Source organism: Xiphias gladius, chromosome 16, assembly GCF_016859285.1.
Source record: "Xiphias gladius isolate SHS-SW01 ecotype Sanya breed wild chromosome 16, ASM1685928v1, whole genome shotgun sequence".
Classification (NCBI taxonomy): Eukaryota; Metazoa; Chordata; class Actinopteri; order Istiophoriformes; family Xiphiidae; genus Xiphias; species Xiphias gladius.
Genome location: NC_053415.1, coordinates 23598865 through 23743043, shown reverse-complemented (window position 1 = coordinate 23743043; position 144179 = coordinate 23598865). Strand labels below are relative to the sequence as shown.

The following is a 144179-nucleotide window of genomic DNA, read 5'->3' as shown; positions in this document are numbered from 1 at the left end:
CTAATGGTCTAAATCCACCCCCTATACACAAACCCCTCTGCCCCGCCAGGCCTCTAGGTTGCAAGAGTGACAGGTTCACATGTAGAGACTTCAAGCTGAACTTCGTTCTCACTGACCGTGCAGCCTTAAACGGCAACCCAGCAGAGGTCTCCTCCACGGTGCCAATGGGCATCTTTAAGCCCCCACAGAGCTCTTCCCCCTGCTCGGCATTCCTGGCGTGGCATGGAGCCCCCACCTGCTGCCCGCGTTGCATTTAAAGACCGGTTTTATAGAACCGGCTAAGATTCAGGGTCTGTGAAGTTACAAAGGGAAAGCAGAGGCCACCAAGTGCGGCAGCCGTGCCTGCAGTGGGAACAGTGTTGCAGGAAACGCTGAGAACTTTTCCATTACATCTGTCCTGGGGCCATGTGTGTCAACTCATGGTTGTGTAATCAAAGAGCAAGGTCGAGTTGTTGCGGGTCACCGGCTTGTCCATAACAGGTTGAGGTCCGCGTCCTGTGACTGGACAGTGCAGTCGGTCCCCGGGCCTTCCCAGAAACCCATCAACGTCACTGATTTAGCCACCTGTTGACATTCTGCCTCCTTAAGCCAGAAAACACATCGAGACAAGGAAAAAAAAAAAAATCAAGCACTAGACATCATCTCTGTTGCAACTCATCCAGCTTAATTAAGATCATTCGTCACTGTGAGATTCCTTTTTGTGAGTTATTTTTTTAGACCCCCAGCTAAGCATCTAAGTATTCATATTCTTAAGTAAAAGTAGCAATACCCCAATGTAATAATACCGTTACAAGGGCATTAGCATTAACAGCAAAATGTCTTTAAAGAATCAAAAGTAAAAGTACAAATTTTGCAGAATGGCCCCTTTTTTAGCCCGTTTATATTATGGAAAGTCCTCAAAGTCCCAAAAGATTTTTAAAAAGCTTATCATTTTGTGCAACGAGATAATTTTTTCAGGACTTCAAGGATGAGTTACAACTTTATCATTCTTACTGATGACTTCCCATAGCTCCCACCTTTTTAGTGGATGTAATAAACAGATCATATGTTTAAATGTACATCAGAAGTTTTTTTTTTTTTTTATAGTCAGAATTTACAAAGTGCTGAAGTATCAGAAGGCATTTTTTAAAAAATGCCTGTTTTCATTTTAGACACGTTTAACCAATTTTAATGAACTTATATTGTTGATTAGTTTAATTGATATCATCATCGTCATCATCATATGACACATAAGATTATCATGTTTGTAAATAAAAACCTTTCTCCGCAAAACGATTAGTACAACTGTCAGATTAACATAGCCGAGCAAAAAAGCTCAATATTTGCTTCTGAAATGTGGCTAAGGAGAGGTAAACGGTGGCATTAAATATAAGTACTCACTTTGAGTAAATGAAAGGAATACTCGCATGTGATAATTGATCAAATATTGTCGTCTTGACTAAAAACAAGTGCCTTGCGAAGCGCCTCGAGTGAAGATGGTAACCGCTCCTCAGAAATCCTCCCTTTGCCAATAAACACATACTATGGGAGCACAGTATATATTTTTAATGGAAGGGAAGGAGGGTCAGTGCAATAGCGCAAACAGCTTGAAATCCAAGCATAACTATTTCCAGTGTAATACCAAAGCGTAAGTCAGCGTGCAAAATGAGACAAATGCCACCCCACATTTCGGACGTGGCAATATTTCCGAGGAAACACGACACTCATCCTAGAGTAAACCGTGTCCTTAAAGGTATTACAAAGTCATTCTTTTCCTCCTTTTTCTCACACTTCATTTGGGCATTACTCTAGTTTACGGAGGCTTTCTGCGGTTATGGTGGATTTGTGTGGTTTATCAAGTTTTCCTGGCTTTTCTCCCTCAAACCCACAACACTAAATCACACATTTGTCTAAACAGATGTGGTTTTTACCCACCATGACGTACAACTTGTACAGAGCACCTTTTCAGTTTTTGTCACACGCAAGTTTTGATCGAAACAGTACTGTGACACTATTCACCAGCACCAGCATGGGAAGGGCGTAACTGCAATCCGTGCTTGTATTCTCGACCAAAGCTTTTAGTCAGTTAGAAACTCTGAAATGCTGCTGGCCTTTGGTCTCGAACGTTTAAGTTCTTCCTCTCTGTTTCCCTCCACGCTGCTCTCATTAGGCGTCCAACGTGAGCAGAGGAAAGCTGTAAACAGGTAAAACGCCGTTGACCTAATGAGGCGCTGAAACCGCAATATGGGAATGATCAACAACTCAAATGAGAGCAGCAAGACAAACGGGGACGACGACAAAACGATAAGAACATTAAGTCGCTGCAGCTTGATTGACAAGTTCATGTGGGGAGATCTTTACCATAGCAACATAACTTTGGTTGCTAGGAATAACATAAGCAGATGGATGGAGTGTCTGATTTTCCGCACTGACCGACAGTGGGAGACGACATCTGCTAGTGTTTGTTTGTGCGTCAGTACGTGTGCGCTTACATCTTAGGTTTATGTGTGCTTCTATCTATATGGGTGCGCGTATGTGTGGGGGATCTTCACTCTCCTTGCCCAGAGTTTTGGCATGGGGAGAAAGTATTAGATTCAGGGGACAAACTGACATCAGCTGGTGAGGTCCGGCGAAAGGCTCGCCGCTACAAATATAGCCGCTTTTTTTCCCGATAAATCGCTGCTGGCGCAGGCGGACGCCCCTGGATGGACAGAAAAAACACTGCCTGGCATCCACTGCCGCCCTGATTAATGTGACAGAGAGGTCTTTCGAGTGTGCGCCGAAATAGAACATCAAACGGTTTCGGACAGCCACAAAACGTCGTCTCGACCAGCCCTCCTGCCCGATATAACAGGAGAATTCGTCTGGTGTCCCGCCCCACTGGAGGGCACGAGGAGTCCCGCAACACCCTCCATTTTCACAACACTCGGCTTCCAAAACTGAAATTTAGAATCTTTTAGGATCTCGTTTTGCCCAATATTGTTTTTTGTAATTAAATAACAGATACTCGCTGGTCTAACTGAAACTCTGCCTGATCCTTGTCTTCTCATATTGCTTAAAAATATTTGGGGAACACTTAGAGCACTAATATGGAAAGAATTTCATTAGTTTCAGTTGAGGGTTTTAGCCTCCCATGGTACTGTAAATGCTGTTTTTTGTTTTGTTTTTTTCACCTTTTTACAACAGTGCAGTTCCACTGAGCCACTGAATACCTGTTTTTTTAACTTTCATTATTTTTGGTATGAGAGTAAATGTTAAACACGGCCCCAAAATATTGTCAAAATATCTGAAGCTTAAGTTAAGGAAGATGTTTGATGTTTAATTTTTTCTTCATGCAATAATGTAGTGACGGTAGTCATTACTCCATTGAGAAGTGGATTTCATTCATTTTCAGTGCAAATCTTTTAGATTCTTTCTTAAATCAAGTGGCGTTTCTTTAACACAGGTGGGAGTGGTTTGTATATTAGCATTACTACTGGCTTAAGATATCATCACTTACGGAAAAATAAAAAGGTATTAAACGCTAACATGCATTTGGTCTATGAGAGATTCATAATAGGTTCACACTTATTTTCTCAGTAGAAAGAGTCACTTTTCTTGCAGGGATTCAGTAGTCGCCACATCCAAATCCTTAGCCTACACTTTGGTCCGTGCTTCAGCTTCTGTGGTACTACAGGAAAGAAGCAGGTTGGGCACGTACACATTTGAAGATTAAGAGTGCTGCTGGAGTGGGCTGCTACAGCAGTGTGACTTAGTCTTCGCACATGCATTACAGTGCCAGTAAACACCTCAGTGTATTAGGGTGTTGAGAGACAGTGCTGAGGTTCGGTCTGGGCACTCAGTTATCAGTCAGTGACAGGGTGATATGTGGGAGGCTGCTCTGGCACCCGCGACGGCATCACCGGCACCAGAACCACCACAATCTGGGAAAAGACTAGCAGCACGGTTTTTCAGTCGGGTGTATTGGCACCGAACTCTTTATCGCATCTGCGGGTTTAAGCGTTGTGGGGTCATAAAATTAGCACCTTTCTACAAAGACACTGATGTTTGGAGAGGAGCCGGCCAACGCGATGGGGGGAATATTTTGGCAGCTGCCGGGGCCATGGTTAATGACGAAGCTGATGATATTTCTGCTTTTATTGACCTGTCAGTTCTTATCAGAGACTTTCTCTGTAAACAGCCGCGGAGGCATGGCAGGGTTCAGTCCCTGGAAAGATGAGCAGGCCTGCGGTAGCGACAGTATCTACAGTATCTGTAGGTGTGAAGAGAGCCATTGCACCTCTGAAAACCCAAGAGCAAACTATTGTGGTAACAGGATTTTCAATGCTGTAACTGTGAGCTAAATCAGCCAGAATAAATTTAGATCACAGTTGGATATTTTAGTCAACCATTGGCTGCTTTTGCTGGCTATGTATGCACAACTACTGAAATCACTACTGAATTACTCTTAGTAAGCATTTATTATAGTATCGACTTGAGGTCTCTTCTGTATTGCTTCAGAAACACATCCATCATTAAGGCAGCGTCTTGCCAGAGTCAGGCTTGTGTGTTTTTTTTTTTCTTAAACTAAAAAAAAAAACACACACACACACACCCCATGTTCTTACAATCTCCCTTACAATTTATAAAATACAATTTCTACTCATATGCCCAAATCCTGACACACGCAGCTAGAAGCTACATACTATGCACACACACACACGCAGACAAGTTCACAAACGGGTTATGCCCTGCATAAAAGGTACAAATCCTGACAACTTTGCACACAACGTTGAGCTCAATCTTAGCCTCCAAAGTAAACTACCACGCCTGGGCCAGCACTTGGCCTTCACAAAGGCCCACTGTAGTTATCACCTAAAGTGTGAACGGGCTGCTCTCTCTGCTTTTTTATAAACAATGTGGATGGCCAAGAAAAACATCATAATTCCATTTATTTACTTTCGAAAAAGATGTAATCTCTGGCGCTGGATATCTCTGAGAGTACCTTTGGCCAAAACAGGGTGAACTTTGGGGCTGCGCATTTTTACACACCTCCTCCGACAACCCGGCTCTCTGATTCCTCAGCACTTTTATTTGACTTTCACATTCCTGCGCCGTGGCTCGCTGAGATTGAAAAGTCGGGGGCAGCGGTGGCAGCCTAAAGGTTAGAGAAGCGGGATTGTGACCAAAGGGCTAACCATTCAAGTCCAGAGACATGTTGATGGATAACAGCGGGATGGGGGAAATTAATGAACCCACAGGGGCGCCGAGGCTAACAGAGGAAGACTGTGGCTGCGCTGGGCAGATCTCAGGTGTGAAAGCGTGTAATTGTGCAAATGTGAAGAAGGGAAGAGCTTGAGAATTGTAGGTGCTCCTATAGGTAACTTCACACCCTGGCGGCCCTGAAAATCAGCAGTCGGAGAGATCTGAACTTAAATACCCCAGAATACTGTAAGCCCTAAACTCACATTTGCCAAGCCTGCTGGTTTATGGTGTGTGATTATCAATGGAAAGCAAAGAGATAAAGGAAGAAAAAAGAGAGAAAGATTGGGCTTCGGACTAAAGAGGTGACTTGTAGAGACGTGGTGACAACTGTCTCGGTGAACTGCCGGGACCCGATAACAGCTTCGATGCTCTCTGCCGTAGATTCTCAAGGTACCTGGAAGTCTACTGAATGAGTGATGAACAACATCCCTCCAAAGGATATTCCCTCATTTTAGGTTTTGATGCCGGTGGTTGAGAGTGTGCTGTGTAAAAATCTGCACATGGGAAGTTCCTAGAGCAACTTTGCGGTCAGGGGAAAAAGCACAGGACCGAAAGGTCACAACAGGTCCTGAAGGGACCCTCAACAGAACAGAACATTTTACGCAATTGTGTATCCACTTTTTTGTCAATGACAGCCACATATCAGACACACTCTCACACCCCTCCACTGGTACAACATGTAGGAGCGCACACACACACTGCTGGACACTGACCAGGACAAGCTACTGTGACCCAGAGATTGATGTGTGCGGTGAGGAATCTTCATGTGATGTGACGATATGCAGCGGCTGCCCGCCCGAATGCCGGCGTTCGCTTCACATCCTGCTTTCAGATTTCCACTGGTCTTTAATGTGAAAAGGCCCACCCTGCTGTAATTCGCGCTCCGCTAAAACCAAGAAGTGACTCAGTGACGGGAAGGGTTGCACTGACCCCGTGAACGGCCCCAGCGGCGCAGCATTAAAATGCAACTGACCGAGAATGAAGTAACAAACTTTATTGCAACCGCAAGCATTCCCATCCAGGAATATGCCAAGTCAGCGCCGTTAATCTTTCGTCAGCTGGCGTGTCGCTTCACTGAAGACTGTAGCTGAAATATGAAATGAATATATACAAGGTAATAGATTTTTCATTTTATTATTATTACATTAAAACGAAAAAAAGGCCTTAAAATACTGAACTTTGATGAACTGTCCACTTCAGAAAAAGGGAGAGAGTTGATTTAAAAAATCTGATTCATCATTGTATAATTGAGTATATGAATTGCATTTTAAAAGTATTTACAGTTAAATTAGAAATTCAGTGAGTAAGGGTATCATGAAGCTGGTACCTGATGCTGCAAAGTTTACCGACTGTATATTGAAGCACAGACGTCAGAGAAAAAAAGGTAGTCACATGAATAAAATCATTTTCCATTTCAACCCCAAGCTCTATTACTATGCAGTCTTGCTATTTATATACCATGTGTATTATACATATGCTCTGTACCTTGTGGTCTATCTATATCGCCGTCTGACCGAACAGGTGCAACCTTACATGCAGCCAAGGCGTTCTGGAAATGTATCCCCATAAATCAATTTAGATATAATTACAGACAACACTATTCATCAGTCAGCATGGTCTCATATCGGGTCTTCTGAAATGATTAGCATAGCAAGCTATTTTCACTGATGGAGCGATCAAATCATGAACTACTTTGGGTCGTCTTCTCTTTCATCTAGGTTCAAACACTTATGTACATCGAGCCAACTTTTCATTCACATCCAGAAATACTATTAGGTGGGCTACTATGTGTTAATGCATATACCTCATTGTGTACAGCAAAGTACTGACATTTGCAGGATAGTGATTGTAGCAGGATTAGAAATTAGATCCACTAATGCTAAAATAAATGCTTTAATTTGCTGCACAAATCTCTACGGATAAAACTGTACTTCTATTATCATGCTCATGTTACCCTTGTATGTTGGTCATACCAATGTAACCACACCTTGATACAACATCCTGTCTTGTTTTTAGCCTTTAAATAGCACTGTGTAGGTTCAAATATGTACTTAATGTAACTTTTGAGTTCATGTAAAAATAATTTGAAAAGAAAATTCTAGAAAGCTTCATTTAAAAAAAAAAAACTGTGTTGTTTGCTATCTTTTTCCTCACATCCTGTTTGGTGTGGCTTGTGGTACAAAAAGGATATACCTGTAATTTATTTGCTCATGTATTAGGAAGCATATTGTGTCCTGTAGCTTCCATAACAAACATAATCCAATGCAATATTTGAACCCATGTATGTTTTGTGAAGTGTGGCACTATCTTTTAGCGTAGATTTTGTACGCTGCAAACTCAGTTCTGGATCCACCGCACCTATGAATTTGAATGTACGATCGTTTGCCCTGAAATACGATACTTCCGAGTATCTGTGTATTATTTTGGTTTTGGCCTAGCAACACTGCATCAGACGGCGACAGTTAACCAGAAAATATGTACCTGGCTAAAAGCCTGTTATTTCTTCATATAAAATTGTTCAAATTTATTAATGATAATAAATGATGATAAGCTCCTTGATATGTGAGAAATGAGCAGAGAATGTAAATGTGTATTGACTGTTGATTTGGCCAAATTGAGAAACCAGCTGTTCACAGCTTAAGGGCTGCAGACCCCCAGAGAGTTTGCTAAACCTAATACTCTGTTGCTACTATGCTGCGAACATAATCTATTAAAACTATTATTTCCTAATGACAGTTGTAGGTAAGACCCATGATAGACAGTTAAAGACTGTCCAGGGCGTACGCCGCCTCTCACCCAATGTCAACTGGGATTGGCTCCAGCTCTCCCGCGACCCTCAAAGGATAAGCAGTGGGATGGATGGATGGATGGATGGATAGTTGTTGGTAAATATGAATTTACAGTGATGTAGCAATTTCAAACAAAACGTACCAAAGTGCTTTAAAATGCAAGCATTTAGCAGAAAACATCACACACAGGATAGTAAAAAGCCAATAAAATAAAAATAATTTACTTGATTCTGAAAAATTAGTGACTGGAGTGACCCAGTCACACATGAAAGTTCAACTTAATCTTTAATATTAACTTTTTTTTATGCCAGGCAGGAAACGTAAACAAAGAAGTACATTAAACAACTGGATAGTATAGTTTGTAAATAATACTACAAACGATGCATAAGACAGAAATGTACTAGCGTATATACAATATACAGGTAGTAAAAACAAAAGTGCTCTGTGTTATCAAAAGTTCCCCAAAATAAACTGTTAGCTAAATCAAAAATGGCATGCTTACACCAGCAGGAACAGAGAGAACCGCACTGCAATACGGCCAGGCCCATTAGGACGCTGTCCCGAATGAACAAAAATGGATTGCATGCTCTTTAGCTGACAATCATAAAATCCCTGGTCCAGCTCCGCCGCGGTGATAGACTGAACTAGTGTGACATGTGGAATCAGCGAAAGTGCTGATTTAATTAGAAGCCAGCTAATTGGTGGTTGTCGGAAATAATCGTAATGACCTGATGACATACAGATTGAGCGGTGTAAACGATCAGGCCCATGGCGCTATGACAGAGGATCTGAGGGAGGAGGGGTAGTGGAGAGAGAGAGAACTAGTGTATAATATTACATTATATGCACAGATGACTAGTTTAACAGCACCTACAGGCATATGATCCACTATAGATGGATGAGATCTGTCCTCGGATCGGAGGGGGTCCTCCTGTAGTTTGATTTTCTTAGGTTGAGCAATCAGCTGTTTTATAGGGTAAATCAGTTGGAGATATGAATTTATTGTCTCAGTATTTATCAAAGCGTCCTCACCAGAAAAATGATAGTCTTGATCATTTGCGCACACTTTAGAAAGGACCCATGTCTTCGTTTTCCTGAAAAGGACAACTTGTGGTCTTGTGAATGATGACTGTGTTTTCTGTCATGAGCAAAGAGGGATCCTAACATTGTTCTCACGTCACAAACTCTATTTGGTTGGGGTTAGTAGAGCATGTGTCTGACATGGGAAACTACAGTTTGCATCCCATCTCCAGCCAACACTGGTTTCTTCTAACAATGACTATGATCTTTCTCAACCTTAACCAGGTTTTTTTTTTTTTTCTTTTTTAAACTATATCCAGAATCTGAGTGAAAGGAGTTGAAGTGACCCCATGGAAAATCATCACCCTTTGCAGTTCCTCTCAACTCTACAGAGAATTTTAGTATCTTTCAGCACACTGTTTTTTTTTTTTTTTACAGCCTGCAACGCAACTGCTTTGCTTTAACCTCACTGCTATTATAATCTATGCCTGCAAAAGGATACTATTTTAAACTAAAAAGCTCAGATGAACCCACTGTACCAAACTCTACCGAACAAAGTTTGAGACAAGCTGCTGAACAATGTAGTGCATTTAGCAGCTTAAGACCCAGGTGTTTCCCTCAGGAGTTGGTGGAGACCAAAACAGAGCTAAGAATAGTTGATATTTGACTTTGATTTTTAAAGTGGTTACAAAATGTCTTCAAATGAATGCTAATGTTGTGCCGTGTCTGCTGGGTGTGTAAACTTATTTTGTCATTTAATTTGGCGGCTTTGTTTCAAAACTTAACTGGGAACTAAATTTAATTTTAAAAAAAACCAAAACATTTTTTAATTGAAGGGCATCTCTAAAGTGCTGTCAGTGCCAATTGATTCGAACATGCTCTGACCCTGTGAAACCTTGCTTGACCCAATGATGGAAAAGTAAGTCCACCCTCTCTCCCACTCTCTGACTCTCTTTCCCCGATACTGTAACTCTATATCTGCAGCTCAGCCATCGCTGAGGTGATTAAAGCTTATCTGAGCCGACCGAGTGAAATGCAGTCTGCAGGAATGTTCCACTTGACCATCCAGAGCATACCAAGTGAGAATAAGAGGTGGTGTTTTGGAGGTTTAAGTTTCACTAGACCTTCTAATGTTGTAGCAGTCAACCAAACATTTAAGCTAATAAAAAAAAATTAGATTGGCGATGACGTCGGCCAAGACAGTCAGTTGATGTGTGAAATGTCATAATATTAATGGAACCCTACTGGCATTAAATTATGAACATACAATACCTTTTTAAAATTAGGTCTATTTGCTTTTTATTATGAGCTAATTATGTAAAGAGCGGGCTTGCGTATTGATGGAGTGGCCTAGACGGGCATCCTTCAACAAGAGATGGAAGGTTAAAACAAGAAATTATAGCCCACTTGCAGACAATATTAACAATGACTTTAACTCTGCCTGAACATACTTCGGATGGTAACTTAAAGCCTCAGTTACATAACTTTCTACACGTCAAACTACAGCAAAGATGTTTAGGCATCTGTGAAGCGGTTTGACCTCAAATTTCAATCAAACCTCAGGCGATCGGTGTTTAATGTTGTCATAACATAAGAGACCATATGAAATTTAAATAAAAACGTTCCTCTATTGCAATTGCTTCTTGCTTAAAGTTATTTCCTTAAATGGATCAACCGTTTCATCATATCTCAAATAAATAATCACTAAAAGAGAACTGCTTTTGATCCGTTTTATGAACTCTACCTCTTGCATGCCCATTCAGGTAAACCCAGGTCTAACAGAGCCATCTGACTAGCCATCTGATTATCAGCTTTGTCCGGGCTCATGGCCAGACAAAGCTGAACGTGGGTTATCGTACATGCCCCTGTTCCTCAGTTTATTCGAAACAAATTGGACACGGGCAAGTGTTTAGAAAATTCCCTATACTTCTCATACACTTTGTTCCCATCCAAAATCTAATGTTTTAGCCTCTAACAAATGTATATTTCATGGCAATTCCATGACAACCATGTCATCTACAACCATGTCTGTCATCTACATTTTTGCCATCAATACAACTTACAATGAGCCTTCAAACTGCAGAACAGCGATGACATTAGCAATATAATGTAATGTTACCAGGCCTCGCTCCCACTGCTATTTGCCCAATATGGTGTAGTCTCAATGCTACATTAAAGAACTGCCTCTAAACAGACACGACTGACCGTCTGTCATTACTACGAACAATAACTGAGCACCTGCTGCCGTATGCAGAAAGTAGTGACACACACACACACAAACACTCTCACCTTCATCCCGGGGTCACAGTCACATTCTTTAGACAGAGACAGATTGCCTGTCGCGCAGGTGTTCTTACCACTCACCCCCCTCCCTACACACACATGCATACAGTACCTACACACACATGCCATCACATACGCAACTGTCCCTGTGCCCTCTTGGCTACGGACGAGCATTAACAATTGCAGGGCTGGAGAGACACGGAGTATGCGGTAAAACTAAAGTAAAATTCCTAAAAGGTGACTGTAACAAGTTTCTAATTTGTTTTGTTCACGGGTCAGCAGCTTGGATGTAGCCGCTTCGAGTCCTGCCCTAGATTACAACAGTCTGGCTGATAATTGTATCAAAGCATCTGTTAAAGCTTCTCAAACCACTCCTGGGGCACAATCCACATCTCTACTGCCCATCTGTTTGCTCAGTACTCTCCAAATAGTAATTGTTTTTACCAAAATCCAGCCAAATTCACAGCTTCCATGTCACACTATCATCTTCTCTTAAGCTCAAGGACATCCGATACCCAAGTGTTTAGCTCTGAAATGATAGATTTGGGTTGGAATATTACTTTAAAATTATTTAGAAGTAGAAGGTGATATGAGGTTAGGGTATTGAACTACACATTGTCAGAAATGAAATAAATTTTTTTTTAGGATTTAAAGAATGTTTCTTTTTATAGTGTGAGTATTTTCTTATTAACTTTGGTGCACTTCGCAGGTCACAACGATAGGAAACAGTTCATACCTTGATATATTTTCAAAAGGAGCTTCCCTTAACGTTCCAACAACCCTAAAATTTTCACTCAGGCAAAGTCTACTCTGCTCTTGCCGCCCCCGCCTGTACAGTTAATTAGCAAAGAAGACATCTCCAATCAAGACATCACGCTGCAGAAGCACCCCTTGGCGTGGAGAATCAAGGTGTTAAAACGGGGAACTGATTTATTAAGTTCTAATTGTTGGTGTGGATGTCTTTCCGTCAGACAGGGGCTGAGGTTACTGACGGCCTCTGTTGAGTGCTAACTTTTGTCAGCTAGCAGATTCATAGTGGACTTAAACCCCCCGCTGGAGAAAGCGAATATTCTTGAAAAGTCGCAAAGTTGTTGCCACCACTCAAATTGCCCCTTGTGTCCTAGAGGGGGTACTGTTTGTTCTTTTCACCGCCAGCAGGCAGATGATTAATGACGGGGGGGTTGGGGAAAACAGAAGAGGGAGAGAGATACCATGAACATGGAGAAATAGGAGAAGGAGAGAGAGGAGGACAGACAGAGTTGAGAGCAGGGGGTTGTGGGCCTAAAATATCCTGGCGTGGGGGGTTGGCAAGGGCAGCAACGGGGGTCGCCATGCTCGCCTGCAGGCCGAGTGTGTTCACAGAACAGCACACATAACGCATGACTTACTGTAGATAGCAGGAGATTGCAGAGGCTCAAAAAAGTGAGGCTTGTCTGGCTGGGCTATTTGTGGAGCAGAAATTCAGCTACGGCCACATACTGTCATCTGATGATGGATCAGTGGGAGAGGAGCAGATCAGATGGAGAAGGGGAGGACAGGGCATCTTATTGCAACACAGGGGTTTGGGGGAAAACAACCCTCAGCCGTCGAATATATGTGCCCGGCCACCAAGCCTTCGACAATCTCAACCGCCTGCCGGGATCTGATCACAGCTACAGTATGTTTTCTTCGGTGTGAACGATAGATGGGAAGCTTGCTCTGTGTATTTGGTTCCACGGGGACTCACGAGGAGCTTGTTCACTGGACAGAGTTGTAGTTAACCGTCACCTTGCCAGGTTACAGATTCAAAACAAATCTGACTCCAGACCTGTCATTTTATCTAATTTTATGTGTGATGTCCTTGTCCTTCCATGGTTGACCAACTCTGGTATTTATACCACATTAGCACTCAAGGCTGAATTATATCTGTTTTTGATTTTTTTTGTTTTTCTCTGACCTAACTCCACTATCCTTTCCAATTAGTTTACTTCCCGTCAGTCCACTTTTTTTAATGTATTGATCCTGCACAATGCCCTCGTAATTCCAAGTGTTCTGGTACACAACAGTGTAGGTGTTATGCACACACGGACAGACACACACAGTCACACTAGCCTCATCTACCCTTACCCGTTTTGTCTTTCGTCGTCTCGTAAAGTTTACTCGTAAGTGTCATTGGTTCTAGGGCTGGGGATACATTTACATGTACACCAGTACTCTGATTGCTTGCAACATTAAGCGTAGTCAACTGAATTGATTTTGACTATGCAGGGCGAAAGAGGTCACTCTAATTTCAAACCCACAGAACATCACCCAAGTCTGCAGTACTTCAGAGCTTTTAAGCCTCTTTTAGCTCACTGTTTTGCTTGTGCAGCGTATTTGTTTTATGGTTTAGTCTCACAGCTCGTATCACAGCCCAATTTTCAGCAGCAGCACAAAACGTTTTTTTTTTTTTTTTTCAGCACAGGTTCTGGTCTGGGATGAGTATTTGTCAGCTCACCGTTCACTTCCTCTGCCCTCAAGGGACTAACATAGTATTGGTTTCTTGAAACAAATGAGGAAAATACATAAAAATAAAATTATCAAGTCATTTTTGTCTGTTATTAAGATAGGAATTCTCAGTGAACATGACAAATTATCATTCATAGAATCATTTTTGCAGTGTACTGTACCAAACTGTTTTTTTCTGTCTGACTCCACCCAACTCCCCCTCCTCTCCCCCCTCACTCATTGTGTTACCATCACTGGTTGACCGGCTCGACTGGGTTTGGAATAGAACCAGTGACCCCGGGGGCAAAAGTCTACAGATCCTGTCACGCCCCCCCCCCCCCCCCCCGAGCCCACTGTGCCCTCTGTGATTTATATATCTGCTCTGAATTTACAGCTTGTGAAATACTCTCCGTTAACAGCAGGACACGAGCTGGAGGAACAATTGGCCTTTCCACTGGGACACAGATTAGCGCAATGGTGTGTGTGTGTGTGTGTGTGTGTGTGTGTGTGTGTGTGTGAATATTTATTTGTATATGCACTGAAAAGGTATACTGTATATTTTAAAGTTGTACATGTGCACAATCATCTGCATTCCATAGTCTGTGTTTGAGGTGGTCTATGTTTAAGTGTGTGTGAGGATTCATGTGAATGACATATCTCTGCACTGTAGGTGTATATTTGTGTGTGTGTGTGTGTGTGTGTGTGTGTGTGTGTGTGTGTGTGTGTGTGTGTGTGTGTGTGTACATTCCCAAGTTGGAGCACCTGGTGTGGAGGAGAGCTTATAAATTCCCAGGATAAGGAGAGGGGAAGTGTCACATAGCTTAGTGTCATTTTTTTAAGATGTGAGGAAATGCCGCCCAGCTTGATTTCCTTTTGAAATACAGCAGCCCTGAAAATAGTGATAAGTTCCCCAAGCTGCATAAACTTTTACTGATGTAGCAGAAAAAATAGAAATGGTGGAAAAGGCAAATCAAACCCATACTTCCTTCTTTCCCTACCAACCTGTTGCATTGGTTATAGTTCCTCCACAAAAGTGCAGAACACAAAAAGGCGAAGAAGATGAAAAGTTGTTTTCAGGCAGCTAAAGCTTTAAGTATCAAAAATTTAAGCAGTAACTATGGTATTGAGGAGGCCTTTATTATAAAACCAATGAATTTTAGTCAGCGATCTATTGGGATTGTCACACAAGCAAATTAAAATTTCCACACAGAAAAACAGAAACAAAAAAATGTCGAACTGATGCTAAGGCTGGTGATAAGCTCTTAGATAAATAAACTATAAAGCTAGAGGAATTACCTTGGGGACAGCATACATTGGAATAAAATCGTCTCATTAAGTAGTTATAGCAATGTATTTGCGAACAATTGACAATTCACACACCCAGCAGACACAGAGCATCATTAGCATTCATTTGCAGACGTGTTTCTGTCCGCCCGATGAGTGTAATTGCCAATATTCAATCTAATATTGATATTATCTGTAGCAAGTTACAACAACTTATTTACTTTCTTAGGAGACTGGGGTCATTTGGAGCAAACACATGGATTCTGTCATTATTTTTCTAATCTATAATATTACTATGATGTTTTGCAGTATGGAATCTGTGCATGGTAATGTTCCCTCATGGTTGGACTTAAAGCTAGACTGCCCAGAGTCCTAGTACGTATCTGCACAATGACTGAAGGTGAAACGCTTGGGGTCCGGCTTTCAAACTGCACATACTAAAAAGAACGTCGTCTGTTGCTGGTAATATTACATCGGGCCCCGCTCATATTTTATTTGAAGAATATCAGCTTTTGACATCAGGATTTAGAGTCCCACAGATGAGACCGAACAGATTCGAGCAAGTGTTTCGTTCTTCAGGCTGTAAAACTGTTAAGTCAGAGTCTGGGTTCTAAGTAGGCCTCTGTGTACCTGTGTAAGCACTGAATGTGGAAGTGAGCACTAAAGTGATTGCGCTGCAGCTACTTACTGGCGATGTCTGATGTATTATATGTTTCTAGTATTTGTGTTGCTGTTCAGTAAAATGTTTTTCCTGCCTGCTGAAGCTGGGAATGAGGTTGATGCGGGTGGAAACAAAACCAATGACTGCGTTTTCGTGCACTTCAGTCACCAGGTTAAGGACCTCAAACAAGAAAACCAAGAGAGGCTGATTTTTCTGACATGTACAGATAACCAGGTTTCCAGGCAGCTTTTTACAAGTGTGCAATGTGAATGACAAAAGACTGCAGACAGGGAAAGTAGCAGAGTGGAGCGGCTGAATTAAAGGCCAGATCCTTACAAGAAGCATCCTCGTATTCAAAATACGTCGGCCCAAAGTCTGGCTAAAGCTGAGACTAACTCAAAGTGTCCTTTGGAAGTCTAAATATGTCGATTTCCACTGCTGTACATTTGACTAATGGTTAAATTCAGACATTTTATGCTGTGAAGAGGAGCTTCATTCTGTCTTTTTTGCCTGCCTGTCTCTCTCCCACTGCAGTCAGTCTGCTCTGGTAGAGATACAAAGCAAAAAAAACAAAACACAAAAGATGCTGCCAAAATAAGATGGGTGTAGAGGAGAAATCTGATTACTGATCAGCTGCATGTAGACGCGGACTAACCGGAGCCAGAGTTTCTACCGTGTATTTAATTGTGTTCCCTGTAACCTGGTAATTTAAGTATATGTAAACGTGCCAGGTGAGCCAAAATACGATAACCTGCTCTTTAGACCGGAGGGGGAGCTGCAGAGTTGAGTGATAATTCTCTGTGGGTTCATCACCACAAGCGCCCCCCCCTTCAGGTTTCACAGTCGCTAAGTATTTAAGGTAATGACAAAGAGTTGGGGTTGGATATGTGTATTTTGTAATGTTTTCAATACTGCAAAGATCAAACAGAAAATCTAACTGATGATTTGACTTAACGTAAGGGAGGGACAAATTATATCTCCGATCCAAACCTTTATTTTTTTATTGTTAGACCAAAAACTTCAGTTATTTTTTGCTTCGGAAAATAACACCCATGCCTCTCCATGGTGAACGGCCTGGGTTGCCTCCTGTAAAACTGCCTACATAACTGCGCTGCACAGCCCTCCTGGTATTAAAAGAGATGTTCCACACGTAATCTCCTCATTAATCGGTTGTCAGGCGAGATATTTTTCTCATTTCGTTCCCTGGTCAACTGAGACAATGCTCTACGTGTTATCTCTAAATCAGTCTGTTTATCAAAGGAGGTTTCTATGTAAATGATAGGTTTGGATAATCTCTTTTAATTGGGTGATGGAGGGCAGTGGGTGGGGATTAGGTGGATCAGAGCGATCAGGGGCCATTGAAAAGGAAAACTTACTCTTCACAGCTTGTCATAATGAGTATAATCATACACGCTGTTGTGCACAGCAATGGGCCCCCGCACATGTTGCCTCTCCTCCAATCTCACCCATTAGAACAAGGGTGAAGGGGCGATATTGATGATTCACCTGACCGCCAGCACGAAACACATGCTGCTTGATCTCATGAATCTTGGCACTCGTGCAAATTTGCGTCGACACGGAGCTCAGTATCCAAGGGACACTGCTCTTTCCTAACTCTAACCACACCTTTGTTTATTTGCCATGACCATGGACTGACTGTAAACCTAACCAGACTGTAGCAGAATTTCAAAAGTGCTGACACTGGATGTAAAAATATAAGGCTTACAATGTGGCCAGGCAAAGTAGAAAAATATTCAACCTTTGATCATTTTTGCCTCATGCGCACGCAGCACATTAAGACACCCATAGAGAAAAAACATCCATCTTCCTTAAGTCACAGCACCCTCCCAGCTCCAAAGATGCTCTTCAGTTGACCTCTGACCTCCCCTTTTAAGCAAGGGTCAGACAGGATTATTTCTTTGCAGGGATCAAATGTAAATTTGCATTTATGTGCAGAGAGAGTTGAAGGTTGGTAAAAGAACTGCGCCACTGCCAGTGAAAATGTCTACGAACCCCCGCTAACAGGAATAACACATCGCTCAACTTTAAACCTCGGAACTTTAGTCTACACTATCCTAGAAATACTATGAAAAATTTCAGCAAAATTCAGATACAGGTTTATATTGTTACTTGTTGAATAATTACACTACATCCTTAGTGTGATTTTTAAAACTTTATACCAAATATACGCAAACAATTAATCTCAGCAAAAGGCATGGCAAAGAGGTCTAGATCTGTAAAGACTCTTATTTTTGGCTTCTTGCTCTGAACACACCCCTGGACCAGACCTCGCCTCTTACAGTTTCTCTGCATCTGGTCGTGCTCTGATTTCCTAACACTAACACAAATTCTATGACCTCCTCTCACAAATACTTGTCCTCCTCCCTGTGTGGAAGGGTGATGAAGGCTAGAGGTGTTTCCAGTTTTTACGTGTCATATTTTTAGTTTATACGGAGTTGGGTCTGGAGGCAGAGCTGTTGGAGATCAAAAAAAACCCATTTGGCCCAAATACCAGTCTTGCAGCAGCTCAGGAAATCCCCACTCAATATTCCGTAGACTACCTGCCGTTCAGACTGAATCAGTTGTCAGGTGTGAGAAGGGCAATAAAACGGTACCTCTATATTTCGTTCTCGTTCTCCTTTTTCCTCCATTTTTGATATAGGAGACTTATCGGAAATTATCTTCCCATGATTACTAAGTAAATTGAATTGACAATATTCTAGTTTCAACCATCTACCATATCTACACTGCATCTCTGTCAGGCAAGCTGCTGTCATTCTCAAACTGTGCTAACTGAGCTGAGGTGCGTAAATGAAATGGGCTCCCTGGAGAACAATTTGATGAGCAATCAAATGTAGATACCTGAAAATGCCTTTTTCTCTTTCCTCCTTGAAGCCCCTCCTTGGCTGGTGGCACTCAAGACATCATCCTGGTTCACCTGCACTAAAAACGGGCCCATGCTTCAACACAGAAAGCAAGGGTGGTTGCCCCTTGTTGCTGAAATAAAAAGGTATTTTAATTTTTTTTTTTTTTTTTTTCATATTAAAGATGCTGAAGCTCTACCTGTCCACACAATGTTAGTCAGCTAACGGCCAAAACTGTAAAGTTTCAGAGTAACATCACCCCAGAGACGCTACGTACACAAGCTCAGCTGACGGTATGTAAAACAGCCGGTGGTGATATTTAGCAGAATGAATGGCTTCATGCTGATTTAACTCTTTACTCTTTTACAGCAAATGTTTAATTTTTTTTCATTTCCTTTTTCCTAGCAAGAAAAGACTGAGATTGTTTACATTTAGTGCAGAAATAAAGCTGAACGCCAGTTAAAAAAAAACAAAAAAACATCATTTTCTGAAAAATGCAATGAGACTGGACATGTTTTTCAAACAGTAAGTATATAAAAAAACATTGAAAATTTGATAAAAAACACACATCATGATTCAACTAAACTGCCCTCAACCATCTAAAAGTGACCTGTCAAAGATTCACACCAGTCTAAAGGCCGGATGGGATATGAGAGGTGTCGGGTCCAACTACTATAAACCTCTAACTATCACAGTGATTAACTTTTATTTCATTAAACCTGTCATATAATCACAAGGACTATACTGGTTAGTTGGAAAACTAACTTGAGGCGGTGAATCCAAAAATGGGTGTGAGTGAATGATTTTCTCTAAGTGAGCAACGACAAGATAAACTGGACTTAAAAATGAGTTTCATGAAAGTGTCATGAACCAAACAGTGATTATCTTTTTACCATGCTTTCCCAACACACTTCGGTGAGACGAGGTGTGGATGTAGCTGCATGGTGCATGTCGGTGTGGTTGGGAAATCGATCCTTTGTGATGAAAGTAAGAGGTAAACAAACAAACAATTTTTGCCGAATGTCATCGTCTCCCGGCTGGGCATTTGTCGGTGGGGGTCAAAGGGGTAGATGGGAAAACAGGAGTGGAAATGTCATAAATCAGAGGGATTTTAGAATCTGATGACAAACCTAATTCCTGTCTGAAAAGATCCGAGCCGTCGCCCCCCCGACTGTCATCGAAGCTGGCCTATAAACATCGCAGCTGTCACCCAAACTCGCCCGGACCGCGAAGGACATGCCATCGTGCCTCTCACATGCTCTTTCTGCGGGCCAATTCTGGACTGGAGGGGCCGGCGAATTCCACTTTGCATTTTGTCACATTCGACCGCAGTGGGAGCTGGACCAAGACCCCAACTGTAAACCACCCCCCACCACCACTATCCACTATCCACTGTCATGTCTGACCATCTGTTGAAGGGCATTTACTCCTGCGAAATCACTTTATCCTTCTATCACTCCAAAAACAGGTTGTGAAGCCTTAAAAAGGAAATATGGATGAGGGGGGAGAGGTGGGGAGAGAGGAGTGGGTGAGAGAGGGGAGCGGGGGGGGTCGTGCTAAATGTTGTCACTGCGAAAGGCGAGTAGAGGAGCTTTAGAGGCCATTTTCCACTCAACAAACGCTCCCGCTGCCCCTTCCCACCCTCCTTTCTACACACACACACACACACACACACACACACACACACACACACACACACACACACAGTAAGTCAGTGGTAACTAGATAGCTCCTAGCGTGCCTACACTGTAACCTATACAACTAAACCTGGCGACTCACTCACTAGAGATAAAAAAAATATATGTAAAATTACACTGGCACATCCAGGCATCTGAGGAACATGTCTCACTGTTCCAAAACTGTTGTATTAACTTTAACCTAAAGCAAGATGAGACCTTTTTACTGTTTATGAGACCGGGACATGCAGGATCTAGTGGCACCTGTGAAGTCTTGGCCACGTCCTGCTGACATAGAATTTCTCCCGATTCGAAAAAATACTACGTTCAATAATTTGACCTCCAAGTGCTAATGTTAATCATTTAAGAATTAACACCCAATGCGGAATTTCTATGCAGGACATTAGCAGCTGTTGGCTAATATTTTTCGTACCTCGCGTCCATATAAAGCAGTTTGCAGCTGCTTCGAGGAAACAAGTGCTCCGATAAGCCAAATGTTCAGCACAGTACCTGCCCAGAACTACAAGCTGAGTGAATATTGGACTTGACTGGCCAGAAATATTGTGATGTGAGGATGCTAATGTTGCTCTGTGTCTGCTTGCTGAGCGTATAGACAGCTGTTCAGAACACGTTAGCAGTATAATATAGCTTTTTTTTTTATATTAGAAATGTTCAAACTGGTTAGATGTCTGTTAATGTCTGTTTCTATACATATAGAGTACCCCCGCAATACTGTTTCACACAGCAACTGCCAGACCTGAATGTTGGTTATACCATTACAGTGGTGGGGAAGCTACTTCGAAACAGTAGCTTGTGACGCTACAAGCTACTCTGCATTGAAAGTAGCTAAACTACAGCTACACTACACATGTATTGAAAGTAACTAAAAAGGTAATATAGGAAATCCATTCATTATTTTGTCGCGTAAATTATTACACCACCAAAATTAATCTGATTGTCTGTAGTGTGGCTATTTTTTTGGCTTTTGGTGCATCTGCAGTAACAAGTTGACAAAATGAGTCAGAGAGCAAGGCTGACACCAGACCAGCTCCCACCCTGCTGACCAGCTCTCCAGAGTAGGGTGTCTCTGTCTTTCTCTGCCCGATTCTCTCCTGAATCAGAGGATGGAGAAATGAAGGTGCAGAATCTGTGCTGGTGATGGAGCAACATTTCCAACTGCGTTTTTTCCTGAAATGAATAAATAGAATGAAGCGATGTTGTGTGTGGGGAAAAATATCTAACTTCTGGAAAAGTTACGTAATTTTGAAAATAGCTGCAACCTAAAAACTACCAACAAGTCCTCCAAACCATCATTTGTCCATGCTCTTTAGGACACATAGAAGCATTTTATGATGGACAGACATTATTTGTTTGTACCTTTTTGAAAATGATTACAAATCACTGTTGAAAAACCTGTTGAATGATGTGACGATGCTATGTTAAAGGTTTATCTTTAGGAACAAAAACAGCTTAGGTTAGGTTCAGGGAAAGAATATGGTTTGGGTTAAAGCAAAGCCTTTGTTGAAAAGGTACTGCACACTTAAACATGTTTTTGAAACTAACTAAATGATATGACTGCACTGTGATGAAACACATCAGTGCTGCTCTTGATATTGACAATTCTTTCTAAATTTAAAAAAAAATCTGCATTTCATGGGTTGAAAAACGAGGCAACACACTACGTAATGTTTTTAAATCATCCAATCTATGGCAGTGCTGACACAGAGTCAACCGTTTGGAACTTCTTCACGTCATGAAATTTATATTTAAAAAAAGAAAGTTAATGCCCTCTAATCAGAGTTGGGCGGCCCACCTCCCCCAGCAACCGTCCTTGAGTGGGACTCTGTGAAACGGTGCTCATTTTCAAATATATACTGATCAAGACCCATCACTCACAGGAGCTTATGCTATATTTTGCTAACCCTCTTAGGTTTGGACTTTGACGGCTGTAGAAGCACCACCGGACTGCGTTCTTTCCCTTTAGACCCTCGTGTGGCTCGGCAATGGTTTCGGATGGCAGCGTGTCCCGATAGCAACACACTGCTATGTTCATTCGCAATCGGCATTTTTCACAAGAGTGCTATTCAGGCTACGTGCTCGACTCCGAGAGCTCCGGCTTCGGGCCTTAATGGGGCTGGAGCCAATGGCTCCAAATGACACAGCTTGGGACCACCGTGGTCCTGCACCACGCTAATGTCCACTTCAGGGGGTTTTTGGAGTAGCAAAGACCTCCACCTCCAAAGACCTCTAGTTTATGTGCCTTGCAGTAGCCCCTCCCCTCTCTCTCTCAGCCCCTTGTCCACTTTTTTAGCATTTTTCATAATTGTGGTGCGGGTGGAGTTAGGTTCAGAGGGGTGGGGGTGAAGTTACACTTTAAAGTTAGGGGAGCTTTGCCACCATGTTTACAATAATAAAGACTTGGTTAAGATTTGGGAGACAGTTTGGGTCATGATTAAAAGAAACCTACTTGACGTGCGTTTGAAAAGTGGAAATAAACAGCTGTTTCCTGTGTTAAAATCCAACGTTTTGTTGAACCATTCCTCCTCCCTACACTGGCTCTTTCACTCTGTAATAATGTCACCTCACATCCTCCTTTGACCTCGTCATAATTACTAGAGGGTTTTGTCACTTGAAAGAAAACACATGTCATTTTGGGTTTGATGCAGTTGTTCCTCTCAGGAGGACCGTGTCTAAAAAAAGTAAGTATAAAATGATATCTGAAACGTACAGTAGCTCTGGTCAACAGTGCACAGTATATCACACAGGAATATCACAGTAAGCAGTAGATAACCATAGCATCAGAACTTGCTATAGTTGCTACTTGTTAAGACTGTAAACTAACTCTGACTGAACTAACAACAAAGTGAAGAACATTTAAAAATGATTGATTATTTCAACACAGCTTCTTTTATGCCTTTTGTAAGTGGCCATGGTATAAACACAATAATGCACTAATTTCCTTTTGTTGAGTCAGTTATTTTCTTATATCAAGACGCCTTAGTGCATTTTTGCTAGCTTTTTTTTTTTTTTGGCTACTGTAAATAAAAACAAGTTCACTGTCCATCTAATGATGAGTACATTTATTCTCAGTGCTTTTGTTTGTGCTTTGATAGTTATCCTTTACTGTAACAGCGTTTTTCTGACACAAGTGGTTTAAATTCCTGAATAACTGCTGCCCTGGGTTTCCCTCTCTTGGTTAGTTTAGACATGAATGGCCACAACACATCATAAATAAGAAGAAAAATGTCACAGGGCGTACTTCCTGTGTAATTAAATCAGTGTGCTGTACTGTATGTGATGCTGGAGAACGTCTGTTAGTGTGTTCGCCATATGTACAATGACACGTGCACACACACACACACACACACACACACACACACTTTGAATGTGTTGTATGAGTGAACATAAAACAGTTTCCGTATCTCCTAAGAGAGACTGCTGAGGGTTCACATCCAGCTGTCGGATTTATTGATTACCACCAGCAATTTTGGCAAGAGCCTCTGTGGTTGTTTGCAATTGGCCTTTTAGATGGAAAAACAACAGAGACATTCTTCAAGCATGAAAAAGTTAAATATAATAGTTGAATTGTGTTACTTTTAAACAGTAGGTGCTCGCTGACCAGCTTTTACCGAAGCATTTTTTACGGAGTCAATACTAAAATATGTGTTTTATGTTATGTATGTTTTTGTTTTTTCTTTTTTTTCATTCAGTAGTTTCAGTTGCATTTGCATTAATGAGCACACTAGTTAAGTAAAATTTTATATATGTATACCAAAATCACAAATTTGCCTCAAGTGGCCTTACAGTCTTCACATCATACAACACCCACTGTCCTTAGACCCTTGAATCAGATAATGAAAAAACTCCCAAAAAAAAAAACCCTAGTAATTTGAAGTGTTGTTGGAAATTACAAACTACTGATATAAAACCTTTCTTTCATTTCAGAGTCGTATTCACTGTGTAGTTTGTTGGTTTTACTAAGCTGTGCCATCACGTCACTTTTAATAGTATTGATATTGAGGTACTGTTTGAATTTGGAATCCAAGCCTGAACTAAAGACTGAAATTCCATCTATTGTTGAATCAAATGGTTTGGTTCAGCTCAGTGGAAAACTAGGCCCATAAAAACACTGTGCATCTCTGTGCAACAGAGTTATTCATCGTGATTTTTTAATGTTGATTTTTACAGTTTTTCAGGAAAAAAAGCTAACATGCTATATCACCACTGAGCTGACAATGTGGTTTTCACTTATTGGTGAGGGGAGCTTCAATGCTAAAAGCTATGTATTCTGTCACTGACACTGATAATTCAAATTATTCAGTCCAGCTGATTTGATGCTAAGGATTATTTGTTCATTCATGTATGGAACAAGTCCTGAGTTTTAATCAGTAACAAAACTTGTAATCGTTTAAATAATAAATCATTAGCCTGAGTTTTAGATGATGTCTTTTTAAATTTGAGAAAGTGAAGGCTGTGTTGTGTTTGTGGACTTTACCTTTAACATATCCAAAATAACTCATATTATTTCTGAAAGTTCCTTCTTGAGCTTGAAAACTCCATCAGCTGGTAGTAGACGGTGAGATGTGGCTGAAATCTCAGAAAAAAAGCTTGTAAGATGTTTTTCAGGCAAACCAGAGGATGCTTTGGGTTTTTTTTTTAATTTCTTTTTGACTTTTTTGCTTGTTTTTTATCACTTTGTCATAATATACTGTATTTTAGTCAAATGTTACAATTTGTTCAAAAGATCTAAAATATCATAAAACTGCATTTTCATTCAAACTGTTTTAGATCTTCAAAAAGTCTTCATCCAAACACAAGTGTTGCAGAATGGGAGGTGGTCTTATATCATTGTGGCTCAGCAGATAGTGGACAGCGGGTTGTCAACTAATAATAAACCAATGGTTCGTGGCTTTTTCCTGATGGTCAAGGCAGCGCCTGGTTTGTGAATGTGTGAATGAGAGGCAAGTTGTAAATAAATGAAAAAAGCGAAACAACCACCTCCATTGCCGTCCATAATAATCCCTCTCATATTAGGGCCAGTGCAAATATGATGTCGCTGAAATTGAGATAAACAATGAGACACCCACAGATTTCCACCTCAGTGGTAAATGGCAATGTATGCTTTGTTTTATTAAAGTGTGCTTTGCTTAGCACTGTGGACCGAACAGTAAGGAAGATGTTTTATTACTTTATAGACTTAATCAAAACACAACATGTTATCCTGTGACAGCATCTTCACACAGACCCGTTGTTTTTCTGATATGTATCCGCAATCTGTTAAAGTGTCAAAGTGTGGCAGGGGTTGATGTATGTGGCCATCTGCCCTTTGACCTTAAAGCAGCCCCCCAAAACACTTTCTAAATCTCATTTTGTCAGAGTAGGAACTCATTCATCAACACCTTTTACCTCTCCGTAACCAAAACAGTGATTATATCAATCGCGGCCGCGGAGACTAATGGACATCACAGCCATGTGGGAGAGAGAGAATTCGGCCCAGAGCTGCTAGACACAGACAGGATGAGGACCAGAGCTGAAGGCTTGTCCTGCCGTCTGGTTCCCTCCACCACCGACTCCACTGTCATTTTCTGGAAGGCGATCACAGTAATAGTCTTGTAATTGGCTTTAAGTGGATTAGGTGCCAGGCAGGGCAGAATAGCTCTGGCCAGAGACGTCCAGCCCAAACCTGTTGCCCAGGCTGTGAGTGTGAGGTCTCAATCTGGACAGCAGACATGGCTGCTCGCAATATGCATCCCAGTCACTGTTCATTGTAAAACATAGTGCTCCAGCCCACGCTTCTTACCGGCTCAGTCACATTTGAAGACTTTGTAAAATACCCAGTAAGCACACCCCTGTGACCACACAACTGTTAATTTATTCATACCAGTATCTAGGTGTCACATAGCAACTGCTTTGTTAAGTTGCTGTTTGGGGAAAAAAACAGTGTGTACCAGAAGAATTACAAAATTAAAACGATTTTTCAAAAAACTCTTTGAGTAAATGTAGGTTATACTTTTTACCATAAAGAGCTTTAAAAAAATAAAATAAATAAATAAATCGGTACATGCGAGTTATCAGAAAAAAAAAACCCTACACACTAGCTATATTTTGGAGTTTTGGCTGACTGCTAATGGTTAATGGGAATATCCATGAGTACAACAGTAATGTCTAAACCATTAAATCTTGCCACGGTAGAACAAAATCTAATGCTGAAGTACATACTTGCTGTGTTGTAACACAGCAGGGATAGCGCTATTTCAGCCTTTTATGTTATCTCCAGCATATTTTTGCGGAAGTTGCTAAATGTTGCGGGTTTTCTTTGGCAGAATAGTAACAATACTCGTGAAAACTGTTGACAGTGAGCTGAGTAACCGGGATGTTTTCTTGAACGATTCGTTTCCGTTCAAGCTTTCGAAAAAAGTATTAGAGTTTTGAGCCATACAATCAGTATGAAGCGTTAGCTGATCATAAGCATGTTTTCCTTGCACTGTCTAAAATATTCCACTTACTCTAGTCTCTGCATTTTTGTATACATTTTTATTGATCCTTTTTAACTTACTTCTACAGGTTACTATTAGTTCAATCAGGCAGCCACCAGCATAGAATCACATGCATTAACTGCAAAGACCTTTGACCTACTTGTTGAATTTGTATAATAATAAATACAAGAAAAAGAAAATGTTGGCGCTGCAGTGCATTTAATCTGAGACTTTATAATAGTTTACAGCTCTCTTGAATCTAGCTCCTACAATCAAGACTTCATTTGACATATGCTGGCGCCTTATTGCAATAAACCGTCCAAGTAATTCATACCATTGTGTCACGCAGTCCAAACGTCACAACATCCTCAATTACAATCTTCTTTCCACTCGGTCTTTAGACGTGGTTGTAAATTTAACTTGGCATTCCTTTATGTAGCAGGTGTGGGGGAGTAGGCTGAGGGGGGCGTTCACAAACTGTACGTGTTGTGAGACATCTGAACTTGAACTGCTTCACGTACAGATTGACTCGCACACTCCCGATGTGTATGAAGCGGAGATTGTGCCGTACATAAATTACATTATACGTACACCGTGCACGCAGACATTATAAGACATTTACAGAGAAACTGACAACTGGGCAGCACAATGACAAGGCGACTTGGTAACACTTCAGAAAAAGAGTACAACAGATAGACAGCAGTTTTACGTACTGGCAGACGAAAAAGCTGTGTCAAAATCCATACACAAAAGTCACTCAGCTCCATCTATACTGAGAAGACAAGCGCTACTGGTGAGGATCTTCTGCCTATTGGAACCTATACTGTTTCCTTTTAAGTTACTCGACCATAAATGGAAAGCTGCAGATGCATGCTGGGTATCTGCATGTCTGAGAATTGAAAAATTGAAAATCTTAAAAGCTTCAATCAGAAAAAAACTTGATATAGAGAATTATTTGAATAGTTTTATGCTGTGCTCAGTTTCATTGAACATACAAAACTAACTGATCCATCAATATGGGTATAGTATGATTAAAGGACAAAAGAGGACATTTTGGAAGCTGTGGCAGTTGAATATGTCAAATTGATTGTGAGACAGAGGTTGCAACACCTGCCTTTCTAAAATAATGACTTTATTCAAGAGCATGATTGTGTTTTTCAGAGAAGATGGCTTATCTGTGCTACCGCTACAGCGTAGTTGCAGGGACATTGCCATTTTGCCTGCCGACTTGCAACAGTAAGCTTGCACACGTATGAGTTTGGATTATATTTTGGCAAAATGAGTTTTAAGGGAAACTAATGTGTCCTTAAATAATGCTGACTCCCAGAATACACCCGTGAAATGCCCACATGCAATGCATTCTGATGGAGTAAGTAAGGAGCTTGTCCTTGATTTAATACACAAACACACAACTACTGTGAATGATCTAGTCTTACTCCATGTTTTGTTCTTGCCTCTGTGTGTCCATATATGTGTATTGTAACTAAACACAGGAGCAGCTCAGACATGGCACACGCATTCACAGTCTGCCTTTGTCTTCCAGCTGTGCATTTCAGCGACTTAAAAGAGGGTTTGGCAGAGTTCAAGCAGTTGGTCAGCGTGTGATTTTGACACACAGGTTTCAGGCACTTGCTGAACATGTGCAGCACTCCTGATTCCACCAGGGAAAAGAGGGAGGACCCCGGCTTCCTGTTTTCCCTTCTCAGCACACGTCGCAATGCGACCCCCGTCGAATCGCCGGGCACCACAATGAACACTGGTGTGATTCAGCTTTCAACAGGCCTATTACTGGGGATTACCCCAGTGCTGTTTAATAGTGTTATCCGGACTACAATAGAATGTTGTTTTATCAGAGTCAAGTCCGACACTCCACTGACTGACGGCTTCAAAAATGTCACTGTGAAATTTCTGCGAATCTGTCCCTGGCCCCTGCCCAGCCAGTGCAGGTGAGGTCCATGAGAGAGTGCAGCTGCCACTCTCAAAATTGCATTCAGACACGCACCAGCAGGCATGTATGGCCCCCATAGATAGATTGATGGTGGCGGGGGGGGGGGACCAAAGGCTGCGTGGCTGTCCTGAAATCAGGCCAGCTTTAACACAGTGGACATGCTCTCCAGCCCACAGTCGTAGTAACATTTTATGTGACAAGCATTATAAAGGTGATTTATAGAACGCATGTGTGTTGGGCTGAATATTTTTCGGAATATTTAGTTGGGGGTATTAAGTCTGCATTTTCATATCCGCCTGGCTGTTCGAATCGTCCCTATATTGACCGTTAAACAAACTTCCTGTTAAAATAATGAGTGTAGTAAATGGAAAACTCTTAATGCCCTCTCAGAGGGCCTGACAAGGACAAGGGAGGCATGCTGTTGCAAGCACATACTTTTAAGGATTGTTGTTTTTATGTGATGGCCTGCTATGTATGGCACTGACCTCTGGCTTGATCTCTATTGTACTCTTTCATTTAGAGCAGACGTGGATCAAAACTCCAATGGTGCCTGCAAATAGTTCATAGATTTGATATAAAAATGCCTCCGCAACCAACCCTGCAGGTGAGTGAAGCTTAGTGGGGACAGTTCGGACAGCTTGGGTGGTAATGATCACACAGTGGTTTACTCGGATGACTTTCAAACACTCTTGTGCTCATCAAAACTTTCTGACATTCCAAAGATTCAAAGTCCATTATTAAAATGAGCAGCCATCAAGTGTCAAGGTTGAGGGATGAGAAAAGAGTCAAAAAAAACCTCAAAGGATCATCTCCAATCTGTAAATCCAGATGGTTTTTTTTAGCTTTGCTTTGACCAGTTTCAACTTGAATATTACGCTCCAAAAAGCTTTAATGAACTAGATGAAGAATGAAGTGCTGTTGGAACTAGAATCAGGAAAACAAGACATTAATTTACATCAAAATGTCTTAGACCTAGGAATATAAGTAGTAGTCAAACAAAACAAAGTATGGCGTATAAATATTAGATATCACATTGAAAAGCAGGAAATCCAGAGCACTCATATTTTATTGCCACCAGTATTCAGTCAGAAAATGTCCATGGGCAGAAAAACGAGCCGCTGATCCTAATTTTCTGTCATGATTTCTTGCTCAGTCCTGTTTGTCATACTCCTCCATACTCCTTCCTGTTCCCAGATCCAGCTGCTGACCTGTTTTCCATTTCCAATCACTGGATCGTCCCCACCTAACTACATACCTGTTGCTCATTTCCCTCATCTGCTCCCAAGTATTTATACCAGCCCCCTTTCCTTAGTCAGTGTCCAGATCATTTGCTAATGTCTCTGTGTGTTTCACTTTGTGCTGCTCGTGCTATGGACTCCCGTTCCTTCTTCCTGTATGTAGTTACCTGTCGTCAGTACCTGCCTTACTGCCTGCCTGTCTGTCTGCCTGTCCATCTGACTGTCTGTAAGCCTGGTCCTCAACACTTAATCTATTAAAGTTCCCTCATTGCACCAGCCTACCTCAATGTCTGCACTTGGGTCTTCCCTGCCTCTACTCCTACCACCAGTAGTGACAGTACTATCTAGCCTGACATGGACCCAGCAGACAAGCTCTTACTTGACCTGCCATTTACTTGGGAGGACTTTGTAGTTTCTAAAGAAACTTTTCTTAATGAAGAGCCTGTCTAACTTTAGGGAGCGGGACCCTGAACTCAACCAAGAAGTAGCCTTCTACATGAGGAAGTTCTTTTTCTGCCCTGATCCATGTCCCGTTTCTTGCCAGCCTATCACCTTTACCACCTGTACAGCCATGGTGGCGTGCCTCCCAGGGACCTGCTTTCCAGTCTTCTTCTCCTGCGGCTAGCCAGAAGTCTGTCCCGCAGCCTGTTCCCCCTAGCCTCTGGCCTGCTAGCATCCAGCCTGCACCCATGTCGGCTAGGCCCAGGCCCAGTCAACTAGCTTCAAGCCTGTGTAAAGGTCAAGCAGCACCAGACGTATTAGTCACCTGGCCGACTCCCAGTGGGCTGAACCCCATCCTAGCCCACAGATGGTAGAACTCGGGTTTCGCCATCAGCCTCCTGCCTGACCTCCAGATTGGATCTGCCTTTGTGCTTGCCTTTATCGATGCAGCAGCTTCAGTGCTGCAGCAGCTTCAGTGCTGCGACTAGAAGTGTAAAAATACACTTTCAGTCATGATTATGCACGTATAGCATGAGTTAAAAACGTTGGCAAGTACTCTGCCTGTTTAGACACCTGGAATGATTTAAAATGTTCTGTTCTGTCAGATATGTGTGAGACGAATGGCTGAAATGCTTCCTGTGTACGCCATTACTACTAAATCATTAGCTTTGGCTGTATACACATTCTTTTCATTATCCAGTAATCTGTTCATCGTTATGTTTTGTTTTTTTTTCCCCTCAAATTTTTCCTGAAAAATTTCAATAAATAGCAAACAGTGTCTGTAGTTTGATTCGGTGCTTGCAGGGCAAAAGACATCTAGATTTAAACTAACCAAAATTTAGTTAAATGTTGAAAGCTTTTTTAGGTACCAAAGTTATTTATAACAGCAATGCAATGACAATATTTCTTTTTGGAGTTAGGACCTGCTTCATACCTAAATACAGTCATTTAAAAGCTGTTCAAGCAAAAGCTATTTGTAACCTAGACATCTAAAAACATTCACTTTTGAACTAATTGTAGCCCAGTGTTTACTCACACAGCTAGATGTCCAAAAAGATCTTTTTCAATCATGTGAAACAAAGAAAAGTGGTTAATCCTCATAGTAGAGTAGCTGGAAATAGTGAATATTTGGAATTTCATGCTTGATGAATGACTTGATACTTCATTGTCAATTAGTTGGAAATTCATTTTCTGCCAGTCGACTAATAGATTAATTAGCTATGTTTCAGCACAACTCCACTTAGTTTACCTTTACCACTGCACATCCTTCTCACACCACCACTCCGGTTCTCACACTCTGAAATCAACCTTCCACGGGGGTCTCAATAGCCAGGTCACCAGCCCAGTAAGTCACACTATACGCTGGATCTCCGGGGACTTGACTGCAAACTGCCTCAAAGCACCGGACCCCTCTCATTTAAACACGGGGGCTTCCCAGCAGGGTGTCTTTGTACAGAGCAGGCACAGCACCACGGGACAGCCGGGGACGGGCCTGTCTCCATCTGGGCCAGGGGTTTTATCAGAAACACCTGCATGTGGGCTTCGACCGTATCTCAAACATCTCTTTTCCCTCCAGTGGAAGAAGAAAAATCATTCAGACTGTTTCCTGTTGACCTGCATGCCGACACTGGGGCCTTTTTCTGATTGTGTGTGAATATTTCTGTGCTTTATTTCCCCTTTTCAGTGTGTGTGTGTGTGTGTGTGTGTGTGTGTGTGATTAAGCGTGCTACTCAATACAGCATGTCTCTAAAATGATGAAAACTGCAAGCATTTTAGCCAGTTCTCTGCACTTGAGTCTGTTTTAGGTTTGCTGTTGGTTAAACGACGGATTAAGGTTTGTTTAAAGTTTGAGTTTAGGATTATGATTAAGAGATGTGTTTAATAGAGGATACAGATTGAGGTTTGGCATGTACGGGGTAGAACTGAGCTAAGCGTGAGGAAACTACTGTATTCAAGACAAGGTCTTCGTAAGTAGAGATACACTAGGTTAGAGCTTGAACATGCCTCTATTTATCAGCTTCTGACAAGCACAACAGTGGCCCCATCATTACAAACACATGCTATGAGGACAGGGACTGTCTTAACAAAAATAACTATTTTAAATAGTCGTCAAGGTACAAAATTTCCTAAATGGACAGATCAAATTTCTTGTCTTAACTGTGCAAAATGTGATAAAACAGAAAATGTGTACATTTAAGGAAATATTGCAGCCATGAAAAAACCATGATTAACAGTTCATACCTTTTTTTTATGTGATATTTTCATACTGTGTGAAATTACTTCAAACTTAATTTCATTTTAATTTTATTTTACTTTGTGTTGTATTTTAAAGCTATTGTATATGTATTTTAAAGATAAAACATATGGAGAAAATCTGGGTTATAACATTTTACGAGATTAAATGGCTTCTATGATAAATTCTGTTATATTTGCAATACAAGTCAGAATAACATTTGATGTACAGTCCTGGATGAAATTATTGGCACCCCAAATTTTAAGTACGGAATTTAGAATATCTTCAGAAATAAATTCAAATTAAATTTGTATAATCAAAAGATTTTAATAAAACGTCCAGAGTTACTGAACAAAAGAAAATTTGAAAAAAACAAACTTCCGTAATAGGGAAATAATACAAACACAAACCGTACCCTGGACACAGTTATTGGCACCCTTCACTTATATTTGGTTGTAGAACTTTTGGCAACAATGGCAGCCTCTAAAAGTTTCTTGTAACAATCTAGAAGTTGCACCTGCCTGCTGGTAGTTTTTGCCACTCTTTCATTGCTATGCATTCAAGCTCTTTAACGTTTGCAGGAGGCCTTTTTGCAATGGCAGATTTTCCATTGGATTGAGGTCAGGACTCACTGCTGGCCAGTTTTAAACAGTCCATCTCTTCCTTTTCAACCACTCTTTTCTAGTGCAGGATGTTGGGTGTGCTTTGGGTCGTCGTCCTGCTGAAAGATGCCTTGTTGTTGTTCTGATTTCATCATTCTTTCGATACATTCAATCTCTCCTGTACCAGGGGCGGCAAAGCAGCCCCACAGCATGATAGAACCTCCACCATGTTTTACTGAAGTTAGGTCGTTCTTTTCCTACTCAGCTTCACTTTGTCGCCTATAAACAAACTGTTGCACTGATTCATCTGTCCATAGAACATTATCCCAGAAAGACTTTGGCTTATCTATACAGGTTTTGGCAAATGTTAGTCTTGCCTTTTTCTGCCTGTCTTTCACAAGTGGTGTCCTCCTTGGTCTAGTGTGTGGCGTACGGTACGGGCTGAAACGACCACTCCATATGCTGCAGGTCGGCCTGAAGCTCTTTAGATGTCTTGCGTGGTGTTTTTTCCACAGTCCGCATGAACCTTCGCAGTCTTCTCTCATTGAGCTTCTTCTAAGCACTTAGCGGTTTTATGACGGTGAAACTTCTTGATAACATTACGAACTGTTGAAACATGGATTTTAAGATCTTTGGCGATTGCCTTGTAGCCTTTGGAATTGTTGTGTTTTTTTGATAATAGCATTTCTGATGCTCTCAGACAGCTCTCTTGTCTTCACCATTGTGAAAAGAAACTGGAAACATCAGCCCCTTTTCATGCAGTAAAACCTTCATTCATTGATAAATTCAGGTCATGTGAACACAGAAAATTAAGCACAGATGAGTCTGATTTGTTTTTTGTTTTGTTTGAGAAACTAATTTAAATTCATCATAAGGGTGCCAATAATACAAACATTTTGTCTTACATTATATGTATTTTTTATTTCACTATATGAAAGCAATTTTTTTGCTGTACTTGTTGTTCATGAACTTTGGCCATTTTATTAAATCTTCTGATTATACAAAATTGGGTAATTTGTATTTATTTCTGAAGAAAGTCTAAAATCTATACTTAAAATTCTTCAATAATTTCAACTAGGACTGCACTTACTGTAATTATCCAATATACTGTATTAGGTCAAAGCCACCAGTATTCCTGGCATACATCACATATCACTCACTGTTACTTCAAAGAAAATAAACTTGTGTTTTCTCTCGTCTTACCTCAGAATTGTGTCATCTTTTTTTAACAAAAATGATGACACAATTCTGTGTTTCTGCATGTCTGGCCTACCTGGTTTTGGAAACTGAAGGGTGCATGAGACTTCCTGCATTCAGGAAGCTCTCTCCACGTCTCCTTTTCCTCTCACCTGCCATTTTCTAGCCTGTTCTAAATTTACTTTTCCTCAACTGTCCATCATTCTTTCATTTTTAGAGAAGAGAAGAGAATGTGACAACCATATGTAATGGAGAACAAGAATATTACATTTGGCCATGGTTCGATTTTCTTTTTTGGTTTTAAATGTTTTGTCTGCTTGAGAATATCTAATAACTAAGACGAGAAAGAACATTTCTGTCTTGTTTCCATGCGAATGAAGTCTGTGATGGAAGGGGTTTGTGGTTCATTGATCATGTTTGTTTGGTGACAACATCAACATAAGCAGAATGTTTCGGTCCAAAGAGGCAAAAGTCATGGAAAAGTGAGAGTCAGCACTGACAAGATGATGGCAGAAATGATAGCAAAGTTCACTATGGAACTAAATGCATTGCATTCTGGTATACTGAGCCCACCTCTGGTGTGACTTTTGGCAAGTGCCAAATCTCTGCCCTGTACGATTATTAGGTTTCAGTGCAAAACAAGCTGTAAGACAGTCAACTAAAAGACCAATACTGTTCCTGCAACTGTGCAAGTAGCACAGTTGCCACTTAAACACTTTTTTTCCTCTTTTTCATGCAATAATCATGTCATGACCAAGGAATTATTATTGTTGTTATTGTTGTTATTATTGTTATTTTTAATTATTGTTATTGTTATTGTTATTATTGGGGTCTCAGCATTACCTAAACTGTCTTCTCGTGATCATTTAACACAAATATGATTCTGATGTTTTCATTTTGTCTATAATCGGCAGAAAGAAGGCTATCACTGCCACAAACTCCCTCTCAAAATTTTGAACAGCTTTGTCTAAAGATCACAAGCCGATGGTTTGTGTTAGGTTGAAGTTACAAGAAATTAAAGTTATGTCAATCTGTCAAAACTAGTCACTGACCTTGACAGAACCTGGCATACAGTGTTTCCACTTCTCTAAGCAGCTTTTATTTGAATATTACGGTTAAGTCATAATTGGGATTTATGATATGATGATTGGAAATGCAGGACATGAAAAGATGTATTTTCTATCAGATAAGGTATATAACTCAGACGTACTTTTCTAGTACACAACTTGGCTTCACAGATCTGTACTTCTGTGACTGTAAAAATATTGGCCAAAACACCAGAGTCTGTATGTTTCTTTTTTTTTTTTTTTTTTTTTAAGCCTGACATCTGTGTCATGACTTTATCAATCCTAAAATAGTTTCAAGATGTTCCTTCAAGGAGGAAAAAAATAAAAAATAAAACACTGTAAGGCGGCTGAAGGTATGTGAAAGCCCTTTGTGAAAGAGCAATGATTTAATGCTTCAATACACATGTCAGCCGCACTGTAACACCTCCGAAAAGTGGGTTTACGTCTCCTGTCAGCAATAATTTACAGTGAAGATGAGTCAGGCAGAGGAATCTCAAGCATAAGAGAAGAATAAACACAAGAGGGCAATAGTTTACCAGGAATTTTCTAATTGGAGTGTCTCATATAAACTCTCACTCTGTCCTATCAAAACCAGACCCGCAGATCCACGTAATTAAAACAGTGTTTTTCCTCTCTTTTGCATTTGGTCACTGGCCCCCCTGGTCTGGACTTGCATCTAGTAGAGTTCCCCAGAAAGTGATTCTGAGTCTGTTAAAACGTCTAAAATGTGTTCAGAGAGAAAGATCAATGGCTGAAAGAGGGGGGGATTATGGGATACTTTCCAGTCGGCGTGCTGTCACTCAAAATGGCCTCAAAGCAGCAGATTAGGCACCAGATCCCTCTCATCTCCGTCAGAGGATCTTGTTAAAATACCCAGTCCTGTATCTCCAGTTGTTGCAGTTTCATGTTTTACAGCAAGCCGGCCGCATTCTGCCATTAAACAATCGATGGGATCGTTTGCATATTTCGTTTCTAATGAAAGGCGCCATGATGAAAGGCCAAGAGTCCCTGTTACTCCAGCTCGGCCATTCTTTTCCACTTAAGGACCTGATGGCTAGTTTATGGCATAAAAACAGACCTGCTGTGCATTATGTCATACTGCTGCTCTGTAGGTCCATGTGCACTGCTCTTCCTTACATATACATCTCTTAATTTAACAGGCCCTGAAGTAAATTTGAGGCGAAGACGGGTGGGGGTGAGAAGGGTGGTGGGGGGGGGGGTTGATTTTGAATGCTGCTGGAACAAGAGAGGGGGTGTATATCAGACAAATAATGTGAATAATTATTGGAAATAATGTCCAGATAGATGGAGTGGAGCCAAATTATGAAATCATGCGCTTCTCCCCAGTACATCACCCTGCTCATTATTTAGAGTCATGCTTGGAAAAACAGGTGTTTCCAATATTGGGTCGTTGTCTCCACGGTCCCGCAGCCCCTTCATTTCCTTATGATGGTTCAGATATGATATTTCATGGCTGGAGCCATACACATGATAGAAAGTGATCGGGGATAGCCACTCAGAAGACATCCGTGTAATGAATGCTGATTGGCCCGGCTAAATCCCCAGAGTCTGTGCCTATGTAACGAGAGGGAAACCGCAAAGCTGGCGGAAAGATCCCAAATGCCGCATGTTTTCCCTCTCTCGCAGGTTCAAATGATTACAAGGGGATTTCTCTGTCTCTTTAAACAGGTGCCATATTTATGTGCATCGAGCACAACAGCAGTACAGCTGAGTGCAGTTGGCACAAGAGCTTTATTCTCCATTCTCATAATAAACAGAACCAGCAGGGAGAAAATTTGTCTTTTTTGGGTCTTTTTCTTCCAGTTTGGTTTATGATCGATGCATTGCGTCAGCGTTTGAAGCCCGTGCCTGTGATGTGGAGGAGAACAGATGTGTGTGTTTTATAAGCAAAGAACACTCTCTTGTGTGATTAATAATCATGTCATTCATCGTTATTGTAGCCTAGAGGCTGTGACTGACTGGTAAGTCAACTCCCACAGTTACAATCTAAAACTCTATTCCAAAAGGCTTGTGTGTTTTAAAAAATAATCATTTATCAGTCATTTCCAAAAGCTAATTAGTAAATAGCTGTGAAATATAGAACATCCGTTGCACAAAAGCACCATTATTTTGTTGATTACCTACCATAAACACTATAATTTGTTTTGCTTATGTGTTTCAAATTATTTTGTATGAGCAACTTCTGTTTCCTCTGAATTTTGGAAAAAATTTCTCAATGACGAATTACCAATGAAAACATCTTTTCCCATTCTCTCGAGTTGGAAAACACTGTATGTTCTTAATTTTTGCAGGGTAAAATTAAACATCGGGTTTACTTTGAAAATCTACTGCTAATGAAGAGAGAGGAAAAAAAAAAAAAAATCAGAACCATGTACATGAATTAAAACGTTTATTGAGCTTTTTATGTGCTTGGCACCTGTATTTACATTTTTTTAAAATGCCTCAAAAAAAATTTTTTTTTGCTATTTCCCTTTTTTCACACATTTTTATAACAGATCGGCCCGTAAAATTGTTATATTGCTCAGCACTTAAATACACATCTCTACAACACACCAAATCATACTTTAATTACTCTGTTTCGCTATTTCTTCTTTTATAACTTTTCACACAACAACCTTTAAGCTTATCGATTGCATTTGCCATCTTATTTATATATATATGCTTGAAAACATTATCCACTCAAAAATCGTGAAGCCATTCCAGTCTATGAGGAAAACAGGTTGAAGTTGTGTGGTAGAGTCCTGAACTCTCATGTACACGCCCGCCGGGAGGTTTTCAGGATGAAGAGAGTTCCTCAGTGGACCTGACCTACAGTCCTTTGACTTACTGCGTCCATGTGTTGTATTCACCCTGTCTGGCACATCAACCGGCCGCTACAGTGCCCAGATACTTCGCTGCACATACTCCTGCATATATATGTAGAGCAGTGAGTCACTCGGTGATCTTGTCCAGTTGTCCCTTTCATTCTAGCCAAAACTTCAGACCATGACGGTGAACCACTGACCCCTTGACATTTCTGAAACGATACAACACAAGTGCTGCGTGAAGTAAAAACTTCTGGATCACATTGAAGACTCTTTGGTTACAAGATGTCATGGCCTTTGAGTCCCCAAAAATCAAGAATGAGTCACTGGAAGAGGCTATTGCTATGATTGCACCACTACATATACACAACTGATAATCCCTTCTGAACCAGAGCATGTGGGCTCCTCCTCCTCCTCCTCCTCCTCACACTGGTCTGAGTTTGTTGTTTCTTTCCTGTCAGAAACAGCAAGAGAGTCAAGTTGCTGTCCCAATTTTTTACTTTATTACTACATAGATAATTTAATAATACGTTGACTCCCTCCTTATTGCTTTGTAAGGGGTGGAGCATCTTTTAAAAACAAAAACATGAGATGACATCCTTTTCTGAAAGGTTTTTGTACCTCGGTACATTAACATTTCATGTAGGAACGGCAGTTCAGGTTCATAGATTACAGATTTCCGTTTCAGCTGAAAGACTTCAAAAACATGGAAGACTGTGAGGTTTGATCTCGGTTTCTACACCATGTGCATAGACATCTGAGAAGAGGAGCCATATTGACGACCGTCACAGGAGGTGCTCCCCTGCTGGCCACTGGTGGTGTTGCTAATCATGTGCATAGTCTCCATGCTTCCGTTGGACAGGTACTGGCGCTCAGCGAAGGCCCCGGCGGGGGAGGAGGAGCAGAGCAAACCTCCCTGGGGCTTCTCAGGGCTGGCGGCCAGGCGAGGAGAGGTGGGGAAGTTGTATCCGTACAGGTTGTAGGGGTTGTGGAGGGAGAAAGCATTGTAGGAACCCTGCTGCACGTGGTGGTGGCTCCCGCTGAACATATGGGCGGAGGAAGGGGAGGATCCGGATGAGGAGGAAGAGGCAGAGCTGGAGCCACCTCCGGCCTGCATCACGTACTGAAGCTGCGAGGCTGGGAAGGAGCCGAGCTGCCCGCTGTAGGCATCCATCTTGCCTCCGGTGCCGCTGCCACTACCGCCACCGGTCAGGGATGCATGAGTACTACCCTGCATGCCAGCAGCAATCAAGGAGGAAGTCCTCTGTGGCAGGAAGGATTCAGAGGGCTGAGCAGAGGCCACAGCGCCTCCGGCAGTCTGGAGGCGTCCATAGGAACTGTCGGCTAGGCCGCCGTAGCCCTGCAGGGCCGCCATGTTGCTGCGAGCGCAGGCTGGGTACTCGGACAGGCCCAGGTTGCAAAGCTGACTTTCCCTGCAGCCCATGTTGAAGGTGTTGGGAGCAAGGTGGAAGGTCGGAGGGGAACAGGAGGGGGACAGGAGGTGTGCCGCACCAGAAGGGGAGGGGGTTCCTGTGCTGGAGGTGGTGGGCGAAGTGCCTGTGCTTCCACCTAGAAAACACACAAATACAGACGGAATGAAATATAGTGACACTGTATAGGTGCTTTTATCTTAGTCGAGTCATTTGAAAGACCAGATCCAGTTCAGTTTGAATCAGGACCAGTGCAAAAATGCAAATAATACTTAAAATACGTTCGTGAGGATCAGTGGAGAAGTAGACCTCTGAAAAGTTTGATGGTCAAACTATGAATTGTTTGACTGTGACTGTAATCCACTGAGGTGTTTGTGTTGATGAGAAGAATCATCCAAATACAGGATGAGACACAAACGAGCCAGAAAAGCCCTCATGAGGTCTGGAGTCCTGAACTGACACCTATTACCATGATGCACTGTTCACCTTCGAGTTTCAAGGATTCTCACAATTCATAAAATCATTAATTGTAAAAAGAAAATTAATTATACATAAAATTGAACATCTAATTTCTAGGGCATTTATCACTTCCCCATGTTGCCAAGATTCTACAGCCTAACGTTCAGGTCATAATTCAAGTGTTAATGAGGGTTAAAAAAAGAATCAGATTGTAGTTGTTTGGTTATTTTAATGAAGCATAACCAAACGGGAGCATGTGTGGTTATTTTTTAGTTTATTTAATTGTATTATAGTGAATATAAGTGACGTGATCTCTTTATTTATTTATTTTACATGAACGAGCCAAGAAAAGTGGTGTTTGGCTGCCATATGTTATCATATTTCCACAAACTTTTTTCTTTTTTTGTTTTTCCCCCAGAAAATTTGATATGATGGGAAAGTGACACGAATCCCTGCCTGTCTACCTCTGACCTCCCTGTGGAGGGTAGCAAGAAACAAACAGGATTTCCCTGTGGGGAGGTATTAGTATTAGTCTCTCATTTCCAGACCTCCACATCCCTTCTAGCCCGTGGCAGTGCAGGAGAAATGTGTTCTACAACTGGTTGGAATGTGCAAAAGACAGAGCTTTTTTTTTTTTTTCTAAACGGATTCTTGTACGTCCACAGAATGAACCGAGGAATCTTGGGTTTTTTTCGTACAGATTCTTCATCACCGGGATGTATCTCCGAGGCCAGAGCACGTCATCCCTCTCTCTCCTTCTTCATAAACGAGCAGACAGTAGCAAAATGCAGTAGTAGTTTCTAATTGGAACATTTCCAAGTGGTCCACATGCACGGACTCAGACTAATAAAGTAAGCAGTAAGCTACATTATGCATTCACCTGTCGCCAATTTAATATATAACTTCGTTGATCCGTGTGCATTTTTTTCAATCTCCTACCCTTAGACTAATTGCAAACTGCTCTTTGAACCTGCGCTGGATACGAGAGCATGAACCATATAATAAAATATATTGCTGGTATGTGGAGATAAATGTGGATTCGGTTTTGACAACGTCTGGTCAACAGAGCCGCCCCAGTCCTTTCCTCAATAAAAAGCCACAAGCTCGGAGTTTGGACATGCACTATACTGATTCCGCTGAAAGGGGGAAAGTGGAGATTCTACAATATACATGCATATACACACACCACAGAGCAAAAAAATGTTGGCAGACATCGCATCCTATCAGTCAAGCTTTTCATAGCGAAATGATAGCTGTGGGATATCAATCGCATATTTCTCTATTAATGAGAATTTGGCCAGGGTTCGTTTTGCTGCTGGAGAAGTACAGTTTCCAGAATGAGGAGGAGGCATAACTAAATAATCCAGGACTCGTTTGGCTGGCGTTCCGATTTTGCACCATATGCCTTCGATAATATTGCTGCAGCGCTCTGCTCTGCTCTGCTCGAGTTGAAGAGGGGGGCTTGTGGGGAGAGAGAGAGAGAGAGAGGAAGAAAGCGAGGTAGATATATATGAGGGAAAAGAGAGGGAAGGGAAGAGAAGATGATAGTTTGATGATGTCATGTTTTCCTCTGGTTAGAAGGGCTCGAGGTGCTGTAGAATAGCTGATTACACGAGGGGAAAAGAGTGTCCGGTGCTGCAAGGGCAGAGCCACACACTCAAGTACAGGTACAGCCACTACAGGCTGCACACGTACGCCACGGTGTCCTTGCAGGGTGACACATGGTTCACTGGCGGCGAAGGCGTTTAATTAAAACCGGGTCACATCGGGGGAGTTTAATGATAACAAACACATGTTTGCCTGCTCTGACAAAAATACGGAGTGTCACCTCACGCCGACCTCCGGGGGTAACTGAGATCGGGTCAGTGAGGAAACGGGGCTGCGTTCAAGCGGTGAGGCCCCTGATATGAGCCATGACTAAGACCTTGTGCTGGTGCTGGACCCGGTACAAAGGGAGGTGGCCCAACCGAGACTGACTCGTGTCACGGAGCCATCCAAAAGCCACAGGTTTTGTTTAACAATTTTATGTTCAAGGGCTGCACGAGATGTGAAAAGTTCAGCAGACGCAAGGCCGACCTGCCAGAGGAGCAGTGTATGGCCAAGCTCAAATGAAGGACAACCATAGCTGATGCAGTGTGTGGTGAGATATACAAGGAAAATATGCAGAGGGAGAGTTCAGGTCGGGACAGCACATGCACCATAGTCATGCTAATTACCGCCGTACACTGCTCTCAGCGTTGGAGTTGACTATTTATTACTTTACACTGTACTCTAACTAACCTTAAAAAAAAAAAAAATCACTCATTTTTCTGCAAGCTGGATTAAATTAACTTCGCTGCTTACAAAAATGAAACAATTTTAAAGAAAATTGGGACTGATGTAGTACATTAAAGAGATGTCGTAATGAATCACAAGTATAAGAATGAATTAAGAGTTTGTCTACTCATTGCCATCAGTCTGACTAATATTCAGTGTTAACATAAGAACATTAACATCAACATTCAGTGTTATGCGTTACCAAAGTGGTTGTCAAAATGGTCTCTGAGGATCCAGATCTCATGCAAAATGAGGAGTAGTTTAATTTCCCCATTACCCAGTTCACTGGAAAGGATCCCAATCGGTGACTATTTGAATCGTGGGTTTCAGTTTACATTACTTTCTTCATTTCAATAGGAGACTGTGACTTCGACTCAGGAATGACGATTTTCCCATATGAGTTTTTTGTCGAGGAGAAAAGCTGATCACGGAGGGGGGGGGGTCGGTGAGCTGTAATGTGTCTGTTTAAGCAGAAAAGGTCAGAAAAGTCAGGTTCCTATGGGGGTCTGACAGTAAGCGAGGCAAAATCTGCCGTTAAAAAAAAAAAAAAAAAGCATCTTGACACTCCAGCAAATGCCATTAGCAATGCTCCGTGCATATCTGTGGTCGGGCGGAGGTCAAATCACCCACTTTCAACCCCAGTCCTTCAGAGCCACGCAGCGAGGGATTCTTTCTAGAGCCGCCAATTTGCGCCCACCTTCAACAATAATACCAAGTGGAAATCCATCAAAGTGGAGACGCAGAGACCAGTTCCCACTTTGTATGTAAGGGATCCGACCCTGACTAAATATTTTTGCCCATTACTATTCTGCTCTTAATCCTATGTGTAAAACAAAAACAACCCTATAGGAAAACTGAGAATTAGAAGAAGACAAGAAGGACTGCGGGGCGATTTTTTTTTTTTTTTTTCAAATTCCTTTTCTGTGGAATTTGAAGTGTTGTTCTCTCCTGTACAAACAATTTGCATTAACACACCCTGCTGTTTCTGCATGTTGGTGAAGTCTTCAAACGTAAGGGTCCTCACAGGGGGTCTCCAGAAAGCATAAGTCTCCATGATCGCCTCCAGGCCGGTCCTGACAGAGAGACATACAGAGAGAGAAATTTCAGAGCACAAAAAAAAACCCAACAGAAGGGGGTGGGGGGGGGGGGTGGGACAATAATGGCCTCTGCATGTGTGTGTTGCCCAGACGACATGAACACAGAGAAAAAGAGAGAGAGAGTCGGATGGAGAGTGAGATGAAGAGGACAGGGTTTAATATTTGAGGTCTTAGAATGGACTTTGATTGATTTTTTTAAGATTTCATTATTTGTTTTTTAAGCCTTATACGGCCAGGCTCCCACTTATATCTATGACCTGCCGATTCCCTAGAAGCCCGATCGGTTGCTTGAGCTCTCCTGGCAGACGGGGCACTACTACTTGTTCCAAAATCTCCACTTGACACCGGAGCCTTTGCCGTCCAGGTCCCTCAGCTGCCCGGAGATCTCAAATAGGCGAAGGCACTGTCCTCGTATTAGTTCAAATTATAATCTCATTTTTATTGTACACAGTCTGGATTTTATTTATTCATTAGCCTATCCGTGTTTTATTTTTACAACTTAAGTCTTTATTGAGCAATAAAATAACAAACTAAATAAAGTATTTGGGAAAAACATTTTTTCTAGCATTCATTCAGTCCTAAAGATGGAGTCATTTGAAATGTTGTTGTTGTCATTTTGGGTCTTGTATAATGTCAACCCCCCCCCCCTTTTTTTTTTCTTAAGATATGTATCAGGTTGTTTTATACACTCAATAGCCACTTTACTAAGTACACCTGTACAATCTAATGCAATGAAATACAACTGTTCTGCCATAAAGTCTACTACTTATATGATGCCTACAATGTTTGGGTTTTTTTTTTTTTTCCACACACCGTCACAGAGGTATTGATTAAATTTTATGTTTTAGCACTGAGGTCACATTTGGTGATGGTGCTGTACTTGACTGATTTATACTCAGAGGGGAATTTAATAGTCCGCCTTCCTCGTGTATGTAAACGGGGAGAGCAAAAAGTTGGAAAATCCGCTCTCGATATAATGTAGTCCAGTACAACACCACCTTTCACTGACCTCAGCAATAAATATGTAATTCAATTTACACGTTTCCCACAATGTCAACAAGAGCTGATTACAAAGAGAAGCAGGGCTGTTCTGTTGAGTTGCAATATATAGTACAGGTGTATCTAATAAAGTGGCCTCTGAGATTACTTTATAACATTGTTTATGAAGAATTGCTATGAAAATAAAAGCTATTTTTATATTAATGGTCATAAAATATATGACCAGTGCAGGTATTGTGCGTGTGTGTGTGTGTAACTAATATACTGAATGGAAAAGCAGGGAGATGGATATGGGTGAGAGCCAGTATTAGAGACTGAGAGCAAAAATATTGGAAAGATTAGTTGAACAGAGAGGGGAAGTGACATTCATTCATATTTGTACGTAAAGACAGAGAGTGGTTGGTGGTAAATGAGTCAGACTGAATGAGAGTGTATCAGAACAAGAGAGAGAGAAAAGGGGGCGGGAGAAACTGGAGTCCTGCTCAGAGGAAACTGGAGCCATTAAAAAGGAGCAGGTTTTTTACTATGCACATAAATCTGGGTGACGTTTCATCTTGAATCTGTACACGGTTCTCCTTCCCGCTTGATTTACTTCCCTGCGCGCCCCTCGGCCCCCATCCCAGGGAAAGCAGCGCCCGTCGCCGCTCGGCATGTTGTTTTAGGGCCACTAACTCCCTGGCCGTGGCAGCTCGTTAGTGCGCCGCGATAATCGGCCCGACCCTCGGCATCACTGCGCTCATTCATGGAGTCACACTGCTGCGGGACCGAAACCCAACAAATGAGCTGTATCCCTCCGCCGGGCCATAAAGCCCACTCACCAGACACAATTGACGGCACTGCCACAACTAGGAACCTGGGAAAGTTCTGTGTTAGGACGCTATTAAAAAAAAAAACTCAGAAAATAGAAGTTGGTGCTTAATCTGAGAATTAGCAGCGCAGGTTTGCCCTTTCTGTTGATGCTGAAGTTCCCCGTTGGTAATGCTCCACCGCAAACGGGCTGCGTTCACAGTGCAGTCGACTCACCGCGTAAATCCAAACAAAAGTAACTTCGTTTTTTTGGACGACTGGTTAATGCCGCTCAAATCCGACACTACTATGAACTGAGTAATGTTTAAAACACACATGCGGCAGGGCGGCAATGACAAAAGTAGTTTTAATGTTTGCAGCTTCTTGTTTCCAACACTTACGGTGTAGTTGCTGCTGTTGCCTTCCACTTTTGGATCGGGGCTGAATTGACTGCAACTTATTATAGGATGATAAATTTAAAAAATTTCTCAAGCAAGACCAGTGGTTTGGAGGCAACATTTGTATTGTTTCAAGGTAACCGATACTGATTTTTCTCTCAATAGGCAAAATGTATTTTCTATTTTTTATTTTGTTGAATTAGCTAAAGGCCCAGTACCGCTTTGCCCTATTTGTTGTCACTGTGAAAGGACATTTGTATTTGTATTGGAATCTCCATCTGGTAATCCGTGCTCACTTTTTGTTATCGTCTCATTTTCATTTTGATGATTGTAGTTCAAACTTTGACCTTTTAACTTTTCCGATCCCGGTCAGCGAATCCGTCATTACGATGGACGCTGCGCGACAAGCCTTGTTCAAACCCACCAAATTGCACTTTAAATTTGTGCCAAGATTCAACGATTTCCAAACGATTTCTAGCATTGGCTTTAAATATGTCAATGAATATAAAGCGCGTAGTTACAAAACAAAGTGGCTGGAGCATTCGTATTCCTTAGAGGCCTACTCTGAAGCACCTGCAATGCTCAGTGAGAGAGTTCATTGAAGGAGATGACAAACACTCCATCTATTCTCTCAGCAACACCGCTTGGTTCCCTGTCACACATATCTTAATGACGGGGATATTATCGTATTAGTTTAGAATCATTTAGAAACATATACTGGTGTACACACGATCCCATCATCGCTCCCATTAATATACCTTTCATGAGGATTCGTGCCTACAAAATGTGATCAAGCTTTTCATGTGAGCATTACTGAATGACGGGTAAAACCCACCCTCTCTTTTAAATTGGCTGGACACTGGAGAGTCTCCCTTTTTTCGGTTTAATCGGATTGAAGTACCATGTTGTTAGTTGGGGCGCCATCCGGTTCTATGACAAGAGGGGGTCATGCTGCTTTTATCACCAGTGGATTTTAATTGTTTTAAATGTCCGTTTTGATCTTTTTTTCTGCTTTGTTTTTAATGTTCCCACTTTTTGTCCCATTTTTTTTTGTCTTGGTGTAGTTTTCATCTACCGTAAAGCAGGTTATATTACCTTTCTTGGATTATAAATAAAAGCTATTATAATCCGTGCTCATCCTCGAATTTCAAGACATAGAATGGTCTGCTGATCAAACTGAAAATACGCAGGTTTTTCTTATATATTTGTTTTTAAAAATGTTTTAACGTAAACTTCCAGCTGCGGTGTGAAATCTAATATAGCAGTGGGGCTGAATTACAAGCTACAGTATCTACAGTTACATTTCATGTACATCAGACACCCTTATGTAGAGTGACCTTACAGTAGAGAGACCAATTAAACCCCTAAATCACCATAATTATGCAAAAGCAGCAGTATGAAGATCAAGGGCGAGGGATGATCAAAGATAAAAAAAAAAAAAAAGCAGCTCTAGACACGAAGCATGAAATTCAGAATGACACAGAAAGGGTTTTTAAGGTGAAAGATTCTGAGTTCTCCCTATGAATTGTATGAGGCTGCTACTTGAATCCGAACAAAACAAATCCCAGCGGGGCTGAAGGGAGGGAATCATGACTGGTACGTGAGGGTAAATTCATTTTCTCTTGCCACGGACAAATATCTCATTCTCCGTTATCTTTTCATCTGTAGCTTTTCTGCAATGAAATTCTAATGTCACTTCATAAATCAAACAGTCTATTGTTTGAAAAATGAAAAAAGATGTCTCAAATATCTGTGTGCCAATAATGCAGACCAGATGAGGGGGCTGCTTTCATGTGCGGAGGGGTCTGGTGGTTCAGTGCAATCCCGCCCCCCTCGTCTCCTCCACAAACGTTAGATATGATAATTCAGTAACCGAGAGAAAGAGAGAGGAATCGAGGGAGAGAGGGGAGGAGGAAGGAAAGAAGGTACAAGGAAAGGAGGAGAGAAAGGAGGAAACTCAAGGGAAGACAAATAAGGAAGAGAAAGCAAGAGCTTGTCTTTGCTGACAAAATCAAACATATTTAATAATATCATTAGCCTGCTCAAAAGGTGTATCACGATGAGTAACATGAGTTTTGACTCCACGGGGTCAACGGCCAATAGGAGAGCTCTCTCTGGCTGACATCAGCGCGCCAGTAGTAACAACACAGCTGAAGCAACAGCTGACAGAGGACGAAAGGGATCAGACCAGTCAGACTGTTTGGCTGTTTGCGGTCACACACGTTGACAGTCACAGGAAGCAGTGCAACATCATCTCTGTCCCTGTCTGCATGTCGCGTGTGTAGTAGTAGTAGTCGTAGCAGTGTGTCGCCTGGTCCGTGTGCTCTGTATGTGCTGCGCTGTCTCCGTGTTGTGGGAGTTTGTGACGGGAAGGACAGAGCCAATATTCAACGTATCCCCAAGAAGCCTGTTTGAGCCCTAAAAAAACGTGTGACTGTTGCATGACTCGCAGGCCTCGCTGAGTCGTATAGTGTGTGGGAATGTGGAATGAGAAGCCCGGACTTCAGACAGAGTGTTAATAACCCTGTAAGCACGGATTTGGTGATTTCCAGGTCAAAAGATGTCTAGACGTCTAGGTTAAAATAGGCTAAATTACATGTAACCATTGTTCCGACTGCATTTTACGACTACAGTATATTTCAGTTTGAACATGGTCCTAACTATGTGCTGAAATAGTTACATAAAACCATAAAATTTATCAACAAAAAAAAAAAAAACGTCTAGAAAAATATTCAGCCCACTCTTGACCTATAAGAGCAGCATAAGGGAGACACAACACAAACTCAATAGCATTCACAAATTCTGCACTCCTACAGAAAATGTAAAGATTGCACTCTTCAACCACGATAGCATGTGTGTCAGCGACGCATATTCAAGGGAACCTTCTCATCATGTTAAAAAAAGTAGCTAACAATTTACAGCTAAGATTAAAGGTGGACGTATGCTCGTGCGTCAGAGGGTTTACGCTGCAGCAGCGGCACGTGGCCACATCATGCGCCGGAGCTGACCCGCACGTCGTCGGATCTGCAACTGCGAGCCGGGGCGACAGTGGCTGCAGAGAGGCCACGTGGTGGTAAAGAGCTGTGACGGCACTGCTGTATCTGAGCCTCTAATGCCAGTAATGAAGAGAGACGTGCACAAGACCGCCCCCCCCCCACCAGCCACCAAAGACTCTCTGTCCCTCTGTCCTGCAGGTCTGAATTGTTCCTCTTGGCAACAGACAACGCAGCTGTTTTCATATAAAGCAGCACGTGGTACTAAGCGCTATCTTCAGAGGATTATTTGCATATTAAAGGTTACGCAGGGGGAAAAAAAGAAAAGATTCGATTTTTGTGGGCAGCTTGGGAAAGGCTGTCGCAGACTGTTACCGTGTGGCTGCTCAGTTGGTAAACAGATGCTGTGATATTGTACCTGTTTCTGCCAGAGTCCCGGAAACCTTTGGCAAACGGGTTGCGGTCGATCTTTAGTCTGGTGATCTACAAACAAGAACGTGGAAAGGAGATCTTTGTGATTATTGCAGCTTAAAATAAATTTGCAGCGCCTTCTCTAAAGGCCAACTTTTCTGTGCTATTTTGCAGTAAATTGTGTTCATAGTGAAAAGTCACAACTCATCCTGTGTTTGTTTTTTCCCCTAAAACTTTGTAGAAGGAAACATTGTTGGTTCCTACTTCTCCTTGTAGTATTGCCAGATGGCTCCCTAATCTAAATGGTTAGTGTCAGGGATTGGAGTGGAAATGGCTGCATTTGGCTGAGTTTAGTGGTGGTCAATTTGGGAAGCACGACCTCGGAGGACAAGATCTAGGGAAACAATGCCGTCCCCGGTGTAGTTATAAGAAAACTTTGTTGAGATTGAGGCTCTGTATTTATTTGACTTTGGCTTATAAAAGTGCTTGTAAAAGTACTTCTGAATTTGATCATGTTTACATAGAAAACCGTGGTGACTTGTAAAATTGACAAACATTCCTCCTCCAATTCAACCTCAATGTTTTTGAAGAAATAGTTGCAGGGATTTCAAAAAAAAATTTGCAAAATGACGGACATTTTGCGGGGATTTATTTGAATTTGCGTTCATTCCTGTGATCGCAGATTGCAAATTTTGTGGGGTGAACGACTGACGCGGTTTTCCGGGGAGGTAATAAAATAAGAGCAGCGTACCTGTTGGTTCTGGTAGGCGGTGACAGTGGTGAAGACGGTCTCGGGGAAGCTGAAGGTCTTCACTCCCTCCCCGCTGGGCACGGGCTTGTTTGGAGACAGTTCGCTGCTGAAGTCCTTCCTGATGACGTGGACACGAGGCTGATACTTGTGCATGGAGTGGAGGATGATCTGAAAGCATGAAGGAAGGAAAGACGGTGAAGTGCAGCTACTGCGGTCGATATTATTAGCACTGATGGTATAGTCTGAGGCTCATCTCGATCGCCAGGGTGGCACGATGTGTCGAGGAAAGTTGAATCCGAATCACTGAAGGAAAATCTTGATCGAAAAAACAAAACACTGTGGTCCGGAAATTTGTGTCTCCATGTGTGAATCTGTGTGTGTGTGAGTATTTGGGTTTTGTATGTTCCTTCTTTGTGTGGACATTTGGAAAATAATAATAAAAAAAAAAAAAAATGGACATCTTCCTATTTGGGAATATTTTACCAGGCTTCACTACTTTTTAACCCCTTGAAGTTGTAGTAACTACGGGCAAAACTAAATATCCCACTCTCAATTTTTATGAACCTGTTTTTGCTTGTAATACATAGAAACAACCAAAGAAAAACATGGAAAGTGCAGATTCTAATTTTCTTCAATGGCACACTGAAGTTACACCAAAAAAAAAAAAAAAAAAAAGATTTTGGTGAGGGTTCAGTATGTATTTGTGAAGGATTAGGGTTTAGGGTTTAGGAAGTGAATTTGATGAATGAAGGCCCCCACAACCCAAGTAATAAATGTCAAACCTGTATGTGACCATGTCTTGTGTGCCTGTAAACTTGCATTTCAAGACAAAACACAAAACTTTAACTCTCGTCCTTTTGATTTTCCTCTCTACAAAAAAAAAAACACAATACAGGCACCCCCTTCGTAACATCAATTACCTCCACTGATTCTACACAACCGAGCCACACAACATTAAACTAAGTTCACACTGCGATGATGCTCACAGGAGGGCCGAGGATTATTTCACAGTGGAGAGGAGGCGTCAGACGGTGTCGGCCCCAGCCTTGCCTCGGGGCTGCGGTCTGCTCTTGATTAATCTTTGAGTGAGAGAACCTCCCCAGAGCCGAACACCCCCGACCTCCCTTCTCTGCTACAACAGAGGGGGTCATTTCGAACCAGGGCCGAGGGGGGAAAAACAACTAGAGTATCAGAAACAGTACATTTAACGTTCCAGACCTCAAATCACACACTCAAACACATTACGACTGGACTGTTGCACAGAGATACACAGATGCACGCTCCGATCTGCATTCCTCGTTTTTAAGGATGTTATGTCCATCAGTGTTGCTCACTCAGCTTTCACTTCCATGGTATTTTGGCACATTCTACCCGGAGATCACATGTCAATCAAACCATGTGGGCGCTGCTGTGGCGTCTTTTTTCCTCGGGTGCTCAGTAAAAGTTGCGCAAAACTGCGCCTACCCTAAGAAACAAATGTCTCCTGGCTGCGTGTCTCAGCATCAGTTTTACACTGGGGAAGAAATACTTTCAGATTATGTGTGTTTTTTCCCTGCAGCTGTTCTTTCAATTGCAAAACTGCATTTTGACAATGGAAATTGCAGAATTAAAGAAGTAGTAGTATCAGAAAAAAAGTTTCCATTTAATGACTGCAAATCAGCCATGTGTGTGTACGCATATATACATACATACATATATACACATATATACATACTCACACATACATACATACACACACACACACACACATATACGTATATATGTGTGTGTGTGTGTGTGTGTGTGTGTGTGTGTGTGTGTGTGTGTGTGTGTGTGTGTGTGTGTGTATATATGTAAATACATACATACATACATATGTATATACATATATATTTCGTCTCATTATGTCCTTTCGACTATAATTTTATTGTGCAAGTGAAGAGATACACAATTTTTTAAGGATATAGATTTTCATTGTCTGTTCAGGCATTGTGTCGCCCAAGAAAAACCCAATCCTCTGCTTTTGCTGCTTCGGGAGGGGAAGGTATACTACCAGACAACAAGTGTTAAAACTGCACATAGCAAAGCTTTCATGGAGTGAATACATGTTGAATCACAGTCATGTCTTACCAGCAGAGATTTCACAATGGACACACACACACAGACACAGCTGCCTTGTGGCCCAGAGGAGTCATGCTTTTAGTCCCCAGCAGGCCTGAGGGGATGTAGTCAATCCCCTTTGAAAATCATGTGGACATTAACACCACAGAGACACCGACACATCCTGCAGATGTCTTGTGTATCACCAAAAAAAAAAAAAAAAAAAAAAAAATCAATGTCAAATATTGTTGATTTTTGATCTTCAAACAAACATTTGTCATGTCCCCAGTAAGATTACTCGTTACAAACAAGTACAATGAGGACTCTCACTTTAGGTCACCAGCAGTGACACTGTATGAGCAGGGCTACAATACGTTGTAAATATAACTGCCCACATTTGAAAAACTTGAATTTCTGAAAGGTCAGATTCCCTGGACTGAAGAAAAACAGGCAAATGTTCAAAGCAGCCTGTGTTGTAGACCATGTTTTGAGCAATCTTAAGCAACAGCATTACAATGAGATTAATCATTAACATGAAACAAAATGGAAGCAACAATAAAACGCCTTTGGCCAGTGCAGCCTGCTTCGGTGTTTTATTAGGTTTTCCCATAGACCAGCGTGGACAGACAGGAAACAAACGACAGGGAAGAGCGACAGCATGAGGCGGATCTGAACCCACGGGGATAAAGCTTAACGAGTCCAGCCAGGCAAGAGGTGTCCCAGGGACAAAAAAAAAAAACAAAAGTACAACAGTATTATATCCCCCCTATAAAAATGACAGAAAAATGCTAGCCGGTGAGCTCTGGTCATGTTGCCATGATGACTTAAAATCCCTGAAAGCAAAACCAAGTTTGGTATTATGGAAGTGTGGTGTAGCCTTGTTGGATTTTTTTGTTGATGAATGTGAAAGAACACAAAGCCATGCTGCAAATGTTGCTGGAAGCATGCGTGTATACAGACGGGGGGGGGGGGGGATTAAAAGGAAAAACCAACAAAAAGTGTCTTGTTAAGGTGTTGGGCCACCACGTACCAGTGGAACAGCTTCAGTGAGCCTTGGCAGTGATTCTACAAGTCTGTGGAACTCTGCAGGAGGGATGGACACCATTCTTCCGAAAGATTTTCCCTCATTTGGGGTTTCGATGGCGGTGGTGGAGAGCGCTGTCTAACACGTTGGTCCAAAATCTCCCGTGCGAGTTCAACCGGGTTGAGACCTGGCGACTGCGAGGGGCCGTAGCAAACGACTCGCGTCATATTCACACTCGTCAAACCATTCAGTGAACCCTCGTGCCCTGTGGATGGGGCCACCGTCATCCTGTTCCTCCAATCATTTTTCAGGTTTTTTTTCCTTTTAATTTGTCCTCCCTCTGTATGTACAGTATATTCATATTGCAAGAAATTTGTCAGTGCCACAGTTCAAAATGCCTCGTTACAACTACAAGGCTTGCACTCAGAACAAAATTATTACCAGTGTCAAATAGCACTGTCTCTAAGTACAATATAATGACCCTTGCACTGTACTTGAGAATATTTCTATTTTTTAGCTACTTCATACTTTATACAATTCATCATATAGCAGTGGGGAGAATGCTCATTTTACTTCGCTACATTTATTTGACAGCCATAGTCACTTTAGTTTAATATTTAACACAAGAAATATGATCAGATCATAAACTACCCAACAGAATATAAAGTAATTGAAATGAGCTCCACCTTGACTAGTTGCTATATTAAAATGAAACTTACAAAGTAATGCATAATTAATAACGATTATTATTATAAGATATAAACAGTCACTGGGGTCATTTTCCTGCACAATGAGTACTTTTTTATTTTTATTTTTTTTGAATTTTTGTGTTTTTACATTATTGCAATGTTATTTAACATATATTATATCCAATGTTAAGGATCTCGATACATCTTCCACCACTGACCCCGATGGAAATAAGCCATTATGCTTTATTGTATTTTTATCTTCAATGACTGTAACCACTGCAGTCCAGAGTTATGGTGCATTTTTAATCAGCAAATGAAATCCCACAATCAATCATAATCAGCAATGTGTCATATTATTTGGGCTGATAAATGTTTTGTATGTAAAGTCAATTAATCATGTCAAGTCAATTAATCTACAAAAGAGCCGGTAACTGTAGCTAAATATACAACATTTCCCGCTGAAATGTCGTGGGGTGGAAGTGTTAATCAGCATTAAATGGAAATACTCAAGAACTGTAGAGCACAAGTACCTCAGAATTTTGCAATAGTTTAACTACCTTCCACCGCCAGCTCATTTTTTTAATTTGAGTTCGTTTTTGCTTTTCATGCCGAGGAGATATGCTGTATATACAGATGAGAGCTCCAATAATTATCTGTGTCCTGCCACGTGCTTTAATTACAACATTTTTTAACCAGTATGTCTTGTATTTGTGTGAAAAGGGTTTTCTTTGGCACAAATGCAGCCATCAGTGAACTCATGGAGGCACTGTTTATCAGTCTGGAGGACGATTCACCGTCTGAGACATGATAAATATTGTTTTTTCACCCACGCTCTGCTTCTGTTGTGCGCTGTGACGTCCGATGATTCTTGACACGTATGCTGTCTGTTTCTGATAAGCCAGACAATTCACGACACCCCGAGTCAGGAGGAGGAGCGTGAAGGGGTGAGGCTTCCCGCAACAGGAAGCTCCAAAATTCATTTCCTTTGGCCTCTACCCCCCCCTCCAGAGAAGCAAAGCCCTCAAACTGAGCAGCGGGAGAGGAAAGACAACCTCCCCTCTCTCTGAGCGAGAACTGTATGTGAATCCTGGCCCACCAGCGCCCATATGTTATTACATTTGTCACCACCGTGCTGACGTGATGATCTGCAGAGCTGTGACGGATTAGGAACCCGTTAGCCCAATGCAGCTCAGTATGCTAAACTGGATGCCGCCATTTTGTCGCAGCACTGGAAACATTCATCTGTCGCGGCGCCATCACTACACTGCTTTTCTAATCATCGCATCCCCTTAGCGTGTCCCTAACAGTGGCGAGCTCCGAGGAGTAAAATAATTTGTAGGAGCTCCTCCGTCTCTTTTCAACGGTATCTCAGACCATAGCAAGCAAAGCAGCCTCCTCTATAACAGCTCAACAGTCGGGACAGGGGGGCACTGTGTGATCTTCCACCGTTTCGACATTCGGTATTAATTGACAGAAAAGACAGCATATCCTTCTCCTGTTTGCACCAACTTTCCATCAGCTAATAAAAGTATATGGAGTTCAGGCAGAACTGAGACACTCCTGGAGCTCGGAGTTATGAGGTTCAGTTTCACGGGGGGGGGTGCTGCCATTTTTCACATTTTTATGATCTCTAAATGATACACTTTGTACAAGTGCAATGTTATTTTTGTAAGGGCTGTGTATTCTCATTATCGAGATCGCACCATTACCTCGTGATTTAAAACCAGTTAAGCTGAGGTTGATGATAAAAATATTGGAAGAGTGAGCGAAACGCATGAATCAATTCCTGGTCACTAGGGGACAGAAAAAGATGAAAACAAGCTGACAGATACACAGCCACTGCAATATCTTGGGCTTTTGAGGTTGTTGCCTCCTTACACATCTGTAGGACATTAAGCAGTATTGGTGTTCACTTGGAGTTCTGTTTCTGGCCTCTTGTCCAATACGCAAAGTTCTTTTTGGCTCCGCTGTGGTCTCCTCCAACTCCTGACGAAAAAAAAAAACGCTTGCTAACACCAGATTTGCCGACCACGTTTACCAGCCACTCAGCAACTTTACAGAGTTTTATCAGGGCTTTGCTGCAGCTAACCTTTATGCTGGAAACGGTTAACGTCAGGGGTCGTGTAGTACAGCTCCACAAATGACTCTTACTGTACAGTTTGGTCATTTTTTTTATATTGCTCATTATAATATTTTGCTGAGGATTTTCTCAGCTTCCATTGCAGGTTTAAACATAAGGGGCCAATCAAAGCTAATGATCAAAAGCTAACACAGTTTTCCTGCATCTAATATTGTCCCTTTCCCATTTCTAACTATAGAGAAGTATAAAGTACAAGTAAGGGACTCATATTAGCTCGCCACCCACTTGCTGCTTATACATAAAGAGGGCAGTAAATCAGACAAATTGTGGTCTAACTTGTTGCATTACAGTAAAATATTTCACCTACCAAACCCACATTACACCTTTTAGAGCAGCCAAGAACCAATAAGGGACTTACTTTAGCTCACCACCCTTGTTACTGACTGGATACAAGCAAGGCTGTAAATTAGACAGATTGTGGTCAGACTTTTAGCTCGGTAGTGCAGCTGCTGGAGCGTACTACAAATCAAATTCAAGTCATTAAGTGCCTTTAACGAAACCGTTTCATTACAAAATGCTTTACAGATCCATGAAGGAAATGAATATTACATATTTAAACAAGGGCATGGGTTCAAATCCCAGACCTCTAATATCTCTCCGCGCTAATCCAGAAACCTAATAATATTCAGTCAGACTGGACCGTCTTCAAAAAGAGTGTGGGAGGCCAGTATGACTGTCCTGTATTGCAGAAAATCAATTCTGAACAAGTCTCACGGCTCCGTGAGTCATTAAAAGCGTGACGCCCGTGAAGAACAGTGTCGACTTTGCTTTCAAGCAAAGGTATCAAAAACACTTCCATCCAAAAAGCTCCACAAGTCCGAGGGAGCATTCATTTCTACAGAACACTGGAGTCACATGAGGGTTTAAAGCACAAAAATGAAACTAATGAATCACAGCTTTAACATTTAAACCCAAAGTATGGCAGCTGAAATGGCTACCATCTTTGTTCCAGGTATTACATGCATAGTCAGCACTATTTTTAAATATTGACATCCGATTGATCTGCAAACATGAAATAAAAACCACGACACATTAAACTAGGTTATCTGATGAGATCACCATTTAACCTCTTTGATGGTGTAATATGTGAGGAAAGACCCCTCCTGTCTTTTGTTGCCTTAAGCTCATGTAGGAAATACTGAAATTAAAAATGCATGAACAAGCAACACAGGAAGAGGAAACGTAAGCACTAAACATGACATAAACCTTGTAGAAAGATCTAGTTTTTCATTATTTAGTTATCTTTAGGTTTTGGTCTTTTTGTTTAAGCAATGATGCAGCAGAAAAATTACGTTACCTATACTGTAACTAAATACTTTTGTTAAGTCATTTATGAAACTGTGTAATTTATCATTTTTCGTTCCCCTGTCACAGGAAATATTAGCATATTTCTCATTGACATGCAGATCTTTTAGGATCCTCTAAATATCGAGACGTGGTCTCCAGTCACATACAGATACAAAGATGCTGAAAGAAAATATTTCTTGACAAAATGTTCACTGCTGCAGGATTTAAAAGAATTAAGCAGCAGAGAAGTTGTGAAGATAAAGAGAAAAGGTTTTTTGCTTACGTGTCCCTGGTCGTCCAGCTCGTTGTTGGTGAGTTTGAGCTTGTCAAAGCTGACCACCTGTCTCATCCAGGTGTCTCCCGAGGCCAGGGAGTCCGGGTGGATGTAGACCCGCGGAGGCACCGGGGAGTCAGCGTTTCCTGCCACCATCCACTTAGAGCTGTGGTACACATACCTGGAAGACAAGGCAGGGAAACCGGCTCTTAAGCACCACAACATCAGGTGTGACCAGTCCAGTGTCCAGTCCAGTCCAGTGACCGAAAGGACGCATCGTTTAACATTTCATTTGGGTAGTCTACTGATGAGCCTCAACGGCGAAAGTCGGTGTTCAGTGCCTGTGGCTTGCAAAGTCTGGTGCTTTACATTGTGGCAAAATCCACGTTTTTCATTTTTTTCAGCAACAGGAAGTGAGGATCAATGATCTGGTCACAGAATAAACAGTGGAAAGACCTTGCAGGTTTCTTTTTCCTTTTTTTGTACAGATTCTGTTGTTGTCGTATTTCATGCCTCATTTTCAAATTTATAATGATTTAAAATAACCAAACTTTTTATAACACCTATTTAGTTAAGTTTTCAGTTGTTTTTTGGGGGCTTTGTTGGTGAGTGTTTTTATGATGAATTGTTTTGGTTAAGATTAGAGTAAAAATGTTTAATGGTAAATGGTGATCATGATTGTGCTTAATTTTAAGTTTTAAAACCTGCCTGTTTGAGCCTATACAGAATGTGCTCTTAGGCTCTTTTGTTTTCCCTAATCATGTTTTTGTTAATCACTTCACTGTTTTTGAAAACTCATGTGAATCTCTGAGGTTGCTTCAGGGTTGAACACCTCTGCTTCGTTCATCCAGCTGGAAAAAAAACAAGCTCCAAACACTCGGCCACGTTGCCACAACACCGGCTTTTACCACTCATCTGTTGTTTCTTCATTGTGCTTGAAATTTCTAACAAGAGCGACATAAAATATTCCATATGCAGTCACACACTCAGCTGCATAGTTTCAATTAAGCGAAGCCATAATATTTGATGTTGTGTGTGAGTTTGGGTACAATGGGGCGTCCCACCCATTAAACAGCAGGGAGAGAGAAGAAAGAGAAAAATAGGTGGAGAGAGAGAGACAGAGAGAGAGAGAGAGAGAGAGAAAGAAGGAAAGAAAGAAAATGACTTTTACCCTCCTTTTTTTAAAACAAGTCCGCAAACTACCAGTCAACACTGTATGCACTGTTTAAAAAATAAACAACAGAAGGAAAAGGAAAAGAGAGGAAAAGCTGGAAGGAAAAAGGAGGGAATAAAAATGCAAGAAAGGAAGAAACAAAGAAGGAAAGAAAGAAATGGATGGACAGATAAAGTGAAGTCAGATAAAGAAACTCGGCCAGAGTCACCAAGAAAAAGAATGAGAGAGAAAATGAAAGAGATAAAGTCGATGGACAGAGAGATAGAAAGAAGGGGAGAGGAAGAGGAGGGAGAGAATGGGTGAATGGGAGAGAAAGGTAGAGATAAAGTGGAGGAGAGAGAGTGTTAAGCACAGCTGTTTGCCTTTAGTTCTGGCCATGTGCTCAGTTGAAAGTGTTTTATCTGCAGCGCCTCTGCCAAAGTCATCACTCACTCCTGAAACATGGACAAAACTCTCATTTGGTCCTTTTGTTATTGCCACAAAGGGCTGCACAACCCCGTTACTCACACACACACACACACACACACACACACACACACACACACACTCATAAAACGTAATTATAAGTACATTCCAATACATGCAAAAATACATACTCAGCCTCTTTATGCCACAGACAACACAGCGAACACAAATACATACACACATTTAAAAAGCATTGGGGGAGTTCCTAGGGATGTTGGCAAACACATCCTCTGGCAGCCACACTGGAGGTAAACTTAGCTCTTTGTGACTGTAAACAGCTCAGCATGTTTCTCACGTTACATTTTTTAACAAATCTACCTTATAAGACCATTAAGATTCACTGGGTGCTTCTTCTAAACAAACTTAGCACAAACTTTAACCAGATTTCGAGAAATTCCGCAAAAGAAAATGCTTGTTTGTCAAGATAAACAAGCCAGTGGCCCTAATTCTCCAGTCGGGTGCCCTTAAAAACCATTGTAGAAGAAGAGGATGCAACAAGAGGATGTAATCAAAAGAGCGCCACTCAAACCTCAGGCGTTGAAAAACGATGTAGAAAACATGGTGGAACTAAGACATTTCTGTTTGTTTAATGTTCAGTGACAGCTTAGGTCATGTGCATTGTGTACATGATTTAAATTGACTGAACTAGATGTTGCTGTGAGGTTTGCAGCAGCCACACGGTGAGATGCATTTAATGTGACCATTTGTTTTTTGTTATTTTAAATTTCACCGGCACAATTCGGTTTTTTGTCCCTTAATGTATTATGTTTCATTGTTTTGTTATTTGTCCAAACAAAGACTAAAGCAAAACTTAACTTTGGGATACAACTCAATAGCCCCCACTGAAAGTATACAAATAATTCAGTAATTGAGCTCTGCTTCAACTAAGCCTTCGCTGGTGTTGTATATCTGCATTTCCCACAAGTCATGGTGTGAGGGTTACTGTGAGATTTCTATTTATCTAGTAAGAAACGTTAGCTGTTGCCTCTCGTCCTGACTGTATTTCAAGCAACCCTGGAAATGAGAAACACACACCACCTGTGTGCGAGCGACCAAGGTGTTAGAGTGCCTAGTGTTCTGGCCACTTTGGGGCAGTGGAAAGAAGTTGTGAGTACAACACTGACGTACCATCACATTTTAAGTTGATGTGGCGAACTTGTTAGCAAACAGTTGCTTATTTACACGTCAAGCAGTTACAGAGCGACGTGATCATTCATTTGGCTTCGTGTTTCTGACCACCTGAGAAACATAAGTCCAGTTTTCACTCTCTTTTAGCTCTGTTTTTGGTCTCTACCAACTCCTGGGGGAAATATCTGGCTTTTGTGCTGCTAAATGCTCCAGTATGTTCATCCGCTAGTTGCTAACTTTGCGTGTGTGCTCGGTGCTGAACAGGTAGTGTACAGTTCTTTTTTTTTTTTTTTTTTGCTTATTTCTTTTTAGAGATGCTCCACTGAAAGCAGCTGCCTGCTTCAGCCAAAACAGTAGTTTAGTTGTGGGCCTGAGCTTGAAGCATGCCATAAATATAAATTTGTCTTAAGGATCTTTACAATCTATACAGCATCCGACATCGCCTATCCTTAGGCCCTCGATTCGGATAATGGAAAAACCCCTCCTTCAACAGGAAAACAAAAAACTCCCGTTATAAAAATGGTATATCAGTGAAAACATGGAGATGTTATGCATTTATAAACATTTTGGGGCAATGAACTACAAAACAGAACACTTAACTATCCATTCCCGTTTTTTTCCCCAAACAGTATCTGATACCAAGCGCACACACAGCTCTGACCCAACACATACACACACACACACACACACACTAACACATACATATACACTCACACAGGGTGCCAGGCGTTTCTGTAATTTCCTGTTTGGAGCGCTGTTTAGGGTTACACTCGGCCTAGAAGGGAAAGTGTTAAGGAACGAGGAAACTTTAGCCCCAAACGGGACTGGAAATCTGATTAGTCCCCCCGCTTTCATCTTCCATAAATCTGCCATCTGGCACCGGCACGATCAATAAAGACTGGACTTTATGTGACACTCTTACTGGACAGATGGGGGGGAGGGACTGGGGGAGGGAGGGGGTCGTTTCCCTTCCCAGCCAACACCAAACTGTACAGCTGACAAAACTGAACTGCAGTGCGCACTCTAATTCTCTTTCTGTCTCCCACATACGCACAATTACACCCACTGGAAGAAACACACACGCATGTTGAGACATGAAACCCACAGATAGAACCACACACACGAAACAGACAGCAAAAACAGCTCGTCAGCGCGCGTATGAGCGTGTGTGCGTGTGTGTGAGTGTGTGTGAGAGTGTGTGAGTGTGTGAGAGTGTGTGTGTGTGTGTGAGTGTGTGTGTGTGTGAGTGTGTGCGCGCCCCCAGCTCATCACACACACAGTCTAACACACGAAGGCATGCACATAAAAACACACATTTACACACTGGCCAAATCCAGCCTGTATATTGGGTTTCTGTACTGACAGAGTAAATATTGCTATTGAATTACCATTCAGGGTTGGCTGGTGTGTCTGCGAGTGTGTGTGTGCGCGTTCAGTTTGTGAGGGAGCCTTGTGTGAACGAGCGCGTGTGTGTGTGTGTGTGTGTGTTCTTGAATCCTTGTACTTATGAGGCCCAAATGTCTTCACAAAGATAGATAGACGATGACGTTTTGCCAGTTATCGCTTCCGCACGGAGCCAACTTCACAAACTCGGATTAGCGTTTATAGGATAAATGTTGGAATAAGGTTAGGATCAAGTTGGTTTAGGGTTAGGATCAGATTTAGGCTGGGGTTAGCGTTAGGATAGTGTTTATCCTCACAAAAGGGCAACAAAAATTCCTGTGGGTGTGTTTCTATGTATCTTATCTACTTTGATTGCGTTTCTGATTTTAAGCTGGTACCTATGTGTGTGTGTGTTCTTCTGTTTCTATACTTCCAAATGTCCTCACAAAGATAGGGGTATACGAGTATACCAACAAAGATGCCTTTTTTGTGTGTGTTGGATCCTTTATGAGGGGCTCAATGTCCTCATTAGGCTAGAAAAACAATTGCCTTTTACCAGACTTACTTAGGGCAAGTTTACAGACTAGAATTAGTGTTTGTAGGATTAAATTTTGATTTAAGATTAAACTGGGGTTAGGTTAAAGTTAGTTAAGGGTTAACAACGTGGGTTAAGATCAGGTGAAGGGTATGGATGTAGGACCAATTGCATTCAGTGACTGTCCTCACAAGTAGTCATTTAGATGCCTTTCTGTATCTGTGTGTGTGTTTTATCCCTTTAGAGTACGCTTCTAATTGTGTATGGATACCAGTGTGTTTTCTTTTGTTTCTATATTTATGAGGACCAAGTGTCTGCACAAAAAAAAAAAAAAAAGTGATCAGTTTCAGGGTCAGTTTCAAATTATAATGAGGTTCCCTGTTTACCAGTGTGTGTGTGTGTGTGTGTGTGTGTGTGTGTGTGTGTGTGTGTGTGTGTGTGTGTGTGTGTGTGTATATTTCTGCATTTATTAAAACCAAATGCCCTCACAACTATAGGAAAATAAAGAGTCTTTGAACATGATGACATTTTGGCCCCTCAACAAAAGGCCCATTTAATACGAGGCCTTGTGTTTATTGGTTACCGTTAGTATTTGGGTTATGTTTAGGTTTGGGCTAAAGTTGCTCCAGGGTTAGCAACTTGGGGTTGGTGTGGAGAGTGATTACGTTCACTGATTGTCCTCACAAGTATAGTTACATGGACGCCTCAGGGTGTGTTTGTGTGTGTCTTATCCCTTTATAACATGTTTCTAATTGTGCGAGAGTATTGGTGTGTGTGTGTGTGTGTGTTTGTTTTATTTATTTCGATACTTATGAGGACAAAGTACGTGCACACAAAAACAAACACGTCAATCCTCATACACAGGTTTAGTGTCAAATTAGATTAACATTAGATTTAGGATTAGGATTAAGATCAGATTTAGGTTTGGGTCAGGGTTAGGTTAGAAACAGGGGTTTGGGGAATCAGTGATAGTCCTCACATGTATAGCAACATTAATGCCTGTGTATGTGTTTTGTGTGTCTTTAGACTGTGCTTACTATTGTGTGTGTGTGTGTTCATCTATCTCTTGATTTATGAGTATCAAATGTCCTAACAAAAACAGATTAAAAAGAAATCTTGCAGTTTAATGCAATCTTTCAAATCCTCACTTCTACATAGGGCCAGTTCAAATTTTCATTGGATTAAGGACAGAAATACGGAACAAAATATAACCTTGTTTGTTTTTCTATGTTTCCAATTATACGTGCGTGTGGGCGTGCGTGCGCGAGAGTGTGTGTGTGTTTGAGAGTGTGTGCGTGTGATAAAGGAGAACTGCGACATGCTCTGACACATGATTGAAAGAATGAGGAGCCAGACCTCCACATTCAGCGGCTTGAGCTCGAGCAAACCCAGTGACTGTCCACATAAAAGAACTGTAATATATGGAGATTTAATGAGCGCGGTACCAGTGAGACGTTCCTAAAGAGAGGCAGGGAGCCCAAGAAAAGCAAGTTGATTCCAATGAAGACCTTATTTCCAGACCCCAAGCTCTCCAGGACTGTGAGACACACCAGTGACAGCTCCCAGCTCAGTTTGCAAAGCCCTGCGGTGAATTCCCCCGCCAGGAAGAAAATCTTATATAATTTTACAAGATCTTCTGGGCTCTGAAAATCCTCCATGATGTCTTGGTTCGCTGGTGGGGAGAGCGCGGAGAGGCGGCAGGGCAGAACGTCTACTACGCTCTGGTGGAAAACTTTAGATTAACAAACAACGATATGAAATGACAGACGCAGGAAGCTCAAATCAAACCCGCTCGTTGCGGAAATCACTTCATTTTTAGTAATCGCTTGTTTTTGTGCAGACTTGTGCCTCTAATGTCTTTCTGACTAACCTGGTTTTTGTCATAAATAAATCTGACTTGGGTTGACATGAGGGGTGGGGGGGGCGGAGAGCCTGTTCTCTGTTTTCCTCTGAGATGACCCGCTTTTTGTTTCGCAGAGGGAGAGGGAATATATCTGTGGCACGCTCGGTCTTTAATCAAATATTCACTCTCGCATAGCAACGCATGAAAAAAATAAACTGCCTGTAAACATGTTTTATGTCACTGAACTTTCTGCTTTAAAATATGCTCGGCAGCTGCCAAGAGAGGCCATGTAGGCCTTTTAAAACACTGCTGATACTTTTGATACACTATTGAAAAACCAAACACAGCTCAACTGAACTTGTTATACAACTGTGTTCAAGAAATGTATCGAGTTAATAGTTAATTATTAAGTTAAGTGAATTATTTTCAGAATTTTTAGGATATACACATACATATAAATATACATATATTTTAAAAAAAAAGTTTTAAGGATAGTTTGTTAGACCAGGTGTAATTGAGCTTCCCTGCTGGATACTGTTATTTGTTTGAATGTCAGATTTTAGAGAATGTGTACATTTATTTTTCGCTCAAAGGTTTTACGTGTCCTGGAGTTGTAAGAGCCTTAAAGAGCTGTTAACACTTTCTCACCATTAAATGACAGCGTCACAAAAATCTTTAGAGTGAAATTACCACAATGATACACACACACACACACACACACACACAGAGTGACTTCTGGGTCTGCACCCATCTACTTGAACTCAATCATAAGGGCTTATGCTCCTTCTGGGCCACTATGTTCCTCCAAGGAACATTGGTCTGCCAGACCTGCACACAAGGCAATCACAGTCAAGACTGGTTTCGTCTGTGGTTCCCCGATGGTGGAACAAGCTACCAAATGTTATCAGAGCTCTCTCTCTTAAAGAGTCCCTTGAAGACTCGTTTCTTCCGAGAGCACCTCGAACACCTCTAACACGCCTAACTGGCTCTCTGTGGGAACTTCTTTGCCTGATCTCCTTGCACTTTGCTCTTTTGAATAGATGGAGCACGTAGCGCTTACTTCAAGGCTTTAGTGTTGTCCCTCACTTGCAGGTCGCTTTGAGTACGTGTAGTGTAACGTCATAAAACAAGTGCTGCACCGCAAGAAGACGTGAAAGACCTGCATTACAGTTTTACTTCAGGATGCTATAGATAATTTTTGGATGACATATATTGAAGGTGTTTTATTTAAATATATTGAAAATACTGATTCATGAAAATAAGAAATATTACAAAGTAAAAAATGTATTTTAGTCCATTCATGATATAAAACATAAGCTTGTTTTACTGCTATCGCAGTTTGTAAACAAGCATCAGAGAACTACATTGCCGAGTTAACTATCTCTATGTATTAAAACTGTTGTTAATCAAATGAAGATGTCTTAGCAGGCCACCATTGACCGGTGGGTGACCACTCGTTGGCGCATTTGGATGAAGTAAAGCAAAGCGTGAGTATCTTTCATTTGTACTTAATGGATGTGCCTGGTGCTAGAGCTCCACGGGGTCCACTGTTGTCCAAAAACCATTAGAAACCACATGACGGAGCCCAACTTCGCACTGGCTGACATGTTTTCTCCATCACTCATTCATTGTGATGAACATGGGCACTGTAGTTCCCTTTTTTTTTTTTGTCTCTAATCTCACCCACGTACACTGTCCTCGAACACCAGATGTGTATTCATCCGCAGGTGAAAATAGTCCCCAGCGAATACGCTACCGGCTCCTGTTTGAGCAACGTTTGCTGAAAACTACAGTGCCCGTCTGTTCCGGGACATTATGGGTAAAGGAGTCAGAGTGACACCTTCTTGTTGGATCTGTTGACAATAAGAAAAATATAGACTATTGCCAGCTTCATCCTTTTAGGTTAATAGTTCCCACCTTGGCTAAATGAGGATCAGCTGCCTACTTCACTGCCCGATGATTGTTTAAATGCCGTTTCTGAGGCTATTTTGTCTAAATAAACTAAATCAACCCTCAGCTGTCTGCTGGCAGCTTTGATGCAGAGAAGCAGAAGCATCAGTTTTTAGAAGCCCTTAGTTACCAACAGTAACAGCCGGCATCTGCGTCAGCATCTATGAAGCCATACAGACCTCTGGATACACAGGTAACCCTCACACATTTTCCTCATCATCTGCACCTCGCTCCCTCGTCTCTGTCGTAAAACCTGTAAAGACGATACTGAGCCATAAAAGCAACCCTGTGAAACTTCTACAACCAGTGCAACAGCGGGTAAATGGTGCAGCACTGCACATTTTTCTCTCCGACTCGACCTCGTTTTTTCTCATTTCCGTCATTAGACCTGAACGTTGAGAGTTATCCTATTTGCAGGCAGCCTCTGGCTCTGCTGCTCAGCCAGTGGGATGATGAATACATTTCAATCTCCCCTCGCTGGCTCTGACTTCAGGGACTAGTGCCACGGGCCAGGACATCGGTCTTATTGCATATCCAGAGAGATCCATCATATACAAGCTTTCCTCCAGAACATGCACACTTTATTCCCTTTCACTTCACCTCGTGGATGCAAATGACGGGAGCATTGCCGAGAAAAAAAGGGGCACAGCGGTTCCGTAGCGGTTATGGGAAATCTGAAAGAAATGGAAAAGGCTGGAATATCTTTGTCCGGTCCAGATCCCCATTACCTACGGGTCTAACACGAGAAACGGCGTGAAGATCAGAACAGTCCAACTGGGTCAAAATGTTTATGCTTGGCTTGACATCTGAGAATCAGCCAGAAAAATACTGCTCCGTGTGCAGCTGTACAGCTGTGCGTTGAAGGCTGACGCCGCTATTTTCGGACTTCAGTGGCCAGAGATTGTGCTGCTGTGCAGCATCCGTGCATCTGACATTTTCTTAAGGCCCGTGAAGGACCACGGTCACTCGGCGTGTTTTGCCACAGCGCGGTTCTCGTCGTGGCCGCAAAGTACCGGAAACAGCGCTCGGTCCATCTCAGGAAATGAAGTTCGCCCCGCTGAGGCCGAAGAGACTTAAATCGTTTCGGTTTAACGGCAGTGGGATACACTGCTGCATTTTGGAAGGCCAGTAAAAAGGAAAGGAACATGCTACTATGTTCAGAGGGGGACGACATGTCTGACGTGGAACGTGGCACGTGGTCATCCACGTCCGTTCGTGTACCTGCGTGCGAGGACGGTACCTGTATCTCTTGTTGTCCACGGGCACGATGTCCATGGCGATGTAATACTGCTGATGAGGGTCCAGGCCTGCGATCTTCACCCGCATGGCAGGAAACATCCTCCTGACAAAAGGAGACAAAGCAACACAGGCGGTGGTGAACGAATCCGATGGAGCAGAACTGGTTTCTGTCCCTTTCCTCCTGTGGTGCATTCAGAAAATAGATCAACTAACGTTTGAAAAGAAACAAAAAAAGAAAAAGACCACTGATGATAACAAACCTTACCCTCGTGACTGAAACCAGACTGATGAACTTTATCAGCTGCTGACACAGAAAGTGTCAGCACGCGGCAGACTGATCCACTAAACACGTTCAAACTGGGTTTGATTCATTTAGGAGACTTTAAAAAGCATGTACAGACAAGTCAGCTCTCATAAAAAAAATAAAAAAAATAAAATCTGATTTCCTGTCGGTTTTCCGCAGCTGTGGTCGGGCTACTTCAGTATCGGTTTACCTATTAAAAGGCACTAAATCACAAAAGGAATTCCTGACTATCGAAGAACATTGCAACTGTTAAAACTTGATACAAAGCAGGAGCACCTTAGTGTAAATGCTGTTAATGTCTCCGAGCGCTGCTGATTTTTATTATGATGTAGTGCTGTTGACTGGCGAAAGCGCCTGTGCGCCTGCAAATTGTGCAGATCTGAGCATCCGCGCGGCGCAACGGACCGTGACGCGAGCGAGACACCGAACCGACTTGTAAATGACAAAGCTGTGGCTGGGTCTGCTTCGCCGAATTCACTGGATGGGATCGAGCCGGGCAGATGGGACTTGAGCAAATACGCACAAAAGACACAAAAGACACAAGACACTAGTTGCATTTGCACAGAGAGCCTTTTTTTTCGGGGGGGGGGGCAGAAATCTCTCTTTGCCCTGCCAGTCTTTTAATGATTGAAATGAGGAGAGATGACATGAGACGACATTCATTTTAACGCCCTCCCAACTGGGGTAAACACCTGTGTTGGTGCGGCGCTGAGTAAACCCATCTAACAGACACATTTTCTGATTGTCCATTAAAAGACTTTTTTTTTTTTTTTTTTTTAAATCTAAGCTAAACGTATTTTTAAAACGTTGTTGAAAACTGGTTCTCTGACAGTGTTTTTATTAGGTGCATTTTTCAAAGACACCCCCCCCCCACACACAGGTCCGGATTAACCCCTCTAACTGATCACCCGCTATTTTCCCTTCAGTCAGGTCAGTTTGCAGCTTATAAGGTGGGACGTCTCCTTTTAGAACATCTGTCGCCTCTTGAATTACAGGAGATGCAGCTTTTGCTCAGTCAGAGTTCCGCATTTTGGGGACTTATATTCGTCACATTTATTTAATAAAAATCAAATAAACCCCATTTATTTCAGAAGCTGCTTCGATATCAGTTTTCCTGAACCCCAACCTTTACTCCTGTCTAATTGAATTCATAGAATATCTAATAACTTCCAGGTCATTTTTGTCCCTTGAGTGTTTCTACGATTTCCATCATTTTAATGGGCTGAATGCTTGTCGCATACTGTCATGCCACTGTGACCTCTGACCTCTGCAGTCCAGGAATTCAGGATTCCTCCGCTGTTGTAGCCCTTATTTTATCATAATACTTAATAGACAGACAAATTGGAAATGCTATTTATGTATAAAATAAGCAGAAATGTATTTTTATCCCTAACAGTATTATCGGCAACCAGCTCGTCGCGTTTTGATGCTGAAGACCAAAGCTTGAGGCAAAAACTGACGCAGAAAAACCTCATGAAAATTACAAATCTGAAAAGAAAAAGGGGAAAAAAAACGGCCCCTATGGAGAAGGAGACATTTCGAATTAATTCCTCCTTTCTCACTTCAAACGCTGCATTTTCCCTTTTCATTTTAAGGTCGTAAATCCGGTCCTGCCTAACGAGAAAAGAGGGCCGTTTTCTTGCTTCCCTCCTCCCCTGGATTTATGGGCTTATTATGAGCAGGCCGTGAAATACGCACGGCGACGGTCGTGTCCGCCCTCACTCGGCCTCGGCGCAAACCGATTGTTGCTCTATTTATGAGCTGATTCCCAATTTGGGCCCAATTCATAAAAACAGGAAAGTATGGTCTATAACGAGTAGAGGAAGGGGGACGTCAGGGCTTATTTCAATCCGAAGTCAGAACAGAGAGGGGGAGCTGGGGAAATAAAAAAAAAACAGAAAACAAAATTTCATTTGAAGCCTCGCAGGGAAAAAAAAGGAAAACAAAAGTTTGATTTTTTTTAAAGTTTAGCGACAGGACAAAACAAGGAGCTTCGATTAGCTGGAGCTAAAACGTGTAGATCTGCTGCAGCTATTTTATACACTTCAAAACAAACGCACATCTTCTGCTAAAGTTACAAATATAGAGCGATGTCGTTTTTGGGGTGGGGCGTTTTATTTAGTCTCAGGTCTGTGTTTGTCCGCCAGTCCCAAGGTCTTCGACCAACGGACCCTTCCTTGGTAAGACTGACCTGCCGCACCAGTCCGCGAGAAAAAGAAGAAAAAAAGAAAACAAAAACATCGCACATATGCCCTGAAGTGAATCGTTTGGAGGAAAAAATCAGGTGAAACGAAAACATAAAACAAATTTCTCAAGCACCCGAACTAAACTTTCCTCGTCATTGACTACAACCTAAACAAGATCATTCGATCCACGCTGGTCGACTTCTGTCATGGAAATATCTCAGTCTTGAGCGAGTCCCAACACGCTCCTGTGCCGGAGAAGCTCTTGATCCAATCATCATTTTCATACGCGCCAACTGCTCGAAACGTAAAGAGCCATCGGCCCCTCGCCGTCGACGTTTACTCACTCAAATAGGAACCGACGGTTAATAACGCTCCTCTTGAGGCTAAAAGTTTGGCCTTAGAGCTGCGGCACTGCCTAGGGCTGATATAAATCACGCCGCTGGATGTGAACCGGGGGGGGGGATGTACGTGGAAATGTGCGGCGCTGCCCGCGCGCTGGGAGCGGAGCGGACTGCCGGGGAAGGTCCTTCCGTCGGGACCCGCGGGTCAACTCCCGCGCCTGCTCTGGGCGTGGGCCGCCGACCCGAGAGAGTGAGAGAAAACCCGGAACATGTTAGGGGGGGGGGGATTAATTGGAACCAGCTCCCCTTACGCGCCAACATCAGGGATAACCTACCGCGTCATGAAGGCCTGAGCGCGGCAGGGCGGCCTGCATGTGCAACACATTAACACCTTCAAAACAGAGCTCTGAGGTGTGTGTGTGTGTGTGTGTTTGAGAGAGAGAGAGTATGTGTGTGTTCGGCTCTAACTGAGCTTTGTGTTTCTTAAAAAAAAAATGTGTGTTTGTGGGTCGGTGCGTTGCAGAACTCTAAATCTGCACATTCGATAAATCTGCGCGTTCGTGTGATTCACTTGGGTCCGGGTTGTTATAATCTCAGCTCATAAGAAATCATTTTCAAAACCAGAACTCCTGAAGCGACCGATGAGGAACCCACCTGGCGGTTCGTGCTCGCCCAATAAGGCAAATCTCGCAAGTCGCGTTTTACGCGCAGTGGGCTCGTGGGCTGTCTGCGCCATAACCCCGCCGCGGAGCTGCACGTAAAAGCTTCTGCGCCACGTCCAGCGGCTGAGCGCGCACGTGTCCGGCCTACCTGCCCGCCTTGGTGATGATCATCTCCGTGCCGATGTCGTGGAAGCGCTTCCACAGGTCCGCGCACTGCAGCTCCACCTGGATCTCCTCCATGGAGGCCGGGGGCGACGGTTCGCAGGGGCCGGGGGCCAGGTCGGCAGGTGAGCCAAAGGAGCACGACGTCCTCTCGGCCAGACCCTCTCCGTCCGAGCCGGGGCTCGCCTCCGAGTCTGCGGGGCAAAAATGAGAGAGGCTATGAGGAAGCGGCACTGAAACCGTGGAATTAATACGCTTTAGGCTTTTACGCAGGAAACTTGGCGCGGCGAGAAAGTACCGCGGTTCACTCCGCTGACTCCAAATCACCTGCCGTCTGCAGCTTGGAGAGATGCGGCCCGGTTTGGCTCGCGGGCTCAGCTCGTCATGGAGTTCTGGGTTGATGTCAAAAGCAGAATAAATACTGCATAAAGCCTTTGAAATGCGATGCAGAAAATATTAAGTTTTAAATTGGGCCACACAGTGAAGGATTCCGATGGGAAACGTTCAGCGAATGAAGTTTCCCCTCAAGTGCTCGTTTTGGACCGAGGTTTTTGCAGACTGACCATCCGGAGTCATCCGCACGGTTACACTGCTGGAGCAGATAAAAAGCGTTCCCTCCACCCTGGACCAGATCCAGACCTACAGGAGAGATTTCCATCCTTCCGCCCCTCTCACTCCCAGACACCAACCGGGACGGCCTCGGCCTAGTTCGCTTTATGTTAAACCAACGGGCCCAACGGCCCGGGCGGAGCAAACGGGAACACCTGACGATCCTGCACCACCCCGAAATCCGGCGTGCCTCTCGCGAAGAGCTCGGACGGTGGTGCATCGGAAGGTCTTTCCCGCATCCATTTCTCCACCACGCACATTCTGTAGCGACATCCTCGCCCCGTTATTTAAGCTCTAACATTCCTTTAACGCGAAACGGGGAAATTACAAATCGCACCGGGTTCTGAATCCAAACCGCCTTTTGTCACTTAATAACACCGCCTTTAAACATCCACATCCCCTTCCACTTAAAGCGAAATGTGGAGTTTTTCAACAAAGCCTTATTCCACTTGACTCCGACCTTCAAATGTTACTTAACACGTGTGTGTGTGTGTGTGGTGCTATTTCAAAATAAAATGGAAACCTTTGTGGATTGTATATCATAACGTATCATAGTTTTTCCAGCTGGGACGTCAAACATTCAATGCTCAACACCTCGGAGCTGCACTTAACCAGATAAAATTCTCATAAGATCACCGCATTCGAGCTCCTATTTCACTTTGCTGAGAAACAGATCCTACATCCCTCTCCTCCACCGCCACCACCGCCGCCACCACCACCGCCACCTAGAAAATAAAAAAACAATCTAATAATGTATTATTTATTGAGGGCCCCTGACACATGGAGGTTGACTTGGCAGACTCGGGGCACACAAATATGGTTATGCAAATGGGGAGCTGCTGGGAGACTGGACAGCATCCCGGGCGAAACCGCTGCAGCGCAGGCCGAGCCAACCCCCGCTGGAAGGGGGAGGGATGGAGATAGGAAGAGCAGGGGTGGGGGGGGGGCCGCGGCGACCACAGACAGACAGACAGAGAGACACTTTCCATCATCTTCCTGGGAGATCCTTCCAGTGTGACTGCAGCCGGAGAGGACTGCCACACACACACAATCACTCTCCCCGGTCTTCTCCCGTTAACTGTTCACTCACACACACACACACACACACACACACACACACACACACACACACACACACACACGCAGATACACACTCGGCCAGTCAGTCAGCTGCCTCCTCACTCTCTATTAAAAAAAAAAAAAAAAATACTTATTTCGCATACTGCCGGTGTTAAAGGAAGAGGACAAGATGGAGGGGACAAGATGGAGCCCCCCCCCCCCTCAAAAGAAACCCTCTATAAATCCACACTGGTCTAATGTCATCTTCAGATGGAGATTAGAACATGCAAGCAGAAGACATTTCATTTGACTGTCTGATACATATCATGAATTGTACAAACCATCGGATGATTTTAGAAATTGTTCTCAATATTTTCTACCTTTTCCTTCTGTAGGTTTTCGGTCTGAACAACACCGACAACGACACAAAGCTCCGATTATCTCGCTCGGTTTTTTTTTTTTTTTTGGAAACCGACAAACAAACAAGGTTTTGGTTCTGTGAACTAGACTTGAGAGTGCTGTCTAATTTTAATCAATATCAGGCTTTAATCAAATATCAGCAGGTCGGTTTTGTACATCAAATATAATGGAGGCTTGCATCTGATCAAATCCACAGAAAAAACATTTTGATCTGTGATGGCATTTTTTATTTTTTCGTCATTTTGAATAGTTTATCATTTAAAGGTCTAAATTTACTCTCCTCCAAATGAATAGGGTGATAAACAACATCATTATTCTGGTTTCAGCAAAGGTCCGGTCTTATACTCATTTTAATGCAGTTGCTTTTCCACTGTGACAGGAATTAGATTTGACACTACATTAAAATAAAATAAAATAAAATAAAATCTAATATTTCTGGCATCGAAAGTGAAAGCTGCTTGAATATTTTGCAACAAACGGGAGCCCGTGTCCACCAAAGGCATCTCAAACTGGATCCTGGTGTTCGAAACGGAGGCGTTGGGAGGAAAACCGGCGCACTCCAGACACCAAAAGCAGCTCGGTTAAATCGGATCATTTGGCAGGACCGCCTCCGAGATGCGGAGGGGGGGGGGGGGTCGCCAGCCAAGCAGGAGCCTGGCCGACTCTGCGCGGCCGCCCTGTCATCAGGCAGAAGGACCTGTCCTCTGCCACTCACCAGTCTCTCTCTCTCTCACTAACACACACACACACACACACACACACACACACACACACACACGCGGTATTCGTGGAGTCAAACATCAGGCCCGAAGCCATTTTTTTTGCCAAAGTTCAAACACAGAGAATAAAATTGTCAAAAAAAATAGCAAAACTGGAAACACTGGACAATATTGTAGGCCAGTATCACACAGCATTGAGTTTATATGAAGGTTTTGTTTGAGTTTTCTAAATGAAAACTTCAGTTGGGTTTTTTTTTTTTTTTTTTTTTTAGTCTGAAGGAATAAAAACTGACATTTATTGATGATCAAAAATGTGCTCACTCAGCAGAACGCTGGCCTGAGATCTACTGTGGTTAGCTTCTCTCTCTCTCTCTCACACACACACACACACACACACACACACACTTACACACACTTACACACACTTACACACACTTTGGGCCTGAATCTTGCGGTTAAGGGCCCCAAATCTGCTCATGCCAGGCCTCATTAAAACGAGACTAACATCCATAGTAGGCCACTAATTGGTCTGAATTTAATCCAGTCAGTGCTCTGCGTCAAATTGTCCTCTGTGTCACAGTCCACATGCAGTCACGCGCACGTCAGCTCCAGTCAGCTGCAGAAGGGCCGAGTGTTTGCTTAAAAAAAAAAAAATACACACATTTAATGAAAATATTACAGGAGGAGGAAGTGCTTTTAATGCAGTTATAAAGAAGCTTTAAATCAGGAAGTAGATAGATGTGTTTATGGCTGGGGAGGTAACACCTGTGACGGAGAACTTTTATGAATAAACTTCATAAACCTCTCTTAATCGGGGAGCAACTTTTTTTTTTTTTTTTTTTCATTCATAGATTAACGATTATATATTTTTACATTGGATGCCTCTTGCGAGGAGACGGTTTTGACGGGGTTGAGGCAGAGTTTGTCATGTGCCACACACATCTATGTGGGAATCGCCGTCTCTGTCATCATTAGTCTGACCTGCAGTTAATTGCTCCTGGGTGGAAAAGTTCTACAATTGATTCAGATTTTTTTTCCCTTTTTTTTTTTTTTTTTTTTTTTACAAAAACGCACAAAAAGTTTTCAGACACACTAAATATGTCAGGCTGAAAATCGGGAAACTTTTGATGAAACTATTTCACATCATTTGCAATATTTCCATAAGTGGTGCCGCAATAAAAAAAAATTTCACATTCAATGACACCTTTACAGTAATGTGCATGAGATGCTGTTGTACAGTGTGGACCCCCCACACTTCTTTATAGATTCTTAAGAAGAAATTTAAGGGGGATATCAAACGTTTAAGAGGCGGAGAACAACTTAGACGGTGGAGTTGGAGCTATTGTGTGTCGGTGCGTTTGGTGAAGTGGCAGCTGGTTCCTGAAGCGGACAGTCACGATCTGCCGACCATGAATGAAATCACCGAGCAACCCGGTCCGCACTGATGGAGACGAGGGAGGCAGTAGAAACTTCCATCGTGTGCGCATCTCTTTTTTTTTTTTTTTTTTTTTTAATCAGCCTGCATGCCCGCCCGAGAAACGACTCTCAAGGAAAAAACACTGAAAGGAAAAGGGCAGAGTTCGGATCAGTTGGTCTGAGTGCGCTATTACACGGTGATCTCGACAGATTTTAATTAGCAGATGCCCGGTGAAACGTCGGGGCGTTTGTCGCGAATTAGTTCTGAGCCTAGTCTGTGCGTAAAAAGCGAAAAGCGTCACCTTGTAAATCACGTAGTTGGGATCGGGCCTTTGATAAATGGCATTAAGTTATACTAGATGTAAATTAACTCGTTAATTGCCGTCTTAAAGTTTAAATGCGATGGAGATGTGGTCGTAGTAGCTCAGGGAAAGTCTAGCAAAGCCACTTTTTTCTGTGTTAACTGAACTGTTCGGCGGACTGTTAAATGCGAGCCTGTGTCAGAGCTTGGGCTTTTTCTAAATCTCGCCCCTTGTCTTTGAGGCTAATAAACGTGTTATACGACCAGCCGGCTTCCAGCCTCGCCTGCAGTCGAGTAAAAATCAAACGACTCCGTCAAGGATTCCTCCAAGCTGCGTGGTCTGACCACAGAGGCTCGCTGTTCTCGGTCACCGCCGCGGGACGCGCCAGAGCGGAGGCTTTAGGACCCGAGCAGGACCCGCCGAAACCTGCCAGGCACCCGCCAGCTAATGAGTGGGACCGAGAGGTGGTGGGGGGTCTGGGAGGGGGGGGCGCTATTCATTCAGTCAGAACAAAACCGGGGAGAAGATGAACAGAGAAACCCTTCTTCCCCACAGGAACAAAAAAGATGAGAAAAATCACGTCGAGGCCGTTTCGTGATGTCTAAGCCTTCATTTTGTTGATTATCTTTGACCTTTTTAAAAACACACACACACACACACACACACACACACACGCCGTTTGCCACCGGCGACGGTGTGATCCGCGTTTAGCTTCACCTCCCTCATTCACCCACAGAACAGACATGCAGCACACACGTCCATTCCAGCAGCAGCAACAACCTTCCCATGAGAATTCACAGGACAAAATACCCCCCAACCTCCCACTGATTTACTACCCCTTTGCCCATTTTTTTTTTTAAGTTTTGCTTTTCAGTCCCCGGCAGCAGTACAACACCGGAGAGGAGCCGTGCGTGAAAGCGCTGCGCCCCAGAGGTCAGACTGCGGCACGCAGGCAGGCAGGCAGGCAGGCGGCGGGACTCGGCGTCGGCCCGGGCCCGTCTGAGCAGCACGCAGGGGCGGGAAAGCCTCCACTCGGCCCGTCTCCACATTTCAACCGAGATTTCATGGGCTGCGATGTGCATGCAAGATCGTGTGATTTATGTTTTTCGAGCTAAACTTAAATAGTCAGTAATTAAGAGCGGGCCTCTTTTTTTTTTAATTCATAAGCCGGACTAAGATGAATCAGTTTTCACCGAATGTAAAACTTCGCAGGACGACCACTAAAGTTAAACACTAGCTTGGAGCTGCGGCTCCAGCAGAACGCGAGGCTCTGTGACTGCCGGTTTAAAAAAAAAAAAAAGAAGCCCGGGGCGGAGAACCGAGGCTAGAAGTCACGTCAAGTGCCCTCCCCGGCGCTGCAGCGGGGTCTGTCCCCGGGTGGCCGGTCGCTCTCCGGGCACCGGCATCTGGGCGGTGCGCAGCCGGAATGTTTCGTTACCACCTGTAACTGATTAATTCACAGTGTAACGGTGTAACGCCGTGGGACAGCGTCCACGCTAAGCCATCCAATCGGCGTTTCAGGTGATGCGAAGGAGCCAAGAATTAAATTTAACAGAAGAAATGAATTGCTCACATAACGACTGTAGTGGTGCAGTCGCCCGTTTTCAGAACGGTGTCATTGCGTGTGTGTTATAAAGAAACTACTTTTTTTTAAAAAAAACTGCTTATACAACAAAATATTACCGTTTTTTTTTTAATCTTGATTTTCCCAGTTAGTCGTTTACTTATTTTACGTTTCAACTGAAAAAAATCTTAACCCCGCCCGGTTTCTCAGCTACATTTCATTTATTTTAATAATTATAACTATTTTATGTGACTTTTTTTTTCTTTTTGCAGTGTATGATTTATTCACATTTTCCCCGGTGGTTGAGGTGACTGCTGATTTCTTACAACATCCCACGTCTTTTGAGTGACTACCACGTTTTTCCACGGAGGATCAAGGCTCGACTTTTACCATAAGAAGCTCCCTGGAAAACACTGAATGCTCTGCGGCGGTGCGCGGCCGCCGTCGATCTCTCAGCAGCGGGCAATCTAACCCAGAAGTGTCCGAGGTTTATTTTTTCCCCTCTCTGAGGCTGAAACGCACCGGGTCACATTCGCTTCACGTCCTACGCACCGCGCTACGCGCCGAGGCCTCCCCGCACTCGGGCGGCCGGACAGCAGCAGCACATCTCTGGGCTTTGACTCATTAAAGTATTTTGATGTCATTTACATCACGCACCAATCTGGAGTCAAAACATGGACAGGCCGAACCCCGCCACGACCAAAGGACACATCTAATCGCTTAGCCATATGTTGAGTTTTGAGTTGTTTTGATAGTTTGATTTGTTGCTAATGCAAATGACCCCCCCCCCCCCCGAGGAATTTCCCTGATGCGTAATGTGTGTCATATTGCCGACAGTAGTCCAGCATGGCCATCAGGTCTGTAAACTACATCTACAACAGAAAGAAAAAAACCCCCAAAAAACCTGCTTTCTTCCTCGTGCAACAGTGCCGCAGTGGAGCGGAATCCCCGAGTGGAATTTCTCGCTTGGTTTACAGAAAAACAAGAGCCCGCATTCACGTGGAGACCGCGGAGCTTACAGCTAAATGCCCCGTCTCGGGTTGGGTCCCTGAAAGTGGAGCCATGTTTTGACTCGGGACTCGTGGTTTTTGCATTGCGCCGCGGCGATATAACGGGAGATCCGGACATTTGAGCGGTGTGGTGCACGTCTTGCAGCACTGACCCGGGTCCATATCCAGACAGTGCGCCGGGTCCTCTCCGTCCGCGGCGAGGCTCTCCATGGACAGCTCCAGTTCCTTCTCCTCCCAGCCCCGGAGCTTCCTCTTCTTGTTGGAGCCGATCAGGGCTTCCACGGAAAAAGCGTGGGCTCTAGAGCTCAGAGCTGCGGCAGATCGCCTCCTCTCACTCATTTCTCTCAAATCCACCCGAAAGGGGGGAGGGCGGACGCGGCGAAAAACCCACTCCGTCCGTCCAACGCAGTCAGGCAAAACAATTTATTTAAAAAAAGAAAAAAAAAAAGAAAAAAAAAAGAAGAAAAAGGAGAAAAAATGCACACGTCAGTGTTTACAGCGGGGCGCAAACTCACCAAGTGTCCAAAGTAATCCCAACTGCGACTAGAAACGCCGCATCAAACTTGTGAACGCAGACCGTGCGCCATCCTGGCTGCGCGTGAGATCGAGTCCGGGAGGATTGATAATTTCGATGCGGTCTGCCGCTTTGCGCGTCTCTCAGTCCTTCCACTCCGCTGCTTTCTTTTTGTCTTTCTGTCCCCCCGACTTCGCTCTGATTGATACTCACTTCTGGAGGAGTTGTTTTTTTTTTTCTCTCTCTCTCTCTCTCTTTTTTTTTTTTTTTTTTTTTTCCAGGCGCGGAGGGCGGTCCTCCTGCGCCCCGTCAAAACCGCGCGTCCAATGGGAAGTGAGGAGAGAGAGCTAGACGAAGTTTTCCGTCCAATGGCAGCGGAGGGAGACGCGCGTCCTGGAAAAAGGGAACCGTCATCCGGACTGCAGCAGCCTAATGAACTGTCTCCATCATGTTGCCTATGGAAAAATACATTAGCTTATTATCTTTTTTTCACGCTGTACCTGGACCTGTTTTTTTTTTTAACGCGCATCAGGCTACAAACACAATAATGAAATAATAAAATTGTGTCAGTTCAAGTTTAATGATGCATTTACCGACCTCATCAGTCCCGCTGCCCCCCCCCCTCTGACACCCAGATCCCGCAGCTCCAGAAAACCTCTCCTCTGGAGGTTGACCCGCCTGGTTTGGGACTGCCAGCCAAGGCCGGTGCGAGGCCCCTCGCCTCCTGGCGAACACCCCCCCCCCCGACCCCCAAAGTCACCTCGGTATCCGTCGTCTCAGCGACCTGTGTCCGAGCCGCTGATTCCATCATTACCAGGGACTGGAGGGAAAGTCACTGCTTCAGCCAACAGCTGGGGGGGCAGAGCAGAGCCGTAGCAGGACAGGTGGGGCTGATCTCAGAGCTGCGTGCTCAGGCACAAGAGGGAACGAGAAGACACTTCGCTCGGCCTGTGGAGCGCTTAACTTCAGCGGATCCGCAGGACGGTCCTAGAAAAATATAGGCTACAAATACTATGGACAATAAATTGGCATGTTTAGAGGGTAGATTTGGGGGGCGGGGGGTATATTTGGGCAGCTGAGGTGATGATTTCCGATTTAAAATTTAGGTTTCCACCCACGGCCGGTTATCTGTTTGTCCTGTTCGTCTATTAATTATTTGAGGGTAAAACCCGTTTTTTGGTCGTTCATTTTCTCACACACACCGCGGCCAAATCCCCGCCACCGATCAAACCAACACGGATGCCGAATGAACCCTTGCGACGAGGTGTCACTAATTCGATTAAATAATAAGAGTTTCAACACTTCTCAGAATCAGCAAACGTTTGTTTGCATTTAATATTGTGTTGAAAAAGAAAACTAACTATCTTGATTTTGGTCTAATGCAAGGAAGACTTATTCCAGTGACACTGTAAATAGATATATATATAGGCCAGCAAATTATAGCAGACTACTGCCACGAAATATTTTAATGAATTAGTGATGATGGGAATAATTTAATAAACACTACGCTAATAATAATAACAACATAAATAATAATAATAAAAACAACAACAATAATAATAAAAATAACAATAATAATAATAATAATAATAATAATAATAATAATAATGCAGAGAGGTGGTATTGTTGCAACAGCTTTTGGTTAAAGTCGTAAAAGATGATCGGTTTCCAGTGATCAAATATCGCCTTTTAGGAACAGAGGAACTCCGCTGAGTCGTTGGCAGGAGCCGCATGTGACCGGTTCTGCGGGCCCGGTGCTCGGGATGAGAAGCGCAGGCGAGAGGAACGGAGGCTGATCGCTTTCTACCGCGGGGGGGTGGTTTTACAAATTTCCTGTCAGCGGCGAAACGAAAAGATCATGCAGGCACGAAAAAAAATAAAAAATAAAAAATCGAGCAGAGGATGGTCGCTGCTGGAGTGATCGGTCAGAGGGAAGGCGGCTTGTCTGCACCGAGCAGGCCCGAAGTCAACCTGCGGCTCCGGAGGACGAAGCCTTCCAAAGGTCACCGCCGCGCAGGAGTCATCGTAGAGTCAACACGAAGGCGCGCACCGGGATTATGAGTTTGCAAAAAAAAAAATAATAAAATAAAATAAACAACCGTAGGGACCTTGGAATAAAGCCGAGAACATCGTCACTAATTACGAGAAAGACAACGGAAGCAGAAGGAAGTGTCGGAATCCTTGACTGGCAGGTGGCCTGCAGCCTCGCGGTTTCCCCCTGACGGAAACGTCCGTTCATATCATTATACACCGAACCGACTTCTCGCCAGCAACAGCTTCTCCCGGTCAACGATCCACGCGGTAGATATCCGCGTTCCTGACGCTTTGGCCACGTAAATAAAGTGCACGTTAGAGAATCAAGACCGTTCCTCTGCTTGATTCGAGCTTGGAGCTAATTATTGAGCGCACAGTCGGAGCATCGTGGAGAAATAAGGAACTTGAAATGATATAAAACGTCATTTCGATTACAATTTATACAACTACAAGCCTCGGATTCGTATTTTTTTTTTTTTTTTTACACAGTTTGAAGGCTTTTTCGCGAGTTAATGCTTATGCGTAAAGTTAGGGCAAAGTAAACAAGTAAACAAGAGCGCATAGGCGCGCCCGTGTGTTTGTGTGTACGTGTGTGTGTGTGTGTGTGTGTGTTGGGGGTCGGGGTGGGGGGGTGAATCCCTGTGGGAGGAAACTCGTTAAACACCAGCAGTAAAAACTAAAACCAACTGTTTGCTGTTTAGATCCCAATTATAGCCCCGGCATCTCAGTCATCCGAAACTAAAACACGAGCGTCAAAGCTGAAGGGTTTGGTTCTCATTTCAACCAAAACTCTCATAAATATCTCCACAGGTTCGCAGGGAACCTTTTCATAAAAGGTTCGATTCCTTCAAATATTTTCACTCCAACGTTTTTCTGAATTCCTTCGGCGTCGTTTTACACCAGGACCCGTGGAACACGCCGTCCTTGCCAGTTTTGTTTGGGTCTTTCCCGTTTCACCAAAGCGACGGCTCCACGGACTCTTCGCACATAAACACGGGCCCATAAACCCAAAATCCCATTTGTTCGTTTTTTCCACTTCAACTTTACAAGATAGACACGCGGAAGGTGGACGCGAACGCTCCGCCGTTAATATTCAACAAGTGAAAGAAGGCTTCTGACCCCGCCTGACCCCGGAGGATGAAGCACGCAGCGGGGGCGTGTCAAGTGACTGCAGCTCCCGGGCTGTCTCGGCACCGGCCGCCCCGGGACAGGACTCGGCGCCCCGCGGAGAGCAACTGCGAGGAGCCGCAGGCCCAGAAAAGTGGAAGGTGCGAAGATTCCGACCGGTTAGAAGGCGTTTAGTGCAAGGAAGCACTCATACAACCGAATTCTGCTTGGTTACTGTCAGAGGCCAGCAGCAAAAGAAAACGAGATAAATACGATCAGCTGGCGTCCTCTCGCTCTCATACATCTAGATATAGATATAAATATATATAAAATAAATTAAGGTAGTTGGGTGAGGGAGGCAAACAGTGCAGTCTGAAGAGGTACTGCACAACAAATTAGACAGTAAAGACAAGAAAAATGACAAACATCAAAGAAGGAGATAAAGATTCTGATCATGTGCGCAACGATTCTTGTGTGGAACGAGGAGACGAGAGGAAATTGCGCTCATGTTTGGTCAATCGCCGCGTGCATCGTCTCGAAACATAAAACAAGGTTTTTATATAAATATATAAATACATCTATCTATAGATATATATCAATAGAGAGAGAGAGAGAAATAGAGAGACATAGCGGGATATAAGAATGAAATAATGTAAGTTATAATGTAACTTGTTCTACATTATAAGTTATATTTTAGAAAGTGAGGGCACCACAGACCAGACCCATGTGAGGAAAGGAATGGAAAAAAAAAAAGAAAAAGAAAAAACAGCCCATAACAACACACCCGTGATCGTTTTCTAATAAAGTCCATACGGGGAATTCCTTTTGTTTTGGGAGGTCCAATGCTGGTGCAATGAATCCTAAACGGATGTTGTAGGGATGTAATTATAAAATAAACAACATCACGCAGCCACAGCCCACGTGGGTAAACATTATATTCTAATGCTCGGACAGAAAACGAGCTAACTACCTGGATAAAATACGGAAAACGGTATTGTGTGTCCGCCACTGCGGAAAAAAAAAAAAAAGGCCCGCAACTACCCTTTAATAAAATGACAACGAGGCAGCTTGGTCACAGCTGAAGTCCCATAGGAAAACAGCTGGATCCTCACGGAGATGTTATGGCCACAGATCGTAGAAAGTGAGATTAGACAACTGTAACCCCCTGACCTTAACTCGCTCTCCATATATATATATATATATATATATATATATATCCTACATAAACACACACACACACACGCTTTTATGATATGCTGTGTATGTGAAAAACCAAAAAGTTTCATTAAATCGCCGATTAAAAAAAAAAAAAAATGCCTGGAGGTTCCAGCATAAATCAAGTTCATTGCATCTCATTGCGTAACAGCGCCATGAAAAAGAAAAAAAACACCGAAAGGAAACTTGATTAGGTAATTAATTTCAAACTTAAGTGTGTGTGTGTGTGTGTGTCACGGTGTGTGAGCAATACGCCCGTGAGTGAACGGCCTGTAACGCTGGAAGGTTAATAGGCTTTAGGTTTACTAGTTTCCTCTTCTGCTCCCTGCGTGGACGCAGTCTAAGTTCAACATCAGTTAAATGTCTCGGGTTTTTTTTTTTTGTTTCTTTCTTTCTTCCTCTGTCTCTACCGGGACTGTGGCTGTTTCCATGTGACACCGTTTCCATTCTCCGCTGCTTCTTTATAAAAAAAGTAACATTTATTACGACTCTTAAAATTTTTACTCCTGCGCGTAAAACGGTTCAGCTACGGTGTCGCTTTCATATTAAAACAGACCTATTACGCGACACCGGTGCAACCGCTGTCTCGCTTTAAACGGGGGAACACGCATTTGTCATAGTGCCGCGGGTCCCTAACGGGGTCGCTGTGATTTACGGTGTGTGTCTGCAGTCCGTGTGTTTTTACTTGTACTCTGTCAACTGCGTATGCCAACAGAAAAGAAAAGAAACGAGAAAAAAAAGGGGGGGGGGGGTAAAAACCGAGCGAGGATACGCCGTGTTCCCAGGTAAACACCAAGATGGAAAAAAGAGCAGCACATTCTAGTTCCATAGTGTGTGTGTGTGTGTGTGTGTGTGTGTGTGTGTGTGTGTGTGTGTGTGTGTGTGTGAGTGAGGTTACGGTGCGAGTCCCCGCAGGGATACCGTGGCGCTGGTGAGACTCATTTTCAATTACAGAACAGATGATGGCGGAAGGCGGGAAGTTAAAAACTGTACCAGCAGGAACGGCGGGGGGAGGACGACGAACTGCGGGGAGAGTAGGAGCGGGAAGAGAGAGAGGGGGGATGGTCCCACAATAAAAGACAGAAATGAAGGGAAGATGAGCGGGATGGAAGAAAGAGGGGAATAAGGGAAGAAAGGAGGAAAGAATGCGAAGGAAGAACATGAATAAATTAATGACATTCAATGTCGAACCACTGCAGGAATAAAGCAGGTGTATCTATAGTGAGCAGCAAAGAGAGTGTTAAAATTAGATGGAAAAAAAAAAGTGTGTGTAGTTACTATGGAGGCATGTGCACGCACGACTGGAGCCTTTGAAGTGTGTGCGCTGCAAGTGCGCCGAGTGTGTTTGTGCACGGTTTAATTAGTCGCGTGTCGCACGTGTGGCCGTTTATCAGCGCGGAAGCGTTACGGCGAAAACCTCGGGTGTGTCCGTGGACTCCGAGCGTCAGCCTGCGCGTGAAGTGCGCACATATTCATTTGTGTGAACGAAAATGTGTGCGTGCGTGTGTGTGTGTGTGGGTGGGTGTGTGTGTGTGTGTGTCTCAAGGTATCAATAGAAAAGGAATTAAAAAAAAAAAAAAAGTTAAATTGCGCACACACACACACACACACACACACAAAAAAACTTATGTAGTCTCGTTTACTTTTTTTTTTTTTTTTTTAAATTCTCAAAACGACAAAACAGTAAAATGAACAAATGACAACATTAACCAGCAGAACTCCACGTGACTATCCCCAACCAAACACCCTTCCATCACCGTCGTGTCAGTGATCGGGATCCGGTCTTTACCTCCGACGTCTCGGCTCCTCCGACGACTGAGGGGGGGGATCTTGAAGCAGCGGGGGCCAGTTGCTCGGCGGCCGGGGCCATGGCGCGCGCGGGACCTAATGGCTTTCCCCGCGGCGCCGAGCGTGACGTTCAGCCACGGGCCGGCCACCGGCCGCACCAGGGAGAGAGAGGACGAAAACAAGACACCTCCAGATGTGCACAAAAATGAAACGTGTGAATATTTATTCTTGTAGCCTTAGTTACTGAAACACAAGCGACTGACTCTTCACACACTTGAGGACCCGTGGCTGTTTGGTTGTGTTTTTTTTTTTTTTAATTATTTCTGAATGTTTTTCAAGCAGCTCTCGTGTGTAGCAGTAAAAGAACTTTATTAGCTACACCTGTGGAATCCAATGCAAGCCAATACACCTGTTCTGCCTTAAAGCCTACTTTTACGATGCCTATAATGTTCAGGGATTTTTTCTTCTCGTTTTTCTTTTCTTTTTTTTCTTTTTTTTGACTCTTTCATAGAGGTGTTCATTCAATTTTATATCTTAGCACTGACATCAAAGTTAGCGGTGGTGATGTCATGGACTTCATTATATTCAGAGGTGTTTACTCACCTACCATAACTGTCACGTCTGTAAGCGGGAAGGGAGTAAAATTAGAAGAAAAAAAAACATCTGAATATAACGTGGCCGAGTGCAACGCCACCTTTTAGCTGTGACCGCAGTAACGAAATGTATACATTTCTGTCACCGTCAACGGAAACTAGACGCCGTGGACTTCGGAAAGGTCGAGCTTATGGCGGAGCCTTTGCATTGAATTGCAACAGAATGTAAACGAGCACTTACTAAAGTGGCCATTGGGGGGGGGGGGGCTGCATGTTACCGGCGTATGCCAGTCCGGCGCTGATGTGGTTGACTGGTTCTGTTTAAAAAAAAAAAAAAAGCAGTCAGCGATGCCATGCTGCACTGTATAAAAAGAGCAGGCCGTGAAGGGGGCCGGACTGTACTGGTCGCGAGTTGGTGGTTTTAGCTTTGGAAAAGATGATGCTCTCGACTGACCTCCAGTGCAAAGGCGGGCAGGTGTAACTTACGTTTGCGTGAGTGTGTGTATTAAAAAAAATCACAGATTTTTTTTTTTTTTTTAAAGCCTCGACTTGAGTTATTTGCACCGAACAATTATTTTCAACGACCTCTAGTGTCACCTTTTTGCACCACAGAACCTCTTGAAGCGGTCTCGCCTGACGCAGCTTCACGGCGCACACGCCGTCATGAGGCGCGCAGCGGCAGAGGGTTTCCTGCAGGCTCACGCTTATAACGCACTACGGTAGCTGTACGCTGCGTCTGACCGTTGCTGTTTCACGCACTCGTCTGTGCTGTATTCTGTATGTGTGTGTTTTTCTTGAGAACGTACTCTCTCGCTTTTTTTTTTTTGTATTTTCACCGTTCTCCTTCCCTCACCTTCCCTCCCTGCTTCTAAAAGCACATCTGATGAGCTCGTGTTTTGCTTCTTTGTCAGTTCAGATTTCACCACCGTAACCCGATTCCGACCCGGATCCGCGAAACGGGATTGAGCTGCCGAGTGCGAACAGAGCCCCGGACGTGTGTCAAACCACGTCGGCACCTGCGACCTGAATATCGACTTGTGTTCGAACAGTCGAATCGAACAAGTGCGGGTTAATGAGTAAACGCGGCTCCTCTGAATGCGGCTGTTTTTACGCTGCCTCGGCGGCGCAGCGACGTGGCTGAGCGCCGCTGGCACCGAGGACGAGGGGGTTCAAAACCTTGGAAAGGATCACAAATAATAAAGCCCGTGTGGCGTCTGGAGGAAAAAAAAAAAAACTTTACAGGCGAAACCCAAAAGGCAGACAAATAAGTTGCGGTGTCTTCACAACGAGTGCGTAGGAAACGCCTACACACACGCACACACACACAAAAACAAACAAACAAAAGTGACGACATCTTCTCTTCTTGTTGTTGCTGTGTTCAGACCAACGTTACCGCTGCATCGGAAGCCGCGGCCTCCCCATTCATTTCAATGAGACGAACACAAAGGTGGTCGTCCCGCCCCCCCCCCCCACCAGTGAGTTTCAGGTCTGAACACCACAGCAGTCTCCGGCTCAGTCTTTTCCACGCTGCCTCCCAACGCACTTTTTTCTCATAAATGCGTTACGTTTCCGGGGTAGTCCAGGATGTAAACAGTCATTGGAATAAAATGTACTATCAGCAGGAGTTAAGTACTGAGCAAGACCTGCAGTATAAATGCGGCTCCGTTTTCCAGACCGGCTGACTCCTTAGCAGAATCCCACTCGCCGCCGGACCTCCCCGAGGACCGGTTCAGCCAGCTCCCGGGCCCTGCGGTTCCCCCGAGCCAGCACTCCCTCCAGGTGAGCCCGGTCCGACCTCAGCCTCTCGATCTCCTCTCGAATGGGTGTTAACCTCTGGATCACAGCCTCGGCCACAAGCTTCTTATAGACTCCTGTGTCCAACCCTCTGGCCTGGGACAAGGCCTCCTCCACGCCGATCATCGCCACGGCAGAGTGTATCGTCACCAGGTTGGACACACCTGGACGCGTTTCTGGGTCAAAGGAGACCTCCGAGGTGAAGTCGGTGACGGCGCGGCGGACCTTGAGGGCGATGTCGTCAGGGGAGTCCGTGATGGTAATCGTCGCCATTGTCTGGGGGTCGGACTTGGACATCTTAGCAGAGGGGTCACGGAGGGATTTGACCTTTCGTGTAGGGCCTGTGGAAGGAAATCAGATTGAGAAACCCATCAGGACGATGAGGAAAGTGCTTCCAGACAAATTCATTCATTTCAAAATGAAGACATCCAGCAGTTACAGAATTTGACTCTGCAGAAACTACACTCAACATCAAACTTAAGCACTCGATCCGATCGGAAAACCTTTATCTGCCATATTTATAAAACTCACAAAACTCAAAGAGTGAGGCACAAGGGTGTAGAATTGGTAGAAGGAAGATATACCCTCCACCAATCTGAGGGGCAGGGCAGCCCGTATTTGGCCTGACAGCCAAGAAACAGGTCAAAGAGAGTCCGCCAAGAATCCACAGCAGGTCCTACGGCTTAATGTTGTGAGCTTATGGTAACAGCTGAAGGCAGCTGAGCGTCTCTCGAGTTAGTCCACCGAACATCAAGAGAAGACTTTAGAGGGATTTCAGTGAGTAAATCAAACTGAGGATGGGAAAAGCACAGGGATCTGAACAGTGAGGCCTGCACGTCCCCCTGTCCCTTAAAGAAGTCCCTTAAAATCTCACTTCGGTGATTGATTATTAGAATTGCTGTAGACTAATCTTTCCTTCTATCCATGAATTTCTCATTAAATTTCCTTAGGGGGGAAAAAAAAAGCTAGGTTTTGAGGGAGATATTTTTATACCAAGTAAATATTTTCAGATGGTAATTGTCATTTTGTGTGTTTTACTGCATTTTCAGATTTTTTTTTTAAATTTCAGATGTGGGTGACCTGCTGGTTTAAGACGTTGTGACACACTAGATGTGGCTCTGAATCCCGTTAAAGATGGGAAAATAAATTAAAATAAGCATCGGGGTCATTACTGTTGCCTGGTATGCGTGCGAAAACGTCCCAGTGCGAGGCAGACGTATCACAGCGTGGACTGACGGGCGGCCCGCGGGAGCTGGGAATTCCTTCCCTTCCTTATTTGTTAACCTCATCCTTCCGCCATCTTGCAAGCTCCGGCTCTTTTTCTAACCCATACTAAACAGTCCACATCCGTCCCATGTGTCACAAACGCTGTTTGTCACCCAGGGGACGTCCTTGCTACAGGCAAATTAAAAAAGTCTTTTGGTTTCAAAGGGAAGGTTGGTGACTGGTAGCTCTGCTTTGCCAAAGACAAGAAAGAAACACACACACACACACACACACACACACACACACACACACACACACACACACACACACACACACACACACACACACACACACAAGGCCAACATGTTTAGAGGGCGCTCGACGCCCACACCCTACCCCTCACATCATTCTCCTTGATTACCAGTATCATAAAAGCACAAGATGGATTTGGTCATGTGTGCAGTGCAGCTTTGATTGAGGAAATGTTTTTCTTCCTCTTGTATCAGAATAACAGAGTGACATTAGATTTGCAGGGATGTCCTCAAGATGACTTCAGGGGGCTCAGGGTTTGTGTGTGTGTGTGTGTGTGTGTGTGTGTGTGTGTGTGTGTGTGTGTGTGTGTGTGTAAAGACAGAGTACATCTTGGAAAGCACAGAGTACGTTCTGTTGTACGTTAAAGGCCTAATGTCTTCCTGTAGTTCCTCTTACTGTAATATGTGGTGCGTCACTCTACTTTCACTATTTTCTTTTCAATTTAACTTTGACTTACCCAGGTCAGCCCGTTTGAGGACGGAGACCTGGCTAAGATAGCAGCAGACAACCACACTTCTAAGGCTAAAAAAAAGACAATTGCAAATGTCATTAACCATAGACTTTGCAATAGTCTTCCCTCAATTTATTTTCCATCTACAGACAATTCCCAGTGGCTGAAGCAGAAAATATGAAGCTTATCTTATTCCTCTCTATCCAAGAATTGGCGACAGTTTGCAACGGTTTGCAAAAGGCCGATTCGGGGGCATAGGGGTTAAGTTGCCAGCTGTCAACCGCCGCATCCACGGCACGAAATTCAGCCGGTGGCATTCGTTTCATGTCATTCCCCGTCGCTCTCCCTTGTTTCCCGTCACCTCTCTACAATCGTCACTACCTAAATAAAAGGCTTGAAATTAAAAAGATGTGGTGTCCACCAGTGGAGAAGGGGGAGAAAAAACAAAATACAAAAAAAAAAAAAAACCACACAGCTACTGACACTTTTTGCTTTGACTTTTCGCCCTATTTTTCTTATTCCAGTCGTCTGCTAGACAACATGCTCCAGATATTTCCAGCAACTGAAACAGGGTTTGAGGGTAGACGTTATTTGAAGTGACGCAAGACATCACTAGTGTCAGCCCCTCTGAACTGAAACAAAATGACCTCTTTCTAAAGCCGCCGTTTTGTTCAACGATCATTCGGGGGGGAAAAAAAAAAAAAAAATCCACTGAGGGGAAGGCAGATACATTTTTATGCAACATGGCTAAAAGATATGATGTAATCAGCACTGAAAACATCTGAAAAAAAAAGATAAAGACATTTTTCATTTATAGAAAATACTGAAACAAGCTGATTTCTATACAAACTGGTCAAATTATTCCGACAACACTGGCAGTTCTTTTTCACTTGTTTTAAGACAACAAAGTTTTAAGGACTCAATTACAAGACAAAACCAAGCTCCATGATAAACAAATGAAGATTTAATTCAGAAATCCCCACTGCACTCCCCCCTATTAATATGTACAAGTGGGTTGAAACACAACAACCTCGTGTCCTGAGGAATAATGAAATTACTGGATAATTAAAAAGTATAAATTCTATCTAAAGTTAAGAGCATTTAAGGGGTTAATATCTCATTAAAACAATTGCTAACACTAATGAAATTTCTTTAGTGTGTGTTTTCAAAAGGCGTTTAATGTGCCACGAGGTTTGTCCACCCTCATAATGTTGAAACAGCTGAATAAATTTCATGTGTAAAAATAAAAATGAAAATCTACTGAGCGCTGCCACCAACCGCTCCTTCGAAAAGCCCATATCTGATGATCGGTGTGTGTGTGTGTGTGTGTGTGCCTGTACACGCGTGTACGATTACTTACTCAGCAGGGCACGGGGTTCAGGGAACAGGTGTCCGTAGTGGTGGTTGAAGATGCGAGCGAGGTCCTGAGCCAGCTCTAAATGCTGGACCTGATCCTCTCCAACGGGGACGTGATTGGACCTGAGAGACAAACGCACGACACAACGTGAGCTTCCCAAACAGCTGTTCGCGGGGACAGCACAGGAGTTAAAAAAAATACACGGCACAATCAGAAAAGAAAAATTAGAGACTTTGTGTCACTGCTGGAGCCCCCTCTTCTGTAATGGTTTAGCAACTTTGCAACTGTCACTGGGGAGGAAGCAATCCATTAATTCCCTCTTTAATAAAATCCGGAGAGCATTAGAGATGAGGTTTTATCTGCTACGTCACCCTTTTTTCACAGGAAATGAGGTTCTAGCTGTTTGATGGTTCAATTAGAAACAGCTGAAGAGATAACTCCTACATTTTTCAGAGATACGTGGTCGAAGTATTCAGTTTCACAGAGGAAACGCTGAGCTACAATGATCCAAACCCTGGTCGATCCGACCGATGACCCGGCTCGCATCAAAAATCTACTGACGCACCATCAGCACACTTTAACTCGCAGATCATACAAAAAAAAATTAAAAAAATAAATACTATAATAAATAATAATAAATACAGTATGTTGCCTTAGACAATGTCACATGTCAGAACCCAAGTAGAACTACTTGGTTTACTGCATTTTAAATTTATTGGGCTGACTCAAAAAAATTGCATTAAAAAAAAAAAAAATTTATATATATATATATATATATATTTTTTTTTTTTTTAACAAAGTTTTGGTTTTGTTGGTCCAGGTTTTGCAATCTCTGCCCCCTGTGCAGTGTTCACATATTGTGGGACAAATGGGGTAGAAGGGAAAAAATTCCCACGTCAACGATTTGCAAGTGTCAACGTTATCAGGACAGTTGTGCGATTACAGAGTTGATTGTGTGAGGATTTCAAAATGCTGTGGAACGACAATATGACACCTCTGCCCATTAAATGTGGGTTTAATCACACTTAGCATTGGCCTTGGCCCTGATGTGCGGCCTCCCTATTAGTTGTGTTCTCAGGCACTTCTGTATTAGCAACCGCCAAGTCAAATATATCAGAGCTTTTCAGAAAAACCCGAGTCGCCCAGTAGTAATTACGAACTGGAAGTTGACGTGAATGCTATTTACAAGTCGGAAACCCGTAATTACGATAACTCCAATATGACATGTAGGTGGGGAAGGCAGATTTCTGTCTCCACTCTCAGACAATGGAGGCGAATGGAATTTTATTTGGTTGCTCACTGAAAATTATAAACTTCAACAGCTATGTCTCTTTCCAGAGACACTGTCTGCACTACTCTGGAAAAACCACAGAAAACATTGTTAACAGTTTTCGCTGGAACTCCTTTTCTACCAGAGAAATAGTCCCTACGCAAAATGTTTTCTGGAGTATTTGGATTAACAGGAAGATTGTTTGTGGAGGATGCTGCTCTGGAATTCTTAAACAGGGTTTTTCCAACACTGAGTGGCAGAAACAAAATTTCCTGCACGGGGATGGAGGCAGAAATCTGATACACTTCAGAGAGATCTCAAAACCTGGATGAATAAAACCAAAAGTAGCTGCATTGGGAGACACTGCTAGAGGTAAGTGAGAAAATACATTTGTTTATTTGCTTTTTGTAATATAGGGGATTTCACCCTTTGAAATGTGGGGAAAAAATTGATTATATTTCAGTGCCTCCAAACCAACCGTCTGTAGACTGCTATTCTTGGCCAACCAGGCCTTGCCCCAGGAAATATTAAAGATGATGATCTAAACAATGGTCACATAATATGTGGCATTTGCAAAAAGTGACTCTGCTCTTTTTCCCTTAAGACAACTTTTATTTCATACAGATGTAATTGATTTCACTTTTTATGATGTTTAGACCACGGTCTACCGGTCATGTGACAAATTATCAATACCATAAGTGATAAAATAAAACTTCTACAATCCTACATTCAAAAGAAAATACAGTACTAAACGGATGAATTCACTTTTTTTTTTCTTTTTTTTTTTTAAAAACATAGATCTCATTGGGCTAAAGTTTATAATCACGCAGGCCACTACGTCAGCAACAGTTTTTGCTTTAAGAATGTGACAACTCCGCTGCAGCTCTTCTCTGAGATTAAACACAGGCAGTCGTTTTGGCCCCCAAATATGAAGCTGAATCTGCTTTTGAACACAGGATGGTCGCACATGGCTGTGTGTTCTAACAATGAGAGTGGCTGCAGACCATGCTTTCAACAAGGACGCACTGACTTCATTTTTTCTCAGCTTCTTCTGCACCAGAAGCAAAGCAAGGCAAATAAAACCTCATAGGAAGCACGGCGCGACCGATCCCTAAAGGAGGAACATATATAAATGATAGAAGCAAAAGAAACAAAGCAACAGCAGCCACGAAGTGCTCTTTGTACAGAGAAAAGACTTAACAGCTTAGTGGATGTAGCTCGAGAAAAACACAATAAATACTGGAAGTAATGATGCTCAATCTTGCATTAAGGGATGCAATGGCAAAATTTATCTGATAACACACATAGACACAGACACAGACACACACACACACACACACACACACAAAACTTGGAGATCTCACTTGTAGAGGAGAATATCCGCAGCCTGGAGGACAGGATACGTGTAGAGACCAACACTGCCTTTGTTCTTTAGTTTGCTCTTCATCTGGAGGAAAAGATGAAGGGAATCAAGTTGAGACGGAAGAAAAAAAGGAAGGATGAAAACAAAAAGGAAAAAAGAAAAACTAAACACTAGCAAATATAAGGGGGAAAGACTGACTCAAGTGGACTTTTTCCTTCCCCCAGAAGGAGCCATTTTCACTTTTATGACTCATCAATTCTCAGACAAACGGGGTACGGTCGATTTCACGTGACATTTTCCACCATGTTTGAGATCAACTCATCTGTTGGGTGAGCAAAAAGCTGTTTTCCACATAGGAACAGAGACCAAGAACAGGGAACCGCCGGCTCTCTCATAGTGCATTAAAACTTCAATGTGACTGGAAAAAAAAAAAAAAAAAAACTGTCATTATGAGACTTTTAAAAAAAAATCTAGCAGGTGGAATAGAGAAAGAAAACATAAAACAGTAAGAGGGATGCTGAATAAGTGCCGGAAAATTCAGAGGGACTGGAAAAAGTAATGATCTTAATTTGCAACTATTATACTGAAGTTAAGCGCAGACGTGGCTATAATTAAATCAGCATGATTCTGAATCAGTGGGGGAGTATGAGGAGGTCCACCCTTTGATAAGCATACAGTCTCAATAAAAATCCCAAGATACGTGATTTAGTATAAAAAAAAGGAACCATCTTCATCGTCAGATTGCAGTTTGTTTGATGAAAGACGTGGCTTTAGAAAACTATTTCAGTCACAGGCGTTCAAGCTGGATTTTGAGGCTAGACTCTGTTTAATTGTATTCAGCTCTGTAATAAATACTTCTCATCTTCAGCTGATGATATGGAGAGTCAAGGAAAAAAAAAAAAAAAAAGATCTGACCACAACAAGTAACAGGATACGAGGGCTGGGCTCAATTTGATTTCCCATCAGTCGATTCAAAGAATTATTTGGCACTGGATCTCCGTAATGTAGTTTTGGATGGAAGAATCCATTTCATCACGAAAAAAAAAAAAATGGTCAACCGGTATGATTATGAACCTTGAGTGAGTAATTCTACGAGTTCCTCTGTCATCTATGAGCAGCTGTAACTCCAGTAAAAGAGCAGTGAGCTACAGATAGCAAGCTGTCAGAACAGAGACATGATCAAACTGCTTCGTCGATTCAGGCTCGAGAATGAAGCTTTTCAGTCTTCGTAGCTGAAATGATCTCTGTCTCGTATCCCACCAATCCTCCAACCAACAGATAAAGACGTCAAAAACTAACTTCATTAAAATGTCCCTTTGCCAATGGTAAATTTATCATTATCATTCAATTCTGTAGTCAAGAGTTTTATTTTATTGTTTTTACAGATTTTATTTATAAGCCGTATATAAACACTTTACGGGCATCTTTAGGTGCACATTAACGTACAGGCTTTGTCAGTAATTATAACTCCTCCTATGAAGACAAATTTTATATTATTACAACTGTGTTTTACAATATTGTCATTTATTAACTGTGTATGCAGCAGCCTCGCTTACGGTTGTCCACCGGAGTTATACTAGTTTACTTATAACAAATACATTAATAAACACTTATCTGCTTACCACCACATTATAATGTGTTAAAACTACTTATTACATATTTATCTAGTGCTGGTAAATGCTAAATAGAGGGACATGAAATAAAGAGTTGCCCTGCTTTATTTATTTATTTATTTATTTTTAATGAATTACTTATTCATTGTCAATTTCCGATTATTGCAGTTAAAATAAAAACGTTTCTGTAAATACTGGTCAAACAAATGATAAATATACTATATAATTGTCCATGTTTAACATACGTCTGAAAAAAATAATGAAGGATTTATATTTAATCAACATTATTGACTTTTAAAAGATGTTTGTAGAATGGCTTGCGAAGTATCAATGTACTGTTATTAGCCCTCATTTAAATGGTTAATAGAAGATAATTTGTGTAATTTTATAATCACATTTAAATACAATCACAAATCAAGTCAGTGCGAATTTGCAATGCTGCATCACAGCAAGATCATACAAGCAAATGATTACAATTTACCATAAAATGAACTCTGAAGTCTCACACCTGTATAAATCAGAAATATTACTCAATCCTCAAACAATAAAGATCTCATAATACTCGTAACTTCCCCATCTACCAGAGGTGGAGTTACTTAAAAAAAAAAAAAGAACTTTGCTGCTTCTGCGACTGCTCCTGCGGCCTAACTGATCGTTCGTCTGCTCCTTTTTTGTGTATGTGTACGTGTGAGGGTCTGCTGCGGGACATGATTGGTTGAAGTCTAACCTTCCACTGTGGCAGGTGTTGCAGGCGGGGCATGCTGGTCAGACAGCCGAGGATCCAGGAGAGCTCAGTGTGCTCAGACACCTGCAGGGGTTGAGAGAGGGGGGGGGGACGCATCAGTTTTAGGAACAAAATGACCCGTTATGTTCCACTTAAAAAGGAACACAGGCTCACACATGTTGCAGTTCATAGCCCTCCTGTCTGGTACTGAATTATGAATTTTACAGTATAGACATTTATCCCCAAACAACAAAATATATCCTGAATTGGACCCTTTGTCCTAGATGCAATAACTTGGTTTCACTGGGTCATATGTTCTGGTCCAGTCCTGTTTTAGTTCATTCTGGATCTTGCATATTTTACTCTCCTTCTGTCCAATGTAACTCGTCAATCTTTCCTAATCCACAACCTGCCATATTGGGACTACAACTACCGGAGCTCACTGTAATTAAGTCACAGGCGTCTGCAAATGTATTGGCCTGTCAGTTCATACATAGGACCGAGAACTGTTGTTTGTTCTTCATGTAGTTTGTAGCTTGCTGAAAATTTTTTTCTTTCGCTGTTTGTTATATATTCTTCATTTCTACTGGGCTGTGTACAAATGTTTGTGGTGGTGTGTGAAGCTGGATGAGGCTGGATTAGGGAAAGTATGTATATGTTGAAAAAGCAGTATAAGGTAATTATATAAGTAATTATACACACTGGACAAATAATATGTATATCTACATCCTGTACATCCATCTGCAAACTGGCTGTGTGCACTTTTTTTAGTCCAGTTATACATATAAAAAAAATGAATAAACACTGGTAACCACAGACCAGCACCAGAGATAAACAGAAGAAATAAATTAAGATGAGAGATTAAACAAATACAGATGAGTGGATGGAGAGTTTTGGTATTGGACAGCTGTGAAGGAGAAAGAGGAGGGTAACTCCCTAGCGCCTCCAAGTGGCAGAGAGTAGTACTGGCTTTCTACACCTCTCTATCCGTCCTCCATCTCCTAACAGAGACAGGTGCACCAGCTCACACCTGAGTTCAACCAAAAACCCGAAGCCACTTATTCGAGGAAATTCAAATATCAGCTATGTAAACATTGGTACACAAAAATTCATCCCTATAGTTCAGACATAGATACAATATTTCTTTAAATTGTTATTGGAGAAGAATCTTTGCGAATGCAACAGTAAACATTCAAATTCACCGATTCAAACTTCCCGTGACTTTTAACAAACCATCTGCTTTTATTGTTGTTTGTGCTTCTGCCCTTCAAGTAAAGTTGGTGATTTGTTTATTTATTTAGTTATTTTAGGGAAAAAAAAAACTGTTTTGTATGTGGTCAAATAAATGAATAATAATAATAATAATAATAATAATAATATCTTGCTGCGGATCAATGAAGGGGTGAATGTTAATGTAGCGTAGCTGGTGCATCTGGCAGTGGTAAATTAACTCCAACATATCCGCTTTCATAGAGGCTTGTTCTGGACTTGAAAAAAAATGCTTGTGTGTGTGTGTGTGTGTGTGTGTGTGGGGGGGGGGTGCAGGAAATATCCTCCTGCTTCAACAAGTTAAAGTTTATGGACACCAGCTATATTGCCACCCTCTCTTTCTCCTGTTGCTTGAAAAGCATTCTGGGGAGCGTGACGTCAACGCCAGACAGCAGGGACATAAACCAAGTTTTCAGGCTAACTTGTAGGGGGTTGGTGTTCATTACACACTGCAGACAGACAAGAGACGGGACAGATGTCGATGACAGTGCAGGAAGGGATGGATATGATTTGAAGTGCAATAAAACTCTGATATTTAAAGGCTTGGGAAGAACAAGGCCTCTATTCATGCTGCATGGCAAGAATGCAAATGTCGAGATATGCTGATGTTACGGATCATTAAGGCATTACACTGATAGTTACTTATCATACAGCCATGGCAACAACCCCTTCAGATTATAAAGCAGGGATTTTAGAGAACAGCTTAGAGCTGGTCCTGCAGAGCAAATCCACTTTTCGCCTTGATATTTTTATAAAACCCAGAGGATTTGTGGATCTGCCGATTCATTCACCTCATTTTTGATACCACTGGGTTTCAGCTCATCACTAGTTTTGTTCTTTTTTTCATTGAATTCGAGTATTTTCTTTGGGCAGCCTTTGTATTTTTACATGTGGAGCAGGCGTGTTCAACAGGAGGGTTTTCTCGCTGCCAAGTTATGTGGCATGAAGCTAAACAGGAATAAAAATAGGACTGGATGTGTGTGTGTGTGTGTGTGTGTGTGTGTGTGTGTGTATTTGTCAGGGAGGGGTTGGCAGAGAAACACAGATGGCCTGAACTATCTCACACTCTTTCTCACACATATAAACGCACACTTCAACTTCTAAACTTAAGAAAACAAAACACACACAGTATCAAGGGAGAACCAAACAGCTGTGTTTCTCTTTCCGTCGTCACTGTGAATTTAAACCCAAAATCTGGGATCAGCTGTGTGCTACGAGCACTGAATCTGTCATTATCTTTCTCAGTTCCTTTAAGTGGCTGAAGCGAGACATTATGGTAGCGTGTGCTTTCGCAGAGTACGGTGGAGATAAGAATCAGCAGCGATCAAATTAGTATTTTGGGCCAGCATGTCAGCAGGTAATTACCGCTAAGTCAACTGAAGTGAAATAAACAATCGAAGAACTTGGAAAGAGACTAGAAGCTGTCTGAAAAAAGACACACATGTACACTCTGTTGCCAGTTTATTAGGAGTTTAGTTTTATTAGCTAATACAACGATCCTGCAATAAATCCTCCCTTCATGAAGGTTTCAACGTTCAGTTTTTGTTGAAACTGTGCTAAAGAGATAAAGAGGTGTTGATTCAACTGCATGATCATTTTTGGAGGCTGCAGTTTGTGTGGCTGTTGAACTGCACTGCATTACGTGGACAGGTGTTCCTACTGTTTTGTTCACCCCATTCAAAATCAATGAGGGTAGGCTAATTGACAGACACACCTCTTTGTATAATGCATTTCAAAAGGACCCCAAACTGCAGCGTCTAAAATGATCATAAACTTGAACCAACATCTCATTAAGACAGTTTATATGAATGAACATTATAATCTTTATGAAGGTTGGATTTATTGCAGGACTGTTGTATTAGACTGCATTAGTTTTAGCTAGGTGTTCCTAACAAACCGACAGCTGAGTATATAAGCACACACACCAACTAGTCCGGTGCAGCACTGATTATGTTAAGATCCGACTTTCTGTTCATTAACCACAGTAAAGGTGTGAAATAAATGTGCAGACACGATTTAAATATGCGTGCACAAGCGTATGTCAGGCATATGAATAGTACTTTTCTGCTCCTGAATGTGAGAATTACTCATTTATGATCTCTCTTTCCATTTGCTGCAAAGTAGGAAAAAAAGGAGCTTTCATTCATAACACACTAATGATGCATTCCCGGGGCATTGCAGAGGGAGAAAATCAGAACGTCCTACTGGGAAAAATGAATTAAAGAGCCCACAACAACGATAATTTGGAGGAGAAACATTTTAAAGAAGCATGTATCAGATGATTTTCAGGGACACATGCCCTTTAAATCTATCATAGCATCTGTGTATTAAATGGTAAAACATTTACATTCACAGTAGCAAACATCAATTTACGTGTTAATTAAATGCACAGTTGCTATTTTATGCTATAAAGCTACTTAATGTTGACATTGTGGTTACAATGACTGTTACATAGAGAACAAAATTTTATGTCAGACAAAGTAAAAACCTGTGACTGTCATGGGTCATGTTTGTTTTTTGTTTTGTTTTTTTAAACTCAACCACTAGGCCTGTCTGGGAAATCTGTTCTCCTGCTCGTAATGGAGCACAGCATCCATCCCTCAACCCATTTATCCATCCCCTGCCCACCTTGGACTGCTGGAAGAGTATCGCCCTCTCTGGGTCGATGCCGCAGGCCAGCAGGCTGGCTGCCATGTCCAGTATGTTACTCCTGAGCTGGGTCGGGTCCTGAGGCTGGGTGATGGAGTGCAGGTCCACAATGCTGTAGAGCACTGATGGATACTGGTTCTGCAGGGCCACCCAGTTCTCCAGAGCACCCAGGTAGTTGCCCAGGTGGGGAACCCCAGTTGGCTGGATTCCAGAAAACACGCGCCCGCCTCCCGGAGGCCCCTGGAAAAGGAAGTGAAATATGCTTAGGGTAGATTTATTTGCACGTTGGGAGTTAAAGATGCTCCGTGATGACATTTTCATGAATATTGAATTATCAAATGAAATGTTGCATCTTGGTATAGTCATCATAAAACAACCAGATGATTCAAAATATAGCCTGTATGTCACACTTTTATTTTTTATTGCTAGTGTTTATTATAATAAAGACCACACATACACATAAATCATGTCTTCTGTGTCCTCTATTAAAGTCACAACACCATTGTCTCCAAATCGATGCAGCAATGATTTTGTTGATTTAAAAATTCGACACTAAAAAGGACACGAGAAAAAGACACAATCATGGACAGAAAACTCCTAAAAGTACAGAGGAGAAGAGACTAGTCTGTGGAGGGAGAGGGTGAAGGTGGAAAGGTGAGAAAGTCACAACTAGAAAAAAGTCTGTAGAGACTGAAGTGTCAGTGTTAAACTATTGGCAGGTTGGAGGCCAGCTGCGGTCACGCTTGTATTACTGAGATGCTAACTCCATGGCTAGCACCTCTGTTCTCTCCCAAACACATCCAGCACAAAGAATGCATCACCTCACTGGCCAACAACAACACTTAACATCCATCCAACCAACTTCAAGGCCTCTGCTACCACAACAGGGAAGGACACTGAAAGAAGAAGAGGGGGGGGGGTAGGCCCACAGAAATAGATCAAATATACCATACAACATGCAGCCCACAATATCACCAACATTAAAACAAGAAACTCACTTAACAGAGCTGGGGCTGAGACAGCAGCGGGCTCTTCACCGCCTCGTAAAGAAAGAGGGGAGTTTATTCGAATTGCTCGTATCTTTGGGCAAACATTGTGTTTCTCTTTCTGCAGAGCCTTGGCTGAGCCAGACCACCTCATTTCTTCTGGCATCGGCCTTCTCCACTGAACCTTGGCTTTCATTTGGCAGTGCTGGAAGGGAGTCTTAACCACCGCTTGTGGTACCAAGCACCGCATAATACAATTAGAGGGCAAGCAGAGCGGCACCTGTCATGAGACATGAAACCGCAATGGCATCCAGAATCTAGGGGTTCTTTACCAAAGCCGTTACACAGTAGATTAGGGCTTTGACGGAGCAGAAAAACAAAAAGACACAGACTGGGACTTGTGTTTTTGTTGGGCCCGGTTGACAGGCATGGAGAGCCCACAGTGGAGAGCAGGATTCAGTTCCCGGCAGTGGTGCTGTGTTGTGGCTTGGCAGGGTGGTCCAACTCACAGGTGAGAAGGTGATGAGGGATCACATCTTTGCTGGGATGGGAGGTGTTCGTATTTCTACTCTATCACAAGATATTCCTAGGCAGATCCAGATTTCATGTTTGTCATCAACTGTATACGTTCAAAGTTACGTCCTCCAACTACCCACGGAAACTTTACTTGTGTTAAATTCTCTGATTCGACAATCTGTTCAGATCTTAACGTCAAAGTTGATACTGTAATGATCTTACCATAATTTTCAAAGAAAATATCCCACAATTACAATGAGGTTAAGTTTGTTTTAGCTTGGCGTGAGATGTGTTGAATTGGATGTAAACGGCAACACCCATTTTTAAAGTTTCCCCCCACAAAACCCATGGGATCTCCGTGTTATCACCTCAAATCTGACTGGCGATCGTATGTTCCCCGGCTGCACTTTTCAAGGTTATCATAACTAATCATTAAAACCTGAAGCTTTCAGAGGATATCCTCTTCACTCACTGCTGGGAAATCAGTTATCTTGACAACTTGCTGAGTTACATCACATTCAATCTGACTGAGGGACAGGCTCAGCACAGCATCTGAGATCAGATAATAGCTGGTCTCTCATCAGTGCGGCCCAGAGCTTTCTCCATCTCTCAGCCCTGAAGGATCAAATAACAACTGCTCTGAGGCCAGCGTGGTCTGCAAAGTCTCCGTCTACTGGCCTGAGGGAGCTGGTCGCTGCCCGGTTAGAGTCAGACAGGAAGGAACTGGGTGCTTATGTCATTACCGATCGGGTAATTGCACTGGAGCGCCATTGATGCTGAGAGCCTCTTAAGAGGTGTCAGGATTGATTTGGGTGCAGACGGGGCCCCGAGTCTGGCTCATGTGTGTTCTCACCTCGAGCTGACACGCCAAATGCATGTTCCCCCTCTGCTGCAGCCCCCAGGGGAAGCCATTAGCCATGCAGACATGGTAATGGTGTCATTTGAGCCAATCAAGCGTTAAATGAGAGTCAACGGCACGGCTAACTAGCCACTGGGCAATCAAGGGCTATCACGCATCACGTTGCTTCACCAAACACCTCCATGTTACCTTTAGTCAGGGGAAAGTGTCTTTAAACATGTGCCTCTATAGCTGTTGGGGGAGAAAGTGGCACACAAGATAGTAAATCAACTACTGCATGTTGACAGAGGAGACGGTAAATGTTGTAAAGCAATTAATGTTAGTAATGAATACTGCACGGCAGAGCCAACGGTAATAAAATATCATCTAGCTTACTTTTGCCATGGACTATATTAAACGTGTGTAAGTGAATTCTTTTCAACATTTAAATACTGGCAGAGTGCTTGACTTCATATTTTGAAGCTGAAATGACACCTTGTGGTCAGCAGGATAAATCCAGTGAGATTAATCAAATGCACTTCATGGAGTTCAAATGACTAAAAAAAAAATTGTAACCAGATTTAAACATGTTAATAAAGACCTAACACCATCACAAAATAAGGGGCAAAAATTTGGCTATACGTGCATACAAAAAAAGAACTTACAAAAAGTACAGCTGAGGCTGATGGGAATGTCAGTTTTGCAGGTAATTGGTCAAAAACAAAAAGCTATGGGACTAAAAATTAAAATTTTGACATGATGATGGGTTTAGATTAAAAGTTTACCAATATTATTAAGAGTTCATCCGGAGAGGGACATGAATCTCCATACCATATTTCATGGCAATCCATCAAATATTAATCGAGACATTTCAATCAAATCCAAAAATATTAACCTCCTGGTGGTGCTGGAGGAAAGGTCAGCAAATGATACAAATCATTAGGATTCATCACCTGGGAACCGTAATTATCTGTACAAAATTATCTGCCTGCCCAGCCAGTAGATGCCGAGATATTTTAAGAGATACGTAAACACTCTGACCATGGATGTTTGTACAATTTGTCTAAGATTAGCAATCCATCTAAAATGGTGGCCCACCAGCTGACAGAACACCATTGCCATCCCTGGAGAGACAGCTGAACAAAAGTCGGTCTTTCTGAACTGAAGAAAAATTTTTGAGACAAAAATTTGAGCAATAGGAGGCAAGAGGAACACTAAGCTCAACACGAACAACACGAACAAAATACTACTTCTCCCCGTCCAGTTTAACGAGAGAGTAAAGCCCTGGTGATTAGCGACATCTGCCTTCCCATATTGTCTCTTTCCCTCACTTTCCATCTCTGTCTCACAGTCGCTGGATGCCTGTTGATGACATGTAGCAGGCGCGGGAAACGCTGGTTGCTCTCTCTCCTCATATTTTACACCGACAGGCACGGCGCTGTCGTACTATATCGTCGCTATGGTGGCGAAAGCTTTTCTTCATCCACGTCTGCCATGTGCTGAATGCATTACGTGCTCTGTGTGTGTGACATTAGCGCAAACAGCTAGAAGGTTACATACACTAAAAAGGCCATGTTTTCACACTTGCAGTACCTTTCCGGGAATATGTGCTCATTTGTCAGTGTGTGTATGTGTGTGGTAACATCCACAGGGATAGAGGTCATGTGCAAACAGAGACGTATATCCGCAAATGTCGTAGTCTTTGCCTACATCAACATCAGTGAAGCTGTTAAGGTGTCTGTCTATATGAATTTGACAGCTCACATCAAGGATTAACACCAGTGACCAGCGGAAAGAAAAGTATCGGAAAGCCCATCGAAAAAACAGTAACAAAACCAGATCCTATGTACAAGCTGCATTATAAAATGGAAAACAATGGTCAACTGGAGCCGATTCACTTCATTAGAGGACAAAAATGAATCAACACTGGGTTTCCCACAATTCCAGAGAAAATCCAGTTCCAGGAAACATTTCCCTTTTCTCTCCAATGTCTTTCCAGAGTCCTGGAACCATTGCACTGTGGGAAATAAAGGACAAATGTTGAATTATCATTTAAGTGTGAGCAAGATAAAATGAAATTACATCCTTACAGAAGAATGTGCAACGATGACAAATAGCTGGACAACTACCAGATGCATAAAACTCTTGTGTCTACACAGAGTTTAGTCTTGAATCTGCACAAAGACAGAATTATGCATGTAAATTATTTTTGCCAGATTTTTAAAGCCATGCATTCGCATGGTTTCAACTCCCACAGGAAACCTGCACGGAGATTTTACAAATCTCGTTGGCTGAATTAACTCACACTACACATTTCAGTCACCTTTTCTGTACAGGCCAAAAATCTATGCTCACACACACCGAACAGTTAAATAAATAGAACACGGACCCACAGATGGCTGGAAAGATGCGGGTAATATGCCTTAAAGTAGCATACTTTAAATTAATGCAAATCATACACACTCAAAAATTGAATGTCAGAAAAATATGATGAGATGGAACCTATTTCTAACTGCCAATATCACAATGGGCTTTACCCAGGAAAAATTGTGAGTACACCAGGTCTGAAGTATCCACAGTGTTATGTCATGCAGGGTTTTTAGTCAACCAAACCTTTTACACATCGGGGCTCTAAACTGAATCTCTGTCTGAATATGGCCAACATGGTTTTATCTCCGTTTCCTTCATTCAGTAGTTGATCGTTTTCGCTTACTGGATTCTAATCTTCAAGCTGGTGTCACCATAAGAAATGGTGGAATCCAAGGTGTTGCTACAGCCCTGCTATGTGAGGGGGACGGTGTTAAGAGAAAGTCCTGAGATTCACCATTATTTTTATTGCAGCTTCCAGCATGTCCAGGCCTATAGCTCACTCTGCTCAATGTTATTTATCACAGCCATGGCTTTGGTTGAGCTAGGACTTGCAAAACAGTGGATTTCTCTCCTCAGATCTGTTCTGGGCTGCTTTTCAGGGCTCATACATCATATCAGAGCCTGGGAGTCCTGGAGTGGCCCACTGACATCTCTCTCACCGAGGGGCTGATGAGCGGGGCCAACAGTCGCCTCCATTTTACCGCGCCAATTTCAACAAGTCTGAAAAAACCCCCTCTGGGAGCATCATTGCTCGCCCCACTGTGAATTACCGTCAGCTCTTTGTGGGCCGGGGAAGAGCTCTAGATCTGACATGGGCTGCAGAGCATCAAGACGGGCCTACAGATGGAGGCTGTCCAACACACAGGATCCAGTGTTCCTCTTCTGTTCTGAGTGCCCCATGCACCTCATTACCATCGGCATCATGCTGACATGCACCGTGACACACTTTCCCCCATTCCTCTGTATCTTTCTTCATCTCTGGCTTCCTCTCTCTTTGGGACCTGTTAACGCGGGTAACCAACAGAGCTGCACTTCAGTGAGGTATCGAACAGGAAATGGGGTTTACTGTATAGCCCCCCCTTCCCCCCTTATCCTTGAAAGCCTGCGTGTGTGCACGCGCTTGTTTAGCCAATTTGGGAACACACCACAGCTTGAAACAAAGTGCACATGATCACAGAGAAAACAGGCACACACATGAATGCATATGAACACATACAGACAAGAAAACTAAGAAATGCAGCCGTGGATAAAGCAGCAGAAGGAAGAATAGAAAAGAATAAGCTGGAGGAGGCAATGTGATAAAAATAAATAAATAAATAAATAAGAATACAAGTGAGAATACAGTTCAGTCAAGGCTTGCTTAGTTTTTTTCTTTTTTTCCTTCCAGAGAGGGTGTCTGAGGGGGAGTGAAGGACAAGGCCCAAAAGGAGCGTTTGATTAAATCTGCGGTTGACGTCTGGGACAGGTGAGATTGATGAGGTTCCTCTGAGCTACACACTGTGCGGAGAGCAGGAGTACAGGAACAGAACGCTGCAGTGTGGCGCGCCAGGGCTCGGGGCCCGCTCGCACCGTGGGGTCCCTCGGCTGATTAATGGGACTGGAGGCCCTTCAAAAACAGCACTCCCCACAGACAGGGGCCGACAGTGCTCCAAAAATAACCAGGCAAGGTAGGCAGCCCCGGCCTCCAGGCCTAACAGGCTGCAGCTTCTGAAGGATCCAGAGTTTAACACAGCTTTTTGGGGGGGGGGGGTAACCAAAGGAGCAGTGCCTGCTAGAGAGAGGAAACTGTAACCGGGCTCATTAGAAAATAAACATTTAATGACTTTTCTAGTTTATGGGAAGTGACAAACACTGACAACTGATATTGTATCAATAACACTATCATATTACCCGCTGATGTATTTATACACAACGTGTGTATATGTGAATGTGCAACGGTAAGCCCAAAGAAGTACAAACTGTGCACTATTTGTCACCAAGACCCACAATAAAACATCTTAATAAAAACGGCTCTAGAAACTAGTTGGTACTTGTTAGAACTAGTTAGTCGGGTTGAGTAGTTAAAGGCGAAGTGCTCAGAGGAACAGAAATTTTAACATCCGCAGTTCCATGACCACTGTGTAAAATCTTGATCTGCTGAGGAAGATCGTGTATTATGAACAAAAGCTCCCGAACAGGTACTGAATGGACCTCTTGGTAAGACTGTCTTGTCAACTATTGTTTACACGGTCAGGAATGAACTTCCAGCTGATGTAAACAGACAACAGAAAAAAATACGAACTTGCACAGCACAGGCTACTGCATCAAAAATGTCTTTAAGTGAGCACCCCCGTTGCTTCAAGTACCAAAAATACAATCCAAGAGGCCCAGTTGGAGTAAAAAGGCCCAGTTTAGTTTATGGACTTATCAGATGCCAAAACACTGCACAGTAGTTTATAGTGCTGTGTGACAGGATTTTACGACTCTGAAAAGTCTTCACAGCAGAAATAAATTTTTTCCTCCGTTTTGACAATCAAAAGGTGAACGCTAGAGCTACGGCGTGTGAATTAATAAGTAAACTATGGGAAATGTGAGCTAGTATGCATTTGATTGGCCGACGCAGTGCACCTCCAGATGACGCTGCGTTGAGGTGCAACACTTGAGCTACATCTTTTTTCTTCTTCTCTTTTTCCTTTTTTTTTTTTTTGGCAGAGGACCCTGCGCCTTTTTTTTTTTGTCTGAACCCGACCTGCTTAGCGAGGACAAAGTGGTCTCACTGGAATAAATGACAAGGCTGCGTTTTTTGATGCAGTGCTAACGTCTGTCTGGACACAGCAAAACACTCAAATATTTTTCTCTAGTTGAAAAAAAAAAAAAATTTCCATCATCCATCCCATGATAGCCACTAAATCAGGCCCGATAACAGCTGTATCATTCACAGCGGGTCTTTTAACTTTCTCACAAAGTGAAAACCAGTATCGCCGACTAAAACTGTACTGTAAGTTCAGGTCTGTTAAAACCAAAGCAGTTTGCCTAGAATATGTCCGTGATCACATGTAGAGCAGCTGTGTGCAGCTGGAAAAGCCAAGGTTAGCTTAATTTATATGTAACTTTTTTCACTGTTAGATAAACACATTCGCGCCAGAGCTACTTGTTTCCATGCAGCGGGTCCTTCCAAACTGTTTCAAATAGTTACATTTAACCACTTCTTTCTCCTCCTGTGTTGAGAATGGACAGGTTTAATTTTATTTCACTTACAGGAAACAAATGACTGACAGGAGAGCTAATAATACCCGAAAAACGCATATAACTCACAACACAGCGAAAAAATAAATAAATAACCGACACACATAAATTTATCAATACGTAATTACGGTAACACTCAGGTCAAACCTGAAGAGTCCAGTCATTTCCTCCTGAAAAGGCAGCGTCTGTTTACTTGAGCGCGGCTCAAAAGGCGTGACACCAGATACTTCGTACGTTTCAATGAAAAATGTCAGACGCTCAGCTAAAAGGCGCTTGGATCAGGCACTAAGTAAAACACACGGGAAAACTAGTAAGAGTCCCCAGGCACCACTGTGGGCACATGTCTACAGACAGATTCCGCAATTTATTTAAATATAAATAGATAAAATAAATAATAAAAAAATAAGAGAATATATAGAGAGAGAGAGACAGATAGACATATGGGATAGTTTTAAGAAACGGGTAATGTGCACAGAGCCTGAGTGAGGGCCCTGGCTTGAGAATGACTATGACAGACCCAATTACTCAGAGGGGACTGCTGAGAATTAGCAGGCTTTTCTGACAGTTGAAAATAAATAGGGCAGTTAATGAACATCCTCGAAGGGAAGGCCACGTTTCCTCGCTCTCGCCAGCCTCTCCCATGTGGTGCGGGGGCCGTTCTAATGGTTTTAGCCGACACCCGAGTAAGTGAATTCGGAGCCGAGGAGAACAGAGAGGCAAATTAGAAGTCACTTCCTCTTTCCTGGAGCCCGGGGCTGACATGACTGATACCAGCCAATAACGGGACCACAGGCGGGGGACACCTGGACGGGAAGCCCCGTATTTAGAGCTGACGTGAGGCTGGAGGTTAGCGCACGGCAGTAGGGCTGCAGACACTCGTCTCACTTCTAACCAAACATTACAACAGCTAAATTCACTACTCAGGTTAAAGTAATTCAAGCACTGCTTCAAACATTCAGCAATTATTAGTTGATTAATCAAATATTTGGTCCAAATACCAAATATATTCTTGTTTTCTAAAAGGAACTGAATCTTTTTTTCCCCCCTTGTCTTCAAGCTTTTTTCAGTTTAGATTAAAGACTTTTGTCTGTATGTTCAGTTAGAATAAAGAACAAATTTCATTAGAGAAACCAAACTGCAAATGCATATCTTGCTCTACCAGAAGAACAGCATTCACTTAATCCGCAGGACAACAAATACTACATCAAACACCACATTAGGCCCTGATTTAAGATAATTGATTTTTTTAGTAATAATGGATCCTACATTTCCTATCATGCAAATCAATAGCATCTTTTATTAGACCCACCGATGTCTTTCAAAATCCAAACCCTCACTCTGTAACACGGGCTTTCTGTCAAAAAGTGGTAGGGACCAAGTAATTTCCAGGAGACAGGGTTGACTTAAGACATGATATCACACGCTGAGTAGTACTCCTCATGACAATTAAACTGAACTACACATATCCCTTTATATATGTCCATTTAATGGTTAATGGAATACAATTTTTTTCAAAACTGGTAAATGAATCAAATAATGACAATAAACTGACAGCCCCAGTATTAACCATGCAACTGTACTGTCTCTCTATGAAAAAAAATACAATTCACTGTGAAAACGGGGTTGTTTTACCCAGCCTTCATGCCAACAGTGCAATTTCGAAACCTTACATCTGCTCGTGTTCTCTCTCTTCCATTTCTTCCAAGTGCTGTTGTCAAATTACCACAGGGTTATTTCACTGATATTTGCTGGTATAAGCAGATATTAACAGGGAACTGTAATTACAAATGACAAGAAAAAAAGCAAACCACAGCTGTCCCACAAACATCTCTCTCAAATTCAAAGCATCTGACAAAAGGTCACACCTCATCTTTGTGTCAGTCCGCTGAGGTTCAGTGACTTTTTAAACACATTTTCCAGTGCAGAAAAACCTCCAAAGAGGCATCTTGTTTGACGCACATCACACCTCGGGGTATTGTGAGTGTGCTGGTGTTTGCACTCACCCTTCCACATTTGGAGAAAATTAAAACAAATGAAAACCAACACTTCATTTCTGATGTTATTGCTGGTAATGAAGCACTGCTGTGATGCTTTTTGGAGTCCCCCCCACTTCCAGCCCTTGCTCCCCTCTAGTCGCACACCTCTCCGGCCTCTCCAGAGACCATGCCTTAACAAAATACAGACGGAACGGCGGTGAACGCACATACTGTATTACAGCTCGTACATCAACCAACAACAGGGATTTGGGCAGATGGGTGAGGTTTTCAACTACACAGTAATGCAAGAACAGCTCAATAATTAGCAGTGTTGTTGTACTGAAACGCACTGGTTATTCTTACGCGTGCCAGGGGACTTGTCGTTTGCCTTAACACCTCATTTGCTTCTCCGAGGCAGCCATGCAATAATAGGAAACCCTCAGCTGAGTTATAGTCTTTCTTGAGTCAACTGAAGTAAAAAGTTACTCTCAAGGAGTGCTACTGAGGATATGATGTCACCTGCCAGACTAGGAAAGGAAACTGCACTAAATAAGCTTAAAAATAGTCAAGGAAAAAAAATGTTATAGTCACAAATGAAAGCTGCTACGGTCAAGGATGAAAAAAAAAATTAAGGGTGAGATGTGTCATTCAGAGCTGAGAAGGAAATACATAATGAGAACAGAATAATCCAAAATGGATGATTCAGACTCATGCAGGAGTCGTATATAAATAACAAATAACAACATAATTTCACGGTTTTGTAAAACCTACGCCAGATAAAGCCAAACGTAATCAATGTATAAATCAATGACATCGAATGACATCGAAATTCATCGAATTTCACTTCAACTTGCCTTGTTTAGTTCAACTTCACTTTATGATTTCCTCCATTTCCCAGAATGCCTCTCCCACAGAGATTGGGTGTGACCATGTTTGCTCTCATCTGTACTCTAGGAGAAGAAAGGAGAAGAAAAAAAAAAAGAAGAAAAAAAAAACCTCACTGTTTGACTCTGAGCAACCAACAAGAAAGCTGACAGTAACTGCTGAGGTTTTAAGGCTCTGAAAACACTTTCTGCCGTCAAACTAAATGCAGCTGCTGTAAATTCCTTCTGCACTTCCGCAACAGTAACAGCAACAGTTTGAAGAGGCTGTTACACTTGAAAGCAACGGACTAATCCAGAAAACACTCCTCCTTCCACTGCATGTGTACTGAAGAAGTGCTGCGCGTTGGCTTCCTGCCCAGGAGAGACTTCTGGGCGACTGAGTTCTTGTAATCATATTCCTACTGCACCAATAAAGTTTTCTGGGTACAAAACCCACCAGAAAATTTCAAAACACATCATCAGCAGTTGGCGAATCCATGACAAACGTTTTGTCGGCCAGCTGACAGAGCAGATTTGTCCTTACATGACCAGAGAACGTAGCTGTCCTCTTTTTTTTTTTTTTTGGGGGGGGGGGCTCTAAAAACTCAGTTCACACCAGAGGCTTGTTTTTTAATTTTTCGATACTGGTGCCTGTGTGTGCGTCAGTAACAATAATAAAAAAAATCCCTTTCTCGAAATACAGATCAGTGATTTATTTTATCGTAACACAAGCAGCCATACAAGAACTTTGCCTAAAACATAATACCGTCTAAAATGAGCCACGTTTTCTGATTTATAAATCAACAAATATCTGATTGAAGCACAAATAAATAAAAAAAGACTGAGAATCTGACCACGCACTCAGTGCCAGATTTTGATAGAAGAGTTTTCAACAGTCAATGCTATGGACGACAGTTCACTGTAGTTAAGTGAAAGCACACGTTTTAAATGGTAGAATCATGAAAGTGATACAATCAATCAATCAGTGATATGTAGGTTCTGCTTCTCAATGAATTCATTTTATAGGGAGGACAAAGAAATAAGAATGCACTCGAACCAAAGTGATACTAGGATTTTGAGGCTACCAATCATATCAATTGAGATTTAAAAAAAAAAAAAAAAAAGGAAATATATTGGTTGACACCTACCATCCCCTTCAATGTAATTATTACAGAGCCCTGTCAAAGCATGGAGTACTGGAAAACAGTTGTGCGACGTGTTTTCATTTTGTTGGACTTGCACTTAAGCTCACACTGGCCTGCATCTGTGTGTGTTTGTGTATTCTCTAAAATAAGAAATTATTATAGTAATCATAACCATGATATGTGATGGTGAAAAATAAAACTTTTGGGGGAGGTCTGTCAGACAAACTATGCAACGGTGACAATGATTCAAAATTACCTTAACCACATATTTGGGTTTTTTTTTTTTTTTTTTAATACTGTAAAAACTTGTTAGTCATCGGCCGACATAGATCGATTTATCTGTCCAGCTCTAGAATGACCCATATGTGGTGAACAACATAATCCCACAGTCTTGGTCAGAGGATATGGATTACACTGAAACAGTGGTGCAGAGCTGCAATGATCAGCTGATTAACTGCTGTGATAATAAAAGCATCATTTCAGTCACTTTTTAAGCCAAAATGCCAAATATTCTCCGGTTTCAACGTCTGAAATGTGAGGATTTGATCATTTTCCTTGTCATACGTGACAGTAAATTGAATACCTTTCGGTTTTGGACAGTTGGTGGGACAAAACGAGTACATTCAAGACCTCACAGTGGGAGAAATTAATAATAAATAATTTTTCACAATTTTTCATATTTCACTATGTTTTAATCTTTCATAGACTGAGCGACTAATGCATTAAAACAACATGAAATAGCGTAAAAGAAGACGTCAACCTGCCATATCACACTTTTCGTGCACGTGTCAAGTCCATTCATTTCAAAAACTGTGAGCTCATGCCTGTGACTACTTGTAACAGTCCAGGTTATTTAGCATCACCATGGAGCCGTTCGCCGTACTCACTGTGTACAGCTGTTTGCGGAAGTCTGGCCACCTCTGGGCAAACCTGACATATTTTGCAACTCCTTCAGCAAACGCACATTAAGAAAAAAAAAAAAATTTGAAAAATGAGCCTCTCTTCAAAAAGGTTCATGCACTGTTACTTTTTATTTCATGAATTAAAAAAAAAAGAGAAAAGGAATTAAAAAGGTAACTGTAGCATGTGCAAACGTCAGTACTTAGTAACCCATCCTTTGGCAGATATCACAGCTTGCAAACACTCTCTGTAGCAGCTGAGAGTCTTTCTAGTCTTGATTTATGAGTTTTCGCCCGCCCCTCCTGCAGATCGGTTCAGGTTCTGGGACATTTTTTAGGTTGTTCCTGCACGCACAGCGTGTTTATGATTTTCAACGACGTTCGGGTCAGGGGTCTGTGAGAGCCATTCAAAAAGGCTTCAGCTTGTGTTTTTTGAAGTAGTTCATGGTGGATTTTTGAGGTCTGCTTTGGATCCCTGTCCTGTTGTGGAAGCCAGCCTCTTGTCAGTTTCACTTTGACTGACTGCAGGACGTTCTTCCCTCCGTCCCTGCAACGCTTCCTGTAGCACTGGCTGCAACGAAACCCCAAAGCAGAATACTTCCACCCCCGTGCTTAACAGTTGGCAAGTTTTTCCTTTCATTGAATGCTGCTCCTTTTTTTTCCCTTTTCCCCCCCAAACACTCCTTTGGCTCAAGACCTCCATTTTAACTTCACCTGTCCACGGGACTTGTTTCCAAAACCACTCTGGTTTCTCCAGATGTTGCTCTGCCTACTTCAGGCCTTCGTGGTGAGGTCGCAGGCAAGGTTTCCTTCTGATGACTCCTCCATGTAGACGCTGTGTGCGCACCACCGGTCCCGTGTCAGCTAAACCTTCCTGCAGCCCCTTCGCGGTCATACGGGAGTTTTGCTTTGCCCTTCTGCCCGGAAGACCAGCAGTTTTAGCTGGAAACGTTCTTGGTCTTCCAGTTCTGGTCTTGACCTCCTTCAACGCACCTCTCACGGAGTTTTACTGAAACTCTGCGAGAGGTTCGTCGAAGAAACATGAATTCTTAACAGACGGAGCTGAAAACTGGATTACACTCCGCAAACAGGCTGAGGAAAGGAAAGACGCGAATCCTGTAACGACTCGGTCTGGGTGTCCACACGCAGCCGGACTGACGCCTTTTTATCCGGCCTGAAACGCAAACGCGAGTCTCTCGGGTTTCGGAAAATGTTTCCACCGCAGCACGTACCTGGTCTTCCGGACGGGCTCCAGCGCAGAGTGACCTTTGGGGCGAGTTAAACTTCCGAATGGAGCTGAAGACATGTCTCAGGTTAGCGCGCACGGGGAGCGCCATCTTTCCTCGTGACTTCATCCTACGGTGGCTCCGAAAGGACAAAAGGTAGGAACGCGCAACAGCTATTTACTACGGGGACCGGTTGGCGTATGACTGTATGAATGGCGGGAATTACCGCTTCGACATATTTCTGTCAGTCTTGATCTAATCGCGCATTACGGAATTAGTTATCCGGTAAGGAGAGGTTTCCCACCGAAAACCTCTCCTTACCCGACACTTTACAACAGACAGACATTGTGTATGTGCCTCCCTCTATTGCTGCCCTGTCTTTGCCTGATATTCACCGCACATCTTTTCGGGAGAATACTATAAACTATAGACAGTAACACACAGCGCTGTGTAGGCACTATAAGTAAAAAATCAATAAATAAATAAATAACAACAACAACAACAACAATAATAACAATAATAATAATAATAATAATAATAATAATGCCATGAACAGTTTTTATTTATCAAATAACTTCATACAAAGTGCAATAAACAGAGAAAATCTAAATCAAATCGATAGTTGGTGTAACCACCCTTTGCCTTTAAAACAGCACCATTATGTTAGAAAACAATGAGAGAGGACGTGGCGGAGAAAACTGTGAATTTAGAAAGCGGCTGCCAATTGAACCCATCGATGAGAAAGCTGTTGTTTTTTTTTTTTTGTTTTTTTTTTGTTTTTTTTGTTTTGTTTCTTTTCCTGGACTCTCCCACTACGGAGACCCAAAGCGTTCACCGGCAGACGAACCAACCGGAGAGTCTGAATGAAATAAATCTCGGTTATGTGATTGGCCGCAGACTCGTTCGAGCCCAAGCCGACAAGCCAATCGCGTAGCTGGCTCTGCCCTGCTCGTTCACGCTGGTGGCGGACAAACATCCGGCGATGAAAAGTGGCGTAACGAAAAAAAAATCAATTGGAATAAAAAGGTTTAGCCAAAAACAGATGTTGGACATTTTTGAAATAACAACAGCTGGAGTTAAATAGAAAAATAACTGGATTAAACACTGTTTGTGAAAAGAAGCTGCATAAAATACTCCGTAATGTTTCTCAATTTCATGGTTATATTCCACGTTTCCTGTGTTTATTCAAATGATTATTTATTTCATACAGTCTCATGTAGTCATATAATAATGAAGATTTTAAGTTTCCCTGGCACTGCCGCTATTATGATCTTAGCATTTATTGCTCTAAATTAATGATATGTGGCCTGATTGAGAAAAAAACACACAATTTTCTGGCCAAGGGCGTAATTTCCACGAGGGATGAAAGTTGAAAATCTGAAACCTCTTAAGCCTTCACTTTGATCTACTCGCTAATATCTCTCCACACGGGACATCCAGAGAGAGTTGATAGAAATGTTGATATGTTTATCCGGTATTTCATATATATCCGCTTTCTGGTAATTAACTCTTCAGGAACAGCGAGCGACTTGCAGAGCTTTCACCTCTCAGGCGACAGAGAGGCCCGACCCTCTGATTGGCGGAGGTTTTAATACCTGCAGCTTGAGAGGAAGACCTGCAGACGCTACTCGTGGATGATAGAACACTTCAAACTCCCCTGCACATGTTTTTTCCACTAAAAAAAAAGGTGCTTGGAACAACCTACCTGCCAAGTACTAAAGCTGTGTATGAGTGAAGAGGTCATGAACATGCAGAAAGTTACAGATCTTAGTTGTAAGTATCAGTGTGTTGTGTGAATTACGCTGGATAAATATCAGCTATACTCTGGGTCACACTGATCGATATCACAGTAATAATAGGTCCTGAATTCCAATTGATTTGTTTTGTTTTTTTTCACTCGTGTGGTGGCCTTTGCTCCATAAAGATCAACTCTTCTCTGTAAAGTGCAGTCATTGTCTCGTAGCACCGGTAAAGCAGAGACAGAACGGGGAAAAAAAACAAGGATTCTTGCAGACAGCTGCTTGAATTCATCTTTTCAGAAGCCACCGGGTCTTTCGAGCTGAGAACAACACGGGAACCTTGACTCTCGCCCTGACCTGTACACCGGCTGCCTGCACCGTTCAGTAAGTATGTCTGAGCCTATGGAAGAGGAAGATATGCAATTACGCGCTCTTCCGCCGCCACATATCCCGTAGGCCGTATGTCAGACATGCACGGTTTCCTCATTGTCAGAGGTCTCCATGCTAATTTGGCGGTGTTGTGTCTAGCCACGCTGCTTCCTCAATAACTGAACTTTCCCAGGGAGCAGCTGCAGAACTGCTCTGCTCCATACCTTCCCTCATTACAAAGTGGCGATATAGATACTATAAATGATTATTCTACACACCGGGTAAGGTTGCAGTATGTTTGCAGGGCACACTGGCTGCTAGCGCTCTTTGGGACCTCTTGTTTCTTAAACATCTGCTCTTGATTTTTTTTTTTTTTTTTTTTTCCCTCCACCTTTTGCATCTGGTTGCATTTGCAGCACAAAATACAGACTATCATTCCATATTCATTATTATTTCCCGGGGCGATTGAGGCTGAGCTCTTTGGTGCGTCAGATTTAGAGACCTGAGCCGTTATGTTCTCTCACGCCTGGGTGATGGGAGATGTGGTCGTTGGAGCAAAGAGTGGCTGGTGGGAAATGGGTTCGTATTCCTGCTGTGTGTGTGTGCGTGTGTGTTTGTGTGTGTGTAAGCCTTCAGCTCCCGTTTCCTGGCCACCCAGTAGAGGCTGGTCCTCCTTTTTCTTCATCTCTTCTCTTTGCCTCCTTCTCGTCCCTTTATTTCTCGGAGAGAAAAGAGAAAAGTTCTGCTTTTTTTTTTTTCTCTGAGTCGAATGATAAATTATCTGGGCAAGACAGTGTGTAGCACTGGAGCTCTGTGAGGTCAGCCTGGTAGAAAACATCTAAAACTGTCAGACGTTCAGTTCCTACAGAGGTCACCAGTAGTAAAACATGTAAGTGTGTACTACATGGTGGTGTAAGGCCGTGGCGGCATAAACCCACTCAGGGGGCCCACGGCAAAAATGGAGCTGCTGAATCTGTGTTTCGTTGTGTGGTAATTTGATTATACATTGATTCTTTTAGGAATGTGCGGTACGTAAGTACAAAACCAAAACAATCAGAGTCTCAGAACTGGATTCTGACACAGCAACAGGGCCTGCAGATTATGTGAGGCAGCGAGGCTGAGAGTACATCAAGGCCCTTATCACGTCACCGTGCTTTAGTGGTGCACATTCTCAAAGAATTAACACAAACCGGTCGGCATACTGTAAGTGTGTTTGGTCCCTGGAGTTCTGGTGCCCCGAGGAGGTCGGCCAGTTGGTGTAACACACTTTAGCTCGAAAAAAGGAAATCCAAATACATTCTAGAGATATTTTCACAAATATAACCCTGTTGCCGTTCATTAGAAATACTTTTTTTAAGCTATGTTGAAGATATTTTGTTTTTACAGTAAGTTAAGAAGTTTAAATGGATGGTACATCCCTAGAAAACAATGCACTTGGTGTCCTGAAATTAACGCAATCAATATGATGATAACTCTAGAAAAGAAAAATAGAGTGAAAAACTACTTTTAAAACAGAAAGAGGAAAATTAATTTAAAAAAATAAAAATAAAAAAAAAACATTAAATAAAGGTAAATTAAATCAACCGTGTGTTAAACATGCGTCTTCACAGAATCGTTTAATGATTGTTTGATTATTCCAGTGGCATGAAATTAGTTTATGTGTTACGCTCAGCTCGTGGATCCGCAGCATCTTTCTCGATACGCTGTTGGGGGGCACCAGTTTCTGAAATCTTCAAATTTCTAATTATATTGGCTTTAAATCATATTAAAATATTAGTAAAGAAATATAAATACTACGGTTGTGTGTCAGAGGATACAGAGCTAGCGAACACATTGAATCAGTGTTGCGCTGCCGCAGCCAGACAGCGGCAAACCTGATTACAGGTTGATGACTCCGGACCCTGAAATCAGAGCAGAGTCAGTGATGATGAGAGCAGTGCAAGCGCAGTATGATGTAACTGTCGTATATACCGTGTTGGTATTGAGCCTTACAGTGCTCGGAGGGTGTAAATGTGGTGAGGTTTTTTTTTTTTTTTTTCAGTCCTCCTCTACTTCACTGGAAATGAAAGTGTTCAAAAGTGTCCATCACTCAGTTTGAAGCAGAGAAGAAGAAACAGAAACTCAGCGGTCTGATCTCCAGAGAGGAGTGAGCGGCCGTCCAGGTGATGAGTGAAGTCTTTCTGCTTTCATCACAAATCCTCTCTCCTCTCACCATCAGGGTAATTCATTTTCCATCCTCGTCAGGCTCTCTGCACCTCCCCGCTGCTGCTCCTCCTCTTCCATCCCACCTTCACACTTTAAATCTTTTTCTCACCTCCGTCACCATCGCCTTCTTCCTCTCCCGCCGACTCGTCCCACTCTCTCTCCTCCTCCTGCTTCTTTGTCGGGCACATCATCTTCCTGTCTTGCTGTCCTTCTCCTCATCTTCATCTTCCTTTATTCTCCTCAATCTTGTCCTTCTCTTCCTTCTTCCTCCTCTCATCCTCCTTGTCCTTCGAAACTAGGCTTGTATGCTTACATTTAAAACATGTAGGTTTACATGTACGCAAACACTTTGCATTAATATATACAGTATACATCCATGCAGAATATGTAAATATATACAGACATTACGAGTCTAACCTCTAACCAACACAAACACACACACACACACACACACACAAACACACACACACACACGGACTCTCTGCAGCAGCCCTCCCGAGCTGAGGAGAGATGCTGGGAGGAAAGTCCTGCTGGTGGCAACCGACACTCCACCTGTCATAATACAGCCAGTCAAGGCATAACGGGGTGGGAGGTGGGGTGGGGGGTGCTGATTGAGGGGCCAAAGATGTGTGAATTTGTGTGGGTGTGTGTGTGTTTTCTACACCCTGGATCCTGACGCTGAAAGACAGGATCTCCCCTCTGACATTGTAGGAATTAGGAGCCCACAGGACATCCGCCACCCAAGTTGACGGATGGATGGATGGATGGATGGATGGATGGATGGATGGATGGATGGATGGATGGATGGATGGATGGATGGGTGGATGGATGGGTGGATGGGTGGATGGATGGATGGATGGACAAATGAATAATAGATTAATCAGATGGGCTGAAGTACAGATGGACAAACACAAGAACACGTCTAGATGGATAGACGAGCAACCAGATATACAGACAGCTCAGTCGATGGCCAGGAGGATAGAATTTGGAAGAAGGGATAAAAAATAATAAAGTCTGATACTGTGCAGACCAGAGAATGTGTCAGTGATTGAATTGCCAGGCCGACCGCACACAGCCTGCAGCATTGCTCCTTCACCGGCCTGCTGTTCTCAGAGTGGGAAGCCTCAGCAATCACAATAAACACTCAGGACAAAGTATTTTGTGTAAAGCGATGTTTTCTTCCCCAAGGAGGGTCTGGATTTCATTAGTAATCTGTGTGACTATGCATGTGCACAAGGGTGCGTCTGTATGTATGTCTGTACTTAGGGCAATATAACAATATATACGGTTAGATAGTGGAGAGTTGTAAAGATTTTGCTGTACTGTTTCTACTGAGGCTTCTATCGTTTTAATATCTTCGGTTGGTGTAGGTGTTATGGTCAATGCTCCAAATTATGAGGTAGGACTGCCTCCTCTGCCAGAGTGATGAAGTACCTCGAATAGCCAGGTATTTAATTCATTATATTTAAATCAGATGGACATTCCCACTTGATGATTTTATCTAATAATGGTTTCTCAACTGACGTTCTAGGCGACTTATCCCAATATAAATCACCATTAAGGCATGAAATGACATATACTCTCGGTGAAGTTTCATTCTAGTTGAAATGTTAAGTGACATAATGAGTCCATCAATGAAAAGTTAATCAAGTTTATTTAAATGAGAGGCAATTTTGATCGTCAACTTTATTTAACAAGCCAAAATGCCAAACGTTTTCAGGTTTCAGCATCTCAAATGTGCGGAGTTCATTCATGAGCGTATTGTTTGTGTACGTTGTGTTAGCGAGTGCTTGGGTGTGATGAATGGGCGCTTGTTAACTTGAAGAGGTGGATTACAAATGAACGGATTCAATACTACAGTTTTCTTTTTCTTTCAATGTGTAGATTTACAGATTATACACAAGGACGTTTAGACTTAGAGCACAAGTGTCGGCAGTGATTTTATTTTTCACCAGGTGGCCCCCGATGGTCTCTTTAGGTTTACCAGGCAGGAGCCGTTGGGCACTGTAAATCATACGTGATCACCCTTTTCCCACTATCTCTTACTGTCAAGCCCGAACTCTGTCCCACAGCATGAAATTTCCGCCAGTTCTTAAAAGCTACTTCCATCCGCAGGCATGGACACTTTTTCTCGTGGCGTCCGATTCGTGCCGCGGTTTACCAGCGGAAACTCTCGCTGAGTGAGTCATGTGTGTCGCAGCGGCTGATGTGACATCACTGACGGGTCAGAGGTCACGGCAGCAGCGCGGAGGCGACAGAGCACCAGCATCTCTGTGCTCTCGTCCTCCTCCTCTTCTTTACGATAACTGCATATTCTAAACCAAGGCGAGGGGCTGTAGGTCTTTTTTCTGGTGTTCATTTATTTTTTTTTCCATTGCAAAGTATTTCAGATGCAAGTGACCCGATTTTAAGGCATGTTTCAGACGCCACCGGCCCCATTTTCATGAAACATAAGGGAAGATTTTATATATCCGAATATTTCGCTCAGGCAAGAGTTGACCGATAGTCCCAAAAGAGGTGTTAAAAGTACGGATCGGAGATAAAAATAAAAGGACAAGATAAGATGACGGAAAAAAGGGAATCACTGTCAAAGTGAAGGTAAGCCAAAAAATGACGACATCAAAAAAATCACAATTATTATTTATAGTCACAATAAATAATCTAAAATAAAAGATTATCACTAAGATATAATTATAAGAGTAACTTTTTTTTTCCCACACAGACAATTTGAAGCGTCATAGCAGCAGAAGTGTATTATCACATGAAATATAAATAACTTTTAAAAAAACTTTTAAAAAGTAGAACACTGTATACTTATGAACATCTACTATATACAAGTGAAGCAAGTAAAGAATTCTAATAAAAGGTAAAAAAAAATACTATTTACATGAAGAAAAATAGTAAGTATGAACTAAATAGAAACAAAAATGGTGACAGTAAAAAAAATGACACCTGATAGAATGAATTTGGGTGGTGCGCCAAGTGTCTCGTGGAAGTGTTAAAAGTGCCGAAATGCAGACACTTTCAATACAACAGTTCGAAACATTAATATCTTTAAAGTGTTACTGACACAATCAAGTTTCCAAAAATATTTAATCATCGAAAACACGAGCGACAATTTGTACGTTCTGGATACGTTTTCTGTTTTTCTGGTTTTATTCTTTCGTTTGTCCTCATCTCCCTCCATGTGCTGTCAGTCAGATAGAGATACTGCGTGTTTCTGGACAAGCACAGAAGTATAGATGTAGATTTGTGTGTGGGTGTGTGTGTGTGTGTGTGTGTGTCTGTGTGAAATTGGGCGTTTACACTGGGGGTTGTGGGGTCCCTCAGGGGGGCACTCAGTTTCAGCACCTTGTCTCATTGCCTGTTGTAGTGTTGACAGGACACGAGTGGGGGGTTAGACAGGGTGAAGCACAGAATTACAAAAGATCAAAAGGACACTTCCTCAGCTTCAGAATGAATACCACCATTATTATTATTATTATTATAATTATTGTTATTATTATTATTATTATTATTATTATTATTATTATTATTATTATTAAAAACTCTATCTTGGGAAACCTGGTAATCAAGGTTTCCCAAGACAGCGATGGAGGTGGCACACCTAAAAGGAACTGAGTAGACCAGACTTAAACTCTAAATGTAACTCTACTAATCATTACCGTGTTCATTTATGAGTCTCATTTAATTTTTTTTTCTATAAACCTTTGCTGAAGAGGCTGATAAAAGTCACTTAGTATTAATTTGAGAAGGTTTATTTGACCATCAAATTGCAGTGTGTTGGACATTTACAGTGTTTTAAAGCATTAAAAACAGCAGCGTGTCATTTCAGAAACAATGTTCCAGTTATGCTGAACAACCCACAGAACACACTGTCAAGAAGTTTTCATCAGAACTACTTTGAACCGTAGAAAAACAGTCCCCATGATTCGGATTATTCGGGGTAGTGGGGAAACATTGCTGCCGGTTTTTTTTTTTTTTCTTCTTTTTTAAATGAAAATTTTCATCGTTGTGAAACTGCACAAACAAAACTCCCTTCGCCTCCACCGCATTAGGGTGGAGCCAAAAATCTCTTGGCAGCAGACATCTCGAAAACTGTGGGTGAAAAAACCTGCATGGTTAGATACAGGTGACGAATGTCTTTTTGATCTTTGATGAACCGGCACTTGACGTTAACTGATGGTCGTAGAATTTATTTAAAATGTGTGTGAATATTTACTGAATCGCTGTTAAGCTGGCGTTTGTAATAGCCCTGGAGGGTCGTTGCATCCCTTGGCGTCGGTGTCCAGTCGTGGAGACCGCAGTGTCTCAGTGTCTGAGATAAGCTTACTCTAAACCCCTCTTACTGGAAATTGTTGTTCAGAGAAGAGACTAACTATGACCTGTGTCGTCTGATACAACAGGCTGGCGGAATAAGCAGCAGGTAAGTAGGTTCTCTGGTGCTTCTTATGAGTCTTTTTGTTGGGGCCCAGAATAAATACACTCATATAAATGAACGGAGACTGACCTGAGAGTGTGTTTTTTTTTTTTATTATTCATCTCTGATGTAAACAAATGAGTCCAATAGTTTAAATTTAATTTTAGTTCAATAATAGTTTCTATCCAAAGCCATTGCTGTCATTAATGCTTCTAAAAATTACAGCCACGGGAGTAACACGAATAAAAGTCACAACAAAAGCGTCTGCTCAGTCTGAATGGTGTAATGTGAGTATTTTTGCGGACGTAGCCCTGCAAACATGCATGCTTTATGTCATTAGAGCGTACTTCAAATCCATTATTAGCCATTTAGCACAATGAAGAAAGTGTAACTGAGAGAGCTGCGTGTAGTTTTCTCGGTAACCAGACATGCTGTGTGCACCGGGGGGTTTCCACCATGAAGCCTCTGACTGGGCTGAAGCCACAGTGAAGTGTCAAAACCGATGAAGACTGCGGCCCGGGATCGAGCGCGTGTATCTGCGTACACACACGTGGGTGTGTCGGTGTGTGAACGCAGGCCCGTCTGCCTGTATGTGAGTGTTTATTACCCGGTTCCAAAATAACAGAGGGGGTCGGGGGATGAGTGGATGCCAGTGTAGCATGTAATCAGAGCCAGACCCTACAATCCATCAGCGCCGGGGTCCATCAGAAAAATGACTGACACCGGTAGATGGAGACTTCCTCCTGATTCCACCGCAGCAGAGACCCGGTCATTAGTCAGCCTGACGTCGCTCATTTATTCCCTGTGAAGTGAAAAATAATGACTGTCTCTTTGGGTATGAACCCACCACCCCTCCCAACCAACAGCCCACCAAAGAAACTAGAAGTCACGCAGACAAACTCAGTTTGGATGACAGTTTTTCCTTGTTTCCCCTGTGGTGTAATTCCCCGAGACTGCACTGATCCCAGAGCGAGATGCCTCTCGGCTTGCTCATCTTTTCCTTCTTTTATTGATTTGAGGTAAAAGAAAAAATGTGTGTCACTTTGAAAGCGATGCACCCCTCCACGCAGTCATGACATTTTGCTCTTTTTTGGATTCAGCTGTTCCTTGAGTCCATGCTTTTCTGTGAGTTTCAGTGTGTTTCTCTGATTTTAAATAGGAATTTTATTAAGACAATCGAAAGTGTTTTATCCTACCAGTGGACTTGCACAGCATACACACGCATGCACACACACAACACACTATTGTCAGTATTTATCAATATATGTAAACATTATTATAACGTTGTGTGTCTGCGCATCAACAGTAGTGATTAGACGTACACATACACGCTGTCGCACAAACGTGCACACACACACAAACACACACGCTCATATAAACACATGGGGGTTAGCTTATTAATTTAAATATAATACACAATATCGGGATGAGTGTTGCCTTTCATGTGAGAATGCTAACATAGCCGGCCAACTATCTCACTACCTGCAGTAGTAGACGCCCAGGCAACAGAGGTAGCAATAGGTCTCAACGATGAAGTATCTGTGTTGCTTGTCCACGTGTCCATGCATCTGAGGTTGTGTCAGAAAGAAATAATTTTTCCTTGTTGTAATACAAAGCTCACTCTTTACCCTGCAATACAAGAAAGTTGCTGCTCCTTTATTTCCACATTTTCTACATCTTTTATAAACCGGTGAGGATGCTGACCTTTCCCCTGAGATCTGTCAGCCTCAGTCTTTTTAGTTTTTGCTCCTTTTTGTTCTGTTTTTTTTTCTTTCTTTTTTTTTTTTAATGCTGAGTTAGGATGATATCATGTACGTGGCCATTAAACTCATATTTAAAATCCTTTTGCAGGCTTCGCAGTTTCAAGTAAGTCAGCGGGAAACATTAAAAAGTCAGCCAGAAAAGTGACCAACCAACTAGTGCCGTTAACATGAAGTGGCAAGCTACGGCTGGTAACATCTGCCAGGAACAGTTGTCGTTTCAGCTCACAAAACTGCCTGAAAACAAGTGGACTTTTGTCTACTTCTGTCTGAAATTGGAACCACAATGTTTCAGAAATCAACACCACGTTTAATTGGTAAATCTACCTCCGCTATAACTGTAAACTACATAACTGCTGTGCTAGAATGCGCAACTTGCCAAGCATACCGGCAGTAACCGAAGCAGGCAATACTTACTCTACAAAACATGGTCATGTTCCAAACTAGACAAGTGTGCAACGTCAACAAGGCCTTCTTGTCTGTGTCTGGAAATACGCACACTTGTGCATATGTACAGTATGTACCTGTACTCAGTGTATACTGGCCTACACGTGTGTGTCTTCACGATGCTGGCAGGACTCCCTCGACCTCAGATATGTGCTAACACAGAGTAAAGAAACCCTGAACCAATAAATGATTTAATCATTAAAGACCGGCAACACGGGCCAAAGAAAATCCTGATCTCCAAATGTGACCTTGTTATCCAGTTAGCTCGTGTGTGTGTGTGTGTGTGTGTGTGTGTGTGTGTGTGTGTGTGTGTGTGTGTGTGTGTGTGTGTTTGCTGTTTCTCCTTGAACTTGATGACTGATTAAGAGCTGGAACACTGAGTAAACATACAACTATGTGCGTTTGTCCGTGTGTGTGTGTGTGTGTGTGTGTGTGTGTGTGTGTGTGTGTGTGTGTGTGTGTGTTCGCAGCAGCCACTAAAAACAGCCACAACATTATAACACCTAATTACTCTCATTTAACAGCAGGGAGGAGTGAGGGAGAGGGCGATGGTATTTGCTCTACATGCAAATGTGAAACACTCTGCATTCGGTTGCAGGAAGCTGCTTCAGATGAACGCATCTGAGAGACCTGCACCTGGGAGGCTAGGCGCAAACCTGCCTCCAATGTCCTGACTTTTGTGGAGGAGACATTTTATATTTTGGACATTTAATGTTTTAATCGATGGCAGCTTGGAGGCGCGGTAACAGGGGGGATGGATGGAGATGGTTATAGGACAGGCTCTCTGCTCTATTTTCCCCACAGCAGTCTTAAAGGTTTCCTATGGTTTTAAAACCACAGTTACAAAACCCAGGTCCAGAGCTTTGGGAGCCGAGAGGGCTTTTTAAGCAGAGAAAATAGGCCTCATGTCCTGATTTTCTCTGACTTCACTGGGAGTCAAACCCAAAACCTCCCAGTATCAGAGGGGACATTAACCAGTAAACTATCAGTTATTAATATGTTACAGTTCTGGATTTCGTTTCACTGTGGTGTACTCAGTTAACCCACACGGAATTATTGAGGTTATTATTATTATTTTGGATGATATCAAAAGCATGGAGAAAATCTTATAAGCTTAAGTAAACCTTATCAAATTTGACACTATTTTGAAATGAATTGGGCTAAATGGTTGTGACATGTAAACTGAAATCACAGAGGTAATGGAAGAGATGAGAGTGTGTAGGTAAATGTAGATGGCTGCATGTGTACATAAAGTATGTATATTCAAAAGTATGGATGTTCATATATGTATATATTGTGTGAGTGCAAAAGTGTGCATGAGACAGGCATGTACTTCTTTTGTGTTTTAATGTGAGAAGCTAAATGGGCTTATCTGAATTAAAAACACCATGTTTAAGTCTTTTTTATTTTTTTTATTTACTCACGGCTTCATTTTGTTACAGCTGTCTTCTTTGGATTGTATGTTTCGAGACTGCACCCACACCTGTATAACATGGTCAACTGGGGCTAATGAAATCAGCAAGGACATGATGAATGTAGTAAGTCTGGCATTATATCATGTTTTTCCCTGAAGACATTAAAACCAACGATGCATTGGTCTGTATGGCTCCCTGTCATAGAGCTCGGTTGTTCGTCCAAAAAGCAGAGGGCCCCCATGAAACATAAAAAGGAGCAAAATGGTTGCTAAATAAATTGAAACCGAGTTACAGAATAAACTACATCCACCATGTTAATCAGAGTGAAACAATATATCATACAGTGTGGTACACGTCTGAGTGTTTCACGGGGCCAAAATGAAAAGAGCCGGTACTCATCACTAACTCACTACATAATTCTTTTTGCCTCTAACTGCTGTTTTTTTTCAATTAAGCTACTGTGATACTTTGTGAAAATCTCTCACGCTAAAAGCCTTCCGGAGAAAGGGAGGATTATGCCCGTTGAGCCGCAGGAGGACTTTTAATATGAAACGTCTCTGCAGGAAGTGTGCGAGTCTCATCGACGGGAGCTTAACACTCAATGAAAAATCTGCAAAGTAGTATGGACTGCAATTGATTACTGAGTGCAAACAGTGTTTGTGTCAAAAAGAGAAAACTTGGAGCAGCAGAGTGGGGAGCATTTCAAGACTCTCGCTGTACTGATGAGAATTAATGCTGCGGAAATGTTCTTCATCCTGCATTTATCCAGCAACAACAGCTTAACAGGGAGTGTTTAGCAGTAATGGCAACTAATGTGGGAGCAGGTCAAAAAATTAGGAAGATGTCTTACTTGAATATACCTATGGAAACAGGGAAATTAAGAACTCTTTGTAACTTTAGATTAACCCAACCAATTCACCTTTGGAGATATGTCTATGTGCTGCTATTATATCCATTCTTTTCATGGTTTTTTTTTTTTCTGTTTGGTTGGTGGGTAACTTGAAAGTCCTCTAATCAGATACATGTACCCTGGCCATATGCACAGTAAACCATTTTCCATTTAACCCCAAACCTCAGCCATCTCTGTCTAGTACCTACTCTTCCCCTCTTTTCCCATGCATGTGTGTGTGTGTGTGTGTGTGTGTGTGTGTGTGTGCTTTAGTGCATGTGCATCTGCTCACACGTGTAATAGATGTGTAATATCTGTCCCCGGGCCTCATCACTGCTGTCAGCACGTCAGATCTCCGGGGTGTGCGACGGTGGATTGTTTTACTGAAGTCATGCAGCTGGAACTGCCCGCCGTCTCTCCACCGAAACCGCTCATTTTCATTCGCATTTCAGCCCGACTGCTCGCGCATTCGCCGCGGAAAACGGAGAACTCTGCAGCGAGACAGCAGGCGGTGTGTTCCTCTGCGAGTGGGAAAGCACAGTATGTAAGAGTATGTGTATGTGGAGTATCTGACTGTGTGCACTGGAGGACGACATCTGAAGCGGTGTCCCAGGCGTCCTGTGGGATTCCTGCGGGACAATTACATGGAACTGGGACTGGGGTCAGGAAAACCAAACCTTAAACCAAATCTTATAGTTCAACAGAGTACAGTTATAAAACAGGGTCATGATGTTAGACTGCAGTTCGGGAAATATATTTAAAATACAAATACGTCATTTTACGAACTGATGCCAGTCTACAGGTAGGGCGTAGGTCTTTGAAAGAGGGGTTAAAAGTTAAAGAAACACTCCACCAATTTTACATGTCAAGGTTACGCAGCTCATCATGGAGAGTACAACTGAGTCTGTAGTATAATGTCGTCCGTGGCTCCGGGCCGTCGTCACATCTGTCACGTATCCCGGTTTGGCCTTGGGGACTAGACTTTCTTACCTACGGCCTGTTCTGCAACCTGGGTGTAAGGAGTTTGAAAGATGTCGGTGTTTACCAGTCAGGGAGGGTCTGATGAAAGATGCTATCAAGTTGCTTTGTGGGCAGTTTAGGATCCGGTTCTTCTCGGGCAAATTCCTCAAGCTATTTTGGGGTGTAATACTAAAGGGCTTGACAAGGTTTTAAATTGATACTGACGCAGGATTGAAAGCAGGACTGGAGTGATGTTATCTGTAAATGTGGGTGTGTGCTGTAGAGGCTCATTTCTGCCACTTTCTGTAAAAGGTGAACAACTGACCACCTGAATATTTTTCACTATCAAGTGTTTTTGATTTTCATGGAATGACTTGTATTGAAATGAAAAGAAGCTAAGTGAGAAGAAAAAGTCTCAGAAATATGATTCATAAAAATGAGAAGAAAGAAGAAATGAATAAATAAAAATATGAAAACCTGGATGGGTTTATTCATTTTATTTTAATTCTAATCTGTGTGTATCCCCAGTATATACAGTAGATGTGTTTCTTGTATGGTGTGTGTGTGTGTGTGTGTGTGTGTGTGTGTGTGTGTGTGTGTGTGTGCGTGTGTGTGTGTGTGTGTGTGTGTGAGTGTGCGTGCGTGCATGCATGCGTGCATGCGTGCGTGCATGTGTTCGTGTCTTGATGTGTGTGCTCCCCAGCTGCAGCCCAGGCCGAGGGGATCTGGCCCAGATGGATGCTGGGTCAAGTCCTGCTGGAGCAGCAAACACACTAATGAGCATGAAGAGCCACAGTCAGGATCAGGTTCACCGAACACTGAGCCATGGACACGTGTAGGCAGAGCTGAGCGGCCCCTGTTTACACACTGCAAAAAAAAATATGGAGGCCTGTAGCGGTAAGGCGCCACGTGACGTGAACGGTTTGTCTACAGAAGAAGAAGCAGGAAAGGAACTGCAACATTAAGGTGTGTTTTAAGGAGAAACCGTAATATTTCACCTTTTTTCAAACTTTTGGTGTTTCAGGTCAATGGAAACTGGACTGGTTTAAAACCACATAAACCCACACGTCAGTTTTGCCCCAGTTGTGGTCAGAGTTTCTGAGCTCATTTCATTGGAAAGGTGTTGAAAAATTGCATATTCACCGTAAAAATTTGCCTAAAGACTTTTTCAAACAGGCTCAACAAGGCACTGGCTTGAGACACACTGTATATAATTTCAACAAGCCAGATCAACAGATGACGGACAGTTCTGTTTTCCATTCAGACATTAACACAGAACCTGATTTACTGTACTGTATACGCCCGGAGCCTTTCAAAGTACAATCACAGTGCATCACCATCAAAAAAATTCCTTCTGCTATGTAGTATTTTGGTCTGTACATATGTTCGAATATGATTAATTTTGTAAAAAAAAAAAAGACAAAACAACTCTCACCCATCTACGTAAAAAGCACAAATCTCAGTGGGTAGATCAGACGGGCCATGCAGCTATGAAAGATATAAAAATATAAAGTTATTTTTCAGTCCAGCAGTGTCGCATTTTCCTTGTGGTTCCATCTGGAAACAACATCCAAAGACATGAAAAGACCTGAGTAATGCCTCACCACTGCCTTGAGAGGAGACCCAAATGCTTCCCAGCAGACAAGTTTATGAGCAGATACATGATTAAGAAGAGATGGTGGGACACAAAGATGCTCCTCATCTGTGAAATTATAAGTCAGCCAACTGGAACTTCCTCTCATTTGTGTCTCTCCTCTCTCTCAAGAAGCATTACCGCTACAGTCCCCCGTGCTCAGCTCCCTGCTAGTGTCCTACTCACTTCCCCGAATGACCCTCGTATGGTAACTATGCCAGGATGAAACCAAAATCCAGTGATTAAAGGAGGGACGCTTGCAGAATGACAATAACTGCTCGTATGTACAACGACGCACGGGAGAAGACCAGTCGGTCCCTCGTGTTTTCAAAAGGCAAAGGCCAGAGAATGTAGCATTTTGCTAACTTCTGCTGCAACGTCGCCTATGAAGATGAACTCCAGAATCACATTAGCTCGGCTTCACCTCATTTGGGTGAACAGGTTTTAGACTCACAGCAGCCTAAAGAAACGTCTTTTTAAATGCATATTTGTTGTGTAAGCAGAGATCTCGCGTGTAACATACGCTCATGCTAGCGTTTTTTTTCATGGCCTGTAACACGCCCTACTAAAACAAATTTCAGCCACTTTCGTGCCTGTTGGGTCTCCACCTTGTGCCTGGCACATTTCAGTACTCACTTAAGCCATTCTTTGATTTTTGGCTAGATTAAGGCATCTCAGCAAAACTCCCCTCAAGTCGGATATTTTACCGTCTTTCCGTAGTCGCATCTTGCTATCCTCCCTGCTTGCGCTGCTCAGGCATCAAATTATAAGGTTACATTTGGCCTTTTGGCAACACTTACTGAGTCAGTTCTGGGAGTGTAATATACTGCAAAGGTCCCGATACAATTTTACACACAGTATGTTCATAAGAACAAACAAACAAAACACATTTTAGCCTCATTTGTAGAAGTGAATTCATAATTCGGCCTCTTCCTGGCCAAATTAGAAGCTCCTCCCCTCAGATAACGACATTCTGAGCAAAAACATAGAAATCTAACTGTAGTGTATAATTAGCAACATAATTAGAGCGCACACAATGGATGACTCTGGGTCCGTCACCACCCCCTTTAATTGGTAGATGTATTTTCTTTTATCTTTAATGGTCACTTGTTTACAATGAAAAATGCAATAACCGACCCAGCCTTGGAACAGGGGACGTGGAAATGGGCTTCATACGGCTAAGTATGTTTGCAGGTGGATGAGCAGGTAGCAGAGGCCGACTGGTTGTCACGATGATCGCTAGTGGTGATGGTGGGAGTCCTGAGTCTGCTGGCAGTTATGGCGGGAAGGCGGTCGACAGCCCGGACGTTAACGCTGACGTTACCAAGGAGACAAAATGCAAATATCGAGGCTCCTTCTTTGACTGAAACCGCACACTTAAGGATCACACAAGTGTCATTTGTCATGTTCAAGCCGAAGATTTGTGCCGTCTCTTAACTGCAAAAACGTGCAACCTGCAAAACCTGCTGGATAATGCTAATATTTTAAGTCTTTATACACAGAAAATTATCTATCCTATTATGCTATAAAAAAAAATAACATACATGTCAATTTTTATTTAATATTTCACTTCAGTCATTTACATTTTATTTGTATTTTATTATATATTGATAGCATATTATATCTTTTTAAAATGACTGCATATTTCTAAACAAATTTGTAACAAAACAATCTTTATAGAAATTTTTCAAAAGAATTTAACTTTATTTTTAATTTAATTGCTACAAAATAATCTTGTGAAACTTACTTATTAACCTATAACTCATTCAATTTCTTGTTTTACCAATATATTTTTATCCATATATAATATCATGCCAATACGTAATGTAACACACTGGTGTGTTTTTTTTACATACTGGAATCAGCCGTTGGAACTGTAATTTAAAAATGTTTTCTACAGATAGACAAACAGATATCTGTCCAACTTTCCAAAAGGTTAATGAGTTACTCTGCTGCCTGTGTTCAGCCTCTACACACGCTGCCTCTGCTGGGTTTACTCAGCTGCCTTCACCGGCCTCAGCAGCGAGGGATTCACACCCGCAACCATCCCGGGGCAGACTGACGAACCTCTGCTCAGTGTCCAAACTCACCGGCCTCCCAACCACCCACATTAATTTTAATTACTTTCCCAGCTTCTCCTTCTTCTTCAGCTTACCTCTGTTCAAAACAGCTCGCTGGCACTTCATATACAGTGTTTGCCTGAATCATCTGTCATTAAAGACAGTGATTTATTCTTGTCAGGGAGATCCAGTATGAATAATGTGCAGTAACTGCTCATTCTTTTGTTTTAATTGAGTTTTTTTGGAAGTGGGGATGGTGGGCAGCCACTTCTCAGCAACGTTTTATTAGTTTTTATCGCCGCAAAGACACAAACGTGTGGAGTGAGAGAAATATGACAGCACAGGTCGGGCCAGGACTCAAACACACGCAGTCGGAGTACATTTTTCCAGGCGAGAGCCGGGGAACAACACTTGTGCGGTCGAGTTTGGACCGAGCGACTGACCAGGGAGTTCATCACTGGCTCATCCGTGTGTTTTTTTGTCAAAGGTTGGCTTATTCCAGCTGCAAGACGGCCAGTGATGCACATTTGCTCGTGCACTGGACTGTAAATTTGTATATCTGCAAACTGCAAACACATGTTCTTCTGTAAATCTGTCAATAGTCAACGTGGTGAGGCTGTTCCGAGCCAACAGGAGCTCTACATTTGAATGATGAAGACAAATTTTCACTCTACCTATTTCCTGTTCAGGAGTCAATGATGTTTATTTCAACCAATACCGATTGTGCTCATGTCTTATGCGCATTGACTTTAACCTGAAAATGTTTGTACATAGTCATGACGTTATTCATTTTGTTAAACCTGCGATTTCACCACTTTGGGGCAGTGGAAGCAAACTGTAGATGCAACACTGATATATTATCACCTTTTAGGCTGATATGGTGAACTTGTTGCCTATTTAGACATCCAGCAGTTATGGGGCAACATCAGCATTCATTTGGAGTCATGTTTCGAACCATCTGGCAAAGTCCAACTCTGTAACTCTGTATTTACTCCCCACCAACTCCTGAGGGAACTATCTGGCTCTTTAGCTGCTAAATGCTCCACCATGTTCACTAGTCGCTGACTGTCCGTCCGCTGTTTGGTGCCTGCTTGGTAGTGTACAGTGAGTTCTTAGAGGTCCTTAGGCTGAAAACAGCTGCCCGCTGCAGCTGAAAATGACAAGAGCAGCGATAGCGAAGCAAAACAGTAAAGTTGTGGGCCGTAAAACAAAAACAACAAACTGAAACTGACTATTCTATACATTTTCCGGAGAGCGGAGGGGAGCTGCAAAGTGATAAGATGCGTTAAGAATTAAGTGATTATTTTAAGGCAGCACTGTACAGTATCCAATAACCCCCTCTACTACTTTTGGTCATGATGTTTGTTGTTACAGACAAATGTAACTTTTCATTCAGGTGTCTGTAAACATCTGTCCAAAAATGGCAGCTCAATTCCAGCATTCTCTGTTGATTGTTTAGAGTCATCAGTGGCAAAAAAAAAAAAAAAAAAAAGTGGCAAAATGGCAGATAAGTTGAAACGTATCGGAATGATGGACTTCTCAAGCCTGTAGCAGTCAAATCCTGCTTCATGCAAATGTTTATGCCCCCACACACACATACAAACACGCGCATGCACACCGTGCACCTGGCAGCAACACAGCAACAAACTCTACTCAGAAAACACAGACTTTCTGGAAAACTACCAGATCTTAACATCCTCCAACCTCTCTGTGTGTGTGTTTGTTGTTTTTTCTTGCCCCGTCCGTCCCGCCGTCACTGCTAGAAATGGAAAGACGCATGAGGCGAGCAGCCTGGAGGGCTGACTCCCAGCCAGAAAGAAGAAGAAGAAGAGGAGGAAGACAGTGAGATTTGGCAGAAGCAGAGAGATCTCCACAATTATGGCAACCGGCATCGACTACTACGGTACTGTACCTTTCCAGTTCAGATGGAGGGGGGAAAACTTTGAACCATTCTCATGAGGCTGAACAGCCTTCAAGCTGTTTCTGGGGGTTTCAGAGATGCTGTGTCCAGACTCCACAGCTGACTAACCTTTGATAAACAAGCAAGAGATACTTCTGGCAGCTGTAATCCTCACAGGAATCCCCTCCCTGCTCCCACCGATTCAAACGAATCTGTCAGTCTTACGTCGTTTGAGCTCTTTTCCTCGGTGTGAGATCCTGCTGTCCCTGCGGCACGTGTCGGCGTGTTTTTCTGTGTCACCACAGGTTGGCAGATCTCTTGAAACAGACTGTTACCGTGATCGAAATGGCAAGGCAAGGCAGGCAGAGGAGGACGTTAACTTACAAACACCAACTGGTGTGCAAGCTGCAGTTTTTCCTCTCATGTAGAGGTCTCCGCCTGCCGGAGAGATCTCGCAGCATACATCACCATCCACCCAGCTGTTCGTCTCTGAGCAGAAAAGACAAGGAGAAACAATTAAGGGTCATGAACGAAGCTAACAATCCGTAACCGCACCGAGAGAGATGAGGGCTAATGAGTTCCAAAGATTGTGCTGCAGTTCACGGGTGAACGAAGGGGAGCGAGCTACGCTAATGGAAACGATGCGCGCTGATCAGTGCATGGGGCGCGCCCAGCCTGGGGATTGAATATCGTAAGGGAACCCATATGGGCTGAGGTGGGAGATGGGAGGTTCGTCCTCTCGAGAAGGTGCGTTGAAGTGACACCACATCTGTGCGTCAGTAGCGCACTCTCCCACAAAAGAGATCCATCTTCTTTGGATTCTGCACTAATCAGGACCCGGGAGAGAAAAAAACAGAGAGGACCAGGTCATTGAACCAACGATTGTAAAACAGAGTAGCGTTGCCCTGGTAACCCGAACACAGCCGATGCAAATAACGTGATCTATTGGTGCCATCTGGAAAAGATTGGGCCGAAGTGTGCCTCATTCTTTGCCTCTTCTCTTTCTTAGATGTGAGGGGATCCATTACCGTGTTTATTTGTGCAGCTAAGCCTTGGTCAGCGAATAGGATCATGTAGTGGGGGATTGAGACTAGATCCTACACAAACAGTGCTATTAAAGCTGGATTTCTGATATATCCTGAACAATAATGGCTTTACAAGGCAGGAGTTTTTTCCTCTCTCCTTCGCACAACCTCTTCATTTTCCAGAAATTGAAACCAGACCCGCAGAGAGAAGCGTGGCTCTTCTGCTATGTGTGCAGAGAGAGAGAGCGGAATCAGGCCACATCCGTATTTATCACGGCGTTAAAACACATATATATTGCAGTGGGAGAGGAAGAGGCCCGCACTGTCCACTGTTTGATAATTAACTTAAACATCCTATTTGTCGCAGCAGGAGAGCGTGAAAGGAAGACGGGAGTGCGTGTCTTTGGCAGAGCTGGTGTTTTCGTTTTGTTTTTTTTGTTGGTTTTTTTTGTCAACGAAAAGACCAAATCCAACAATGCATTAGTGTGTCTCTAAATACTTTCTGACTTTCCAAATCCGTCTGCTGCTCTCAGCCTTAATCCCATTGGTTCCAGCTGAAGACAAAAATCTTGACAAACTGGTTACAAATGATTTCTTCTTTTTTTTTCTTTTTTTTTCTCAAAAAGGCTCAGTAATTTCGTCACACAGCTGCGCCCTGTAGTTTCTGTTACTCAAACTCAGTGTCGATGGTTTGATTCCAGCCGGGGACTTTAGTTGGGGGCCCGGCTGGATTAACCTGGCTGGGGGAGACAGGGCAGCTTGCTGATACCAGCTTATACACAGCGATCAAGAAACAAACCGCTACTCCAATGCTGAAATGTTACTCCAGGTTGTCTGTTTGTGTGTTAGCTCGTGGACATTTGATAAAAGCTTGTGAGCAGAAAGTGATCTAACAGAATAATGATGTTAGGACTAAATGCTGATTATATAATAGCGGAGGATCAGTTGATATTGTACTTTAGTAGTGCAGCGGTGCAGATTCCCAAACAAATTTGTAAGTATTCAAGTAACCCAGAACTTACTGGCACACGGTGAAACTGGGGCTTTTGGGGCCCCCCCAGAGTAGTTGCTCAGCAGTTTGCTCACTAAGTAATGCAGCCTGATTGCATGTCATAGCCGCTCTCTCTTACCACTTGTTTCCTGTCATCTGTGTACTGTCCACCGTTAAGTAAAGGCAGAGAGGCCCAAAATACTAGATTATTATACCGTCTCTACTGTATCTATGAGTGTGTGTGTGTGCGTGTGTGTGTGTGTGTGTGTGTGTGTGTGTGTGTGTGTGTGTGTGTGTGTGTGTGTGTGTGCGTGTGTGTGCGTGTGCGTGCGTGTGTGTGTGTGTGTGTGTCAGAAAGAGAAATAGATGCAGTAGAATTGTATGGTTTCTCCATTTCAGCCATGACCAAGGTCCTGCTGCAAATTGTACTGTAGCCCAAGTCCAGTCCCCAGGGCCCGTGGGTCTCTCTCTCTCTCTCTCTCTCTCTCTCTCTCTCTCTCTCTCTCTCTCTCTCTCTCTCTCTCTCTCTCTCTCTCTCTCTATCTCTCTCTCAAAACCCCTCATCTCTGTCATCGCCATTCTTACCTTTCTATATCATGTACAGCAGAAGCCAAAGTAACAGAGTCCCTCGTGTATTTCTCCTCCGCTCTTCGGCAGAGCAACAAGGTCAGTGCCTTGTTCATGTCTACTATACAGTTTACAGGGCTAATTTTACGTCATTATTTAAAAATATATAAATAAATCTGGGCAGTTTTTTTTTTTTTTTTTTTTAAAGGATTTCAAGTTTTCAAAGTATTTTTAAGGAGGTCAAACTAAAAAATAAAGAATGTCAAGCTACCGGAAGAAAATGCAACAATCTTGATGAGAATCTTGGTTTAACATTCCCAGCACACGCAGTGTGTATGTGTTGTGTATATGTTATTATGTTTATGTGTGTATTTGTGTTATTGTGTTTATATGTGAGCCTAACCTATTGAAGTGTGTGTTTGTATTTGTGCGTTTGACAAAGCACTTTGCGTGCGTATCGCATGCTAAAGAAGTTTACTGACACATGAACACACTTTTTGGCATCTTTTTATCCACAGTCGCATACAGTACATTTACACACACACACACACACACACACACACACACACACACACACACACACACACACACACACACACACACACACACGTTTAAATAGTTTTGTCGGTTTGATGCTGAGTCGGGATGTTTGATTTTTGTTCTGAGCACTAGAGTTTATTTATGTTCAGACCACTGGACCCGCTGTGTGTACGTGTGTGTGTGTGTGTGTGTGTGTGTGTGTGTGTGTGTGTGTGTGTGTGTGTGTGTGTGTGTGTGTGTGTGTGTCTCTGTGTGTGTCCATGTATGTGCCCGTCTAGGAATCCAGTCAACACATGTATCAGTGTGGATGGACAGACGGACGGAGGTATGGAGGAGCGCACTCATAGCAGGAAGTGATGAAAATTATTGGCAAGGTTACTTTGGTCACGATCACGTGTGGCTTTTTTATGGTCAGGTGTGATCAGGAGTTCACCGAGACCCTTTAAATCACAGGAATATTCAGTGGGATGGTGGTTATTCCAGGTAAATCCAGATTAAGCATTCCTATTGGCTGCTGCAAAATCGGGATAAAACCGAGCTTAAAAAAAAAAACACCAACAACAAAGCAAGTCAAGTCAAATCAAGAGGTGCTGTGAAGGGAAGGCACAGGGCTCATCCAAGACCAAACAGATACTTTACTTTAGTGTCACCACAGTTTTTCTAGTTCCACTATTTTCAGCCTAGTTTTACTTTCTAAACTATTCCAATATTACATTTTATTTCCAGATTAATTTTGTCCCCGGTTTTACATGTCTATTTTTTCTGACTGATTTTATTCAGTTTCTTCATTTGTAAATCTATTTCAGTTTAACTTCAGCTCAATTTGGAAAGAAAAAAAAAAAAAAAAAAAATACCGGGCATTTTGGGTGAAGAGGTTATTTTACATATAAGTGGCAGACATTCCTTGTTGAACAAACCCTGTCAGCAGTCAGGCCTCTGTCTCTACTTGCCTCTGCTGACTGACCACAGAAGCTTTATTAGAGCAAAACACTTCATTCTGTTGGCTCACCGCTTTTTCCCCACTCGTGCTAGCTGCGGTATTGTTAGCTATCTTTATTACATCCCTCTCTTTTCCATCTTTAAAAACATGTTTATGATGGCAATTTAGGCTTTTACTTTTGGTACTCTGTGTACTTTAGTATATTCAAAACGCTGCCAATTCACAAATTCGGTGGCTTGAGTCCCCGATCAAAAAACCTGCACTCCTTCTTTGCCCTGTTCCATGTGCTAGGTTTGTGTAAGCCTGGGAAATGTCGCCATCTAGTGCATTTACTCCCTGCTGTTGGGCACTTCAAAAAAAAACGACAATGAAAGAGAGAATTAGAAAACCAAAACTGAATATTCATCATCAGATTATTCTGTTACATTTATAAGTTTCCATTTGGCCACGAGTCTGGATTTTATGTGATGACTTTTGAAATTATCATCTTTGCACTAATCGATGAATCCTTGCTTTTCATACCTTGCCTTCACTATATTTTTAATCTTTATAATCTAACTTCTTGTTTTCTCTGTTTTGTAAAATTTCCCTTCTGCGTGTAAATCATACAAATCGTCATGTATATCACCGGAGCGACACTGCCGTGACGAAGGGGCGAGATGAACACCAGCTAATCGGGTCCGTGTTTAGCAACACATTTAGCACCATCAGTTAGAAAAAACTGACTGCCCAGGGTCTCACCAGGATGTCTTGGATAAAACAGCCTCAAGTATAATCTGAGTTGATGGCTTGTGCTGATTTCCATTGAGGGCTGCAGACCTCAAAGCCGTCATCCCCATGTGTGTGTCAACGCCAGGAAAGGCTGGTCATCACAGGAAGGAGACAAGCAAACTGTCAGCATCAAACACACACACAGACACACACACACACACACACACACGGCAGAGACTGAAGACAGGAGATAACCGTCAACAGAGAAATACAGTACCGTGTGAAGGTGCTGTACATGTGAATGAAAGAGAGCAAGACAAAGAGAAAGGAGAAAAAAAACAGATAGTTGACAGAGAAAGAAAAGCTTTGCGTTGTAATGGGGGAAAGCGACTGCTGTAATACGACTATAGTTAGTACAACCGTACTTAATCCAGTTCATAAAAACTTCTCCACACAGGAAATGAGGAGTCTAGTGTTTCAGGTTTATTTGAAATAAGTTAAATCCAGCCACTGAGTAGCTTGCACCAGCTGAAAAGTTTTTTGGAGTCTTTCTAATGTGGTTTCAGATGCTAAAGGGAATATCTGATGTACATGGTGTTTGTTGTGATTTAATGTTTGGGGTCTGCAGTGATGTTAATGGAACCGGGCTGATACAAACCGTACCCGTAACAATCTGCAGCAGCTTAGCCGTGTGGTCGTTTAAGTGAATTAAAGTGACATTAATTGAAATAAATTGAGTATATAGTCGCTTACATGGGCAAAGGGACAAAAGACAATGCTAACGGGAATAACTAATGAGATATTGTCTGTTTAGGTGTACCATATCCAAGGCTGGGGTGTTTTACCGGCTGTTTTACTGGAACAGCTAAAAGGAATGAAGCCAACATGACGTTATTACTAACACCTGTGTTTTTCCTGCTATGACAAAAAAAAAAAAAAAAATGCAAGCAAGGTCTATTGCATTGAATTGGCGTGTGAGCATACCGTATATTGAGAAGAACAAAGCAGACCTGAGGTGGTACAGCAACTTGTTATACAACTGACGAGATCAGGGTGACGGAGGTTGTACTGCCCTCAGCTATACTGAGGGCACTGTAGCCAAAAGCAGCAGTGCTGCTCGTTCCATGGTAAACTGTGATAATGACGTCTGTATGTGGGTGGGTGTGTTGTGCAGTAGACATGAGTTAGGGTGGTGAGAGCGGGCAATGGGGGGCAGGAAGATGACGGACAGTTTTTAATAGGCCTGTTAGTAGTAGCCTCACAGCAAAACAAACATCAAAAAAGGTAAAGAAATGCAATTTATAAATTAATCTGCAGCCGAAACCAATAATTCGATGTGCTGATATTAGCTGGTCACAGATGTGCCGGTGTCCAAATACTGCATATGTCCGCCAGCAAGTAACAAGAAATTACAGTGTAGAAACGCCGAAGATACTGCGGACCCCAAAGCCGTCACCTTTGTATGTTTGAGGGAATATGGTAACCAAATCTACGTTTTATAATTTGTCTGCCAGCTATAAAATTACATAGCTTGGTCACAATTCTGAATCCAGATTTAAGGGATCCATATAAAAAAATGTTGATGTTATGTGTTCATGTAAAACATTGAATATTACCCGATGGTGCTTCAAAAACCCAGAGCTGGTGCGGTTCCAGTTACTTCAAAGAGCAGTAAGATAAGTAAGAACCACGATATAAAAAAATGAAATCAAGAAAGAGAATTCTACCATTTATCATAGAGATGGAAACTTGACTACGGAAAAATATACAACAACAAAGGAAAAAGTTGCATAGTCAAGACACTGAACAGAGCTGAAAAGGCACAATGAGTAGAAGTGGTCCAAGAGAGACCTGGGAGACAAGACTGAGAAACATTTTAGGAGAATCTGATTACACCAAAAGAGAAAAAGAAGCAACTGAATGAAAGAAACAAAAACAGAGAATGTGTTGCAGAAAACACAAACCTGGAAACTGTCCATGACTCTGCAACTCAGTACGGAGGTTCGACCTGTCATCTGCAGCATCAGCCCACGAATCAGAGAGAGCTGCACAAGTCAGAGCTCCTCCGTGAACCTCAAACCAAACTCTGGACACACACACACACACACACACACACACACACGAACTCAGACTGATTATCAGGCCTGGTGATTTCTGTTTGGCTTCCTCTGCTCTCCAATGATCTGTTGATAGCCATCATCTGGATTATATTTCTGCACTGTAATCCAGTCGAGGGAGAGCAGGAGGAAGAAGGAGTGGGGCTGAGGAGGGTTGAGGAGATAGAGAGATGAAGAAGACAAAAAGAGAGAGAGATGAGAAGAGTATGACAGATGAGGCAAGGCTCCACTCTCTCTCTCTCTCCCTCTCTCATTTGGATTCCACCGCCGAGCCAAGAGGAAGTGGAGCTGCCATGTCTCCTTTCCCTCACAATCGCTCACCTCGGCTGGCAGCTGACCGCCCGGGGCTGGGCCTCCTTCCCCCCAGAGCTCCCTCCGAGTGTGAATTGCCAGCTTCAATCGCAATGATTTCCCAGGGACCAGGACAAGGGGGAGACTTTCTCTTTTTTCCTGACCCGGATTCTCACAGTGGTTGTCCCTTTTTAGCAGTGAAAATGAGTTGGGATTGACCTCCCTCCTGGTTTGCATTATATGGCGTCTTTAATTTTTTTCGTTTCGTTCATTTGATGCCTTTGTTCTGAGAGAGAGAGAGAGAGAGACAGAGAGAGAGAGACGATGCTAAAAGACACCTTTCTTAACAGTAGGTGCAGGACTAGGATATTACAGTTTCTCTAATGCTTATGTTTTGTCCCAGTCAGTAATTTTCCTGGCTATTAATTATGGCTATAATGACTCATCCCATCATGATAAAAAACACTTGTTGTACTTTTTTGTTTACAGCCCTTACTGACATTAACCAATTTTTAACAACTTCAATAAACATCAATTTTGTAGATGAAGTTGTTGTTCTACTCTGTATTAAATTCAAATTTAAATTCTGTAATGTTATCCATTACAGAATTATGGAATTGTGTCTTTGATGTGGCTCCTAAGTGCAAAACACACAAAGCCACGTTGAATAAAAAAGATAAGTATGGTAATTTTGACTATAAAAAGTAGTAAGTGCACAATACGTGTATAAATCGCTCACCGTTGACATTTAGGAGTTTGTTTTTAAGGGGTTTGTAGCGTCCAGGGGGACTTTATGATGACAACCTATTGGGGGGAGGTAGGATGAGTTATGAAGGCGGCGTAAAGAATGGCCCTGTTTGATTAGGGTGATTTTCTGCCTGTAACTGTCTTACTGTAGAGATCTGACAGTCAGGACTGGAGATGCATTGTCATTTTACTAACCTGCGTGATGATCTGAGAGATTTTTGGATTTGTTTTTAACAGGGAGAGGGTTGTACCGGGACAAAATGTTAAAAGTTAGCATCAATCCTACGACTGTTCTTCTAGACCGCTGTTAAAATACTTTCCCTAACTTCAACACTCCTTACCAGCACTTCCTTAGCAAAAGGAACACAAGTACACACAATCACAAAGGAGTTCATTTATTCTGATGCCCAAGTAGCTTCAAAGAGCTATCGATCAGTTTGGAAGTGATAGCCAATCCTGTATTTTAAATTCATTTTAAAATGACTCAAAATATACAGTAATACTTAAAAAGATATAAAAGATATAATCTAAAGATATAGATATAAAGATATAATTGTACATGAAAGAATTAAATTAGTATGATAGCATAGCAGTGAATGGGATTCTTTATAATGCTCTCCTTGAATATGAGCATGATACACCTGAGAAAAGTTTGTCTGAACTGATATCCTTGTAGTTACCAGTTATGTACTATATACTTAGCATCACTGGCTTTAAACTGATATTAACTTTGATGAGATAAACTTACGCTATGGAGAAATATTTCATTTTCTGTATTTTAGGTCAAATTCTTTGGCAAAAACACGGACAAACATAAAATCCAGTCAATAACATATTAACAGGCACTGTTACTTTTTAGTCTAATCTGTATAATGGTAGCACAAATTGCAATTTGCATCAAATCCTCATCAACGGAATCCCTGTTCTCCGACACACCAACACTCACCTAACATTATTCAAACACATGAGCACACACAAAACACACACATGCGTATTAACACCACCCCTGTCATGATTTCTGTCTCAGCCCTGTATATTGGGCTCCTGTCATACTCCACCTGCCCACCAGATGTCCTCGGACCTTCTTCCTGTTTCCAGAGCCACTTGCTCACCTGTTTTCCATTTCCAATCACTGTATCTTCCCCACCTACCTGTAAACTGTTCCTCATTTCCCTCACCTGCTCCCCAGTATTTGTACCAGCCCCGTTTCCCTAGTCAGTTGCAAATTCGTTTGCTAATGTCTCTGTGTGTTTCACTTTGTGCTGCTCGTGCTATGGACTCCCGTTCCTTCTTCCTGTATGTAGTTACCTGTCGTCAGTACCTGCCTTACTGCCTGCCTGTCTGCCTGCCTGTCCATCCGACTGTCTGTAAGCCTGGTCCTCAACACTTAATCTATTAAAGTTCCCTCATTGCACCAGTCTGCCTTAATGCGTGCACTTGGGTCTACCCTGCCTGTGCTCCGACCAAAAAGCCATAACAGCACTATCTGGCCTAACATGGACCCAGCAGAGAAGCTCCTACTCAACCTGCCATTTACCTAGGATGACTTTGGAGTGTCTAAAGACACTTTTCTTGATGAACAACCACACTTCTTGGAGTCGCTGTCGAAATTTTGGGAGCAGGACCCTTAACTCACCCAAGAAGAAGCCTCCTACAGATAGATGTTCATCTTCCGCCCTGATCCATGTCCTGTTTCTTGCGAAGCCTATCACCTTTACCACCCGTACAGCCATGGCGGCACGCCTCCCAGAAACTTGCTTCCCAGTCTGCTTCTCCTTCGGCTAGCCACCAGCCTATTCCCCAGCCGGCTAGCCTCTAGGTTTCTAGCATCCAGCCTGCACCCCAGTCAGCTAGCCTCTGGCCTGCTAGCCTCCAGCCTGCACCCCAGCCGGCTAGCCTCTGGCCTGCCTCAAGGTCAACTAGCACTGGACGTACTAGCCATCTGCCTGACTGATAGTAGGCTGAACGCCCTCCTTCCCCACAGATGGTTAGACTCAGGTTTGTTCGCATGCTGCCAGCTCTGGAATCAGGAGCCTCTGCCAGCCTCCAGTCAGTTTCCCAGTGGGCTAGCATTAGACCTGCTAGCCATCAGCCTGCATCCGCACCAGCTAGCTCCAGGCCTGCCAGCCACCTGCGTGCTTCCCAGTCAGCTAGCCACACGCCTTCTAGCCTCCAGTCTGCATCCAAGGCGGCTAACCTCCGGCCTGATCCTGACCCGGAAGACCTTCCACATTCACCTTTCCTGGGTACTTGCCTTGCCGTTTCCCAGAGGTATCTAGTGGTCTGGCTCCTAGAAGGAAGCATGGGCCCCTAGGCACATGTCTCCTAAGTTGCCCAGCGACCCAGACCCTCCACTGCCCAGTGCCAAGACCGTTGCCCAGCCAGTGACCGAGTTGGACCCTGAGTCAGCTGTCGCTGCCGACATCTCGTCTGTTCCTGAGTCCAGTCCTTGGTCAGGGATTCCACCTGATGTCCCACCTGTTCCTCGGTCTGTTCCTGAGTTGGGAAACCAGCCTGCCTGTGTGACTGCGCTTAAGTCCTCTCTGCCTGTGCACCTACCACCAGCCGTGACAACCCGATACATCTCACACACATGTGCAGCAGACTTCTAAGGCAGATTTATGTTCCACATTTAGCACAGTGCCCTGATTCTCAGCCTGCTCTACAGATGTGTGGATGCTCGGGTGTCTGCGCAGCTAAAATACTGGGTGAGTGAGAAACAGGGAGAAGCAGGAGCAATATTTCAGACTACAGCGCAAAAAAATTCAAGATGTGAGATTTTTTGGCTGTGATTGCAGCATCTGACACTTTTGTGAGCCTTGCTATAAAAACCTCAAACTGTGATACAAAAATGGATAAAGAGAAGATGTGAGAAAAGATCGTTGGCTAACATCAGAAGGCTCGCTCATAAACTCAGCTGTAAGCCTTTATTGTAGCATTATCCCATACAAATTACAGTGTTATATGCAACTATTTAGCATTATTTTTGAAGTCCATAGCAACACCTGGTTTTCTTCAGTTTCACTTGCCAGATAGAACATTCTGTAAAGTGTTTATAGGTTTTGAATTGGACATTCCTTCAGTATCCATGGGTGGCAGTTAAAGGTTCAATATTTTGGGATATACTCTTCTTTACAGTCTTTCTCAGAGTGATATGAGAAGTTTGATAATGTCTCATATCTTAGCGTTAAGTGCTGGACTGGAGTCAGGTTGTGTTTAGCCTAGTCTATCAAACAGGAGTGACACAGGGGAA

At 42.7% G+C, this 144179-nt stretch overlaps 2 protein-coding genes and 1 long non-coding RNA gene across 3 annotated transcripts; 1 reads left to right on the top strand and 2 right to left on the bottom strand.

Moving 5' to 3' along the window:
• The first annotated feature begins 12814 nt into the window (after positions 1-12814).
• LOC120802048 lies at positions 12815-18881 on the top strand. Its single transcript, XR_005709165.1, has 3 exons — positions 12815-12972; positions 18622-18736; positions 18833-18881. It is a non-coding gene; the product is annotated as an uncharacterized LOC120802048 (long non-coding RNA).
• A 19008-nt stretch (positions 18882-37889) lies between these two features.
• On the bottom strand, positions 37890-78296 carry tbx15 (T-box transcription factor 15). Its single transcript, XM_040147710.1, has 8 exons — positions 78050-78296; positions 70785-70992; positions 67145-67246; positions 57436-57607; positions 49934-50101; positions 49190-49254; positions 43474-43571; positions 37890-39862 (listed from the first exon to the last, which is right to left on the bottom strand). The coding sequence occupies exons 1-8, from the start codon at positions 78234-78236 to the stop codon at positions 39030-39032; spliced, it is 1833 nt and encodes a 610-aa protein (XP_040003644.1). The 5' UTR covers positions 78237-78296; the 3' UTR covers positions 37890-39029.
• Positions 78297-84871: 6575 nt separating this feature from the next.
• wars2 (tryptophanyl tRNA synthetase 2, mitochondrial) lies at positions 84872-113361 on the bottom strand. Its single transcript, XM_040149217.1, has 6 exons — positions 113207-113361; positions 99136-99396; positions 95242-95322; positions 92903-92985; positions 90272-90390; positions 84872-87283 (listed from the first exon to the last, which is right to left on the bottom strand). The coding sequence occupies exons 1-6, from the start codon at positions 113327-113329 to the stop codon at positions 86835-86837; spliced, it is 1116 nt and encodes a 371-aa protein (XP_040005151.1). The 5' UTR covers positions 113330-113361; the 3' UTR covers positions 84872-86834.
• Positions 113362-144179: the final 30818 nt, after the last annotated feature.

What these genes read in the sequence shown, in the direction of transcription:
- wars2 (XM_040149217.1), bottom strand. Translation starts at nt 113,329, where the DNA reads ATGAAGTCACGAGGAAAGATGGCGCTCCCCGTGCGCGCTAACCTGAGA. An exon ending in AACACCTGCCACAGTGGAAG is followed by an intron (nt 92,986 to 95,241) that starts GTTAGACTTCAA and finishes CTTTTCCTCCAG; the next exon opens with ATGAAGAGCAAACTAAAGAA. An exon ending in GCGGATATTCTCCTCTACAA is followed by an intron (nt 90,391 to 92,902) that starts GTGAGATCTCCA and finishes TTTGTCTCTCAG; the next exon opens with GTCCAATCACGTCCCCGTTG.
- tbx15 (XM_040147710.1), bottom strand. Translation starts at nt 78,236, where the DNA reads ATGAGTGAGAGGAGGCGATCTGCCGCAGCTCTGAGCTCTAGAGCCCAC. An exon ending in ATCATCACCAAGGCGGGCAG is followed by an intron (nt 67,247 to 70,784) that starts GTAGGCCGGACA and finishes TCCTTTTGTCAG; the next exon opens with GAGGATGTTTCCTGCCATGC. An exon ending in GTGGACAACAAGAGATACAG is followed by an intron (nt 57,608 to 67,144) that starts GTACCGTCCTCG and finishes CTTGTCTTCCAG; the next exon opens with GTATGTGTACCACAGCTCTA.